The 110,418-nt window shown below is 36.4% G+C and overlaps 6 protein-coding genes and 1 long non-coding RNA gene across 9 annotated transcripts; 4 read left to right on the top strand and 3 right to left on the bottom strand.

The window, feature by feature from the left end:
* Positions 1–2,733: 2,733 nt before the first annotated feature.
* Positions 2,734–22,940, bottom strand: LOC121429496 (cilia- and flagella-associated protein 300-like). Its single transcript, XM_041626545.1, has 7 exons — positions 22,725–22,940; positions 19,898–19,979; positions 19,002–19,074; positions 17,305–17,471; positions 7,386–7,558; positions 6,417–6,483; positions 2,734–3,730 (listed from the first exon to the last, which is right to left on the bottom strand). The coding sequence occupies exons 1-7, from the start codon at positions 22,835–22,837 to the stop codon at positions 3,599–3,601; spliced, it is 807 nt and encodes a 268-aa protein (XP_041482479.1). The 5' UTR covers positions 22,838–22,940; the 3' UTR covers positions 2,734–3,598.
* Positions 22,941–22,985: 45 nt separating this feature from the next.
* Positions 22,986–30,803, top strand: LOC121429497 (transmembrane protein 256 homolog). The gene is made up of 4 exons (XM_041626546.1): positions 22,986–23,119; positions 27,253–27,284; positions 28,988–29,068; positions 29,731–30,803. The coding sequence occupies exons 1-4, from the start codon at positions 23,026–23,028 to the stop codon at positions 29,875–29,877; spliced, it is 354 nt and encodes a 117-aa protein (XP_041482480.1). The 5' UTR covers positions 22,986–23,025; the 3' UTR covers positions 29,878–30,803.
* On the top strand, positions 23,119–26,714 carry LOC121429498. The gene is made up of 2 exons (XR_005971942.1): positions 23,119–23,200; positions 26,596–26,714. It is a non-coding gene; the product is annotated as an uncharacterized LOC121429498 (long non-coding RNA).
* Positions 30,804–34,331: 3,528 nt separating the features above from the next.
* Positions 34,332–40,404, bottom strand: LOC121429751 (transmembrane protein 254-like). Its single transcript, XM_041626955.1, has 4 exons — positions 40,241–40,404; positions 37,313–37,416; positions 36,105–36,164; positions 34,332–35,042 (listed from the first exon to the last, which is right to left on the bottom strand). Exons 1-4 carry the CDS (start codon positions 40,331–40,333, stop codon positions 34,922–34,924), a joined length of 378 nt encoding a protein of 125 aa, XP_041482889.1. The 5' UTR covers positions 40,334–40,404; the 3' UTR covers positions 34,332–34,921.
* Positions 40,405–45,544: 5,140 nt separating this feature from the next.
* On the top strand, positions 45,545–84,346 carry LOC121429606 (E3 ubiquitin-protein ligase RNF13-like). Of its 3 annotated transcripts, none has more exons than XM_041626723.1 (10): positions 45,545–45,641; positions 53,246–53,594; positions 57,157–57,231; positions 58,458–58,586; positions 60,537–60,624; positions 62,468–62,549; positions 74,260–74,365; positions 80,256–80,349; positions 83,371–83,451; positions 83,757–84,346. In XM_041626723.1, the coding sequence occupies exons 2-10, from the start codon at positions 53,484–53,486 to the stop codon at positions 84,182–84,184; spliced, it is 1,194 nt and encodes a 397-aa protein (XP_041482657.1). In that variant the 5' UTR covers positions 45,545–45,641; positions 53,246–53,483; the 3' UTR covers positions 84,185–84,346. The 3 variants fall into 3 exon arrangements, with proteins under 3 accessions (XP_041482657.1, XP_041482658.1, XP_041482656.1); XM_041626724.1 differs by lacking the exon at positions 74,260–74,365 and adding an exon at positions 73,603–73,708; XM_041626722.1 differs by lacking the exon at positions 74,260–74,365 and adding an exon at positions 70,292–70,397.
* An 11,372-nt stretch (positions 84,347–95,718) lies between these two features.
* Positions 95,719–99,482, bottom strand: LOC121430140 (profilin-2-like). The gene is made up of 3 exons (XM_041627419.1): positions 99,140–99,482; positions 97,708–97,879; positions 95,719–97,011 (listed from the first exon to the last, which is right to left on the bottom strand). The coding sequence occupies exons 1-3, from the start codon at positions 99,257–99,259 to the stop codon at positions 96,914–96,916; spliced, it is 390 nt and encodes a 129-aa protein (XP_041483353.1). The 5' UTR covers positions 99,260–99,482; the 3' UTR covers positions 95,719–96,913.
* A 4,225-nt stretch (positions 99,483–103,707) lies between these two features.
* Positions 103,708–107,746, top strand: LOC121429873 (UDP-D-xylose:L-fucose alpha-1,3-D-xylosyltransferase MGP4-like). The gene is made up of 2 exons (XM_041627127.1): positions 103,708–104,496; positions 106,299–107,746. The coding sequence occupies exons 1-2, from the start codon at positions 104,376–104,378 to the stop codon at positions 107,255–107,257; spliced, it is 1,080 nt and encodes a 359-aa protein (XP_041483061.1). The 5' UTR covers positions 103,708–104,375; the 3' UTR covers positions 107,258–107,746.
* Positions 107,747–110,418: the final 2,672 nt, after the last annotated feature.

Here is a 110,418-nt window from a genome sequence, read left to right as displayed (position 1 = left end):
CTTTTCTCAATTGAAGGTCTTTTTTGGGGGGGAGGGCAATTGCCTCTTAGCTCTTTGCATGCCATTTCAAATCAGAGAGGACAACATTTTTCTTTCAATATTTTATTTGAATCCTGCTTTTCTAATTCATGTATCATAATGATTTGGTGATTGTCTAATACAAACTTGAAGGGAAAAGACTATCGAACCTTTTTTTTATTCAATTGTAAAAATATGTAAAATTGCAAGACTTGTATGCATAAGGTAGATGCACTGCGCACTGGGCCATGAACCCCTGTGCTGAAATATTTTCAGGGAGGGGAAACCATGCATTGTTTGAGCGTAAAATGTGAAGTTCGCGAGGCACCGAGTGTGCATTTGTGCAAAGTATGCGTAGAAAGGGTTAAAAGGGATCACGGTTTTTAACTCTCCTCCACTTCCCATCTCTCTCATTCCATCACTCTAAAAATGTCCCATCACACCCATTCTGATTTTTATGCCATAGTCAACACTAGCTGTGAAACCAACTCCAAACTGACCAATGGTATTATGTCATTGGAAATAATGTGATAGATTTGGTCGGTCTGGGGTCGGTTTCACAGATGTGACTGTGCCGTCATGAGCTTGCTCTCTGGATTCCTGAGTGTCTGTCTACCTGAGGGAACTCTGCCCTTTTTCATAAAGCTTTGCTATAATAACAAATCCACAATTTCTTTAACAAACCTACTACACAAATCCACAATTTCTTTAACAAACCTACTATCAGCCAATCATATTGAATGATTTCAGTAGCTTTGAACTGTTACTGCCAAATTGTTATTCTATTTTAAGTTTTATGACACAGGCCCCTGTAATTGTTATTGACTCTTTGATTTGCATTATTCCAGTAAATAGTTCTAGGCATGCCTTATGAATATTTAACAGGTGGGCTGATGATGTCATATCCCCACTTGTTCTTTTGTATTTTATTATATATAATTAAGTTTATTCAAATTTTTCCACCAAGATTTAAGTAAAAACAATTGGATTGACAACTGATTAAGTGCATTAGTTATTCATTGCCGCAACTTATGTCATCATAATGGAGATACATCATTGACACACGTATGAAAAATTGAAATATATATGATTTCATGTAATAACATAAGAAAAATTAAAGAGGGGATGTGACATCATCAGCCCAGTTTAATGAATATTCATGATGATGTGCATATAACTGTTTTCACAAAATATTGATAAACTTGAAAATTAAATAACTTCGTTATTTGTCATCTGATTTTGATGAAATTTTCAGCATTTTGCTAAGTGAATTTTACTCTATTTATATATAATTATTCTAAGCTCCCTTTAAAGCCAAGCAAACACATAAGGTATACTGTAGATACAATGAAAGCACAAATTTAATTGAACATGGAAAGTCATGTATACACTATTTACATAGATATTCAGTTCACACACACACACACACCAATAACATTTCAATAATAATTACATTTTACAAAATGCATGTAAGAAAAGAAGTGAACATAACTTCCTTTCTACAATATTTGGAAGGAATATCCAATTATGCATGATCAAGGTGTGAAATTCAAGGACGGTTCAAGATTATAATAAAATGCAACTTATTAAATGCAGGGGAACATGCACTATTTAGAAACTAGTTACCAAACACAGTCCCAATTCTCAAAAGAAGTATTGCCCCACTATGATCCAATTATATACATGTGATAGTGGTCTGTGCGCACAATTAATAGTGCACCTAAAAATACAAGAAAGTGGATTACGCACACCTTGTGAATATTGGCTGGTTTGAGTCTGTTTCCTTGTGTCCTGGTGTAACTAAAATAAGTTTCTGTTTTCAAATCAATAGTTGAGTACACTCTCATTGAGAGGAAATGAACCAGTTGAAGTAACTGATAATATGCAGCACTTGTGAATTGCTCTTTCTTACAAAAGATAATATTTCCCAAATAATTGGTAAAATTTAGAAGATGCAAATACCAAAGCCGAAAATGTAATCTTATCTTCTGTGAGATTTATCACCCAAGAGAGTGCACCCATGTCGAAAATTGGATTTTCCCGCAATATTTTTCTGCTCATGACAATGTTTATTTGCTTTGAGAATGCACATTTCAGAATCTAGACTGCATTGAAGATAAACATAACATCACTGATGGTAGAGACAGACTGCAACATATGTATGCATGTATTGGTATCCTATTAAATCAACTGTACACAACAACAGATCAGGTTTAGATCAATTCTAGATATGGAATTGCAATTATTTTTGCGATGGTCTATCTAAGCCTTTCAATTTTGTTGATTACATATGAAGGGATACAAAGAATGTTACATGATTTACCAAGAGGCCGTTCTCATTACGCTTTCTAAAACTAGTTTACTGGAAACCGATTCAGGAAACCACTTTGGAAGATCGCTTTGCTAGCGTTCCCACTTGATCACACGAAAGTGGTTTTCAAAATCACTTCACATAAAGCGCTCTTGTTGCTATGGAAACGCTCTCAGTGGGGTGACACGTTTCGTGCGAAATTCGAAACTGCAGCATAGGCATTCTACACCTGTCGTGTGGAGTAGCGCGCTTAAATGTGCGAAGATCGCTTCCGGAAAAACGGTTGTGTCCTCACTTATGCTAAAACCAGTTTAACGAGGCAAAGCGATCTTGAAAACTACATCGCGAGGTGGTTTTCCAAACTGGTTTGGAAGATCGCTTCCAAGACCGCTTTGACCGTTCTCACTACGCGTTAAACTAGTTTCCACTAAACTAGTTTCCAGTAAACTAGTTTTAGGAACGTAGTGAGAACAGCCTCCAAGTTTCATATCAGATCGCGAAGCCTGGCCTACCCTTTTTGATTCATTCTCGGATGCATCTAATTTGTTGTGTAGTAGGCCTACTATCTAATGTCTTTTCCATCCAATTTCGGGTGATAAGACGCCACTCTTCAACCAATGATGGATTATCCATACAGGTAATAATAATAATTTATATTGTTTGAAATAGAAATCAGAAATAGAAATCTTAAAAAATTAATTTTGCCCAATTGATCGTGAACCCAGCAGTCGCTGAGCATTGCCAGATCAAATTTTATCTATCCCTTGAATCATTACACCAGACAGGGAGGTAGCAACTCTCATCTTTTAACATCTTCTGGTCTGACTCGGCAGGGGCTAGAACTTCCAAACTTCCCTTTGTGAGGTGGACGCTCTGTTAACTAAGATGGTTGATGCACGTCAGCATCTGCTAAAAGGGAATGAGCCACGATACCATACAGGCAATCATATGCAGGGTGTTATGTAAAGACACCGCTCCCAAAGAGATGGTGGAGAACACTGACTTGTCTTCTCAAAGTATGTAAAGGTCTGCCAATGGTCTTTTCCAACCAAATTGCGTGTAATAAGACACCACTCCCCCACCAATGATGGACAATGTGTACATCTATGTAAGCAACTCTATATAGGAAATAATAATAACAGACAGTTCTTGTATGCCCATAACACATTATGAATAACCTCTCTATGCGCTTCCAAATGGACGACGAATCTGCAAAAACTGTTCACACTTTCATAAAGTTCAATGCTGGAGAACATATGCTGGCTGGGGTTATGTGAAGACACCACTCCCAAAGCGATGGTAGAGAACACCGACATGTCTTTTCAGGGGATCTACGATGAAGTATGCAAAGGTCTGCCGATGATCTTGGTCACAAGGGTAAAACTGGTAATTGTCTTTATCCTACGAAAAAATACAAATAAAATGGAAACCAAAGAAAAAAACAATTGAAGGATTAAGAACCTTTTCTCATGAAGCATGAGTGCGACCCATTCATTACAAAAATTATTACCTGTTCGATAATAGGCTAAGGTCACAAACCCGAAAATTAGTCTGCTCGGTGACCAAGCGGCAAGTTTATAATCATTTTCGCCCAGGTACCAAACGGCGGCTCTTTAACCCTGTTTAACCCAAACCCTAGGCCGGGCTTTTTTGGCTGTTCTGTGGCCGGGGGGGGGGGGGGGGGGGTGATCTCGGCTGCCGATCACTCGAGCGCCGCAAAAATTTGCATGCTGGTAGTGTGCAATGTACATGAAATCTATAAGGCTGTATGGTAAAATCTCGGCCGCCAATCACTCGAGCACCGCAAAAATTTGCATGCTGGTTGTGTGCAATGTAATCTATAAGGCTGTATAGTAAAATTTTCCAAAATAATGAGATTTTATTTTATATGACTTAATTATGCTAATAAAGCTCCTAGAATGCTAATTTTTTGTAAAAATATTCTTTGTAGCATTCTTAACAATCACAATTGAAAAAAACTTCGATTTGGAAAACAATTTCATATTGTTTTATGAATTTCTTATGTATTTTTTGGCTTTTTCAACCTTTTGTTTTTCTGTTTTTTTTCACAATATTTATTGCACAACCTTTTTGAAGCATAATTATGGTAAAATCAAAGAAGATGAGAAAACTCAATTTGCATTGACTTCGTACACAAAATCACGTTTTGGAAGAATTTTTTGTCTGACATGCACTTACGAAATATTGCGTAATTTTTAAACTGCGTACCTGGGCGTGGTAAGTTTGGTCTCAAAAGATGCACGAGACTCAAAAGTATAAACGCTGCGAGTGGCGTGGTCCCCCCCAGCCTGTTTAGGGTTAATACAGTGTCGATCTTTTATTATCTTGAAAAAATATCACATTTTCTATAACGTTAGAAATGCTTTGCTTTGCAGCCTTACATGTATACCAAGTAAAGTCAAATCTGCTTTAGCTACCACCTGCATAGAAGGTCTCCTGCCCTTGAACCATTGGATTAAAGCTTTCTATAAAGATTACAGACTAATTTGATTGTCTCACTTGTACAGTATGGTCTTTATGGACAAATTTCACTGTTCTACAATGATAGCAGTTAATCACAAGATAGGACCTTAACCCATGCTTTCACCTTGGATACAGGAGATATGACTAGGCCTGGGACGAATACCCTGTTTGCTGTTTGATTGTTCACCAGGGTTATAACAATCGAATAGCTAGAACAATCAAGATTTATCAGACATTTTTAAGAAGTTGACCTAATGCATACACTACCAGTAATCACACATAGGGCGATCTGGCTTGGTCGAATGTCCCATTACAGTGCTTGTGACATGCACATCAACGCAGGCGAATGATGTAGTCACCGGCATAGACATCATTGTCATGTCATGAAAGATTTATGTTTGGGATACATTAAGTTTAGCATAAATTTCATTTGTTATCTGGTTGTCAACTATCAAAGATTATAGCTTCCGTGGATTGCGCGATCACAACGAAACTTTGCATGATGGTAGAGAATGACGTAATCTACACAGTTGCATTGGTAAATTTCACTGAATTCCTATACTTTTATTTCATATGAATTAATTATGCTAATTTATTCATGGAATGCTATTACTTGTGAAAATATTCTTTACAGCATTCCTAACTATTGTGAATGAAAAAAATTCTGGTACCAAGACCGATTTCTTCTGTATTTTATTTTTTTTTTTATTCATTATGTATTTCTATTTTTTACTTTTTGTTTTTTTTCTATGGAAATCGTTCCAGACTTAATTCTGATCATAAACAAAGCAAAATTAATTAAGTTTAATTAGTAAAAGTAGAAATAATGATACATTTATGAATTTTGGCTAAATACACAATTTGCATTGGATTTGTATATGAAATCACGTTTATGAGCAATTTTGGGTCTGACATGCACTTACATGATGTTGCGTAATGGCGTAACCGCGTACCCGGGCATCACATACATGTATATGGTCTAAAAATTTGCGCGAGACTTGAAAGTAAAAAGTCAGTGAGCGGCGAGGTCAAAAAATTTTGTGCAGCAGATATATCGCAAAAATTGTTGAGGGGGGGCCGGGGGGGGGGGGGGGGCCATTATGCCTCCCCCGGAGAATTAGGGTTAAACAATCTTTGTGCTATCATGACGAATTTGATATCAAACAAATGAGTAAGTCATGCCTCTTCATCACAGTGCTTTTTTACCAGGAGCTGAAAAATATTGAAGTGCCATTTTTTCCCCAATTTTTTTTAGACAAATCAAAAATAATAGCTTAACAAAAACATTTCATGTTTGTGCTAGTTACTTCTCAACACAAGCATTTCAGATTAAAATTTTTTGTTCAGTGGTGACATATCATGATAGGAAATGTAATATAAATCATTTGAAAAAAAATAATAAAAGAATACATTTGGCACAAATATTACTGTTTTCTTCAAAGAAAATTCCCCCTGAAATATATATTAATCCCAGTGGTATCCCAATCATGTGAAAGATACGCTCTCTCATTTGATACCAAACTTGTCATGGTAGTATTTACATTAATGTACACAGCCATGCAGTTAATCACAAGATTTAATTCAAAGTTGAAGCAGATCTTACCCATGCTTTCACCTTGAATACATGGGATATGACCCTCAGTTCTTTGGTGGATGAATCCTTCTGGACACTATTGAAGAAAGGGAAAAAATAATGAAAATAAAACAATGGAATACTGACCATAAGCTATAAATGTTGGACACGGTAATGAAAAATAAACTATAGTATGATAAGATCAAGTCTTGGGCACTCCAGCAGAACATAAAGCAAAAGCAGATTAATACACATCAGTAAGAAATATCTCATGCAAGATACCATTGCATCTAATTTTCCATGTATGAAAACAATTCTCTCTGTACATTCCATCATCTTTGAATGAAATGATGAAGACGATAACAAAAATAATCATTAAAATCAATAATAACAATAATAATAATAATAATAATCCGCTTTTATATAGCGCTTAATCCATCGGAACGACGTTTCTAAGCGCTTTACAGATATATTATTACCCCGGTCATCGGATTCAATCAGTCATTCCCGCACACAATGTGTGCACATCCTCCACTCCCTGGGGAGTATTCCAGTCAGTCGCCTGTGAGGCGCACACAATACTGGACAAGCTACAATGACTTTCACATCCTACCGGGTACCCATTTAGCACCTGGGTCGAGAGTGGCAAAGTGTGGATTAACGCCTTGCCAAAGGACGCCAGACCGCGGTGGGATTCGAACACACGACCCTCTGTTTACAAGGCGAGAGTCAGAACCACTACACCACAGCTCCTGAATAATAATGGCAATAACAATAATGAAGAGAATGATGATGCGGATGAGGATAATGATAATAATTAATAATGATAAATAATCGTTATACTAAAGCAAAATACAAAATGAAACAGGAAGTTTAATATGAATATTAATACAATATTTACAAAAAAGATATACAAACATGTATTATATTCTGCCTGAGAAAATGTGATCCATACATGATTTGAAAGCAATCAAAGAATTAAAATTTCAAGGACTTTACCTGACAAGATCTTTGTAGAGTAGTTTAGTGGTATCCAGGTAGGGTGTGATGCTATCCTCATACTGGCACAGAGATCCACCAAGACATAGATGCTCAAAGAGGCGGAAGAGAAACTGCTCCCTCTCCAGCTCAGAGTAGACCTCGTAATTATCAGAATCTTCAAGGAGAATCATCTGAAATATTTGTTGAAATTTTTTTTTTTTATTTGATGTTCACTTTTGGTTAAAAAGTTACAGTACATGTACCTTCATTTCAAATGAATTTGCATGTATGTAAATCTGCCCATCAACCCTCAATCTCTAAAGTCCTAGTCCATGAACTTGTTCTACTTTCCTCCACTTGGAAGTCAATGTTAATAATAATAAAGCCAGTAAACACAGAATATTCACCCAGGGCAGCCACTTTTCAGTTATAAAAACTGTTCACCTACTGGGCCCTGCTATTTTTACCCTGGTTTCAGCTCAGCAACCTACAGGTAAGCGCTCAAGCATTCAAGGAATTTCCTCCTACCGGGAATCCATTCGCCTCACCTGGGTTGGATGCAGAACAATGTGGGTAAATTTCTTGCTCAAGAAAAACACGTCATGGATAGGAATCGAACCTTAACTCGCAGATTGAAAGACGAGCCCTAACCACTAAACCACAACACCCCCAGAGTTAAGTAACATATTTCTTTCAATTTGTTAATTTCACTCACAGGCCAGACAGTGCTATTTTATACTGTATGTCTTCGGAAAAGTGGTAGACACACAAGCCTCTCATATGGTAATGAATGTTGGTGGCAAAAGTACAAAATCCACACACCCTGTGTACTATGAATGAGTATAAAAATTCAATCTGAATTCATGTATGCTTGATTGGTGAAAATGGGTCTTCACTACAAAGCAGAAGTTGTGTTCATTGAAGGAAAAAGGGACATTTTGAGATCAGGTTGCACTTTCATGTATGAATATTAACAGCCAGACTGTAGGAGCAAAGTTACATGTACTTGAGTTTTGCTTTAAAAAAATGTCTAGAAATAAATACTGGTAGACATGTATGTACATGTAGGAGGAAGAGAAGGGGGAGAGGGAGAGAGGGGTCGGCAGAGACAGATTAAGGCAGTCATATGCAGAGAAACATACAGAGACAGATAAAACTCTACCCTCTATATTTAATGGGAACTGAGATCCTCGTTTCAGAATGCCGAGATACATTTAAATTAAAAACTGGGATCACTAAAATATAAAAGGAGGAAATTGAGCCACTGCACTGCCACTACATAAAGTAAAAAGATATAAATAATTCTTTGAGATACACACACATCGATTCTACAAAATATGCCATTTGCAGTACCTTGTACTGTGTACAGACCTGTTTGTATTCTTGCCATTTATGTAGTTGGAATGCTCGTTCTCCTAGTAGTAAAGTGATTCTTTTACCCATTCATAAAAGAAAAATGAATATTCTATTGGAAACAAGTCGACCGTAGCTTGCAAACAAACTGGTAGTGGCACAAAAGGATTCAAACAGACTTTGAACACCATACGACAATCGTATTGTAGTATCCCATATCTCATCAATGGCTGCATATCGGTACACGTAACGCGCGCTGCATCAGAGGTCAAATGTCATCATGCATGCACGAACGGAACTTCCGAACTACACGTACATGTAGCAGGCCTTCTCTTTTTTTTACAGCCGGTATCATGTACCGGTACATGTATCTCAATTTTTTTTCTATAGATGATATCTGTACCGCTAAAGCACACATGGTTATCGAGAGCCACCAGTTTTGCTACGCACCTCCTGGATGTACAGCAGCTTTTCTCTCTGGTCCTTTCCATCACGGGATAAACTGCCATTGCCAGTTTTGAAATACATATATATAATCTAGAGGCCAAGCATTTCTTTTGGACAACCTGGATTGTGATAGGCTGAATGCCTGCAGCCCCCTTAAAGTCTCTCTACAAGGAAAACAGTGCCATTTTGATAATGAAGATCATTCTTTGCCTTGCACTGCTCTCCATGCATGCACTAGAGGGATTCTGTATGCAGCGGGTAGAGCTTTCATCAAACTGCGATGGGGTGGATGATTGCGAGTGTGTGGACAACAATGAAACAAATTTTGAAATCCAAGGAGGAAGTATCTCTGCCCATGAATTCCAGAGTATGAGGTTACCTCTGACTGATCTGATAAAGGTCATAAATAATAAAACAAAACTTTTCATCGTCAATTATGACATAACAATAGCCAAAGGTCAACACCTGATAGTCAAACCAGGTGGACTATACCAAGGTCGTCTGGACATTGATTGGGGGTATCACCTAATGAACATAAAATGCGGGCTCCTAACACTTGATCTTGCACTGCAGGATCTTGAATACGGCGACCATCGCATACTCCACTTGGAAGCAAGAGTAGATGACACACTGTACGTGTCACCACAGAGATTATGGTTCCCTGATCTCAAGAAGATAGAAGAGAACTTTTCTTCCTCTACAACGACAACCGAACCCAATATAACTGTTCCTGAGCCAACAATTGTCAATAACACCATTCCTGAAAAGGACGCAAATGACACCTCATGCAAATGTAGAGCAGAGGAAAACATACAAACAATCACTTCTCTTACAGAAGTCATAATCCAGAAAATCAAGAAAAACACGTTTCTGGTCTTTTGTGTCAGTTTTCTAGCTTTTTGTGTGGTATGGATCATCATCACCGTGTACAGTTACATGTACAAGTACACACACAAGAACAATTCTCAATATGTAAGTAGGCCTACATGTAAAAGGAAATATTTTTCTCTGGTCAATAAAACAGGAAGCCATCTTCATGCATATATACATCATGAACAATTTACCCATTGTAATGCAATAATGCAACAGCGATGAAATTCATCAAAAATGACTAGTAACAAAATATAAAAACTGCATGCAATCTGTCAACTTTCTGGGCTCATGCCTTTCTCTGTCCTTGATCATCTCACATGGATTCTACACTTATATCTTGTATTAATGAATGAAGGACAGTCTGAACATTGTTTTCCAATCTCTCTATGACCTACACAGGACACAAGATGGGACAGTGGCAACTTGAATGTGTACATAAAACCACAGGTGTTCCAAGGAGCAGATACTCTACAGGATCAAGAGATGCTCTTAAGAAGCAACAGGGTACAGGATGTGTACATACCTCCTGGATACACACTGGAAGCATTTTCTGGAAAGCAAGGTGACTTGCTATATAACATGAAGCCAAATCTTTAATAAGTTTTTTTAATAAGTAATACATGTACATGTAAACATAGCCATATATACCAATTTTATTTTTGTATATTTGTAAGTGAGGAGAGTTCCCAGTAAAAGCACATCCTAGTCAATATGCAAATGAGGGGACTGATGACGTCACTCACTATTTTGTATTTTATAATATGAAACATTCTTATTTTTTTCCTCATTGGAAGATGAAAAGGTTTTCCTCCTCCACAAACAAAAATTGAAATAGTATTTTCAAGGAATAAAAAAAAGAAATAGTAAGTGAGGGACATCATCAACTCTCATATTTGTATGTTGCTGAGTTGTGCAGATCATAGTTAGGTGAAAAATTAGTGAAACTTAAAAATGTTATAATTTTCCTATTTTACATCCGATTTGGATGACAATTCAGTGATCATGTTTGATTTTGCTCTATTGATTCAAATCTACATTTTCATTGGGAATTGACCATTAAATCTATTAAGAAATGTGCATATATCTTTAATCCAAATGGTTCACTGTAAACCCAGGAAAAATTTATTCATGTTCACTGGTTTAGTCATAATGAACTAGTGAACATAACGTCAGACTCACATGGTGTCTTCCATGAAAACTAACAAAGCACTCTACATGCTCAAGGGTTCCTTTCCATACATGAACATGTATGTGCTTGTTTCTCTCTCTCCCAGTCTCTCTTTTTTTTCTTTCTCTCATTCTCACTACATGTCGCTGTGGTCTTCCCAAACACATCTACATGTATGTCCAAAGTGAGTCTTATTCTTAGAACATTGAAAAATTGTGATTTACATATCAAGTCCAGTGTAATGGCACTTAAAAAGATTTTTCACTATTGCTCCACCGTCAATGTGTACTCCTGGCCTATCATATTTTTTGACATGTTTTATGACATATTATTATATACATGTACTTAATTTCAAAAAGGATATGTTAGTTCTTCTGCTCTGATAAAAAAAAATTAAATTCTTAATAATTTTTTACAACACCATTCATATGATAACAAAATACTATGTTCATTGATCCTGAAAGGCCTAAATGACATTTGACCTTGATCGTGTGAGCTGAAACTCGCATGGGATGCTGAGTGATACTTATTACTCTTCTTATGTCCAAGTTTCATGAACTACATCCATAAACTATGGGTGCATCATGGTCAAGTGGTTCTGACGACTCTCGCCTTTCAAACAGAGGGTCGTGGGTTCAAATCCTAGCCATGGTGTGTTTTCCTTCAGCAAGAAATTTATCCGTACTCTGCTGCACTCAACCAAGGTGAGGTAAATGGGTACCGACAGGAAGTAATTCCTCAAAAAGCTGTGTTCACCAGAATCAGTAGACTAGCTTAGTTGGGGTAATATAGGAGCGCCTTGAGCACCTAGCGAGGTGGATATGTGCGCTATAAAAATCCTATATTATTATTAAACTTTCAAATTTACTATGGCATTTCATCAAATATGTGTAGCTCCAACATGGCCTAAATGACCTTGAACTTGAACTAGGTCCATATACTTTATGGCATTTCAAAAAGTTAACCTTACATGTAGGTTAAGTTTTCAATGTTGAGGACGCTGTTGCCTAAAATAGTCTTGCTCTGCTATGCAGGGGAGACGATAACAAAGAAGTTTGCAGGCTAGCTGTCAGAGTGTCTCAACACTCTATTCTTTTTATTATCAGCCATGTATTTTGTGAAGTACTAGCTCCATTAAAAAGAATTTGCGAAAATGCATTTGTTTTTCATCCAAATGTGCTTATTTTGTATGTACAAACTATTTATGGTATTTGTAAAAATGAAAAAAAGTGTGATAATACATAAATTTGCTAGACATGTATTTACTGTTTTCACATAGTCAAATCTACGCATGTATGAACTTCTTTATTTTCCGACATTTTGTTTTTCATTGTTTTTTTATGAAATTTGTCATTGACACTAAATGTAATTAATAAAACAGTATAAAACCAAGTAATTTCAAATAGTAAAATGAAATACATGTATGTTAGATTTATGAATTTTGGCTCCATACAGATTTCGCATTGGATTCATACTGTTTTTGAGTAATTTTGTTGTCTGACATGCAATGTCGTGTAACTTTTGAACCGTAATCCCAGGCACTGCGACTTTTAAAGTTGCGTGAGACTCGGAGGAAAATATTCACAAAGCATCATAACATGAGCTTTTAACATGCAAACATGGTGTGCGATTGATGTAAATTGAGAGCTTTCCACCTACCACCTACAGGTAGTGAGGGTTAGTTTAATATAGGGGAAAAGTTTTGATATTATAACTGTCCTACATGTACATCATCATGAACATTATTGTGCCGAATACCCTGATAACCAACAAAATAGTAATCTAATTTATAATATAGCTATGTCATCCTGTGCATGCCAATAGATAGATATAATTTTAGGCTAAAACAAACATTATGGTTTCCTTTTGAATAAGAAATATGCAGATATGTGTATGTATTGGTAACTACCAGAATACATGTGCAATTATTATTACATTTTGAGCTGTCTCTTTTACTGGCAAAATCATGTGTATGAAAATGGGCTCATAGTTAGGTATGAAGTTAACTTTGTCTGTGTAATACATGAGTGCCATATGCGTATGTTATGGCCCAAATTCACAAAGGTGGTTTGAATCTGTAGTTTCCAACCATGATTTATGCAAATTTAATCTTCAATAATGCAGAATTCAGCACAGATACTGAGAAAGCCTCCTTGAATGCATGCTTTTTTCCACTGGGAGCTATGACACTTTTCCATAAGGTTTAATGGATGTGAATTTTAGAAAGTTGACTCATACAGTGCGGGTGAATATTTTATTTCAATGTAAGTTGATTATCGCCAGCAAAATATTACAGATACAGGTATGTCGTTGAGTCTCAAAATCATGAAGACAGTTCAAGGGAGAAATGGGGGGAATGAAAGTAAGGCCTTCTTCGGAGCTTGTCAAAAAAAGTGGGGTTTAGCATACCAACTTTATACGAGTTCTGAGTAGGTTTATTAAATTGATACAAAAATAGTAATTTTGATCAATATAATAGTTATTAACTTTTCATAATTGACAATAATTTGGTCATATCATGTTAACGATACTAATAAAACCATTTATATCGAATGTTTGATATTTTTTCAATATTGTATAATTTTGATAACATTGGAATACTTCCCAGCACTACTCATTAATGCTGTAATCTAGGTAATAATCATTCATTTAGCTCTGACACCACAACATGTACATGTACATGTAGACCAGGGCCCCTGTCACAAGTGGATCTTCAAAATTAACATTTTCTGATTTATATTCCTAATTTAGTTTAAGGAGCTAGAATAATTTTCAAGGATTTGATTAATCTAGTAGATTTGATTAATTTAGTAAAGCTGTGAAAGCGAGTACTTTGCAGCGAGCGATTTGTTGTAATAGGTGATCACTGTTGTAGAACTCTATTCTTTATGACCGCTTGCCCGTGGTAACATAAATTACGCAAATGAGTTTGGGGTAAAGGTCACGAGCCACACCGTCGCGTTAGATCGGGCAAGGCTACGTGCGTTGGTTAGGAACCCGTCATTACGTTTCTTGTGTTTATTCAAACATGTTCTGTTTCAGTTCTTGCCAGCAAGCTTAAGGAAAGCTAAGATGGTTTATGTTTTCTTGTTTGAAGCCAGTGTTTGCTAATTTCTGTTGTCGAAGATGACACAACTAAACCTACACTTCAGTTCCAATACATTTCTTTTGCTTGGAAAACTCACGTGCGGTGGTAAGCGTTCATTAAAATCTTTATTTATTGCTTATCAGAAGATAATGTGTATTTAGAGGTTCTGAATCATTCATCTATTAATACTTATTATACAAGCATGATAGAAAGTCTCGCTTATGGTTAAATAGCTTTTTTGGAAATGTAATAGTGTGAAAAATGATCTATTATGACCAAAGGAATAATTGAATTTTATTGCATTCCTGTTATCAACATTTTCCTTTTTTCTAATCAGAGATAGGATTGGTGTGTTTGTGTATGAATGCGAGTGGATGTGCTCAGAGGGCATTCGTTAAATCAAAGCGGATTTCAAATGAGATTTCTAGATGAAAATTTGAATTATTCTTTCAAACAGAGTTTTACTTGTGGTTTAAAACTGCTGATAGTATGACGTCAGGACAGTCGAAGCATTCCCCGATACACGCAACGTAGACGTCAGAGGGCGCTGTCTCCAGTGGGACGCTACGGAGTCGTCGAGGAGTCGTCGCGTCGGTGGATCAGGACATTGCACATGCGTGGCAACGATATCGTTGGACTTTTGTGTTTTGGCATGCCACATGGACATCGGGCCCATCCTTGAACTTTTTCAGGTTTTCCCCTTGTATGAATGTGCTTGATTGAGTGAGTGTTTGGGTGATTTATTTAGATTTCATTTCAGATCAATTTTGCCAAAAAGAAATTCATTGTTTAATTTGATATAGTTAATTTATTGATAATGGAATTTCACTGAGTATGTGACATCAAAGAACTGGTTTGTAATTGAATTAAATGTACTTAAAATAAATTCAAAGTCTTAAAAGTCTATTATTTGATCTCTTGTCCTAAGATCTCCTTCTCTTATTTACTGGTTCCTTAGCAGGGCCGTGACAGCACCATTGCATAAAAGCTACTATATAGTAACTTTGCCATCCAGTGGTAATTACAATGGTAACGATGCTCAACGGACAATCATAATCAAGGATTTCAGATGGCAAAGTTACTACCTTTTATGCAATGGACCCTGGGGCCTACGTGCAGATGCCACCATCAGTCTGGGTTCTTTGGTGTTTCACACAACACCAGAGGAAAGCAATGTGGAGGTTAATACACAAAACTGTGTGTAAAATTCTTGATGAGTCTTGATTAATATAATAAAGATATATACATAAACAAAACTAGATACTTTTTTGGTCGGGAATATGACCTTGCATTTTGTGTGATTACCTTTTTTTTTTGTTGTTTGCTTGTCAAATTTTCCAGCCCCTGGTCCCCCCACCTTTGGGGAGAGATTTGTGCGGGTAATTGAACCTTTCCCCTGGAGTCAGCGAAAAATACTTTGCAGGATATAAATTGAGGGAGGGCTTAATTACGTCCAAGTACCACTGTCAGGACGTCTGGAAAGACCAGATTTCGCTCATCCGACAACTGCACACCGTGCTGTTTACAAGCTTCATGCTTTCCTCATGATTCAGAATTGGCATTCTCTTATCAGGAAGGCCAGCATGAAATTTTGAACATGTTCAAAAATTCACGCCGCTCTCGGCAATCTGAATAAAAGCCCGCCGCTCTTACCTCATTCTCACAATGCTGTTGCTACACTGCTTCTGATTTCAACCGTGATCCTTTCCAGCCCCCCACCAATCTACTTATCGGGATGGATCGAAAAAAAATTCAGATTGGTGCATTAATGAAACTGCCATTTTGGGCCCTGATAGCTCTGGGTTTCTAAATGTACATGTAGATGCTTTTTGGTGAAATTCAAGCAAATATGGTACAATTTACCATACAGCCTTGTAGATTCCATCGCACACTACCAGCGTGCAAATTTTGCGGCGATCAGCGGCCGAGATCTCGGGGGGGGAGGGGTGTCACAGAACAGCCAAAAAAATACATTAAACAGTCCCCAGTACGTTTTTACAGAGATAGTAAAGTTGGAAGTTGGGGATAACTTTTAGAAGCCTACTTATGGAATCAGGAGTGTTCACAGTTGGTATCTCATCCTGATCAAATAAAAAAATTCCCTGCATAAAGCATGTTAAAGGGATGGTCCGGGCTAAAATTATTCATATCTAAATAAATAAAGTAAAATTCACAGAGCAAAATGCTGAAAATTTCATGGAAATTGGATAACAAATAACGAAGTTATTTAATTTTTAAGATTTGCATTATTCCAGTGAAACAGTTCTGGGCATGTCTTCATGAATATTCATTAGGTGGGCTGATGATGTCATATCCCCACTTTTTCTTTCATGTTTATTAGATATTTATTGACACAACTTATTTCATCTTAATGGAGGCACATCATTTAAACATATATGAAAAAATGAAACAATTATAATTTCATGTAATAGCATTAGAAAAAGGGAAAGTGGGGATATGACATCATCAGCCCACCTAATGAATATTGATGATGTGCATATAACTATTTTCACAAAATATGGTCATACTTCTAATGTCAATAACTTTGTTATTTGTTATCCGATTTCCATGAAATATTCACCATTTTGCTCTGTGAATTTTACTTTATTTATTTAGACATGAATAATTTTAGCCCGGACCATCCCTTTAACATGCTTTATGTAGAGAATTTTTTTATTTGATCAGTATGAGATACCAACTGTGAACACTCCTGATTCCATATGTAGGCTTCTAAAAGTTATCCCAAACTTCCAACTTTACTATCTCTATAAAAACTTACTGGGGATGGTTTAATGTATTTTTTTTGGCTGTTCTGTGACCCCCCCTCTGAGATCTCGGCTGCCGATCGCCACAAAATTGTACCATTTAGATTGATATTGATGAATATGAACTCCTAGCAATTTCGATATTCAAGCTTTTTTATTTTTGCACTTTTGAATCGATTGGGAGCCAAACTACATGTATCTGACCCTCTTTTAGAATCATCCCCAAACCCAACACCCACACACCTTTCTGACTTCATCCGATATCGTGAAATCCTCGTAAAACTCATCAAAGCACTTGACGATGCGGCCACCTTCTCTCACAAGCTCCTCCCCCTCTAGACGATCAAAGAAGGTCATCGAGGTCACAGAACAAGGAACTTGCACAACCTCCACCTTCTCTGCTGCGAATCCTGCAGTATGTTAACAAAGCATGAAGACCAGTGAAAAACAAGCAGGGACTTCAGGCAATTATCCTGCAATACTAATTAAATAGACACCATTAATGAAAAAAAAATCCACCCTCAGATTATTTCTATGTCTATCGTTCATAATATGTTTAATTTTTAATTGGACTTCAAGCAGCCCCTACAAAAAAATAAAAACATTCAATTTTAAAGGAGAATGAAACCATTGGAACAAGATAACTCGTGTGAAAACAGAAAAATCAAAGAAACAGATCAACGAAAGTTTGAGAAAAATCGGACAAATAATGAGAAAGTTATGAGCATTTGAATATTGCGGTCACTAATGCTATGGAGATAGCAAATTGGCAATGCGACAAAGATGTGTGATGTCACTTGTGAACAACTCTCCCCATTACTTAAGTATATATTTCACTAGAATTGCCTCTTTTATCACATCTATCCATAAATCATGTGTTCTGTCTACATGATGAGGGCATGTAATACATATTTTTTAAGAATACATCATGGATAAAGAGTTTGTTTCATCATAAGAAAAAGCAAAAAGAGAAATTTTGAGGGTATTTTACAGTCCACCAAAGGGAAAGTTGTTCATCAGTGACATCACACATCCTTGTCGCATTGCCAATGTGAGGATCTCCATAGCATTAGTGATTGCAATATTCAAATGCTCATAACTTTCTCACTATTTGTCCGATTTTTCTCAAACTTTCTTTATTCTTATTCTTTGATTTTTCTGTTTCTACACAAGCCTATTTGTTCCAAAGGTTTCATTGCCCTTTAACACTGATAATGACAATTCAAAATGAAAAATGAGAAAAAAAACTAACATTCATGAACATACACACAGGGGGAAGGGGGTGTAAAGCAGTGTAAGGCAGTTGCCCCCCCCCCCCCTAAAAAATGGTTTCAATATACAAAAGCGCTCGGCCACTTCTCTCCCTTGTTTTTTGCTTTTAAAAAAATTATAAGTGTCTTGCCCCCCCCCCCGCAAAAATTTCATTGTACGGCCATGCTACCATTCAATAGGGTGTACATGTAATATGCGTATGAAAATTACCAGTTCATAGTCAATGGAAACACTATTTGGTACCCAAACTATTTGCCTCAACTGAACTGCACACAGAATGTGATCCCTCCCTTGCCAAGGTACGGTTGCTACGATATCACAATGTAGTGATCAACTGCAAAACTTCCATTAGCCAAGTACGGTTTCTGTTTCATGTCAATTCGGTTCAATAGACTGACCATCAATCCTAACTGTATCAAAATTCAAATTTACAAAATATAGATCATAACAAATAATGAAATATGGCCTAGACCTGAAATCAAACTCATATCATAAGATAAGGCCACCATGGGATCACTTGCACAAAAACATTTGCACCAAAATACCTGAATTTTCTTTGGTGAAAAGTAACAGTGACCACGTTGGTTGATCATGCTTCTTTCTTAAAAAATAAACTTTTGACATTCAAAACAGTGTCGAGAATATGAAATTAAAAAATGAATACTCACCAGGAGGACCCCAAGATCCACTGTCTGATAGTGTACCTAGGGTTGCCATGACAATGGGGTCTTTGAAGAAATCCTAGTGTAAATGAATGATATTAAAAACAAAACCAACTTTATATGCTACTTTGCTTTTAATGTTTGTACATGTAATATGATATATTAAAATTCTATGTAAAAACAGTCTTAGCCTATCTTTTTAGCAAATCAGTTACAGGAATATTGACTATAACGGAGCACGAGCATAGCTTGTTTTCCTTGGAAACTGTCCATGAAGACTATCCGCTCATAAAGATCACTTTTTTACTCCTTCGCTGGTCGTAATACCATAGTCTGTACCTCAACAAAAATATCTAAATACAATAATGGCCCATTATAAATATTTCAGGAATTCTCCATGACTTATGAATGAAAAATGAAATTAAAAAATGAAAAGAAACTGAAATTAATAAATGTAAAAAAAAAAATTGAACATCTAAATACAAAATGACTAGTGGGTCTATGAGTAGAAATAAACATGTATTAACATAGAGCAAAAGATCTAGACCATAATCACATCTCTATTTGTAAATTTGTATTCTACTGGGTATTTTTGTGTGTGGACAATTGTTTTCTTGTCATTTTCGGGAGGAAGAGATTGGTAGATGGGAGGGAGGGCTATGAAATTATTGTACAGGAAAATGCTCTCCATGAGTAGTAAAAACTTTATGTCGACTCTTATCCTATTTTACTTTTTTGAAGAAGTAGGCCCCTCTGGTAAATCTTGGATCTTCATCTAGATAGGGGGATGATGTTTTTTATCTATTTTATTTTCTTTTTTACTTCTACACTTTTAAGAAAAAAGTGACTTAGAGATGCTAATTTAGTTTAGAGAGTTAAGAGTTAGAGTAGTCTGTACTTACCAAAATAAAGTCATCCTTCTGATAAGCTTGAAATAATTGGTCATAGCTGAAATACTGCACAAACATCCGACCCTTCATTCCCCTGAAAATTACAAAGAAATCTTTGTGACTAAACAATTTCATCCCTATTGAAACTATGGCTAAACACACAGAATCTGTTGGGCACTCGCACCCCCCCCCCCTGACAATTATTGGAATAACAAAAATGAAATAAATATCAAATTAATAAATAAGTAAATAATATGAAAATTTGTGGCAAACAGAAATAATTTTATTATTCCAGATTTTAGTAAAAACACAGGGGAATGGCAATCTCAACACACATCCACAAATAAAAATTTGAAATCTGTCTCTTAAAACTTTTTATTTTTTTTAATATAAACTTGTTTACTGTCAAAAAAAATCTGTCCATACATCCCATACATTAGTTAAAAACCAATTGAAATATTTTATCAAGTTATTTCTCATAATACGATACTTGTATTGTTACATCTCTGGGAAGTTCTAATTTAGTAAGTATGAAAATGTTATATCACGAAAAGTCTCAAAAATTTAGTTTACTTTTTAGTAAAAAGTCAGTTAAATAAAAAAAAATATTACGTATGGTATGTACCACTAACGGATCCAGGGGGGCATGGCCGGCCTGTGCCCCCCCCTTCAGAAGCAAAATTGAAATTTGTAATGTAAAAATGGCGTTGAAACAGAAGTGTGCCCCCCCCCCCCCTTTTTTGCTTGTTGAATTTTTGGAGGGACAAAATCTCCTTAATTTTGGGTTAAAAACTTTTTTGGTTGTTAAATTTTTCCATGTAAAAATGTGCCCCTCCCCCTTTCTGGAAAATCCTGGATAAGCACAATGTCAATGGGGAGATTTGTTGAATGGAGAAAAACAAATTTTAAGAGTGCTCTAAAAAGTGATAATACTTCATTACCTTTTCTTTAGTTTTTAAAGACTGATTTGTTATAAATACTGATTAATGAAAACATTCAAAGCGAAGAAAATAATGTGAAAATTGAAAAATATGAAGAAAAAAAATTGAAACAATAGAAATGCATGAAAACATGAAAAACAAGAAAACAAAATTGTTGAAATGGCTATTTTTCTTTTCATTCATATTAAATATGTCTCAATAGAACATTTTAAAAGAAAAAAAAAACTTTTGTTATTTCCATAGACCTATATTGAATTATTTTAATTTTTGAAATTATGGGGAAGAGTGCACTTGTGTGCGTTCTCTATGAATGAGGACAAAATGTAAAGCAAAATGACCCATACGTGACATGCTATTAATTTGTTTAATTAGAGGGGTTTGGCTTATGACATGAAACTTGCCTTAGAGTTAGAGCCTTGTGACTTCTGTCACACTAAGTAAGTTACAAGTTGTCAAATGAAATACTTCCAGAGCAGAGAATTCTAAACTTGAAAAAATGTTTTGAAAATTGTCTTTTTTATGTGTGTCCCATAGCCATAGGTACGACTAACAGCACATCTTTTCTCTCTAAAACTGAGGTCAAGACAAGGTCATATGTCACCATTTTTTGTATGATTATTCTTCTCCCAGACTGAGTCTACTTTGCATCATGAGGGTCATAGTCATTCAACAGTCACTGTTTTTAAGGGTCATTAAAGCCTCTGAAATGTCCCATACATAACAGTAACACGTGTGAATTCTTGGACAGAAAATCATTTTATTTTTAAAGATTTACTTTAATGTAACGTCGTTAGGTATATCAATCGATATCAATTGTCCAAAATTACCATGGCCTTGGACCATGATAATGCCTATTTTTTCTGAAAATTTTAAAACACTCTTTAAAGTCAAGGGGTGGTATTCTGAGGTCATTTTATCTTTGAAATATTTCATTTTATCTCTTAAAATGAAATTGGTATTCTGAGATGACTTTTTATCTCTCAGATAAAATTTACAATTTTATCTTGCGTATACATTTTAACTTGCGTATGTATAGATAATACGCAACAGAACAGTGCCTGCATAGACATACTCATCGCGTATCTGGGTATTGCAACGCGGATGTGCTTGTTACCAAGTTACTTTGAAGAAAAAAATGACATAAAATTAAAAGAGGGTAGGGATTTTATCTCCGCGACGTTGATTTCACCAATATTTCTAGGTGAATTAACCCCAAATGTTTACATGAAAATGAAGAAAAATTATATATTTATTGAGAATAACACCTTAATGTTATTCCTGTACAATCAGAAAGTATTTCATAAGACATGTAAGACTTGTCTAGTTGTCTTGACTAATAATATTGTCTTTGAAATGATGCTTGAAAAGATGCGATATAGACTTCGAAAAAAGATGAGAGTATTGTCCTTTTTGTTAAAAAGAAATCTCTGTAAAGACACGCAAGCGTATAGTGCAAGCGTATTTGAAGTCAATAAATTGACGCAATATCACCCCTTTGCCACACCTCCTGGCAGAATGGATTTCAATTGGTAGAGTGACACGACACACGAGAGAGAAGCGCGTTTCTAATTGGATATTGATTAAAAAGTACGTGTGTCTTACAGAGATAAAATGACAATGAATGAAGATAAAATTGTTCTCAGAATACCAATTCAGAGAGATTCAGAATACCACCCAAGACTATTTGGGGAGGCGGGGCGGCTAGCTAGGACAGGAGCAGGAGCCTCCTGGCAAGTAGTAACCCAGGGAGCTCCCTGGCCTGGGTTACCTGCCTGGCTAGGTGCTGCCCGGCAGGAGGCTAGGCTCGGGGGAGTGCGGGCTGTGCGGCGCAGGCCGGCTCGCTGTAGTGCTAGCACTAGCAGTTTATATTCGCCCGAGAAAGACGAGGATATCCTTACCATTTCATCAGCAAATCTTGCACCTCACTGTTCTTTAAAGACGCACATATCCTATCCAGCTCCCTAAACTGAAACTTATTGTCCTTCTGTGCACCTCCGGAACTTGTAGCCATACTTAGTTAGACGAGAAATCGAATGAATTCGAACTTGAACTTCGAGTTGAAGTTTGAACTTCGTACCAATTATGCAGCTATTGCGCCACCTACTGTTCGGTTTATGGACTTCTGCTACAACTTCAACTCAGCTGGTAGACCGCTTCAAGTCAACACAGTGTCAACGAGAACAAAAAAAATACTTTAAAATGCCTGTCATCGCTCAGTCCAGTGAACTCTTTGTGAGAATTGCTGGGATTTCCGGCGCTCTAGCTGTTGCTCTCGGGGCATATGGAGCTCATGGTATGTGCCTCCTTCCATTTACTTTTCTGTTGTGCTGCGTTCACTCATGAGATGAGATCAGTCCCACGTACCTTAATTTTTGTTAGTTGTTTTCTTCTTGTTCATTAGTGCTTGCTTGTAATTTGTAATAATAATAGACCACTCTAATCAAGACAAGGACTCATACATGCCGCCACGCACAGAAAAATCAAGCCATATAAGCCGTGTGTTGTGGATGCCAAAAGTGGCTTCGCAGCACGTCACGTGTCGTGGTGACGTGAGGCCCATTACTGTTTACATTACTTAGTTAGAAATCCACTGCCAAACGTGGTTCCTTGACCTTCACTTGAGTCTTGACCTTGTTTTTTTGTGCAACTGCGAGGTTGTATTCTTTTAGTTTATTACTAACCTCTCACTCACACGCATCGCAAGGTTTATGTATACTAGCTATGTGCGAATACGGGGCATCGCGAGCGCTGGTTTTGGTGGCACGGTTTTCGCGCGGGTTTTGCTGCGAGTGGCATCGCCTCTGTCTGGGAGGCTCATTGAAAATGGGGTTTAAAGCGCATGCGCACATAGTAGGTGCAATCTCGTGCCTTTTAACAGACAGCTGAAGATGTGCTCTTTCTGTACATATAAGTTTCAATGTGGAAACTCGCCTGTTAAGTGTGGATATCGGAGCTTGAAAGTTCATCAAATTTTTGGACGCGTAAATGTTCGAAATTTTTTTATGGTAAGTAAAACAAGAATCCGATTAGGTATACAATTTGACTGGAAATATATTTGAATTATCAAAAAATCCAAACTTACGTGATTCTGACGTTGCGCAGTCCAGATATAAGAGATGCCAGCTACCCTTGTCACAGCCGGTCTCTCGGCAGTCGAGCTGCCCGATGCGCCTGCGGTTGGCAGGGTGATGCTACCCTTGTCACAGCCGGTCTCGGCAGTCGAGCTGCCCGATGCGCCTGCGGTTGGCAGGGTGATGGGAGCGGTCGATAGTGAGTCGTTCATGCTGGATTGAACTAGATCGTCAATTGCTTACTTGATGATTATGTTGTGCCTTTTTTGGGAAATCTCTGTCATTATACCGTAGATAATTATTCTGATATTGATTTTAATACATACATTTGTCACAGAAAGATTTTATCATCCCAAGGTTATGTGACTCAAGTCAAAGAGTCTAGGTGGTTGATTATCGTTTCATTTGGAAACTGGATTTGCTTTTGACAGTGGAATATCAATGTTGACTTTTCTAAAATTAAATTCATGGGTGGAAATCCCAGGGGGACACGTCCCCCTACCCAAAATAATAGGGGGACATGTAACAATAATACATTTTTTTTTCTTTCTTTTTTTTCTTTTTTGGTCAAACTTTTTTGGGTTAAAATGAACAGTTTGGGGATAAACTTTTTTTTTTAAACTTGTCAGAGTTGCCAGCATCCATAGGCGGCGAAAGCTGGGGGAAGTGTACCCCCCCTTAATTTGAGGTGGGGGACGATCCCCCCCACCTCAATTTTTTTTTTATAACCTTTTTTTTTTCTTTTTTTTTTGCTTGTCAAATTTAGTTTTCTGCGTCCCCCTATAATTTTTGGTTGATAACCTTTGGTGTATTTTTTTGATTATCAAAATAATTTGGTGGTCCCCCCTAAAATTGTTGGCTTTCGCCGCCGATGCCAGCGCCCCCCTACCTTTGGGGCCAATTTCCGCCCATGATTAATATGCAAAAAAATTGTTTAATTTTTCACTCTCAGAGGAAATATTTCACTTCCACATGGCTCTATTTTTTTTCTATGTTATTCATTTTTTTTTCTATTTTATTATAATTATTATTTTTTTTCAAGAAGGGTGCAGGAGGGGGGGGGGGGGTTGTGTTCATAAGTTGAAATGGGGATGGGATTTGTATAAGTTTTTGTGTCACTTTTGTTCTCTTGTTTTGAGTGTTGGAGCTTTGATGCCTGTTTTTGTTGCTGTTCAGAGCTTTATTTATGTGCAGTGATTTCATGCTAGAATATGAACTTATTTTTCATTAAAAAAGGAGTGCTCGAACATGGCCTTTGTTGTAATCATACATATCTAAGAAATGCATATATTAAAGCTTAATTTTTATGTTTCCTTCTTGATACTTGAATTACATGCAATGCTACATCTTTACACCCTCAGACTCTGCTGCTCATCCTTCCTAAAAAAAAATGGAATCGAATGCCCACGGTCTCCAAAATGAAAGCTACATAATCCATCTATAAACAAATTGTTGAAACAATAAAATACATAAAGAATTGGTGAAACAATCAAATACATCAGAAAAGCACACTTGTATTTTTATACCATACAAAGTACATGTACAAAAGGAATGATATTTTTCATTTGTAAAAAAAAAGACCCCATACATACATGTACACAATACTAAAGTTGAAAAAGAGCTAATTGTAATTTATATCAGAAAAACAAAGAAATACATTAGAAATTACAAAAACAATACTTTAAACAAATTCATTTAGGAAATTATCTACATGATGCTGTGTTGATGCCAACTAAATTATATACAAATTATCTCTCATTATCACCTTCATTTGGCAAAAAAAGAGGCGAGTAATTGTAATTTGCATAATTAATTAGAATTAATTAAAAGAAATTATTTTAAACATAATAAGAAGAAAAATTACCAAGTGAAATGATTACACATCAATTGAGTTTTCTTTCACCTTTCCATTGATACCTAAATCACTTCAAAGGGCTCAAAAACAAAGAAGTTAGAGCCCGTTGAAGACTTGGGTTCAAAATGGTCACAAAATGGTCACAAAAATCGGTTATGCACTCCATTGACTTTACATTAAGACAATGACCACAAATTTGGATAAATATGCGCGACTTAAACTGGAATAACTTTATAATTTCTTGATGAAAATTTGAGTTCTTTGTATCATTTGAAAGGTCTTTTTAAGGGCTTTCAAATGATACCAAATTCATTGAGATTTGAGGACTTTCATTTTTTTTGTCACATACCTAATGTATACTAAAAACATCGCACCATGAACCCTGTTGGCAGTGGATTTCTAACTAGTGAGTAGTGGGTCGTGCGTGCTGCGAGTTAGCTGCGACCCCACTTCTGTTCTGGTGTCCAGAGTTCAGATGCTGATTGGTGATTTCATAGAAACCATAAATTATGTCAGCAAAATGTTTAGGCAAGACTTCTATATGTCCCCTCTACTAAATTGGGAAAAAATATGGAGAACTTAGGTTTATCAAAAATTATCTAACAGTAACAGAGATTTAAGAAGGAATATTTGGATATATACATACCAAAAAACTTTATTCCGTCAAAATCTAGAGTGTAATATGTGTGATTTTCTTCCCCTGGTGGCATTGGCTATGGAATCAGTTTATTCAGTCAGGAAAATAAATATTCAATACTCTTGCCTTGGGTAGCAGACGATTCGTAATATCGGTTGATAACCGTTATGAAACCCATGGCTTTCAACAATTCCTGCTACTTGTAGCTCAGTGAGTAAGGCGACACTCTGGAGATGCCTCGTTCTGCAGCGAGAGGTTCGAATCCAAGTTCCAACCGGAAGTAAGAAGAAAAAGAGGACAAAAGAAGGGAGTTTTAGAGAGGTATTTTTTTTAATTAGTGGAGGGGGCTAAGGAAGTCTTTCCCATCATTAAATTCAGTAATTATTTGTGTATGGTGAAAGTTTGATGAAATATGAGAATATTGTGTTTGACTTTGATATGATTGAATTCATGAAAAGTGTTTGGTAATAAAATCCACCACATATTCGTCCAATATCAGCTTTATCAATCTATATGCGCAGGGGTTGTCTTTTTTATCAGGTTTCCTTATTTCATTCAGAAGATTTTGAGTTTGGTACTAGATATACAGGCATTTGGAAATTATATTTGGGACCACAAGAGCAGGGAGGCTAATTTGCCTTTTTTATTTTGAGGAAGTGAGGCAAAGAAGCATGCCTTTGAAATGGATGGGTTGGGTTGGTAAATGTTATTACACCAAGAGAGTCCTGAGTTTGGAGCCCTGTCTTCATTTATGCCAGTATTATTCTTCTCAGAAGACTTCTGGAAATAGTACAGGCCACCATCTGGTGTATTGTATTATTTGCCCTTAGAAGTTTCTCTTGTTTGTTATTCTTCCAACCTAGGTATGAAAAATCAACCCCCTGATGTCAAGCATGTAAGTCAATCTCAAAAATCATATAGACTTGAAAGTTGCATAGTCCTACCACTTGTCACTGTCAGATATGAATTTTTTTTTAATCGACTTCTAAAGTTTGTTGGACATTTCAGAGGCTGTAATGACTTGAGAAATAGTGTTTAAGGGACTTTGATTATATTGATTACCCTTATGGTAGATATCTAGGAGAATAATAATCTTGCAAAAAATGGTGACATATGACCTTGACCTTTTAGAGAGGAAAGATATGCCATTACGTATGGGACGCAGAAAAAAGAACAAATTCTTAAACATTTTTTCAAGTTGAGAATTTCATTTGACAATTTATAAAGTGATAAAAGTCACAACACTCAAGTATAGATCAAAGGCAAGTTTCTTTCATAAAGCATGAACCCTCTAATTAAAGGGATGGTCCGGGCTGAAAGAGTGTATAGCTTAATAAAAAGAGTAGAATTCACAGAGCAAAATGCTGAAAATTTCATCAAAATCAGATGAAAAATAAAGTTATTGAATTTTGAAGTTTAGCAATATTTTGTGAAAATTGTTGATGATGTCACATCTCCACTTGTTCTTTTGTATTTTATTATATGAAATTAGGTTTATTCAAATTTTTTCCTCCAAGAACTAGAAAAATTGGATTGACAACTGATTTAGTGCATTAGATAGTTATTGCTGCAACTTATTTCATTATAAGGGCGACATATTATTCACACAAGTATGAAATAGTAATATTTTATGTAATAACATAAGAAAATGGAAAGTGGAGATGTGACATCATCAGCCCACCTAATGAATATTCATGTCAATTTTTTTCACAAAATATTGCTAAATTTAAGCTTCAATAATTTTATTATTTATTATCTGACTTTGATGAAATTTTCAGCATTTTGCTTTGTGAATTCTACTCTATGTATTAAGATATAAGTATTTTCAGCCCGGACCATCCCCTTTAACAAATCAAGAGAGTATGGGGCATTTTGTCCCCATAGAGAATGTACACAATTTTTCTCCCGATTTTAACATTTGAATAATTTCAAATATGGAAATGAAATTTTTCTTTCTTTTTTTATATTCTATCGAGATTTATTTGATATGACTGAAAAGGAAATTGGCCATTTCAACATTTTTTTCATGGTTTCATGAATTTCTTATGTATTTCTATTGTTTGTAATTTCTTAGTATTTTACCATTTCCACCATTTTTGCATCAAGCATTTATAACAAATCAGACTTAAGAAAGTAAAGAAAAGGTAAAGAAATTACTTTTTGGAGTATTCTCTTGACATTGTTTTTCTCCATTCACTTTGTACACAAATTGCCCCATTATTTGTGTACAAATGTTGCAAACCATGTTGTCTCATATGCAGCAGTTTTTAATGAACTTTTAATTAAAAAGTAAAATACAAATTTTGAAACTTTTATTGGAATAACATTTTCATACATTAGAACTTCCTAGAGATGGAAAAAAACAAGTATTGTTTTCTGAGAAAAAAATGTTCCTCAAAATGTTACTTATTTGCAATTAATAGCTGACACCACATTTTTTTCTCCCAAAAGAAATAAGAAGTGGGAGGGTCCATGTCCTACCTAAATCTACTTTAGGTAATACAGATTATTTTGTGAGGCCCAGTGAATCAATATTTTCCTTATAATGCGTTACCTTGTGTTGACACCATATTTGTTTATCTCCTTGTATATTTTCAGACATTTGAGACTGGAAACAGATACCATTTTTTGCACACCTTAGCTCTCTTGGGAGTTCAGTTTACCAATCACCCCAGTCTGGTAAGAGATTGAACTTATCATATCAAAGCCTTCATGATTAGGCCTATTTAATTTCAAGGCTTTAATTCATTATCGCATAAAATCACTTCCGAAATGCTCAAAATAGCTTTGGAAGAATAAGTAAAGAGCCCTGAAAAATCCACATTTCCTTATCCCATTTTTCAAATTTCAGCAGTAGATTTAAATACAGTTGGGAACCTAACTTTTTTTTCCTTTTCAATTCTTTATTTTGGTATGATACAAAGTTCATTTTAAAAAATGATGCTATTGACATGGGCTTTGCAGCAACAATAATCCTAAGATAGAAATATCCATCAAAACACTTTAGTCTATTGCCATTTACTTGACACTATGAGTGGAGCCTGCAAGAATAGCAAATCTAACCTCACCAACAGAGAAGATAATAGTCTTCATATTGCGATTGTCTGAATAATGAAAATCTAATAGCAGAACAATGAGAATTGAGAGTAGCAGGAGGGTAGATGTCTTTGGGAATATAATAAAAAGTCTTCTTGATAAAACATTTCTTGAAATGAATCTTGTTTTCCTAAAATTATGAATGGTTGTGTAATTACACTTCCTCTACTCATAGTACTGTTATAATGTTCCTCCGATTTACAATTTTTAATTTAGAATTTCTCATTTATAATCTCTATCTATAGTCTGGCAGCCTCCTGACACTTGGAATGGTGTTGTTCTCCGGGACTTGCTACTTTTCTGCCCTGACCGGATCCACTGCTCTCAACAGACTAGCTCCTATTGGTGGCTTGACCCTCATCGCAGGATGGGCATCCATGGCTCTCAGATAAAACTAGAACAAAATCATTCAGTTCCAAGCTCTTGGGCCCATATTCTGAAGTCAGGTTTAACTTAGACCACAGTCTAACTCTGTGCTAAAGTTATGGGAGCCAAAATTTCTAAAATTCTGTTAATATTGCATATTTCTTATGTTTACTTTTTTGTTTCCTTTTGCTTTCATAATGAAGAAAAATACTTCAGTTATCATTCCCAGAAAACTATGAACAATTTGGGTGTCGTATGAGTTAATAAATTGAATGTGTTAGGGATTTGTGCTTCAATTGGCTCTCCATAGTTAAAGAACAACTTTAAACCAGGGTTTAATTCAAACCCGAGTTCAGAATATGGGCCTTGGTGTCTTGCACTCATTTCTCAAAGCCAACATGAATTATGGGAAGTCACTTAATTACAGCTCACCATTAGTAGATATGAATAAATTTGATCCAATGTTTGCTTTTTACTAATCCAGTCTGGCTAACCCCCAATTAGTCCATGTATTACAGAAGGTCATTTACAGTTCACCATCGGGAGATATACTCATGTCTTATTTCACTAACTGCCATTTAGTCCATACTTGTTAGCACATTACACTGGGTCAGATGCATAAAAAGTAGCAACTACTTTTGCTAGGCTTTTGCTTGATTCCGTATGCATAAAAATGAGAAATTGCTTTTGTTAGTAAGCTCAAGCATTCGCAAATTACCTGGTAGCATTTACTTGACCATTGCTAAAATGCTTATGCATAAACAAACATTTAGCTTGTGCTTTGCTGTTTAAGCAGCTTGAGCGTTTGCTTGATCAGGGCGATCACATTTTATAATCATGTTTATGCACCTGAGAGAGAACTCCAAGGTGTACAGTAGTCTACATTAAAATGTATTCTTCCTAGTAAGTACAAACTGGATGCAAACTATATAAATTTATTCATTAGAAACGAGTCGAAGGAAAATTTTGGCACCACGTCTAAGCTTGAAGTCATTATTCAAACCGCCAGCAGTTGCTTTCTGAAGGCAAGAAAAGGGATTTAGCACAAGGGTTATGCATACAAAATAAAGCAATTGCAAAGGCGTGCATGATCTTTTGCTTGGCTAGTAATTGCTTGTGTTTGAAGCAATTGCTTTCCAGCATTTGCTTCTTTTATGCATCTGACCCTATGTAGTGTAAGACAATATGGTAATTCATTACCATTAGTCCAGTAAACATTAGACTTCTCAAATAGACCCAAGTGCAATTTAGACAAAATTTTAAAATGGAACTTATAAGAAAATGTTGAAGCCTGAATTTCCATCTAAAATGTTGACCAATTAATGTACAAATTAGAACTTCACTTTTATACATTTTGGTTACATTTCATGAAGACTATTGACATTTTATTTATGACAAATTTCTGTTTTCTAACATTTGAGCTAATGTTGCTTTGAAAGCTTTCGATGTTACGGAAGCTTTAAAGTGCTTACAACTTTTCAGGAGACGACATCCATCTTGCCATGTTGACATACACCTTTTTATAAGTTGACGTGGTGGAATAACGTTATCTCGCCATGTTGACAAAACAACATTCTAGTTCTTGGAAGATAAAGTATCTCGACTAGTTGATGGCAGCTTAAAACTTCCGTATGATGTTCACCAAAGATTGATTGAAATTTTCAGTGAATGATATTGCAATAGTTAATGAGGACTTTATCAAAGTAACTTTTCTGGATAGTGGCAAGTTTATTCAAAATCATACACTTTTTTTATTTTTCTACTAGTCGCCCTACATTTTATTAACTACGTACTTACAATGTAATTTTATTACTACAATTTTATTATGTCTTGTATTTAAAAAAATTTCAATGTTATTTGTTTTATTACATTTTGTAATGTTATGTCGATATATACATGTATTGTTATTAGTCATTAAATTTATTACAATTAAACAGATTAAAAAAACACTGATTATGATTTCATGTCTCTTCACACTTATTGCTATTTCTGTTTCATCTTAATTATAAAAAATACTAACAAAAATAGGTTAGCAATCAGGGAGGGGCATGCCCTCTTAGAAGTTTTCATTGTACCCTGCAGGAGTCTTCTCCCAATTCCCCCTCCCCTGCTATCTTGGGGGCGTCGTGGTTTAGTGGTTACGAGTCTAGTCATTCAATGAGAGGGACATGGGTTCAAATCCTAGCCACAGCGTGTATTTTTCCTTCAGCAAGTAATTTATCCACATTGTGCTGCACTCAACCCAGGTGAGGTGAATGGGTACCCGGCAGGATTAATTCCTTGAATGCACCAGCTGGAGCTACAGCCGGGGTAATATATAGTGTGCCATAGGTAAATCGGCGCCTGATAAAGCAACACAAGAAATTTTTTTGTCACCAGTCGTGCAAAACTTACAAAAAGCTTCATGAACCAGGTCCCAGATTGTGTTTAGTGTTGTTTATTAGTATCACGTAATTAGTAACCATCTGGAATAAAATTATTGGAAATTTTTTTTTTTGTCTGATTTGAGTAGGTATGGGTGTCAACATATACCAAAAAAAAAAGTTCGGAGGAATACGGGTTGGAGAAAGTGTTTTTTTCGAGGTCAAATGTCAATGACCTTTTCATATATACTGCATAATGGTATCTCAGTTGAAAAACCATTTCCAATCATTTTATTCCAGATTGGCTATTTTGGGGTCTAATTTAGGGATACTATATGAATATGTTGATGAAACCTCTGGGCCCTGTCTTACAAAAGTTGATGAAATTTTCAGCGTTATGCTAGTTTGATTTTTCTCTCTTTATTCAAATCAACATTTTTCTGGGGTGCATTTGACTTTTAAGCACACAAGAACTGGGTCCCATTTCATAAATCTTGTTGTGATGACAAATTTGCAATAACGGTTAAAAGCTACCGAAATTATTCAATTTGATTGGCTGATCAAGCTTGTCACAGAAAATGTGCACTTGTTATTATATGAAGTATTCATGAAACGGCCCCAGGTCATCTGTCCTGTGCAAAGTTGTGTCTAATGAACGATTTATTTCCAATTCGTCTAATGCTAATTCGTCCAATTGCCAACTCGTCTACTATTATTTGGTCTACCGTCAGTTCGTCCACTCACCACATGGTCTACTTTCATTTAGTCTAATGCCATTCCATCTAATAACCAGTTGGTCCAATAGCCATTTAGTCAATTTACCATTTGGTCTAATTGGCCTAAGTGTTAAATTGTGCCAAATAAATGAAAAGGAAATGGGTATTAGACCAACTGGTTATAGATGAAATGGTCATAGACGAACTGGTGATTAGACGAAGTGATAATTTGTCCAAATGGTTGTTAGACGAAATGTAGATAGACGGAATGGCATTAGACTAAATGAAGATAGACCATGTGGTAAGTGGACGAGATGGCAGTAGACTAATTGGCAATTTACCTCATGAACAGCTTTATGGAACACCAAAATATACATCTCCTCTTTGAAAAGGAAAGCCAGGTAAAAAGAATGTATGATTTATATATACATTACAAATGACTAAGTAAATATTACAAACGTGAAGCCTGAAATCATTGCAAGATTCATAGAAGTGAGATAAATCTTTTAAAGGAATGAAAAAGGAAGACTTAAAAAGTTAAAATCTAATTTAATTCAAATTCATTATTCATACAAGATTGCACTCACATTCTACAATTTACCTTGAAATATGATAAAAAGTAGGAATGAAAAATGGAAAACATCTGTCTGACTCAAAAAGGAGGTTATAAAGCTCATCGATTCAACCCATGGTTTTTGCAGACTTCCTTTCTAAATTACGCCTGATTTACCATGTAGAGTATAAAAAAATATCAATGCTGAAGTGATGAGCGTTTTTGTCACATTGCACTAAATTGATGCTTGTTGCCATAGTAAAGCACACAAAATTATTAATGAGTCTACATGTTCTGTTATGAACAGTTGATTCATTCATTAGAAACAGTGGACTCGTGAAACAAGGACACCCTGATCTCCAACATTTAGGAATATTAGGATAATCCTGAATAAACTTTGAAAACTGGACTAAACCTAGCAAGGCAAGCATGTCATTTAAGTAGGCTCAAAATCCATTGTAGTTCTGAATTCTAATAGAATATATCTGAAAGATATCTTGACATGCCTCATTTCCTCTGTTCAGAGTAATTAGGAAGATAATGATTGGCCTACAAAACTAAATTTTCAAATTTTCCTCATCTTCCAAATTGCATCTTGCCTCCTTCTGAGCACAACATATGTCATGGGAAAATATAATTCACACCACATATGTCAAGGTCGAGAGGAGATAATGTGAAATATGTAAAATAAAGGGGAAATCTGAAAATTTTTGTACAAAACAAATGGAGAGTAGTCCACAAAATCAGCCATTTTGAAGCATGTTTACCAATTTGAGGATCCCCATAGAAAGTACAAGACTTTTTAAACGTCCATAACTTGCCTATTTCATAACCGATTTTGATGAAACTTTTTTTAAATTGTTCCTCTCATTTTATTCTTTCCAAAAAGATTGCTTTACTTCTTAAAGTTTGGTTTCCTTCAGATACTACTGAACTCATTCATTCTGTTGTTTAAGTTCTGAAATAAAAAACACCTTTATTTGCCATGGTTCAGAGTTTATAGGAAGATCACGTTTGACCTTCATTTTAAATATACACTTTTTGAAACTTAAATAATATATTCTAAATTGGGAACAGCCTGGCATCTCAGTGAAGAAAGTTCATAGGCTACTAGCTCACATAATATTCAGTTAATTTCCTTTAATGCAGTTCTGACAACAAAAATCTTTATTTGCCCAAGTTCAAAGTTTATTGGCCTACAATTTCACTAAACGGACACTTCAAAACTTGAATACGGTTTGAAATTTTGAAAAAGCTGGCATCCAACTAAAGAGAGTCCATGCAGCTCACTCCAGCCTCCCCTGAAGTTCTGGCAAAGGCACCTTACTCATTGTCAATGCTTATATGCTAACCCTGTAGAAGACTTGAAAAATTGGTCACACAACCTGGCATGTCATTGAAGTAGGTTCACATTATTTCTGTAGCTTGCACACTTTAATCATTCATTCTTCTGCTGCTTAGTTGGGTCATACTTCAGCAACTCGTACATGCAGAAGATGCCAAAACACAGAGTACCAATGCCCCACTTGAGTCTTGCCGAACTTGACAACTCTTTCGTCCTGGCAACAGAATTGGAAATGGAAATAAAAACAAAAAAGGGAATAGTTAATTTTGCATACATGTAAATTATATCATACATGCTTGATCCATTTTTTTTTTTTTTGTTTTTTTTTTTTGGGGGGGGGGCATTTCAACGGTTTATTTTCAATTGGTCGAATGTCAATTCGTCCAATCACCAACTCGTCTACTATCATTGGTCTACCATCTTCCACTATCCATAGTGACTTGCGATTTCGTCCACTCACCATTTCATCTAATAACCAGTTGGTCCAATAGCCATTTAGTCCATATACCATTTGGTCTAATTAATTGTGCAAAATGAATGAAAAGCATATGGGTATTAGACCAACTGGTTTTGAGACGAAATGGTCATAGACTAACTGGTGATAAGACAAAGTGATTATTGGACCAAATGGTTGTTAGACAAATGTTGGATGGAATGGCATTGGACTGAATGAAGGTTGACCATGAGATGAGTGGACCATTGGCAATTATTGCCAACTCGTACACTCATTTTCATGGTCGACCTTCATTTAGTCCAACCAGGCAGTTTACCCTTATTTGCCACCTACTGCTTAAATCTGCAACATTGGATAAGCTTTAACACTGCAGTGAATGTGTATTCTCCTTTGGGCATTTCTGAGGTGTCCTACACATCAGGAGCCCGTTGCAGAAAGAGTTGCAATCGATCGCAACTGTAAAAATCATGCGCAACTTGATTGCGGGACTTGCGATTGATTTTTTGACGTGCATTTAAACGCAACTCTTTCTGGAAAATGAGAAACCTGTACACTACATAGTTTCTCAAAAAATACACACTTTTGAAAAGGCTGTCAACTAAAGATCACTATGGAGGGAAGAAGCGAATATAGAAATCAAAGACTCCTCAATAATTATTGGCACTCAGAATTTATATTATTTGAGGAGTTGGTTAAAAATGGGATATCTTTTCCCAAAGATTTTCCAAAGTCACCCCAGTTATCAGTACTTGTAGGCCGACCTTGTTCATTATCAGTATTATATTCAATTAAATTTTTGTTTGTCAATGAAGCATCTCTTACCCTGCTAGGTAATAAGCATAGAATGCCTCAACAACGTGTATGAAGATTGCTGTATAACATCTGGAAACAGAACAAAGAAATTAAATTAAAATTCAATTCATTCCCTGTATTAATTCTACTTCAATTATTATCATCATATATTACAATTATCATATCACATTTATTTGTACTATTTCTTTCCCATCAAGTTGAAATATAACATGTTCAAAAACAAAAAATATTTAATCAAGAAAACATGTTTAACAAGTCATAGAAAAAAGGATAGAGGGGATCAAAATAATGCACAGAATGTTATACTAGTAATTGATAATTAATAAACAGTGATATATTAATTTCTTCTATAGTGCTGCGTATACTGTGAACCATTCAACATCTCTCCTGCTACCAAAGGAACTTCCAACATACATGTATTATCAAATAGATTGTCTATGCAGTTAAACAACTTTGAATTATCAGAAAAAGGAAGTGCATGAGTGGAGGGATGTAAAGATCCACTTCCAGCTGTACAGGAAAAGGGCAATTTTTGTACCCTCCCCCCCCCCCCTCCATTCCCTACTCCTGCTGGATCCAGGGTGACCAGGGGGGTGTTTCACAAAGATTTAAGTATGACTTAGAGTCGCACTTAAATACCGAGTTGCATATGGTATGAAAGGCTTGACCGCATTGGTCAGATCGTGTCATGAGGACGCGCACTAATGCGTATCTATCAATAAGATCGCGCGTTGCATATCATGTACGCGTCGGCATTTAAGTGAGACTTAAGTCATGCTTAAATCTTTGTGAAACACCCCCCTGATTTGGACCAGATTTGGACAGTCCAAAAACAGGACACTTCGGGTTAGATCAATGGTGTACTGAATCAAACAATTTCAGAGGGGCTAAAAATGGTATATGGGGCAAAATTTCTAAAAAGATGCAAGCGAGCAAAATCTTTTACCTCTTTTCTACAAAAATAAAATTGTCATCGATTGTGACATGATCAGGATAGGCCTACAATTTTTCATATTTCACCCTTTTTCTGTTTTTCTCACATGTATACATGTGTTGAAAGCTGTGAAATACAGGACAAAATGGCTTCCTGGGAAGGGTCATACGGGACTTTGAAAAATTACTGAAATGCTGAACTGTCCCTTGAAAACCGGGACATCTGGTCACCCTAGCTGGTTCTGAACCTCGGCCACTTCCTGGGCAAACAATAATATACTTACATTGTCTGCATAACTAGGGTTTGTTTGTAGGCAAGGTAGTGAGCTAAATCACCAACTGGTCCCATGTAGGCATACGGAACAACGTCAGGTTTGAAGGTGCACAACTAGAAGAAACAAATTTGTTTTTTTTTTTAATACATTTCAATCAGAAATATCTCCATTGAATATCAAGTTCACCCAACAAGTTTATTTGAATAAAATTTTTAAAAAATATTAAATAAGCATGGCATCAAAACTTTATCAAAGTTGAGTTTGAATTAGAATGGAAAACAGGGTTTCAAAACAAAGTTTCACCTATAATAGATGTTAATAAAACATCTATCCTGGGTGCAATGCAAAATAATGACAGAACTAAATTTTAGTATACAATTCAAAATATATTATTGAAATAAGACCAGAATAAAAAAAATATTTTTTAAGAATCCTTATATCAATAAACTATGATAAATGATAACTTGATAAAAAAATATGTCAAATCATGTCAAAATGGAAAAGATATGAGAGCTATATCTGATAAATAGTGTCGTGTGACATATCAGCTCCCTATCTAATCTGTTATTGAAATTGAACATTGCCGATTAACGATCATATATTGGATAATTAGAACAATTATCAAATTAAAAAAAGCATCTACTAGCAGACTAGCACATTCAAGTTTTTCTTGGGCTTAGCCCTAATCCCCTAGGCTAGGCCTTAATTAGCATTATTAATACCTGAATTTGCTGAATGGTGCAATTTAGAAACAACATATAAATACTGGCATTATCGTGATATTGGGAACCACCATTCACTTCACACAGCAGCGCTTTATTCAGTCACACGTACGGTTCCCTATTTCCATCTCCATTCACTTTGTACACAAGTGTGCAAATACGAATCGACGAGTGGTTCCCAAACCCACGATTTGGCCTAAATACCCGGTATTCCATTTGACTTGATTGAAAACAAGTCAATAAATCTGTTGCTGATACTAGATCGAGCCCCACTCATTCTATGAACAAGGTTATGACATAACCTTGTTCTCTGTTCGTCCTCCCTGTGTGGTAAAAAAGGTTGGCATTGTTTGGCTTATTTTCTCTTTTTCTTTGGGACAAATGCTTGATTTTTGTTTACATTGTCAGGTTCCATTACAGCTATTCATCATATAACTTTGCTCTTGAGTAAATTTGATTCTTTGAATTATTTTTTCTTAATTAAGAATAGAGATTGAAAATCTACAATTATCTTGCCATATTACTTTCCACCAATTGAGGGAGTACAAAAAAATACGCCCCAAATTCAAGTTTTCGAGTGCTCTGGTGAATACAATAAATACCCCCTAGTTAATGATGAAAAAATAATTGCCAATGTACGTCACAAAAGTGAAATTTTAATGATTTTTTAAATTGTGTGCTGTGTACAGCATTGGCATACCATAGTCCTACCCAGAGATTTAATTCCCCACAGGCAGGATGGTAATGAACCCTTGGATCGAGCCCTTGGATGAACCATCCTGGATGGAGCCCCAGGCCCAGGCCAGTTAAACTTTACCTAGTATAAAGTATGTTAGTACGTAAAGTATAAAGTATGTGGATCGTATTACCGAACAGTTTTCATGAATTCAATCATATCAAAAACATTATTCTCATAAAATTTACCAAACATTCACCACAAATACACAATTAGGCCTACCTACAATATATGTAAAACTTTTGCAGAAATCGTGTTTCCTTTTGACGATACTAGCTTCCAATCGGACCCTTCTTCGCATGTGAAATATTTTGGTCACTTGAAAAAGGTATTGTGTTAACGAATGTGTGCTATCTATACAGTAAGGGAGAAGTTATTTTTAGAATATAAAACTTTGAAAATGTGTTGACCATTTTCATCATCTTTCTATTCAAGTTCCCTTTGGAAGAATGTTGCAAAGTATTTTGCGTATGAAATTATTTTCTGACACGTACGATACGCACGTTCGGTACCGTATTAATACAAGGCCGGTCGGTAATTACATTCACCCACTATATATAAAAAAATAAGATTCTAGTATAGTAAGCTGCTGTTAGAGACCATCTAGACAGGAATAACCGTCGTTTCTGGGGATATAAATTTCTGTCTTTTTCTGACATATGAGCCAACGCAGTTCTTCAGCGGAACAACAGAGACTGAAGCTTTTGGTCTAGAGACCATCATCATCAGTAGAGGCGCACGGCCAATATGGGAGACTCTCTCCAATAGGGGAGACAATCTCCCACATTGGAGACTTGCTTTGCAAAAGGACAAAAGAAACAACACCAACAAAAGCATGATTTTTTTACACCTAAAAAGTAAAATTTTGATTCACTGAGGTCAGAAGCCCATTTTTTTGTGTGTGATTGACAACAAAAATCCTTATCAAAACAAAAGTAGACGGTGAATTTTTAAAGTAGACGGTGAAAAGGGGTAATTTTTCATGAGGAATCTGCTTATCACATTTTTATTTGCCGCCAAGGTAATCCTTTTGCAGCAAATGTAAACAAAGGAAATTGGACTCCAAAACTGGAGACTGTCTCTGAAATTAGATACCCAAATTCTTTACAAAACTAAACTGTCTCTGATACTGATAGTGATATTGGAGATAATCTCCCGCATTGGAGACAGTCTCCAATATTGGCCGTGCGCCTCTACTGATCATCATGACCAACAATTTTTCATACCCCCTCATCTGCAAAATTTGTCCTTTTCCCAGCAATTGTGCAACTGGACTAATTTTCAGCAGGCGCGAAAGCAAGCCAAAGACAGTGCACCGCCCCTAAGCTGAGACGCTTGCTAGCCTCGGCCACCCCTAGCCGCGGCGGCGCGGCCTGGATGTGCCGCTCGGGCCTCGGCTCCAGCTCCAGTCATGCCAGTAGCCTACTGAATCCAGGTCATATAGACGGCCAGAAAAAGTAGATAAATTGTTTTACATACCACCGTTAAAAGTAGGCCCACTGTGACTAGAGCCATTAAGATGATATTAGGAAGCACAAAATGATCAACATTCTTTGATAAAGGCATTTTCATTCAAATTACTTCTTGTTTTCGAAGAAACAATACAGCAGCAGACTGCAGAATGATGACGTCAGAACAGTGATACGGTATCGACAATGTATCAAATACTTGTATGTTTCTTCAAAACGGTTTTATGCACTATCAGCAAAATACAAGAACAATGAACAAGTATTATTTATTTTCATCAAGGAGCTTCCAAGAGCAGGCCAGGGACGGTGATGCTGCGACAGGGGCATGTGACCCCCCCCCACACACACACACACGCACACTTTTTATCTTTACCGAATTTCCCACCGGACGTTCGGTGCTCCTTGAACGGGAAGTTCACCCTAAGAAATATTAATTGGTTGTACAAAATAGCAGACTCTTAATAATAAACAATGAGGGAGTTCAACAAAAAAAACCCTCAAAGATCAAGAAAGTTAGTAGAATTTTTAATCTTTGATTGATCAGCTGCCCCATATGTCGAATGATGATTTTTAAAAAAGAAGGATTCTTTCGGAGCAAATGTGAAATTAATGAAAGTTTTTTTTTTAACTTGAGTCTTAATTCCTCTCACCTTATTTTATTCACTTGTCTTCTACCGCTGCCCGGCTCCTTTCCCTAAGTCCACATACAGGGGGAGGGGCGGCTGCTTCTCCCCTGATGCATCAACCCCCCCCCCCCATTTACCTTGAGATCTCTCGGCCGCCGACCGCCGCATGATCGCGCCGAAAATTGGCACGCAGGTTCTTCTGGGACATTTATCACTTAAATTTTGAAGATTATAATCTACAAAATTTACGAGATTATGCTAATAATGCGAAAGCAAATACTTATTCATCTATAACTCTCTTAAAGCTCCAAATGTTTTGGTATAGAAACTCTTTTGGTGTTCTAAGCAAGTGAGTAGGAAATATTGCGATATCAGATCGATTTCTTATTCATTATTGTTTTTATTTTATTTCTTTGTTGTTTTACATTTATTTTTTTATTGTCTTTTCAATGAAATCGGGACTCTCTTGAGATCATAATTGCATGCAGAAAATAAATACATTTAAATCGCCACCCCCCCCCCAAAAAAAAAAATAATAATAAAAATAATACATTGATGATTTTTGGTTGAAACCATGGGCGGAAACCCAGGGGGACAGGGGGACGTGCCCCCCCCTATTCAAAATAGTAGGGGGCACGATGTCAAATGTCCCCCTTTACTCTATTTGTGGTTTTTTATGATGGTAAAAAATACATCCTTCAAAATCGAAATAAAAACATGTATTTTAGGGCAAGATGACCATACTTTGGGTGATCAACCTTTTTTTTTTCTTGTCAAATGTTCTTGCCCCTTGTCTCCCTATAACCTTTTAGGTGAGATTTCCGCCCCTGGAAACGCAATTTGCATATGACCTTATACATGCATATGATCACTTTTTGAGCAATTTTGGGTCAGACATGACTACATCTTAAGAAAAACGGCCTCGGGCTTGAATTTTATATATTCTGTCCACAGAAGGTGCTTGTCTTTTTTCAGATGGGAATATATTTGGCTCGCGCTCCGGATCGCGCTTATATTAAGTTAGGGAGCCTATTCCCATCCGTGTGTGCCCAGTTTAATCTAAATCTATCCTGTTCATGATAACAAAAAAATTGCTTAGAATGTCCACTTTGGCAGGTCGGAATATAAAAAACAGCTTGCGTTTCGCACGTCCATTATATCGTCTTCATGAGTGCCGTACTGCAAACCATGGATGTTAGATCACGGGGTATGGGGGGATATATATCCCCCTCCCAATATTTCAAGTGGGGGGATGGCCTGTCTTATCATCCCCCAATAATTTAGGGTAGAAAATTATAATAATGACGATGAAAAAATGAAAAGTTTGATCATGATGATTATAGTGATGATTATAGTATGCCATTAATCAGTTTGTTTCCCTCGCAATTTGTGTATATTGTTAAAAATATTCTTTTCCATGAATTTTTAAAAAGATGGGTGGAGGTTCAAGATGAAAAATAATGGTGAATGTTTATGAATATATTATTATAATTTTAACACATGACATAAAAGGACCCCGACGAAAAACAACTTTTTTGATAGGGTGTTGAATCCGGTGTTCCATCCCACCAGCGGTGAATAAATTAATTTAGATAAATCAAGTAATTCAAAAGGGTGGAAAAATAAACCGGAGTAAAATTAAGGGTGGCAATATAAACGGGGAAAACCCCATGGACGTAAATCCCAGAGGGGTAGATCTTGAAAAAGTACAAGTAACTTTTTTTCAGATTTACCCCTCCCCACATCCAAGTGCATGATGTTTGTCCCATTTAATCTACAACCCTTTTGAATATCACTTCATTTTTGTTATGTAAAATAATATAGAGTATAGGCTAATTACTTCACTTTATTTGCCTGGTTATACACACATTACCGATGTATGGTATTATTGTTATATATGAAGTTCGACATTCAGTAAACCTTTGAACAAGAAAATAACAAAAGTCACCCCTACTTTTGTATATCCAAATACCTTGACTTGAACGATAAGTGATAAGTTTTGGTCAATAATATTTTGCAGGAGAGCATTGATGTCCTCATTACCTATCTATGTGAAAATGAGGTGCATATAGTCATGAACGCGTCCCAAAAAAATGTCCCTCTGACATGCGGCTTAATAACTTCCAAAAATAAAAATTATTCTCAATGAAATGTATAGATATAGGAAGCCCATCTCATGTGCTAACTTCTATAAAAATTTCATTGGTCTTGCTTCAGTGGTTTTGAATACACAGCCTATTATGTAACAGTGGTGCTTTTCAACCCATTCCAAGTTTATATGCATGCAACACTGCTTTGTGTTCTGCACTTTCATATCAACCACCTTTGACCATTCTGACCAAGGAGATTTCACCTCTATCTCCTTGTTCTGACCAAGGAATTCCCTGATCTGACCAGGGAAATCTCCATGATCTAACCAGGCTCATCAAATCACAACCTTGAGCATGTTCAGAAGGGCAAAAACAGTATTGACAGTTCATTTCATGTTTGATAAACGGGAGATGCACAATGATTGAGACAACGGGTCATGTCTGTTTCATGCATAATTCCAACAATACTGCATTTTTGTTTTCATTACTTTTTTTAGTTAATTAGCTACTGAGGTCAAGTTCAATAATGCAGTGTAACTTTTTAAAAGAAAAAAGTCAAAATTTTCTTTGGTATAGTTCCTTTTTGCAAAGGGTGATTAACTTGTTGATTCCCCCTTTTTCAGCTTATTGTACTCATCCATCATTCACATTTTCTTTCAAGTTGGTGCACTGATTCCCCTTATCAATCATCAAACAAACTTAATTTTTTATGTTTCTTGTCCTTCTGAACATGCTCAAGTTTATGATTTGATGAGCCTAGATATGATTAGGGAATTATCCCTGCTCAGATCCTGGATGTAAGAATGGGGGTTAACATGCCATAGACAATGAAGAAATGCATCAATGCTGCAAACTTGGAATGAGCTAAAATGCACCACTGTTACGTAACAGAGTGTGTATTCAAAACCGCTGAAGCGTGACCAATGAAATTTTCATAAAAGTTAGAACATGAAATGAGCTTTCTACTCATGAACATTTATTTGAGAATCCTACCACATTTTAGAATTAATTCAGTCCTATGTCAGAGGGACATTTTTTTGGGACGCGCTGTATAGTCATGAAAGAGTGAGCCCATATAAAATGCAAATAAAAATCACTCAGTTTAAAAAGTCATAATGGTCGTTTGGTGATCATTAGCTCATAATTATATATGGTGCTTTTGTATGCGGTTGGATGTAATTAATATTAAACATTAATTTTTATCATGTGACCCCATCAGATACCTCTCATGAAAATATTGAGGTTCAGTGAGCTCAATAATAATATGATCATATTTTTACAATTTTTAAATAAGTGAAATCAATTAATGGTTTCTCTCTAAAGCGTATCTTCGGATATGAACATCGGATGTTTTTTTCCATGTTATTCTTGTTATTGTTATGGACTTGCATAACTAAACTTGATTGATTTTTTCTTGTTTTGGCAAAAAAAATCTCTGGTTTGGAAAGGGATAACAGTTTTGCATTCTATAAGAGCACACCCATGCGGTCAGTAAATTTCATTATATATTAGCTGATATTACACACTGATGGTTCAAGAATATGTTGGAGAAATATCATAACATGACAGTTGAGTTTTGATTGTTTTTATGTTTGTTTTTGTTTCATGCACTTATAAATTAAAATCCAGGGTTAAAATCGTCTAAGGAATGACGGTAAGCCTTATGGCGCACAAGAAGCCACACAGTTTGTAATTTGTGCTATAGTCTTAATTTGTCCGAATCTGCATTTTATCATCATGCATTAAGAAGAAAAAAAATATTGCCAGTCGGGTTAGATTTAAGAGAGAAGTTGAATACATCATGCTAAAACTTTGTACAGACAATATTTATTTGGTAATTTTTCTTTCGAGTTTATAATAGGCTTACTTGTAACACAAACTGAATTTAAAAAATATATATAAGTACAGTAGACTGCAACAATGAAGGAACTTCCAAGAACACCATGCATATCAACCACTCCCAAATGTCCTAACTTGTGATTTTAGTGGGGGTAGATCCCCATCCACAAGAACATTTGTGTCAATGGCCAACCAAGAATACCGATCGACACCCATGTACGTTGCAAACCATGATTCTCAACGAAGCTTTTTTTCGCGGGCCAGTATTATTGAATATTATTTTCATCTCAACAAAGCACGCATGATTTGATTAGGGTTAATGAGAAGTAAATGAGATACGATTTCCCCTAAAGGAACGTCAACAACAAAGAAAAAAAAGCGGGCGATCTGGGAAAAATGGGGATTTTTCCGGCTCCCCTGTTTGTGAAATCTGGATCTGCCCCTGCATATCGATTGTTATGTCTGGAAACTTTGCAAATAAAACCAACTGATCAAATGAATGAATGAATGAACCAATGAATGAATGAATGAATGAACGAATGAATGAATCAATCAACCAACCAACCAACCAACCAACCAACCAACCAACCAACCAACAAACCAACCAACCAATCCAACCAATCCAATCAATCCAACCAATCAATCAATCAATCAATCAAAATCTCTTATTATAGTGATCGCGAACAAACTCAACTTAATCAGGTCTAGCGCCATCATTAGATGAAATCTTTGTAATGTTATTTCATTATGAAATTGGTGCGGGGGACTCTGTGACATGTTTACGAATTCTCATCATTTTCATCAATTAAACAAATGAAAGACTTCTGGGTTTGTTGTTGGAGGATTGATACTTATTGTAAGTTTTAATTTCTGTCATTTATTTGAAAAGAGAACAATGTTTCGCGTTGTTCAGCAACGCTTTAAGCCTTTCTTTATTGACCCACTCACTGCATTGGTGATTGGTTTCGTTTTCTCTAATGTAGATGTAGGCCTACACCCACTCACACATTGTACGAGGTTATGGTAGTGGATCGTATTACCGAACACTTTTCATGAATTCAATCATTTCAAAAATATTATTCTCATAAAATTCACCAAACTTTCACCATAAATACACAATTACCTACAAAATATAAATATGTAAAAAATTGGCCGAAATCGTTTTTTCTTTTGATGATATTAGCTTGCAATCGGACCCCTCTTCGGATGTGAAATATTTTGGTCACCTGAAAAAGGTGTCGTATTACCGAACGTGTGTTTTCAATGGGAAAAGTTGAGAAATCAACAAAATCACTGATGAGCTATTTTGACCATATTTTATTATTTTTAGAATATTAAGACTTTGAAAATGTGTTTTGACCATTTTTCATCATCTTTCTATTCAAGTTCTCTTTGGAAGGATGTTGCAAAGAATTGAGCGTATGAAATTATTTTCTGACGCGTACGATGCGCACGTTCGGTAATACAAGGCCGGTCGGTAATACAACCACTCACTATACTAACCTCGTACAATAGACCGTGTTTGACCCTGGATTTCAAAGTAGTCGGCAAACATCGCTTCATTGCTGAAGTAATATTTGCCGAAACTCCTTCTCGCTACGCACCGGGGCTCTTGCCGGTAAGTAGCAATAGATTAAAGAAATATGAAAATAATAATAAAATAATAATCATTAAAAAAAAACAAATTTCGCTTACCTCGGCCTCGAAAGTGACTTCGCTTGTCTCTTCCACGGAAATACAAGGAAGCCCGTTGGTGGCGCTAATAATTTCACAAACTTGATTCAGCTCCTCGGTAATTTTATAACTGTATCTAAATTCTTTGAATGCGCAATCCTTATGATTAATTTACTAATTATGGGCACCAATGAATGAAATACCTTCAAAAACATAATTAAAGATTATTATTGGTGATGATAACACTTATTTGCAATGAATTTAAAAAGATGACTAATAAAAAAAAATGAAAATAATATACATGCCTGGAAAGAAACCAGCATTAACGAACGTCAGTAATACGTATACGGTATCCCAAAGTCTATACAATGAAAAGATTGGACACTTCACGGACTTCGCGTAATGCCTTGCGTCGATTTGCGTGTAGAAGTAGTGTAGGTGCCTAGTCTTTCCCTTGTCGTGTCTTTGATATGAATATATATCGTGCGCCCTCTTTAGGCGAAAATTGATATCCGCGCTGAGCAGTTTTCATCTCCGTAAAATCTTCACTAAAGATCAAGAAAATATACATGTTTTTTAAAAGAAACTTCAAGGAGAAGTCACGGAAGGATCTAAATGATTCGGTATTGTCATAGCAGAATGTGATATATAAAATTTTAAGTAATATTTTATGTGGGCAAAAGCCCAGGAAAGTTTAACTGTGTCGTGTGTGTCGCGTTGCATTCGACTGATATTCCTTCGCACGCGAGATGCTTTGAACCCATGGGTGGCCTACACCGTCCGTTCACTTGACATAGGCCTAATAATTATTACGGTATGTCAAGTGAACGGTGTAGGCCTACAGACTAAAGTCTCAAAGAGGAAAGGAAACGAAACTATGCATGCAGCTGCAGAGTGCGAAGCAGTGCATCCACTCTTCAATTCAAGACTCAAGACAGTTCAAATGAACGTGCGTCTGTGTGCTTTGCACTCTGCAGCTGCATGCATGGTGTGCGTGAAAGTGAAACTTTGAGTTTTGTCAGACGTGTATGTACTATCAATCAGAAATTATTATTTACGTCTGGGACCGACCTTTAACGTCACCATCCGAAAGACGTGATCAGGGCTCGAACCTCTATCAATTTGTAACTTCCCCACAGCTTGGAGTTGGATTTTACAGGCGCACGCCACACCGCCCAGTTTTGTTTCCTCTTTGACTTAAGTTAACTTAAGTCTTTACACCGTTCACTTGACATACCGTAATAATATTATGTCAAGTGAACGGTGTAAAGACTAAAGAGAAAACGTCTTTCGGATGGTGACGTTAAAGGTCGGTCCCAGACGTAAATAATCATATCTGATTGATACACGTCTGACAAAACTCAAACACACACACACACACACACCAATATGAAGTGAGTGCTAGTGCCAGTGTGGATCGAATTACAATCATTATTTACATGTAGTTAATATTGTCCGAATTCTTTGTTGCTAATGGCAGTTTTGCACTGGTACTACATGTAGATTTCGAGTTTGACTTACTGGTACTAGGCCTACTACTTCAAGCAAATTTTTGTTTTGGTTGCTAAGTCAAGTTCAGAACTCAATTCAGTCCATATCAAAATTATATTACGGCGAAGCCCTGCGATCTAGCGAAGCGATGTCGGAAGTCGGAGAATAACGTGAACATTGGAGCCGAAATACAGCCGTTCCCGATCACGGTATTTTGGAAAGCGATGGGCATATATCTAGACCTAATGTTTTGACCTCGAAATGTGACGGAGAGACTTGACATGAGTCACAACATTCAGATATTCAGATATTCAAAATTTATTGTCATGCTCAAAATAAAAATTACATTGGCACAAAAATCATATTCCGGCTGTTGGTATTCAAAGAACAATATATAACATATAATAAATAATTACAAAAATAATGGCATTAAATAATATACACAAAGACCTAATACTAACCCAGAACAAAAATGATACGCTGCAAGGGCAGCTGCGCTGAAAACTTTACCTGGTGCCGAGGGGGAAACGCCTCAAGCACGGTGCCAGCCCAACACATCCATGGGCCCCGTTTCGACATTGAAAATAATCACAACACATCACACTACAAAAACACAAATAACCCATCCACACCACACCAATAAACATACCCCCAAAACTCCACACCTCACACCACAACACAAACCACAAACACACATACCAACCCACACTACACACCACTACAAGTCATCGATAACAATGTCGAAACGGCACCCATCCAGTGCTGGAAACCACCACCACGCCTGGCGGTCCCCCCTCAGGACCAAGCAGCATTGCCTCAGCACAGCCGCCCCCGCAACGTATAAAAGTAATATGGCATGACAATGAAGTACAATACAAGAAATCAATTGGATTAAAATACATGTTGGAGTAAGTACTTGGAGGTATGTCGGTTTCAGTTTGAAGGGTATTGCCCACTAACAAAACAATATAGCACATGATATAAATGAAAGGGGGTCATCGTTTAAACTCTGCATTGTACAGAACCATTGCATTTGTAAGGAAAGAACATCTAAACCTGCTAGTCCTTATTCTTGGTAACCGGATCCGTCCAGACCTATTAGAAACTACAAAGCCATGGAGGGGATGGGTATCGTCTCTGATGATACTATGTAGCTTATCCAAGACTGCTTTGTAACTATGTCTTCCAACTGGGTTATTGGCAAACCTATCACTTTACTGGCATTTTTTATTGCCTTACTCAGCCTATCTGGGAAGTTAGACCAAAAAACCAGATAGCACAGGAAAAAGAAATGATAGGTTTGATCAGACTTTCAATACAGAACAGAAGATCTACTACAAAATATGTAAAAAATTTTGCTGAAATAGTTTTTTTTTACGACATCAGCTTCCAATCAGACCCCTCTTTGCTTGTGAAATACATGTACATGTCTACAGGTCTACACATATTTTGGTCACTTGAAAAAAAAGATGCATGTTGAGAAAACAATAAAATCAATGATGAGCTATTTTTATTATTTTGAGAATATAAAGACTTTGAAAATGTGTTTAAAACATTTTCATCATCTTTCTATTCAAGTTCCCTTGGCTTCGGGAGGATGTTGCAAAGCTTTGAGCATATGAAATTATTTTCTGATGCGTATGATGTGCACGTTCAGTAATACCTGTCGGTAATTCAATCACTCACTGTTATAGGCTGCTACATGTACGCCTAGACATGTAAGCCTCTTGATATCACTCAAGGGTTCATTACCTGCCGCCGCGCACAGAAAAATCAAGCCATAGATGTTGTGTGTTGTGGACACCAGAAGTGGGATCGCAGCACGCGCGACCCACTAGTTAGAAATCCACTGACAAACGCGGTTCATGATGCGAGGTTAGTATCACTATAAACCTCGCATTACGTGTGAGTGCCTGGATGTCAGCTTTTTATCGTACCACTCTTTTCATGTAAAATGTTTTGGTCATTTATGATGTTACATGTAGGAACTATCACATACTCTAGATCTGTTTTAGACAAGTCTTTTGTAAATTAGCAGAATATGTGTTTACAGTGAAAAGTGGGAGAATTAACAGAACCACTGCACTGATCATTTATTTTAAATACTTACATTTTGTTGTTATTTTGAGGAAATAAAAACTTTTGACATTGACAGAGAATGTGTTTTTAGCCAGGCTTTTCTTTGCATCTTTCTATTCCAAGTCTTAGCTTTGGAACTGCTGCAAAGTTCTAATCTACATGTACACCATGTACTGTATATGTATTTAGGGCAAGGCAATTAATTTAAGCATTTGAAATTAATTTCTGATCTTGGGTATGTCTATGAGTATGACTGTGTGTTGGTGTTTTAGATCATTAAAGGTCAAGTCCACCTCAGAAAAATGTTGATTTGAATCAATATGTGTAGAGAAAAATCAGACAAGCACAGTGCTGAAAAATTCATCGAAATCGGATGTAAAATAAGAAAGTTATGACTTTTTAAAGTTTCCCTTTAATATTTTTAACAAAATAGTTATATTAACGAGCCAGTTACATCCAAATGAGAGAGTCGATGATGTCACTCACTATTTCTTTTGTTTTTTATTGTTTGAATTAAGTACAATATTTCAATTTTTACGACGATCAGGACCTCCTTGCCTGAAGCACAGAATTTTTAAATAATGGAATTCCACGTGTTCAGGGAGGAATGAAACTTCATTTCACATGACAATGACGAGAAAATCAAAATATTTCATATAATAAAATACAAAAGAAATACATGTAGTGAGTGATGTCATCAGTTCCCTCATTTGCATACCGACTGAGATGTGCATATAACTGTTTTGTGAAATGAAGCGAAACTTTAAAATGTCATAACTTTCTTATTTTACATCCGATTTTGATAAATTATCAGTGTTATGCTTGTTGAATTATTCTCTTTTATTCAAATCAAGTTTTTGTTGGGGTGGACTTGTCCTCTATTAAAGTGAAACTTGTGTGGGATGATTATCACAAATGAATATGCATAAAGGTTACATGTATTAAAGGTTCAGTCTTGGACGCAGGATCTTCTGTTCCTCTCTATCCAGCTTCTGAATCTTACATACAGTGGGGTCTGAAAAATGTTTCCAAGCCAAGGTCAATGTTATTTGAGGTCAATGAACTTTGAGTTTATTATCAAAGGGAATTTATAATCTGTCTAATTTGGAAAAATTATTAATCTAAGTTTTTTCAATTTCAATCTTTCTAATTTCAAACCTAATTATTTAAAACACTTGAAATATGAAACTTTAAATTTCATGTATTAGCTTTTAGTGGGTTAGAAAGTAAAGTACAAAAGTCTACTGTACATATTAGTAATTTGATCAACTTTAATAGTCATCTGGTCATTTCAGGCCAAAAACTAAATTGCAATAAGGAAAATTGATATTTTGTATACATTGTACATGTTTCAATGGAAGTGGTTAATAAATCAATAATATAAACTAAAAAAATCATAGTAAAAGTCCTTTTCAGGACTTCACTCACTTTTAAGAAAAGAATTTAACTTCTAATTTCCTCTTTTCATCCTTGTCTTTCCATTTCAATCTTTCTGCCTGTATTTCCTTTCCCTTCTTCATATTACACATGGTGAACCGTAAACCTCCATATTATATACACTGTACATGTAATTATATCTTGTCTACTATCATTTGGTCTACCATCATTTTGTCCAAAATTCGTCCACTCACCATTTTGTCTAATAAAACCAGTTTTTGCCATAGCGATTTACATGTAGTGTCATTTCATCTAATTAGATTACGTGTATAAAGTGTTAATTGGAGAAATTAATGGAAATACATGTAGAATGGATAATAGACCCACTGGTTGTGAGACGAAATAGCCATAAAGTGAACTGGTGATAAAGACAAAGTGATGATTGGACTGAGTACACTACAGTAATGGTTATTGGCTCAAATGGTTATTAGACGAAATGTACACTGTAAATAAAGTAGACCTTGTGGTGAATGGATGAGTTGGCAGTAGACAAATGTAATTTACCATCTACACCCAGCCCCCACCCCCCCAAAAAAAAAATAATATTCATGAAAAAAACACTTTCAGTCCTTTAAGAACCTAATTTTGTTGTGGATTAACATTTTTTTTTTTCAATAAGGAAATAATTATAGGAAATTAAATGCTCCATACAGTACATACATGTATCACTCCTATTCATATAAACTACATGTACATGTACCACCAGTACAAGTATCTACAATGTATATTGTACATTGTACCCACATGTGCATGGAGTCTGAATTACTCAATTTCATTTGTAACCTGATGGAGTTGATTTCTTATTAATTGGGTGTTGTCTTTTAGTTTTGGGAATGTAGGTAAACAGCCTAAATTACAGGATTCCTGATCGTCAAACTAAGTTATCAAGTAAAAAGTGGGGGAGATTAGTCAGTTTCTAATTGCCCCCTTCCTGAATGCTTGCTCAAATAAATGCCATATAGTATATCTCCATGTTGTGGGATTAAAGAGGGTTACAAAAATAGATTTTGTAAGGTGAGTATGAACACCGTAGATCAGTCTCATTTCAAGATCTTATTATGCTGCATTGCATTGCATTGCCTTTTGAGGGATTATTTTTGTGCAGTATGTATGTGTGTTTCTCTTTAAATGATTATAAATTGAAAAATATAGGTTTTTATTCCAAGTATTGAAGTAGTTTAATAAAAATTTATTTGGGCAAACACATAAATGATAAAATATGGAATATTAAAGACATGCAATACATACATGTTTGCTGTAATTTGTTCCTGAATCTTGAATGAAACACATTTTCTTGTCAGAAAGTCGTATGTACATGTACTACTACACATAGCTCCATGTAGCACAATAATCAAACTTAGAGGCCGTTCTCATTATACTTTCTAAAACTAGTTTACTGGAAACCGATTCAGGAAACCACTTTGGAAGATCGCTTTGCTAGTGTTCCCACTTGAGCACATGAAAGTGGTTTTCAAAATCACTTCACGTAAAGCGCTCTTGTTGCTATGGAAACGCTCTCAGTGGGGTGACAAGTTTCACGCGAAATTCTAAAACCGCAGCGCGCTCAAAATGTGCGAAGATCGCACATTTTAGTTTCCACTAAACAACATGCAGTAAACTAGTTTTAGGAACGTAGTGAGAACAGCCTCTTTATTGCTGTGAACTTCCTGTACATGTACATTGTACATACAAGTACAGTGAAAGGAAAGCACCTGTTGATGATGAAGTGTTAAGAAAATCCTGAAATAATCCATGAAACAATTTCTTGATCCATTCCAGCTCTGAGGCATTTCAAGTGCAGGTCAGATTACCACCCACTGTAACAGTACCAAGGGGGCTGGGTATAACAGAAGCAGTGACGTCATCCCATCTGCCCATTGAGTAATTGTGAAGCAGAACTTCACCTTTGCCAGTGAATCAAGACAGACAGACAGACGAGTTTACCTATTGGAGTGTCTCCGAGCATGTGAGGCGGATCAAGAGCGTTGAGCCGATAGCAGACAGAACTCGTTATAGGATGAAGATGTTGTATCACCGATATCTGATGAAGATGGAACTCGGGCAGGTTGCTGTCACCCTGCTCGTCTTGTGTGCAGAGATCATAAATACTTCCGCTGATGTTATTGCTGTAAGTGCAATTTGCCTTTTATGTATTTGATATATTACAGTATGTTGTTTGTTAAAAAAAGTTTGAACTTGTGAGCTCCGGTACATGTATGAACGACACCAAGTTCATGATTGGTCATTTCAAGTAAGTCAAGAAAAATGTTAAGTTTTTTGTGCACACACTTCATATGGTTGATGAGGATTTTGGTCAGCTTTTCATTTATTTTGGGTGCCCAGGAAATTCCAGGATATGAGTTTACACACAACCTGGGCTTGTCTAAATTACAGTACAAAAGCAACAATATTGCACATTCTACGTTACCTCAATTTTGCCAAGAGATAGACTTCTTCGTTCTTATTAGATGAGGGGATGGTACCAGAGGAATAGACTTGGAGTGAACATGTTTTTTGAAAACATTTTACGTATAACATTTTCCATTTTTTTAATTACTTTGAACCAGTATTGAAATAATCATACAGATATATGACTTGCCTGATTACAAAAGATACAGGTATACCAGTTTTTAAAAAAGGCATGCAAGTTCATGTTTGATAAGAGTCTAAACTGGTTCATGAAACATATATAAAAGTAGGGAAAATAACATGAAGATAAAAACATGGAATAGTGGCAAAATATTTAGTTTATTGTGAACACCAAGTGTATGCTCGTACTGTGGATTTTTACAGCTTACACTGTACAAGGAAACATTTTAGCATTACATTATTTTCAGTGAGCTTCATTGCAAACTGAAAGAGCCCTCGTCCGTCATCATCATCATCCTCTATTCCTGCCTTTGTACTTGGTCTCTCTGGATACAGTTGCTATTGGCAACAAGTTATCATGAGACAATTACAAAGGGAAGTTAGATTGGAGAGGGAAGATATACATGTAGCCCTGAAAGAAAGGACTGCAATCAAGCAATTTGTATCATGTGGAAAGATCGCTTCCCTGTGGCATGCTAAACATGATGGTGAAATGATAATTTTTGCTGGTACATATTATGTACAGTGGCATGTACATGTACATGTAGTACCATGCTAGTATTGCACACATTTGCCCAAAATGTTGGCCTACATATATATCGTAGCAAGAAGCTTTCTAGATTTCAATAGAGAACTCCACATATCGCTATTACATGTAAAAAGCAATTTAAAATGACCTTTGGTTTTAAACTGAAGGATATATTGTTCTGAAACTGAAGAAGTGTACATACATGTAGTACAAATTGTATTGTACAAAAATCTTGTGCACACTTGCACATACATGTACAATGTTCCTTTGAATTGCACACCCTCCCCAATTCTTTAAAAGTTTTATTTCTTTTGGAAACAGTGCTAGCTTGTTTACAAAAGCAACAGCTTAATCTAAAAGGGCATACATGTAATGTAGCTTCTCTCTAGGAATGCTAAAAATTAAATAATTGTTTGGTTAATAAAGACATCTAATATTATAAAATTCATAATTGTTTTATAATCTGGTTATAAAGTAAAAAAGAATGGAGTATACTTGTATGCATATACATGTAATAACAATCATGAGGTTTCTGTTCACAGTCATTCAAAATTGGTCATTAAAAGACTACATTGTACATGTATTTGTACGTTTGATATTTTCTTTCAAAAAATGTTGGTGTACATTTCTGCCCTTTTGTTTTATGATTGTAAGTCCTATTAAGAAACATGTACATGTATCTCATACCCCTTTCATAAACCCAATTATGCGGCTAATAGCAGCATAATTTGGTCGTAAAATCAGAGGAGGACCAGAGTTATCCGCATTGTTTTGATGCTGCAATTATCCGCATAATAGCAGCATCGGGACCAGATTTTGACTTTATGAACGCATTTTGAAAGTAATGCGGATAATTGCCATGGAGCGGTCACAAGGTCACCCTTTCCAACGTACTGCATCGGAGGGGGTGTGTGTGGTTGCCATGACGATTATCCTCCTTTTTCAGGACGGGTGCTCGTAAAAATAATGAAGATTATTTTTGGAGTTTATGAACGCAATTTTTATTGAATTATCCGCATTACTCTTAGGCGGCTAATTGGAGGATAAGTTTATGAAAGGGGTAAAAGTCTGTTACATTTGTGGGTTTACAAAAGTAGATTTACAGCACATTTTGAGTTTTTGAGTGCATACATGTACATGTACATTTCTCCATATTGTCCCCTCCCCCCCCCCCCCCCCCCGATACACTTCCAGCATAAAGTGTGCAGGAATGATGGATGATTTATATTAGCTTTGCCTTTTATAATCCAGGCTTCTCATTACTAAAACCTTATGGCTCTAATACTGTCTGCGGGGTTTGGAAAGGATTTATTTTTCGATTGATAATCAGTCATGTATTTATTCGTCTAGCTCTTGAGTCCCTACTTCCTGCAGAATGAAAACACAAACATATGTACAACTGTACAATGTAGGCCTGCTTGTTCATGTACATATGCTATGATTTATACATTTCTAATTAAAACAAAACATTACACAAAATACTGCCATCTCACAATAACACTGAACATTGTTTTTTTTTTAATTTTCGCTTGTTATCCAAAGTGTGAAAATACCCCCCCCCCAATAAAAAAAAGAAAAGGAAAAGGGATCTTGACATACTGTAGACATACATGTATCTCAAGTAGCCCTTTCTCAATCTAATTTGTACTTTATTGAACTGGTTAACCTAAAACCATTTTTTTAAATCCATATTTTATTGTTCAAAATAGATACATGTACTCCAAAAATTTGTTTTGCCCAATTGATCGTGGGCCTGGCAGCCGCTGTGCAGCGCCAGATTGACGAGGCTCTATTCCTTTAATCATTGAACGCCAAACAGGGTAGCAGCAATTCCCACCTAATGTCTTTTGGTATGACGTGGCCGGGGTTTGAACTCGCGAGCTACCGGCTGTGAGACGGACGCTCTATCAACTGAGCCGGTCATGGAAACCAGTTTTAAGATTGCTTCATTAATAGTGTTCTCATCACCCTCTCCTGAACTGGTTTCCAATACCACTTTCCGAAAAGTGGTCTTGTGGCTATTTGAACGCTCAGTGGGATCACATACAATGTACAACATGTGTTGCACAAAATTTTAAACCTCACCATGATCGGCATTCTACACAAAGTAGCACACCCATCATGCACGCACTCGTGTACTTTCCATGCAAAGATTGCTTCTTGAAAAACTGTTGTGTCAGGACTATTAAAGACCTATGACTAAACCGGTTTTATAACGAGGCTTCCCTGAGAATGGTTGTGTCCGATCTACCCTTTAAACCAGTATCAACAAGGCAAATCGGTCTTGGAAACCACATTAGGGGTTGTTTTCAAACTGGTTTGGAAGACAGGATTGCCTCCAAGACTGCTTCAACCATTATTACTGGTTTCCACGGAACTGGTTCCACGAAACTGGTTTAAGAGAGTAGATGAGAACGGGGTCAAATGCACTGTAGGCCTACATGTTTTGAATTTAAACCAGGATCCTGCTCTGGAGAGTAGTGTGCCAAACTTCATGAAATTGTAATACACTCTGTTCTAGAGTGTCTTTAGACAAGATTAATCACGTCATTTTTTTTGTTTTTGTGTTCAGACTTCTCCACATAATGATACTCAACGTTTTCAGTCAGTCACAGCAGCATTCGGATCCAACCCAGATGGCCGAATGGTACGTTTTATTTTTCACTTCATGAAATATTTCTTTTTTTAATGGTATGTGTTTTCCCTTTTTAATGATTGATCTTAAAGTTGAATTCCCTTTTCATTCCTACTTGAATGTGCTATCCATGTACGTGTATATGTACATCGTCATTGTTGCTATCATCAATCTGATAATTTTCATTAGTCTTGAAAATAAAATGTTGGTTTTTCTTCTCCATTAGGCCTACCCGGTAGTTAGTCTGGGCTCATACATGTACATGTACATCTTACATGTAATCTCAATCTTACTGATGGTGAAATTTGATTTCCATTCCCTTTTGAAACATTAAAACCACATTCAACGCCCCCACATAATAATAATGTTATTGTGCAGCCCATCTGTACAACAGAACTACATGTATTATGATTTAAAGAATCAGGAAGATGACAGAATAATGTAAAACAGAGTGGGGAAAGGGCATTTATCCATGCAGGGCCCTCACTGTGGAATTCCCTCCCACGAGAGATATTTGATAGCAAGAGTGTCAAAAAATTAAAGATTAAGCTAAAAACTTTTTAATACCTCTTTTTTTATCAATGATTTTCTGTTACTTGTAATTTTGTTTGCACCACCCCCCCTTTGCTTCTGTGCCTTTAGCATCTCTTACGAGATGGATATTTGTCTATCAAACAAATTGCATGTCCTCATTCATCGGGATAGTGAAGTGAAGCAGAGGAAATTGCATGAATGTTTCATTGTTAGAAGGGTGTGCAACATGTACTTGCTTCTTGATCACCCAAAAAAGAAAGATGAGCTGTATTATCATAAGTTCAAATTATTGATTCATAATTTTTCAGTATTCCTCCTCTTTTTTTTGTGTATGTATATTACAGTCTCTAAGCGTATGAAATATACTACATCCCAAGTTACCCTTAAATTTTTCCAAATGGTATTTTTGGCAACTACATGTATTTTTCTATGGCAGAGTTTTATTGCATTTATTTGCCTCATGTAATTGGTCATTGCAGAAAAAAATCATCCCTTGAAATATAGAATGTTACCTCCACCCCCCATACATGTACATGTAGCTTTTGCCCCATTGTGAAAGAAAAAAACAACATAATTTATACCTTCCTGCATTCTCAACTGAACTGTAATGTCACTCATACATTCCAACAATGGTTAAATTTTCATATTTCCTAGTTTATCTCTTTTGCCTTCCTTTAATTTTTTTTTCTGAATTTCTTATGCAGGGTTGGTTGGTGGTAGCCAATCCCAGCGAAGCGTGTCAGTCGATAGACAATCCTCCCGTTCATCTACGAAACACTTCAGAGATGTACTTTGCTCTCATCAAGAGAGGCAAATGTGACTTTGATAAAAAGGTGTGTATTTTCTTGGAAGAACCATATTTATTTATTTTGAAATATTCAATTTATTTTTGGATGTTTATTTATTGTTTGCTTATCAATGAATTAATTTTATTGTTCAGTTATTTTTTTTATTATTCATTATTACCTATGCGAAGTGTTTCTCTGTGGCAATCATCCATATTTTGCGTTCTCTGATTTCGCAGCGGTCAATATCGTGCTGTATTTTCTCTCTTCCGGGTTTTCCCATTGACTTTGTGTGAAAATGTAACAGCAGGCAATATTCGCGAAATCCGGTTGGAACCAGTTTGTGAAGAGACTGCAGAAGCGCAGCTCATAGTGCGATGCATGCCATGCACATGCTCATAGACAAATAACTACATGTATGTGTATGCGCAGTGTTGACCGGTATGTGACATGAGAAAATGGCTACGCCTAAGAGATTCGCTAGTTATGGTGCTGACGAATATGAAAATATAGTGACAAAGATGCTGAAAATACCAAAAAGTCTGCGAAACAGGCCGTTGCTGTGTTCCATGAGTATCTGCTTCAAAAATCTCTTCTGGGCGATTTCGAGACCCTTGGAAAGATTTTGGGGAATTTTATGTGTCAGATTATGGGGAAATTTATCAACACAGATTTTGGAGATATAGGCAATAATAATAATATTAACTGGCATAGAATGAGATACAAACCTATATTTCCCTCTCTGAATCCAATATTGCCATAGCCTTTGGCTTGGGCTAAATTGGATTGACATCGGGCATTATAGGTTTGTATCTCATTCTATGCCAGTCAATTTATTCATTTATTTATTAACCAGGGTGCTACATAACTTTTAAAAAGCACTTCCCCAGTCGGGCAAGTAAAATTTTTGAATAGTTCAAATATACTTGCCCCAAAATCTATTTCACTTGCCCGAAAAAATCATCGAAAAAAAGTTATACCTCTTCAAAAGAAAGTATTGCGGTTTTATAAACCATTGACCTTTTCTCTCTTTTGACATGAACTGATCTACCTTGTTATTGCCATGACCAAAATCAAGGCTCAATATCACATCATATCGACCCTAATTTTGGGCATTTCACTGTGAGAATTTTGCTTGCCCAATTCGGGCAAGTAGTTATGGTCTTTGCTTCAAAACACTTGCCCAACTAACTTTTACTTGCCCCAGGCAAACGGACACGTGCTTAGGTAGCATCCTGTTTATTTATTCATTCATTCATTTATTTGTTTATTTTATTAATATTTTCAATCATATTTTGATGTTTTTACTGTTTTATATATTAGTTTATTTGTATTCAAATCATTCTATTTTTTTATTTGGGTGGTGTGATTTGTGATTTAATAAAAATATGAGATATTGAATCATTAAGTGAGATTGACAAGACTCATGAAATATTATTGGTATGCAATTTCTTGAAATTGATTCATGGGTTTTCATTGAATCATCTGCCGACTAGTACTGAATTGGTTATTTGCTAACTTTACTCAGGGTTCTATTAGAACCAGGGCTTAGTATCGTGAATGTAAAGCAAAAAATCAAAATTATGATGAGTTTGTTGCTGATGAAATATAGGAATTTATTAGCTGAGTTAGCATTTAAAAACGATTTAGGTTTTTGTAATGAGCAGTTTAAAGAAAACCCATATGCATTGATGAAATTTATGAAACATTTTCTGCTTTTGTTTTTGAAATAGGTATTTTTTTTCTTTTGCATAGTTATGAATGTTGACATCTATTCTAACTTACAGATATATATCACATGCACTGAGTATATGACCTGATTGTGAGTATATGACCTGATTGTGATGTAATAAAAAGAGAATGTGCTGGAGTTTCAAGCTTTGTTGATATCCTCCAATGGTTTTTCTCTTAGTCTTTACGTCAAGTGTATTATTCCATGTACCGATCCAACATGTTAGAATAGTCATGTTTAAAATGCTTTATCCAATGTGCATGCAGGTTTTTCATGCCCAGCAGGCAGGGTACGTCGGGGCTATTGTGTACAACGATGAAGGAAATATTCTCACCACAATGAGTGGTAGTGTCTGTAAGTAATTTTACAAAATAAGCAACTATTTAATCAGTGAAATTGAAATCAATACCTGCTTGTCATGTTCTTGGAAATAACTTTATAATGTTCATTTTGCATGGTAGAATCAGACCATCACCTAATCAAATCTATTGTTAAATATCCCGATGGTTTATGGTGAAAATTAGAATATCTCATATTTCATGGAATAGAATACAAAAGAAATAGTGAGTGGATGACGTCATCAGTCTCCTCATTTGCATTGCATACCGACCAGGATGTGCATATAACTGTTAAATTAAGTAAAACTTTAAAATGTCACAACTTCCTTATTTTACATCCGATTTTGATAAAGTTTCAATGTTTTGCTCGTTGTATTTTTCTCTTTTTATTCAAATCAACTTTTGGTTGGGGTGAACTTGTCCTTTAAAGCTTCCCTTCAGCGCTAGGTGGGTCTTTCATTAACACTGTTTGTAAGTTACAAGAGACTTTGCAAACAACTGGTGATCATTTCTTGAGGGAATTTGTCGGACCGAATTTTCATTGATGTGGATTTACATGCATCTCCTAAGAAAAGATCACCTGTCGTGCGTACAGTTAATCGTAAGTTGTAACTTTTGAACAGCTTTATGAACCACCCACCAGGGGCCCGTTGCAGAAAGAGTTGCAATCAATCGCAACTCTAAAAAATCATGCGCAACTTGATTTTCAGCCAATCAACAGCGCGCATTTGGGACTTGCGATTGATTTTTTGACTTGCGTTTAAACGCAACTCTTTCTGCAACGGGCCCCAGAGCTCTTGTATTGCTTGAGGAGATGGTGCTTGAGCCCCTTTTCATAAATCGTAACAATTTATCATTTTTTAGGCTGATTTTCAGATTGAATCCATTTTTTATCACATGCAGGTAAAGTCAAACCTAAAAATTGATTCCATTGAATATCATGTGCAGTGTACAGTATGATCAGTTCCGTGATCAAATGCCAAGCTTTGGTCTTGGAGTGGGGGAGGGGGGGCACGAGGTCACAAAATCTGTACTATGTAATTCTTTCTATTCTTTATTGTGTAAATCCTGGTATTCAAACAAACAATAGAATAATGGGAAAAGAATACATGTACAACTGTAGGAAGAAGACAAATGAGATAGGAACAGATCAAAGTCTGTCAAACAAATCAAAGGTTATTTGGATGTCGTCCAGCACCCTTTCTTATCTTTACAATGTAGATGTTTTTAGGGCTCCTGTTGAACTTGTTTATTATAAACTGTTGACTCAAAAGTTATGATGACAAACATGCTGATAGGTGGTGCTTCTTCTGCGTGAGGTTATTCAATCTCAAGGTTTACGTTGGTCCTTTATAAAAAAAGCAAACACCCATAAATTTGTTCATAAATACATGTAGTTCCACTAATGATAAAGACTGTTAGTCAAATCAGGTACAAAATTGATATAGATTAAAGATTCATAACTATTGAAGGGAAAGTCTGCCCAACAAACCTATTTTAGAAATCATAGAATGAAATAGAATGAAAATAGTGGATGGCATCATCGACTATCCCGTTTGCATACATGTATCACTGTGTTGTAGAGATAACTGTTGTATGTGAAAAATGAGGGAAATTTTCATATGTCTTGTTTTACATCCCTTTTCGGTCCAATTTTCAGTTTCAAATTTCAAAAGTCTTATTTGATTTTTCTCTTTTTATTCAAATACAGTGTACATATGAACATTTTGTTGGATTGGACTTCCCCTAGCTCTAACAATTTCATTGCATTATGTGCACATGGAAAATTCTAACCTTTACACCAATATGATTTTGATGGATATGTTATTTTTTTATTTGTTTTCTTGCCACTACCATAGTTGCGAAGAGTGTGTACATACCTTCAGTATTTGTTGGCCTAGATGCTGGAACGATATTGAAAGGGATGAACTACACCACTGGGTATGTATTAAAAAAAAGAGATATATCTATACCTATCAGTTAGTCCTATGGGCCTTAATATGAGGCTGATACCTAGGTCACATATTTGCTCTACGATGGTCGTATGTAGAGTCGAAAACAGTTGTTTTATTCATTTTTTATTAAAACCACCTATAGCTATGTAGCTGGTACAAAAAATGTGAAAATGGCTGTTTTGGACTTGCTGAACGGCCGCCGTAGAGCAAATGTGACCAAGGTATGAATATCCATATCTATTGGTTTACAAGACCAATAGTCCAAAAAGACCAACAGTGCATGAAACTGAAAGTTCTTAGGACTGGCAGTTCACGAGACTGACTGTCCATGAAGTTCATGGGACTTGCAGGTCATGAGACCGGTGGCTGGCTAGGATGCCAAGACCATCAACCTTATAGACTAACAAGCTACCGTGATAACAAAGTTTATAATTTGCTATGTTTTCTGACACTTCATACATGTACGAAGAGATGCTGAAAGGGTCAGTGAAGTAGACGAAGTATTAACAAATACAAGCCTGTATTCCGAAGTCGGGCTTAATTTTAATTCTGGTATCAAGTTGTGGTTTGAATATGGATACTGGGTAACCAATTGTAACACCAGTCTCTTCCAGTTAAACTGGGCCCCGTCATACAAAGAGTTACGATTTATCCGATCAATCGTATCTCTATGGAAATTCATCAGTGTTATAATTTTTTGTCCAGGTTTTTGTAGAATGTCCTTTGAGAAGCACAATGAATTTAAAAAAAAACAATGAATGTCTGAAATATGCATCATAGTTATAAAATATTTTGAACAAACATGCATAATAGATGTTGACGTTGCTGGCAGTCCATAGTTGTGATTAATCTAATCAATTGCAACTATGGAAAGCCACCAAATCAACATAATAAAATGCATGTTTGTTTTTAAAAAGTTCTAGATATGAATGTTTATCCGTAAATTTATTGATTTCTTGACAATTTGGTGTGTTCTCCTCCTTCATTTACAAAGGGCATTTTGCAAATTTCCTGTAGAAAAAATTAAGACACTATGGATTTCCATAGAGTTCAGATTGACTGGATCAGTTGTAACTCTTTGTAAGACGGGACCCAGGACTCAGAATACAGCCCATTGAGTACTGTCATACAGCACATCCAGGGATCTGTAGAGATAAAAAGTATAAAACCTGCAATTCAAATTGAACCGGTTCTAGCATGCATGTTTTGCTCAAAAGACTGACCAATTTACCGATCAAAATTCATGCTTCAAAATTGCAAGTGATTGCAAGATTTTGTGAAACAAGGTTCTGTAATCTGCCACTTTTTATGCCAAATGTTGTCAAAGAACAATTTCATCATGGCCCTGCAAAACACCAATCATTTGCATGCATTGCTTCTTTTGTTAAAGGGGAATCCAGCCTTGGCCACAAAATGTAGTGTATGGAAGGAGAAAAATAAATTAAACAGAATGGTGAAAGTTTGAAAGAAATCGGACAAGCAATAAGAAAGTTATAGCTTCTTTAAAATTGAGATCACTAATACTATGTAGATTTCAAATTGGCAACTGGGTAAGTAAATTATGACAAGGGGCAAGGACAACTTTCCCATAGGCCATGTACTTTATTATCAGGGATTTGTGGTTTTCTCTTTAATAAGTACTCATTCCCCTGGGGCAGTAATCTAAATATAACCCAGGTAGTATATTGTTTTATGTCCTCATGAAAGAAAAATATAATTTGAAATAGAACTTTGGGGAAAAATGACATTTTAGCCATAATATGTATTGGAGTACATGGAAGAGTAGTCCTTGCCTTTATACATCACTATGACATCCCATATGCGGCCAATTTGAAGTCTCCATGGGTATAGTGATTACCAATATTTACAACTTTTAAAAATTCATAACTTTCTTGTTGTTTGTCCAATATTGTTCAAACTTTCACCTATCAAGTTGTCTGATTTTTCCTTCCTTATAAAAGCAACTTTTTATTTGGGTTGGATTCCCCTTTAAGAGTACTAAGCTCCAGTGGCAAGCAGTTACTTTGCCCTTTGACTCACGTTGCCTATTGGTACATGTAAGGTTCTGATCTTGTGATCCTAATTAGCAACACTGGTCTTGTGAACTTCCTGCCTACCAATGTTTCTGTAAATTACAATTTTGAAAGGAGAAATCAATAATACATTTTGAAAGATAAAGAAAAACAATTAGCATGCCAAGCAAAGATAGAATATAGAGAGAGGTTTAGAGGTTGTTTATAAAAGTACTGTACCATTGATTCATTCCAATTACACGTACACGTATGTCTACCTTACTCTTAAATCCTCTTAAAACTCTTTAAGTCTAAAGAGGATTGCGGTTTAAAAGGATTAATCTACATGTACATGTACATAAAATTGTATGTACATGTAAGTGAGAAGTTCTAGCTTCAAAATTGAAGTTGTGCATCATCTTTATATGGACTCAATTTTCCACCCCTTTAATGCTTTCTATGTTCACAGGCCTATGAAAGCAAGCGTCTGCCTGTTTTCAAATAAAAAGAAGGGAAGAAGAAGAAAATAAGATGAAAAAAAACCCAAATTGACAAAGGTACTCTACTGAAGGGATGAAATAAAATGCAAAATGTAATTCTGTACATTTATACACTGTTTTTATTGTTGTCATTTGTTATATGGTTTGTGTTGATTTTTTTTATTTTTGTAAATCAGAAACTTGTATAGGACAAAGTCCATTCATGTATGTATAGAAAAAACGGGAAGGACTTTATGCAGGCGAACTGAACTTTACAAGGTTTAATAATAGCCCCCCCCCCCGGTAAAAGGGCTACATGTATGAGTGAGATTTCAGAGATCACTTTACATGTATTTTGCTGAGATTTGTCCTGTGCACAACTGTAGTACATGTAATAAGTCAGGAAACCAGTTGTGCTCTTTACATGTATTTTCTGTTCGAGTATTATTTGTTACATTCTAATTTTGTTGAATAGTTTTGATTCGTAAAAAAAGGAAATTAAAACAGGAAAGAGAGACAAAAAGTGATTAACAATGGAACAAAATACAAATTACTGCACAATCACATCATGTGTAAAGTTTACAACCTTTGTACTATCATGAAGAGAATCACTATATGACCCGTATTCTGAACTCGAGTTTATTATGTATTTATTCTTCTACATAATGATGAATTTTGACGCAAAATTTTGCCATGATGCGTCCAGTATTAAAAACCTGCACACACAACTCGTAATTTCCATAATAATTCTGATGATTACAAACTTGTTTGGTTTGACCATATGAGGATGAAGATAAGTTAACCTTGTTGACAGGGCACATCCTTTAAAATTCCCATGTATTTACATAGAGCTGTATACGAGTCCACCCTCTCCAAATCATGTTTTTGGGGGTTTAAATTCCTATCCCAGTTTTACAATGCATCATAACATGTACATGGATGTACATGTAGACACAACATGGACAAGTTTATTCAACCCAGTGAGAATGCCTTTAAGGCATCATGATACGTAATTGAGACTCAAACTCATTGATGATTTCCTGCTGTCATGTGACCCAGTCACCTGATTATGATGTCATGAATCCCGCAATGGAATGAAAGCCAATCCATGTGGTGTTTGGAATTTTTGGAATCATGCGTGAAATTCAGTCTCAACATTATCCTAATCAGAATATAATGTACATGTACACAGTAATTGATACCATTCCTTTCCCTCTTTCTGTCTTTGCTTGGCATGAAATGCAATATTTTATTAAATGTTGTTCCCTCAACTTCCCTGTGACTTAGATATCTTTAATGTTAATTCTTTTTGTGGAGATGGGTATTTATTTCAGTCTGAGCAATGAGTGCAATAATGCACATACTGCATCAGAAACGTAATCATACGTGCACTTTGTATTGCTTGTTTATTAAAAAAGTTCGAAAAAGTATTCATTTAATAATGTTGTTCCTTGTAATTTTGATGTCATTCATGTTAATTCTTTTTGTGGAGATGGGTATTTATTTCAGTCTGAGCAATGAGTGCAACAATGCACATACTGCATCAGAAACGTACTCATACGTGCACTTTGTATTGCTTGTTTATTAAAAAAGTTCGAAAAGTATTCATGTAATAATGTTGTTCCTTGTAATTTTGATGTCATTCATGTTAATTCTTTTTGTGGAGATGGGTATTTATTTCAGTCTGAGCAATGAGTGCAACAATGCACATACTGCATCAGAAACTTACGTGCACTATGTATTGCTTGTTTATTAAAAGAAATTTGAAAAAGTATTCATTTAGTATTTTTGTGATTAAATACTGGAATAGATACATGTACATGTAAAAAAAGGCATATATATCTCGGTACATAAAAAAATATTTAGAAAAATCAAATAGCTAAGAGAGAAAATTAGAGAGCACATACATGTTATGACTTGGTCTTCCTATTTCAACAATTTTGCAAATGCCATCAATCATTATATATTTTTTTATTTTTTATTTTTTTTACAAAGCCCCAAGATATATCAATACATGTGCATTTGAACAGGTATCTATTCAAAATGTATTTGTTCTGAAACTAATTGATGTGGAAACTATCCTTTCTACACACTACTACCATAACAGGGCCTTGTTCGTTTGTGTTCCTTTAACAAGCCATGTACTACATGTATACTGTACAATCATACCCCCTCTCCCCCCCCCCCCCCCACCTTCCCCCACCCTCTACACATTCCATGTTGCATCCAGTATACTGAGCAAATGTCCCATCCCACCTTCTGTTGAAACCTTGTTTAATATTGAATTAATACATTTTTGTATAAAACACGCTTAGTCCCGCACAATATCATTATGTATTGCCGACCATATAAATGACTTCTTTTTCCAATTTGTAATGAAAGGGGGCAACTGCACTCAACAACAATTCATCCCTTGACACTGAAATTTCAAATTGACATTGTAGCTGTCAGAATTAAAATTAAAGTCTGCTCTTAAGTTTTGGTTTTAATATACAGATATGTACATGTACATTGTACACCTGTAGAGTGCCAATTGTGACAAAAATGTCAATTTGTCTGGTAATGAATTTGAGACACTGGGACCATTCATCGCTGTCTGGGAATGATAAAGATGGTTGTCTTTACCATTGAAGAATTATGAAGAGCACAGGACCGCATAAGAAACATACAATATAAACAGAATTTTGTCATTTTTGGCTTGCCTTCCCATAATTTCAGCACAGACCTCGGTCTACATAAATTGGATTGCAGACGATAGGCATTCATGTATAAATTTACAAGAGCTCTGCATTATTTTATAGGGGATAGTTTTTGAAAGCCAGGCAGAGGATTATGTGCTATTGTAATATTCAACAAATACATGTATGTGTAGGCCTACAGACATTTCTGAGATAGGGCTCTGCTTTCAACTTTACCATTTGCTTTATGTCAGGGAATTTGGATAGTGACTTTATCATGAGGCATACATGTACAACAGTTGCATTTCATCTATTGGTTAGAATTCATGAATTACATTTAGGGTGATTACAGTGTACATGTAATTAAGACCAATTGGTGATGAGTGACGAATTCATCCCCATCTCATGTACATGTACATGTAGGTGTCAAATTTCCCATGAAAACATAGTATGCCATGAACAGCCTTATCAAACTAAATCTTAACACTCTTCAAAATATTGTATACAAGCAACCACTAAAATCCCATGCACATTTTAATCTCATTGCATTAACTGTCACATCTTTGTCAAATACACAGTGTGTCACTGTCGTTCCAAACTTACATGTACTGTATACTGTATGTTTCCCTCACAGCTGCACTTTATGTACATGTACTGCATTTTACTTATTAACACCGACTCATTTGCAAAGTGCCATCTTTTGAGATTGGAATGAGAGTGCATACATGTACGACCCATAAAATAAATAGATTTTTGCGGTTTGTATGTTGAATATTTTTTTGCTTGGTCGCTTCTCTCGCTCAGTTATAAATTTTGATCATCTTTCGGCACAGAGTTGACTGTCCTGGAAAAAAAAATGGGAATTGCACGATCAGAGTAGGATTTCCAATTTCTGAAATTAATGTTGACAGTCAATTTATATATGCATAATGCGAATAGATTTTCTTTGCTGTTAAAGTATACTATAATGCACATTTTCCCCAGTACAGGCTCTTCACTACATGTGTATAGGTGCATTTGATTTTATTGTAAATGGGAGAATGATGCATTATGGGGCAGTATGTAAGCACTCTCTTTCCTCAATATTGTATCAAAAATTGTGTCTCTGTAGACAAATGTCACTTTATTTTATATTTTATGCCACCAACACTTAACCTGCAATTTGTATTGCAAGACAAGGATTTTGGCCACCCCCCTCCCCCCCCCCAAAGAAAACTAATAGTAAGATAAAATAAATCTTACATTTTCATCAATGTACAGTTTGGAAATTGAATTGTGGAATAGTGTTTGTCTTCATTATTGATTTGCAATGGCAGCATTATGCAGTGTAATCATGCAGTATGGAATCATGTGTGTTTTTTGTGTGTAAGATTCATGTTATGTCTTTTTATGTGCACTTTCACTGTTTTATTGTTGCACAAAGCAGCACTTGAAAACAAAATGTCCTTGATTGATTCAGAAAGCTCATGGAATACATGCAATGTGTATGTATATTGTTTTTTTTAATTTCTAATTGATCAGCGCTGTCAATAATACGAGTATCCCAATTACCAAAGTATCCAAGGTCAGGACAGCAGCCAATCCCAATCAAGGGTTCTACCATGTTCATTGATATAATGGTAACCTTTGCCCCTCTTTAGGCCTGAAAATAAATCTTCATACATGTACATGTAATATAATACATATATTTTGCAAGAGCAATTTTAAAACTAGGCATAGAAAGAAATGTTGAATAATTCCTAACCAGTATCATGAGCGGTCTAATACAATCAGAATTTTGTAAATCTTTACATGGATCTGTGTGTGTGTGAAGTGAATTTTCTGATTTGTTTAACCTTTTTTTATGCTTGTATATCTGTCATAACATTTGCCTACTATTTATACATGTACATGTACTAAGCAAATTTCAATCATTTGTAAAATACTGTACATGTACGTATTTATAATGTGAAGTGTCCCCTTAATGCTTTTTCTTTTCTTTTCTCTGTCTCTTTCCATCTTTCATTCTCACTCACTCTTGCTTTACATGTACTTTCTCAACTTTTTAAAGCAATTTATTTTGTCAGTTTACTTTGCGAGTTCAAAGAATAACGCTTCAAATTTGTTTTTTTCGTAAAAATAATGTCTATCTTCCTGTATAAACTTTATACACTGGATATTCCACCTCTCTTTTACTGCCATTCCACCTCTCTTTCTGTCTTTCTGTCTGTCTGTCTGTACACATCTCTCTTGTTCTGATTTTATTCTCCTTCCTCCCCCGTTCTCTTCCTATTTATATGTCACCATCTCTTTCTGTCTGCAATAAAAAAATTATTATAATCTTAATTTCTTCCAGTAGATTTATCTCTTCTCCCTTCTCAATTGCATGATAATGCTCCCATTTTTAGTACCATACAGATGCCTCACTATTTTGCTCAGGACTACCTTTTCTAATTTTCAGACATTTGCCCCCCATTTCTTTTTTGAAAGACCTAGCTCCAATAATGATATCTTACTTTGGGGGTAATTTTTTGTTCATTTCAATTTTTGTTTTTGTCTCCACATTCTGTCCCCACTCAGGTATACCATAGAGCTAACACCCGGCTTCGTCTTTCCCTTTCATTTATACCTCATCCCATTTGCAAGCATAGTAGGAATATGTTTCGTCGTAATGTTATGCTTCATGGTAAGTCTTGCGGAAGAGAAGTCCTCAGCTCGGCGGCCGTTATCGTGGCACAACGAGTATCGCACATGGTTGGTGCCTTTGAACCCTTGCAGCAGATATTGCATGTGTTTTGGTTAGGTTGCATCACAACAGGAGGCGCGATCTGATAGCTCAGTTGGTAGAGCGAGTTTTTCAGATTCCGGTGACCCGGGTTCGATTCCCACTTGGTGCGCTAGTGCCCTTTGGTAAGGCATTAATCCTCACTACCAGGTCCCTTGGAGAGGACCTTAAGATGTCAGTCCTCTGGTTGCTAGACTACAAGCATGAATTCATGCTTTCTTTAGCAACTGGGTAACAAAATCACCACCATCACCATCAAACAATAAGCCAGTTCGTAGTTCCTTTCTGCGCATGATTAAAAGATTCTACGCATGATCAGAGGAAGGTCATTTGTACTTAAGTGACATGGTGGTTTAAAATCTAATGAGATAAGCACCAACTTTGATGTCTTGATTATATTCTTTTGAATTGTGGTTTTCATTTACATCCACAAAAAACAACAATGCGTACAAACAACTGGTATTTCACAGTTTGCCAAGTACATTGTGCAACATGCTATGATATGCATTCAGAGTAGAAATGCAACAAATACCTTCATTAAGTGTTCATTGGTGTTCTATTCTAGTCACCTGGTCTATTCAATTTCTTCATCCTGCTATGTAAGGCAAGCTTACGTAATATCTTGCTTTGAAATCTGCCTATCATAATGAAAGAAATGAAAGGTCATTTGACCAAAAATGTCCATGAAGTAACTACGAACTGGTCTATTGGTGGCAACAGATCCCTGATCTCTGGGGAGCATTTCATGAAGCAAATGGTTAGTGATTGTCACTGACAGTTTTCTCTGAGCCAATCGGATGCAAGTCTTTGCAGTAGCTTATAACAATGATCAGTCAATATGTACGATTGTTTGTGTCATGAACTGCTCCCTAGATCTCACGTGAACTCTACAAAACATAAGAGCAACTCGAATCCGTTCATTGCACTATGAAGGTGTAGCATCTTGAAGCATGCAAAAGTAAAATTTCATCCCAATATTATTTTAGAATTTTATTAAGAATTTTTTTTGCATTCAAAACGTTCACATTTGGACCACGAAAACGTTCCCGTAGCCTGATCAAGGTGGGATGACTCCAAAGAGTCCATGATTTAATCAGAGGTTTGACTATGTCCCCTCATTAGAATTAGACACTCATACTAGCATTAGAGGGAATGAGTCAAGAGAGTTTAAACTACATGTACCTCATGCATATATATTTGTTTTTCCCAATCTGTTTCCAGAGGAAGTTGTGTCATTCACCTTCGAGGGTGAATGTCTGTGATTCTTAAAGGCAAAGTTTACCCAGACAAAAAGTTTATTGTAAAAATGTCTGAAAAAATAATGAGAAAAATTTGTAAACTTCTTATGAAAATCCATTTGAAGATAAAAAAGTTATTAGGATTTTCTTTTTTTTGTGATGTCTTATGTGACCAGCTTCCCCATGTTATTGTGTACTAAATATGAATTAATGAAATGTTAGTTTCTCAAAAATATGACAATCATGGTTTTTCTTGTACCTTTCACACCACTCCTGATAGAAAAAAAAGTAATCATGAACCATTAAAAAATTGAAATTTATAAAGTTATATATAACATACGAGGCAGCTGCTTGTATATGACGATAATCTTGAGATTCAAGAAACCCCGTGTCCACCAGTGCAAGAAAAGCAATTCATGCTCAAGCGAAGCATCGATGCGTTATGGCGTGACGCCGTGAATGAATAATCCCAAGTGCATCTGCACCTACGAATTAGCAGGATAATTAGTAAATAGCGCGCTATTTTACAAATGAGATTAATCCAGCGAACTATCCCGATGATTGCGTCTTCATTACAAATAATGTCGAGATTGTTCAGATCGGGATAATTTGCCGGATCAAAAATAGCTTGCTAATTTGAAAACTCGGGCTGGTGCAGACAGCCCTATTGATTAAACCAATAGTGTTGTTGCCAGGGTTCAAGGTGGGGCAACCAGCTGCAATACTCAGATTTTTTAGGAGGACAAGAGGTCCACGTTCAGGTCCAGATCCTTTGTCTGCTCCATTGATAATCTCCAGGATTTGGCTCCAGAATCCAGCTTCCAGGGTCAGCTCCAGTCTCCATGTCTCCTCAAGTTTCTTTCTATAGAAACCCTTTCACTAGACACACCCCTTTATTAAACTTGCCCCACCCCCCTTTGTAACTTACCACAACCCTTTCTGCCTCAATTCGCTGACTGCTCTTTTCTTGAGGTCAGTTGGTTTTTGGATCTTCTGAAATACAATTTTGTTTTCTTAAGTTTTAGTTTTCTTCATTTTTGTCTGTTACCAGTCATGTGTCAAGTTGATTTGTTTTGCATGCATAAGCAACTGAGCACGTGCTTGTCAGTAAAATTGAAAACAGGGTAGAGGTTTATTATGCTTCTGCTATTGCAGAATTGTACGACTGATAGGTAAACATAAAAATGATCTTTCTGAAGTGAAGGAGAAAGAAGTCCCCCTTACTATTTTTTTTCTTTCAAATTTTATAATTTAGGATATCAAATTTTCTCACTTCTGTCATTCTTTTCTCTCTACATAACTTTTATAATCTTTGCTTGAGCACCGTATGTGTTTGACGTTTTGCACTGAATTTGCAGTAATGTTCATTCTAGTATGTGATAATTCATGAATTCATATTTTACATAAAAAACATGATAGCACGATGACATTTTCTTATGTTTTGTTATGGTTTCAGCATGGGTATGCATTGTTTCATGACTAAATCATTGTTATTCATGTCTTGTAATTCTTTTGTTGCAAGTGTCAAATCAGATGCATGTTTATCACCAAGCCAACCATATTGCCATCATTCTGATATCGCCCTTTCATTCTAACATGCACAAAGAAAAGTTGTCTTTCATAAGGTGTATTATTTGGGATGCATGTAATGTGAATAATCCCTTTTTTTGGTTGTGTACTTCTCCCAATGTTATCTGATCCCTTTTACACTCACATTTAGCTTCACAATAGCATCGTTACCATGCCAGAGAGGCACAATATGAATGTTCTCGTTCCCATGCTATGCATTCCCTGTGGTAGCATGGAACCCCTTTCACACTAGCCGTTTCTTTTAGCCTTGCATTTTAACTGTACTATTGTCTAAACAGGTGGCTGATGTCGCTCTACCCTTTTTCATATTATCCCTGGAGTTATTATATGCTTCCTTTCCTTTGCATGAGCACTTCTTGCACTGTTTTCCTCTTCCTTTATGCGGTGAGTATGAATCAATTCCTACCTCGGCCCTCTGCTTCGCTGCTCTCCTTTCAGCTATACCACATCCCTTGCCCACCCCTCTACTCCAATCCCCATCAACGTCATGTCCCACCGTACTTTCCTGTGCCTTGCGATATTTGATTGTTTTGAACCCTTTGTGATGTGTTCACACTGATATTTTACCAGGGAATGAATCTAAACATTTAAACCTGGAAACGACACAAACAACATCTTTTTGAATGTTGACAATCACCATTTGACGTATATGATCCAATTGAGATGGCCAATTCATTCTTCAGCACGCATCGTTCAATACTTTTCATGTCATATTGCACGAATCTCAACTCACTCTGTATAAATCCCATGAGAGAAACCTGATAATAGCACCATATTAAGGTCATATCAGCAACGTATGAACACATCTCCAAAGGGTTCAGAACTTGTTGATAGGCCACCCCAAGACAAGGCCCTGCAGGCAGCATGGATTTTGTCATGTTCTTTTTACGTTTTTCCCCCTGTTTGGTTATTTCTGTATCATGTTATGTTTTCAGGTACCATGTGATCCTATTGCCCACTGTAAATCCGTCCTTGGGATATTACTTCTTACCTTTCATTAGCGTCACATCCACTTGTCTCCTCTTCTTCGCCCTGTATGCGGTAAGTAGGGGTATCCAGTGCCCCCCCTCCCTCCTCGGACCTACCAGTGCTCCTCTATTGCCCCCTCTCCCTTCAGACCTACCCCAGTACTTCTCTTTTGACCCCTTCCATCCTTTCCGACCTGTCAGTTCACCAACAACTCAGAAGTGGGAGCCAGAATGTCTTCTGGGGTTAATCATCATTTGAAGATGTATTGAGGTTGCAGTTTAGAAATATTTCATCTTCAAATTCTGTCATTCCTGCATTTAAAGGTAAGTCTTGAGGGTTGCCCAGTGCTTGAGGATTGCTTTGGAAGTTAAGAAACATTTGGTCTTCCCTGTATTTAAAAGGTAAGTCTGAGGAAAGCCTAGTGCTCAAGGATTGCTTTGAAAATTTAGAAACATCCCATCTTCCCTGTACTTAAGGTAAGTCAGGCCATTGCCCTTTGTTCCAGAAGGATTGGTCCCTTGTCTCACTCCAAGAGAAGTGTGATTTGGGAGCTAGGGACTGTTTCCTTAAGCTTTTCTTCAAGTTACGAATGACCTCATGCACGACCGGTGACCCTTTCTTATGCTACATGATAATCCCTATGTTGCTGACTTGGTACTGTACCTAAAAAATGTTCCAGTTGTACTACGTTAAGCTTTATGAAACCCCCCCCCCCAAGCGGGTGTTATTCGTAAATTACACTTAGTTTTATTCCTGACTGGAATATGTTCTGCGGTGCTAAGTGACGTACAGAGGGATACGTCATTTAGCACAAGAAAGGATCACCAGTCATGTGTAAAGTCATTTGTAATTTATGAACAGCTTTGTGAAGCACCCAGCAAATTACTTGTAGCTCTATTGCATTTTGAGAGTATCACCCTTGCCCATTCAATAGTAGGAGAACTTGCAAAGTATTTGCTAGAGGATCACTATTTGGAATCTTTCCATTTCAAATTGTAGGTCCTTCCTGTACTGTGGTAATAATGGTAGTGGTGGTAATTTGCCTAATTTCCCTCTACATGTACATCTGATGAAAGAAATGCAAACCAGCTGCTAATTGAATAGCCTTTAATTGGTCATCTTTGGTATTCCTCTTTTATTTCAATGGGAAGCATTTTATGAGGAGATGAGAAGTAGTATGACTGTTGGCTCTATATTAATGAAATACTGAAATACAGTATTTAAAGGGATCGAATACGGGATAGACATACAAATATATTACGTTCTAAAGGGATAGTACATTTCTAGGGCAGGCAGAAATTATTAGCCCTTTCATGGCTCTTTCATCTAATTTATTCACTTTTCTTTTCTAGAATGCATTCTTAAGAAAATAGGGCTAGGTCAGTGGCCTCGGTATTCTCGTCATGGGGGTATTTCTGGAAGGAATGAGTTTAAAACAAGAAATTGTTAGTCTATCTTCCCAAACATTTAACAAGATCCTTGCTGAAATCAAACATTTCAATGAAGTTTCAAATTTTCAAAAAGTTTCAAAAAGTTGGATCCTTTGATTTAATTTTAATTTGTGTAGAGCTAGTCATGTCCAGTAAGTTTTTGTGGCACTTTTCATTCAATACAAACTATGACACTGGTTTAAACACAGAGCAATGAAATAATTTGGATTTACATGTAGAAGCATTTGCTAATATAGGAGTTGTACAAATTTGGCTGATTAAGAAAAAATCACTATTAAAGCTTTCGCTTTACTTTTATAGGACTTACTAAAGTTGCAGCATGGAACTTGCAATTCAAGTTTAAATATGCTATCAATAACATGCCCATCAGATGACATGCATCATTCATTGAAAAGGAAATTATGTAAGCCTGATCAAGCCAACGCAAATTGCTTTTCATGCAAACCTGCCATACCATGTATCATGTCAAAAAAAGCCAGATTTAGATTGGACTATAATGCATTGAAAACATAACCTTCTTTTCTGCTTTATTCATCTTCCATTAGATGTGTGTACAGTAATTCCTTGTAAATAAACTGCAAGGTAGCCGTTCATGTTATGCCATAGAATTAATTGCACCCTGGTTCTCTCCTCTTTTATAGCAACCAATTTTATAGAAATTTATAGTATAATTTTACCCAAAAAAAATTAATTGTGCATATATTTTCTTTTCCAAAAAGTGCAGAAATTTCAGTTCTGGATTTCAGGTTTTATTTGAAAGAGGTATTCAGACAAATCCACTCTTCAATTTTGATGTATAGGCAGTTGCGTCAATGAAAAAATATTCATTTTTTATTTAATTTATTAATTAATTTTTTTATTTATTTATTCATTTATTTATTTATTTATTCATTCATGCATGTATTGATTCATGCATTCAGTAATAACAGTGTTTATCAGAACTTGAATTTTGATACTGACAGTCTGAACCTTTGAAAAAAAAAATAGTTTCACGGGGCATGCATGTCTCCCTTTGACAGGTATAGGATCACAGTATATCCCTATTATTACCCCTGGGTCTATTACTTCTCATCTTTCATTGTCCTCTTTGCTATCGGAGCTGCCTTCTGCTTACTGTATCTGGTGAGTTCATCTGGGCCCCGTCTTACAAAGAGTTACGATTGAGCCGATTGAGCCGATCAACCGCAACAATATGGAAATCCGTCGATGTCTTAAATTTTTGTACAGGAAATTTGCACATTGTCTTTGTGCACAAAGAGAAAAACACTGAATTTACGAGAAAGCGATAGATGTATTCATACATCATATCTAGATAATACTTTAAACAAACATGTGTTTTAGATGTTGACATGGCTGGCTTTCCGTAGTTGTGGTTGATTGGATCAATCGCAACTCTTTTTGTAAGATAGGGCCCAGGTTTATACTTGATCAAGTCTTTTGTAAGTATGATTGTATGGGTCCTGCAGCATAAAGCTTTGTGATCGATTGTGGGTCTGAATTTTGCTGTTGATCGTATGTGATAGTCAATGCAATCGGTTGCAGAAATCAGCCTTGTTATCAATGGCTAAGCTTTATGTTACAGGGACCAGGTGGGTGTTTCATAAAGCTGTTCGTAAGATATGAATTACTTTACGCACGACCGGTGATCCTTTCTTATGCTATGTGATATCCCTATGTAATTGAGTTATGGCCTAAGAACATGTTTCAGTTGTGCGTAAAGTCGTTCGTAACTTTACGAACAGCTTTATGAATCACCCACCAGGCACATTGTAGATATGTATTACTCTCGGCCCTGTCACACACTGCCATCTAACAATTGCCATATGGTATTGGATTAATGGCCACTTGGTCTATGCACTTTGGCTTCTACTTTCATCCCATATGGTCTGATCCTAGTGCTTCAACAACCAGTTTATTGACAGTTTGACTTATTGATGTTTTGTCAGGACAGTGTAGTAGTGTTATGGTACACTATGTATTCTTTCCTGGGCATGTCTTGGTCCTGAATGGACCAGAGTGGCGTACCTAGGATTTTCCACAGGGGGGGGGGGCAAAACTGTCCGCCCAAAAATTTGACAAGCAAAAAAACTAAAAAGGTCTTCAATCACAAATTAAGGATTTCGTACCAGATAAAATTTGACAAGCAAAAAAAAAGCGTCGAGGGGGGGGGGCAGGGATACATCCTTTGCATGGGTTCTGGCTCATCAGGGGGAGGTTCGTTATTCCGAAGGTTCGATAATCCGAAAACGAAATAAGGTTCGATGTTCCGAAGGTTCGTTAATCCGAAATTGAAATAAGGTTCGTTAGTCCGAAAATGAAATAAGGTTAGTTAATCATTTAGTTTTCGGACTAACGAACCTTTGGAATTACGGACCTCATTTCTTTTTCGGATTAACGAACCTTTGGAATTACGAACCTCATTTCTTTTTCAGACTAACGAACCTTCGGAATTACGAACCTTCGGAATAACCGAACCTTCGGAATAACGAAGCTTCGGAATTATGAATGTATGCGGTGGTTACCAATGGATGGCAAAGTTACCATGATATTAACTTTCGTGCAACTGGCCCCAGATGTATTATTGTCCAAACAGCAATTAAGACAAAATTGCATGTAGAATCTAGACAAAATGGGTTTAGCCTGTGTTGTATTAGCCTTTCGGACAAACAGACCATGGAGCTAACAGAGACCAACTGCTTGAAAATAAGTGAATATGATAAACCTTGACAATATATACATGTACATGTATCATCAGGCAGTGCTAGGGAGTGCAAATTCAATTTGAACTTTTTCAGAGTGAAAAACCGCTATCACAGTCTGACTGTCTAGTTATATTTATTAACCAGCTGAATAATTAATGAATATGGAAAGTCAAACAAACATACACACTGGTTTCTCAGAAAGGATTGTTTGAAGGCAGTGTGTGACAGAGGCTTTTATTCTGGTACGTGCTAGTCTTATGATGTTGAAAGTGGTTCTACTTTGTCAGGGGGATCAGGCAGTGTGTGACAGAAGCTTTTATTCTGGTACATGCTGCATGTAGTTTGATAATGTTGAAAGTCATTCTACTTTGTCAGCGGATCAGGTATTCAAATTCTGTTCTCGGTGAGTTCATTTTTACTCTAGGCTGTTTGCTGGATTATGTTAGTATGTAATGAGTGTATGTATAAAAGATGAAGATAATAATAATGGTTATCATGACAACTGTTATTATTATGATGATTATGATAATGGTAATATAAATGAGAATTACTTACGGACCCAGGGGGCACAGCCAGCCCATGCCCCCCTTTTTGAGATGCCCAATTAAAATTTGTATTGTAAAAATGCTGTTAAAACAGAAATGTGCCCCCTTCCTTTTGAAAGTGAGGACCCTTTTTTTTTCAATTCGCAAAAATCCTGGATCTGCCCCTGATGAGGTTACCAGAGCTGCCAAGTAGTACAGATTTTCAGTATTTAGTACTGAAAAAATAAGAAGAATACTGATGGTTTCATGCAAAATACTGATTTCTAAAGTTTCTGTTTTATGTGTTGTCTTCTCCTAATTTCATTGAAAATACTGATGTCATCATGAAAATACTGATTTTCAGCTTTAAAAATACTGAAATGTTGTTTTTCAGGTTGGCAGCTCTGGGTTACGTCGTTTTTGCCTGCAGTTACTTTTCTCTTTGAGTTCACGTTGATGATGAATGAAAATGAATACTTAAATTAATTGACAGTAGCAATTCTATTATTTCCTGCATGTGCATTTTACATGGCTTTGTCAATGCCCGTTTATCTTTTCCCTACTTTACTATTCGTTTGCACTCCCCTCACCACTTTCCCAACCCTTAATGCATACTAGGAAAGTTACCCCAAAATCTTCTTCCTTTTACCCCAAAATCTCCTTCCTTCTACCCCAAATCCCCTTCCGTTTACCCCCTGGAATGGAAACAATGGAGAAATGGAAGACATTGTCCAAGGATCTGGACCTGAATTTGATTCAAATTATTCTGCAGATGTGATGTTTTATTCAATATAAAGATATTGTAAAATATTATATAATCATTGCTTGCTTTCTTTAAGAATGTTAGTAAAGTATATTGAAGTTTATAGTAAATACCACATTTTTTTTCTTCAATCAGATTTCAAAGTTGATAGTGATTGGACTAGATGCATTGTTAATTTGTTGAAATTATGTTGCCATCTATTAATCTTAGTTTCCTAATAAAGTATACTTCTCCAAAAATTAATAAAATCTAAAGCAGACATTGTAGCTAATCAAAAGCAAAATTATTTGAATTGTTTCTTTCATATGAATTTTGATTAATTATACATTATTATATTATTGTATTATAATATAATGTCTACTGGATTAGATAAATTTTTTAAGGAATATTTAAAGATTAAATTCATAGTAAAGTATTAGTGTCGCTATAAGTGCATGGATATTTCAAAATTATAAAAATCAATATATCCAGTAGGTAAAGAAATATGAATTTGAGAATATCAAATTTTATTAAACTCCACAGATTGCAAAATATGTGAGAGATCAGAGGAGACGAAGAAAAGCCAGACTATCCCGGGACCATCTTAAGAAGCTGCCCATCAAGAAATTCAAGAAAGGTATATTCTTTTTTGTTTTGAAATACAGTGGGGGGGGGGGGGTATATTGGATTGCTCCGAATGGGAGACCAGAAATATTCCTGAGTTCGGGTATCACATTTAACATTGGCACAAGCCAAAATTGTCCCTGACAAGTGGAATATTTTCAAAATTCTGTTAATTGTATATAAATCTTTAATCGGTCAAGCCCCACATTACATTACAGAATTACTCAAACTTAGAACCCAATCACACAGTCGAAGCCTGCAAAGTTCCACAGATAAATTATTGTTTCAGATCCCATTTCACAAAACAAAAGTCACACTTGGTGATTGTGCATTTGCAGTTGCTGCCCCCAAACTATGGAATAACCTGCCAATTGATATAAGAAACTCTCCAACCTTGACCCTCTTCAAATTAAAATTAAAATCATAGCTCTTTAGTTAAAAAAATATGCTGCGTAGGCTTAAGTAAAAGAGTTCTGAACAAGTGCAGCTGAATATATCCATATACATGTAAAAGCTGCTCTATACAAATTAAGGTTTATTATTAATATTTCTGGTTCTGAGACCCCATAAAGAAAAACCATCTAATATAATTATTAGTGATCATCATTCACTAGTATACAGATAATTAATGTTTATGAGGGCAATGGACAGAATACTTCATGAGGGGAAAGATGAAATGATCCATTCAACGAGGCGTGGTCCAGTTGAATGTATCATTTATTTCATCTTTCACCGAGTGAAGTATTCCGGCTATTACACAAATGAAAAGAAAATTCATTATTTGATATGACAACTGAAATAAATTTTTGAAATCTTGTCATTTTACCTTCATGAATTTGGATGCAAATTGCATGCAGTTTAAGCACAGTCTGTTGATTGTTGCATATGACAACATGCGCGCTGCAAACACAAGTGCTGGTGGTCTTGGCAAGCATGCAATGGACAAAATCATATGAATTCAAAATTGCATGATGAATGGATCTGAAATTGCACGGAGGACGTCATTGTGAAATGGGGTGAATGAACAATATCAAATAACCAATAAAATGACCAGGATTTGATAGCTAAACTGCAATACGTCCTAGTCTTATGAATATTGATACAGAAAGATTCAGTACACAAGCCAACGAGGAGTTCTTAAGATTTTGGTGCATCTTTCAATGCACTATTTACTTGGGCAAATCATGCAGACCGCACAATGCACATTTTAATGCAAATCTAAGATGCCCTTTATAAAATGATGAAAAAGCATACTGCTTTTTGTCCATGTAAATCTTTGACCCATAACCTAGATTCCTACTTGTTTACCAAAGAGATGTATATTACAATCCAATCAGAATTTCCTTTTGTTGTAAGTATCATCATACCTTGGAGTAAATTTCACCATCTGGATGACAGGTGGAATGTAAAGCGGGTATTGTTTTGTAGATATCCAGTTGATTTCAGATATCTAGAATTCATTAGTTGTAGATTGCAGGATGTCCATGCCCTTGAAGATGGCTTATGTAGATTTCAGGGGTCATGGTGATTGATGTTGCAAATCTTGTTTTATCCTGGGCAAGGTGATCTTGTCCTTTTTCTTGGTTGGGTGGCATAATCTTGTATTTAATTCCTAGCACGCTGAATTAATTTTGGGGGAAATTAGAATGAGGGTTGTTTTTATAATTTTTATGAATCTACATTTCCATATTAGCTTCTTGGGTATAAAATTCAAGTAAAAAAAAATCATTAATCTGATTGTTGAATTTAATTGTAAAAATATGCAAAATTGCAATATTAACATGGCAAGGTTTAAAAAGAAAAATGTGAATGTCTTGTCACACAGGTTTCCGATTATCATGCAATTGGATGGCCAATCACGATATTGCATGCATGTGCATAATGTTTAGCATTTCTGGCTTTCAACAAATCAAAACTGTTTGAAATTTTCAATTGATCACAAATCTTTTGGTTCAAGGACCAACGAGAGTGCGAGACATATTTTGTGCGTTTGTGTGTGTCAGAAATCCTGTTTCCATGGTAACACCATTATTATAAGGCCAAAATTAGGTAAAAAATGTGCGGTTTGAATTACTTTATCAATTTTCAACCGATTCTCATGAAATTTGGCTCAGACATTGGTTTAAAGGTAAAAATATTCGAGACGCATATTTTGTGTGTGTCAGATATCGTGTTGCCATGGTAACAACATCATATGCCCCAAATTAGGAAAAAATCTTTTGGTCCAAGCTTCTTGATCAGTTTTCAACCAATTCTCATGAAATTTGTCTCACACATTGGTCTTGAGGTAAAGATGTGCAGTACATGTGTTTGCATGTGTTCGAAGTCCTTTTGCCATGGTAACAATATATCATATGTCAAAAATTAGGCAGAAATCGTGCGGTTGTAACTACATGTATTTCATCAATTTTTAACCATTTCTCATATTTTACTCACACATACATACATGTAGGAATTGGGAAAAAAGATGGGCAAGACGTTAGGGCGTAGGGCGGGGTATTGATTCCCTTCAATGATAGTTCTAGTTTTTATTACATCGTTCATGACTCTTGAGTTTGGATAGGCTAGCCCTGTGTCACTCAAACTACTAGTAGTAGTAACAGTAGTAGTGAATGTGGGTTTCATTTAGGAAGTCTGCAGGCACAGACCCTGATTGATACCATCCATCACATAAATCGAGCATTCTTAGACATACATGTATGGAAATGACTAGGATTTAGGCAAAAATCTTATAAATTGGCATTTGTAAATATTGTCTTACAAAATATAATTCATCCTCATTCCAAATAAGGGGGGGGGGTGTGGTTGTACGTTTTCAAACTTTTTTTTTACATTTATGTCTCATATTGTAATGTCTCATATTTTGTAATGGTTTTCTTTTCAACCAAGCTACCACGTCTCCCTCCTTGTGATCGCTGTTTAGAAAGCAGTCAGAATGCTTTATGATATTTCAGTTTATCATGAGCGTAACCTGTTGGTGACATCATCAATAATGCATTTCTCAAGTTACTTTATCATTCTCTTATTTCTACAGGTGATGAATATGATATCTGTGCCATCTGCATTGATGACTATGAAGAAGGCCAAAAGCTACGCATCCTGCCTTGCAACCATGGTAAGGAAATAATGATTGCATATTGTTTATCGCAAGGGGGCTAGAGCTCATTATGAAAAACAAATGTAATTTGTTTTTCAGAAGTAGAGTAGGTTTAAATTTTTTTGGACATTTAAACCCAGTTTTGTTTTTGGACTAATTTCTCAGAAATGAACCCTTTTTTTACATTCAATCAAAACAACTTTTTTTTTCAAAATCGGTTATATCAGGGTGGACTTCTGTGTTAAAAAAAGACTAGTGATTGATGAAGCAGTATTAGACCAAAAAGAATTATTCTGATTAATTATCTTCTGTTCTTTTACCAGCATTCCACTGTAAATGCATCGATCCATGGCTTACAAATAACCGTCGCACCTGCCCCATCTGCAAGCGCAAGGTCATCCCTCCTGGCATGGTCGACTCTGATGAGGAATCCGACTCCGATGTCTCCCCAAACGAGAATACCCCCCTCCTCTCTGGTGGCACGCAGTCGGGTAACCTGATGGAGCGTGGTGCGGTTGGTGGGGTGGCCGAGACGGCGACACCGCCCCCGTCCCCGATGACATCCACAGAAGGCGATGACTACCCGCCCATCGAAACCCTGATCAAGGTGGACTCTGATTCCGAGTCATCGGGAAGCTTCCCCTTGGAGGAAGCCAGAGGAAACATCCAGGACCCTTCGAATGTCCTCAGCGTAACTGTGCACTCGGAGAATGAGATAGACCCCAGCACGAGCAGTGCTCCCAAAGTCTGAAAATCCTTAAATCGAGCAGTGCTATAAAGTCTGAAATCCTCAAACGTGGGATGCTGTTATTAATCAAAGGAATGAACTACTTGAAGCATCACTATCTTGAAATTGAAAGAGAACCTTGATGAGTGAGGACAACAGACTGATTAGTAACTTAATTAATTGAATGTACAACATGTACAAAGGTGGATCTATAGAGAACTTATTATATACAATTTTCATTTTACATCGTCAACATCACAGAAAGTTGTGACTTATGCCAGTTTATTGTTTATCACCTTATCTTCACCCTCCTCCCATTCTAGACAACCAGCGGGCCGTTTCATAAAGCTGTTTGTATAAAGTCAAAGGTAAATGCTAGTTTTTGTAACGGTATCAAAATGAGTTCGTACAGAATCCAATGAAATGACCACCAAAGTGTCTGTTTGTATAAATGAAACGCATGTGCCAAAGGGTTCTGGAAGAAATTGTGTAATTGCTGAGAAATCGGCAAATAAGCACAGAATTTTGGTAGAGTGTCGGACCCGACGCTCTAAGCAATAATTATACATTGTCCCACATGCGCTTATCTGTGTTGGGGATCTTCGGTGTGAAAATTTTTCAGCGTAGATTTCGAGATTTCACAACGTTCAGTTAATGTAACTGTACCAGATCTAGATCCTCGATGATATACTGACAATTAAGCCTTGTTTTACAGACTTTCTCATGAAATCAGTGTTTACTGCAAATACTGGAATTTCTCTTTAAGAGCGACTTTATCGCCAATGAGAATTTTGGTGTATACAATTTACCACAAGAAAGGATCACAATTCGTTCTTAAAATTACTCTTAACTTACGAACAGCTTTATGAAACACCCACCGGATGGTGACAAAACATGCATTGCATCATTTCAGCACTAGAGGAAATACTTGTCAAAGAAATCATGAAGATGCAATGTGTACCTTGCATCCTTGATGACAATAGCATCTTCAGGACCTTGCAGCATATACAATCGATTATTCAATTGATTGCAGCTGTAAGTCTGTGGCGAACCATGTACAAACAGTTGAAGTCAGTTGTGAATTTGTTATTTGTCTATCTGTGTCACATGACCCAGCTGTCACAGTCCTCGTTGATTGATTCTTCAGTGCACTTGTCATTGAAGTAGTGAACTATAAAAGAGCATTTAATTGTATTTGAATATGTGTGATTCCAATCAAATTTTCGGTCTAGTTATTGACTTTTTGGGAGTTCCATGAACCATTTTGCTACTCAAACTGTCATTAATTATTATATTCGTCAATAATCTGAACAGGTGATCGGTCCAAACTTCGTCATGTGTCGAGATAATTCCTAACAACGTAACAAAATTGGGTAGATATGCCATGAATTCAGACATCTGATGTCACCAGCCCAGAATAGTGCCCGAACCGTAAAACATCATAAATTATTTACTAATAAATTATTAATGAATTCTCTCTCAATTCCTTACTGTTCTTCATAGTAAATTTCCTATCTGTTGCATTTTTTGATACCGATGACGTATATAAACCAAATATGTACGTGTACAGCCTTTGTACAGAGATTTGGTAAAACTATGGTCCCCTCAGTGGCACGAATGCAACTGTTTGCTTCAGAGCTGCGCCCCTCAGGAAAATAGTTCACGTTCTGGTGTCACTTCAGGCATCACTTAGTGAACCATAGTTCCAAACACCTCCTCTGGCGGTCGTAGACACTTGTTCAATAACCCTGACATCCTTGGCTAATCACAAATCAGTCTATTTTATGGAATGATGATTATAATGATATTAATAATTGAAAAAAAGATGATGTGGATTGTTCTAATGATCCTGATCATAATAGAAATAGAAGGGACTTGTTTTGCATTTTTGTCTGCATGAGTAGGCTTGTTTTAAGCTCCATTAATCACCAACCATTTAATTTCATTGCTAATCTGGCTCCGTTCCATAGTACAGCATTTCAAGAAATCACGTATGAGCTTTAACGCTCATATTTTCGACAAAAAGGGAATATGAAGCCACAATTCTTATTGGCTACTGCTCAGTGTTTTCAACAATGTGTGCATGCAATGATGATACTGATTGGTCGTTGCAAGTTTTGTGATTGATTGGTACTTTCATTTAGCATCTTAGCACACATGCACCACGTGCATCCAATGTATGTCCTCTGTTTTTACGGTGAGAGCAGGTGTATTGGAATATGTGAACTAATGCATTGCCAAAGGACAGGATGCTATAGCAGAAGAGTGATTCATCATCAGCTAAAATCAATTTCTAAGAATCAATTGTATGAAATTTCATTGGTCTACAGGTCCTTGAAATTGACTTTAGTGATTACTGAATCCCCACCCTCAGGACACTTAAAAAAAAAAATTGAGCCGTAAAATCAACAGTCCAGGGGCTGGTATCACAGAGCCAAACAATTGATGATAGGAGTGGGTATTTTCATTGGTTACTGCAATGATAGTTAATTAATCTCTAAATATTGTGTAAATGGGTCACTAGACCTCCGCACCCAACGTCATCAACAAGAAGACTATTGAAATTACATGTGTGTTGATATATTTTTTGTAAAGCATTTTTGATTGTGTGATATGTGTTTTCTCCAATATTACTACACCGTTGGAGGAAATTATCAGTACGACCCTTCAAATACCATTGATTTATTTAAATTGCGGTAAAACCAAATAAACCAATCCCTGATGGTCCCAATTCACAAAGGTTGTTTTGAATCTGTGATCTGAAACCAGGTTTTATGTAGATTTCATGCTTTTAATTACGCCTTAATTAGTGATACTTTATTCCAATGATGCTTGTAGGACTAGGCCTGTTTTAATAATAATAATATAGGATATTTATATTGCGCACATATCCACCTTGTTAGGTGCTCAAGGCACTCCTATATTACCCGGCTAAGCTAGGCGTTCATAGCGCACACAGCTTTTTAAGGAATTACTTCCTACCGGTACCCATTTACCTCACCTGGGTTGAGTGCAGCACATTGTGAATCAGTTTCTTGGTGAAGGAAATTACGCCATGGCTGGGATTCGAACCCATGACCCTCTGTTTCAAAGTCCGAAGACTAATCCACTGGGCCACAACGCTCCACAATATTGATCAATGGAAATATACCGCATGCTCCACATTATCAGCTTCAAGTAGTTGCAAGTGGCAATACAGAGAATTTGTTACTGATACCTGACGTTGTACACGAACACAGCATCATCAAGCCAGTTCTTTAAAAAAATTATCAAAGGTGCTGAGACCACATTTTCTGATAGACTGTTCCAAAAACTTGTTGCCTAATTTTAAGAAAGAGAACAGTAATTGGTGAATGCTTCTTTATTCACACAGCATTAAATTTTCATATGTTACTATGAATTCAGCAGTAATGAGCCTACGGTTATGAATTGATGAGCTTACTGTTTATGCAATTTTTTTCCAAATTTACATAAACAATTGGATCGTTCTGCTGAAACCATACTAACAAGCATGAATGCACAGCCCTGTGACAGAAGTGTGCCTTCATTGTTAACTCTCTCATATGCACTCTAAATTTAAGCAAAATTAATGCAGTAATTACCTTAGATATGGCTTCAGACCACAGATACAAAACTGCCTTTGTGACTTCAAGGCTTTCAGCCAACCTTTATCCATTAAATAAGGAGTATAGTACTAAGTGCCTAGTTGTGTATACCGATTGTACACTAGCGATTACTTTTGTTTTTTTCTTTTGCTTATTATATTTACTTGCTTATATTAACAATGTTTATATGACCATATATTTGATATGAATTTGAAGAATGTGCTTGTAACCATCCGCCTGAAATTTCAAAGAGCACATCAGTGACGTGGAGAAAAATGTATGTGTGACTTTACAAACCACTGGAATGTGAAATGGCAACAAGTGAGTGCAGAATCTTCGCCTACAGTGACTAGTCTGCTGTGCAAACCTCTTGCTCGGGAAAGGAAACAGCAAGTTTTGAATATGCTATTTTGGGTGAAGACCCACAAGTTTGTTAATCAGTTTCAATCAGGGTCTGTGCCTGCAGACTGTACAGTGAGTAGTCTGATGTGCAGACCTCTTGCTAGGGAATGGAAATGGCAAGTTTTAAGTATACTATATTGGATGGAGACCCACTTGTTAATCAGTTTCCATCAGGGTCTGTGCCCGCAGACTATACAGTGAGTAGTCTGCTGTGCAAACCTCTTGCTCGGGAATGAAAACAACAAGATTTAAATCTGCTATTTTAGGTGAAGACCCACTTGTCGATCAAATTTTCAATCAGGGTCTGTGCCTGCAGACTATGCAGTGAGTGTAAGGAATTATAAGCATACATGTGCTTTCATACAAGTAATTTCATCCTTACATGTATTGTGGCAAATATTATACATTGCACTATACTTATTTGTAAGCAGTGACAAATGCTAAATCTCAATTGCTCTCAACTCTCAAATCAAATCTCAACTCAACTCTCAACTCAAATCAAATCTCAACTCAAATCTCAACTCGATGTATCACTGAGAACCCTGTTAGCTTGTCATACTCCAGTGAGTTGTTTATAATGTCTTTGTGAAAAAGGCTCTGGATCATCCATGCTCATGTGAAATATAGGTCCAGGTGGATGGTTTCTCTAAATTTGCCGCATACATGTACAACGGTTCCATGACATTGGCTCCTGCGGCAATTGCTCCGATGGAAAATCTACACGTTAAACATGAAATCTACATGTAACCTCCAAAACTAAATGAACCCTAATCCTAATCTTTACATTATTCACATGCATGACATGTATCATATGAAATATTTATGATTTCATGTAATAACATATGTAACTTCTGAAGGTTCGTATGGCGGCAAAGAACATAGTGGGTTTCGAGATACACCATTTATTTTTCGTGGGCAAGTAATGATCCTTAAAAGGACCACCAAAAATAACATAAGAAAAAAAGAAGTTGGGACATGACATCATCAGCCCATTATTCATGACGACGTGCATAAATATACTGTTTTTGTTTTCACAAAATATAGGTGTATTTTGAAATTCAAAAAAAAAAAAAAATCTTGACATCATTCTGAACCAAACACTTCATTACAATCCTAGCTCTAACCCTATGCCCTCTGAAAAAGTCCGGAGTAAATGTCGCAGGAGCAAATGATGTGCCGTTTGTACAGTATGTCTAAAGTGAAAAAAAACGAGTTTATTTTTATGTATTTGTATATTATGGATTGGAACTGTGTGTAATATTTAAAAAAGATATTTTTTAATTGGATTTAATTGAGTTGCGCTTGTCACCTATATCGACCCAAGATGACTTTATTTCCCTGGCTGTAAACAGAGGTGATGTGTGTTTTCTAAAGGTTTTCATGTTGGAGAATGAATCAGTTACAGTGTATAGGTCTCTGGACATGTGCAGTTAGTTACATTGATGTCAGGGTCCTGTTGTACAAAGAGTGACGATTGATCCGATCAATCGTAACTCTATGGAAATCCATCAATTTTTCTACGAAAAATTTGCATAATGTCCTTTTTATGCAAAGAGAAGCACAGTGAATTTTCAAGAAAACAATGAATGCATGAATATACATCACAGCTAGAAAATATTTTGAGCAAACATGCGTAATAGATTTTTACGTTGCTGGCCGTCCATAGTTGCGATTGATCGGATCAATCTGACTTTTTGTACAACAGGGCCCAGGGGTTCGTCTAACAAAGAAATACGATCGATCCGATTAACCTCTACTGTGAAAAGCCAGCAATACCAACATCTAAAATGCATATTAGTTTAAAATGTTTTTCGAGATATGGTGTATATGTTGTTGTCTGGACAACTCAGTATGATCTTCCTTGATTTCAATGACACATTTTGCAATTTCCTGTAGGAAAAATTATGACATTCATGACTTCCATAGAGTTGAAGTTGATGAGATTAATCACAACTTTTTGTTAGACGGGGCCCTGGAATTGTCTGGTACCTTTTAATTTAGCAATTGTACACAGTCACAGAGAAATACATATACACACTTATGTGCAATTGGTACACAGAGGGAAAGTTATTAGTGATATGGATCTTGTGAATCACGTTATAAATGTACAGCTAGGTATGATGATTTTGCCTTGAGATGGACTAGCTAAAATTTTATTTCAAAAATATATATATTTGATTACAGCAAATGAGTAATATTGAGTTCATGTACCTTGTTATTAAAATGAATATGTGCTTGTATTGATAATCGACATATTGATATTGAGAACAGTTGAAAGGCTCCTGTTTTGGGGAAGATGAGCACAATTATTGTGAGCTGTCAATTTCTTTTCATACCTTTTAGGGGGAATATAAGAAGAATATTGTTGACAGCAGACAAGTGTGTATTGGATGCCCTAGCATCGATGATATGTCAAAAAGCAGCTGAAATGTTTTAGCAGATGGTTTTGTTTGTAGTACATGTAACTCAAAGCAATAGCATTGTTTTTTCTGTCATTTTAAGTGATTGAAATAATACCGCTCACTTTGACACACTTTCTTGAGGCCACCGCACACCTGACGACCCAACTACAACTGGTCTGCGACTGAGTGAGGGGAGATGAATCGCAAGGAAGTCATAAGCCTCGACGCCGCACACCTTACGATCCAACTACCCTGCTGTCTGCAACTCACGCATGTGATTTTTCATGTTTGCTATAGCAACTGAGAAAATGGCGCTTACTACTGTGTATGTGCGTTGTATATTATATACGCGTCATATAACTCTGCTGTCTGATTGGCTGGAAGTTGGATTGAGCTCGCAATCCAGTCATAATGATTTGACATGTCAAATCCTCAAGATTTTCCTTGCGACTTGTCTCTGACCGGTCTTCGGCTCTCAAGCTGACAAGTGCTGTGATGTCGCATTTCCCTTCACTCAGTCGCATACCATTCGTAGTCCAGTCAGGTCGTAAGGTGTGATGTGGCCTTTACTTGATACAATCGTATTACTGGAACTTATCTGGATTGCTATAGGAGAAACTGTTTGAATGTGAACAATACTTCAAAATGAACAAGAAACAAAGTTTCATTTGATTGCCAGATGCTAATTAAGGGCAATAGTTATATGAAGTGAAATGTTGCCCATGTAGAAAGAAAGAGAAAATGTTTTTTCAACTCCTTCACAAGGAGTCATATTTATGATGTCTGATCAATGTATTTCATTTTAAGAGAGCATATATGTTTATGTAAGTTACATGTAACACTCACTGAATCTGTCATGTATAAATCACCTTATGATAAGAAATGCGAATTTTGTCTAGATGAGAATTTGAATTAATTTGGCAAAGCATAAAGATTTGATTGATCAGAGTATAATTTCCTCTTTGAAAATATATTCATATAAAAGCCAAATCAATAAACAAAACAAAAGTTGGCAAGCTATTAAATTAATCAGCATTTTGTACAGGTATGGTTTTATATATTTTTTTTTCATTTACCCAAATAAATGGAGAAAAATAAATCATAATTTGCATAATGGATGAGTTTTAAATGTCAGATTATGGCACATTTTTTGTCTTTCTTTTTTTCCATCCTATTTTAAAGACAGTCTACACACCAGACCGATTGAACCATTTTCAAAAGAGTTGCAGGATTGCACTGCCGTTTATGAAATTTGCATTATTTGTTTTATAAGTTAGTATTGATGAACAACATTACTCTTGTTTTCTACATTATATGCAATGGTATTATGTACTCTTGTGGTAAGTCCACTTCTAACTGTATCAAGGAATGTAATCCTATCATTTCACAAGATGTACAAATAAAGAAAAACATTTTAAAAAGTATTGACATTTTAAATTGTATTTGTATAGGTTTTACTTTATCCATTCATCTATTTGTTTCTCTATTTTTTTTTACCATACTTGGCTCTAAACTGAAGCCAAAAGGTTTTTTTTAAGCGCTAATAGAGTTTTCATAATACTATTTTGGAGGTATATTAGCAATCTATTAAATTGGGGACTTATGAAGAAAGAAATGAGAATTTTCAGAACCCCTAGTTGAGACCAGGGGCCTGTCTTACAAAGAGTTGTGATTGATCTGATCAATCGCAACTATGGAAAGCCAGATACGTCAACATATAAAATGCATGTTTGTTCCAAAAAATGTTTAGATATGATGTATATTCATATATTTATCAATTCCTTGACAATTTGGTGTGTTCTCCTTTGTTTTCAAAGGACAATTTGCAAATTTCCTTTTGAAAAACTTATGACACTGATGGATTTCCATAGAGATACGATTGATTGGATCAATCTTAAAGGGGAATCCAACCCAAATAAAAACTTGTTTTTATAAGAAAAAGAAAAATCAGACAAGTTGATAGGTGAAAGTTTGAACAATATTGGACAAACAACAAGAAAATTATGAATTTTAAAAGTTATAAATATTGGTAATCACTATATTCATGGAGACTTCAAATTGGCCGCGTATGGGATGTAATTGCGATGTAAGGCAAGGACTACTCTTTCATGTACTCCACTACATATTATGGCTAAAATGTCATTTTTCCAAAAAGTTTTATTTCAAATTATATTTTTCTTTCATGAGGACATTAAACAATATTCTACCTGGGTTATAATTTATTTAGATTACTGCCCCAGGGAAGTTGGTACTAAGGAGAAAACCACAAATCCCTGATAATAAAATACATGGCCTATGGGAAAGTTGTCCTTGCCCCTTGTCATAATTTACTTACCCAGTTGCCAATTTGGAATCTACATACTATTAGTGATCCCAATTTTTAAGCAGCTATAATTTTCTTATTGCTTGTCCGATTTCTTTCAAATTTTCACCATTATGTTTCATTTATTTTTCTCCTTCCCCACACAACATTTTATGGCCAAGGCTGGATTCCCCTTTAACTCTTTGTAAGACAGGCCCTTGGGCTCCGTAACACAAAGATTTGCGATGAATTGCAAAATATGAAAGAACCACTCTGATTGGTCCCTGGTCAGTATTTTTTTACCAAATGCGCATGTATCATTAATATTGATTGGTCAGTTCATTTAGCGATTGATCGATATTCTTTGTGTTACGTAGCCCTGGGGAGCGTTTCATCAACATTTTGTCCTCTTTACAAGTTGTCAGATCTGGTAACTTTCCTTTATTCTGATTGGCTGAGAAGCACTTTTACTATGGTAACTGTCTGATATAAAAAACAGAACTTGTCAGATAAAGCGTCCAACAAGTCCGTGCATGAAACGCTCCCCGGCTCACATATCCCTTTAACAAACATTGCAGAGAAGTACATGATGTATAGCTGTCATTAATAACTCATACTGTAACTATCGCTCACCATTCGAGCCGGAGTGATCCTGAAATATACTCCGCCCCATTCAATATTCCTTTAATGAGCCCGATCATTGTAAACAGATAACCCTTCATTCTTACACCCACGAGAGGTCGATAGACCCCCTGCATCCAGCCGTGGCGCTCCTTCGGCGGACACCCTTTTACGGCGAACAAGTCCGTCGCGCGTTTTTAGACGACAGTGCCACGCCCCCATATCGGGTTAGGAAAGATGAGACTACCACGCTGGAGTAGTGCGGTAATGGTGTTGCAACGCAAGGCATGCGAGGGATCTCCTACCGTACGTGCCTCCGGAACGAGCAGGTGTATGTGATAGAGAATGTTCATGTATGTGCAGTTCGCCGGGGAGCCAAGCATGACCCCCCCCCCCCCCCCCTCCAGAGCTCCACCACAAACAATGTTAAATAATTATATTAAAAAAATATAGAGAGAGCTTTAGAGTAGCTCTTCTTCCACTTCTTCCCTTTTCTCCCCCCCCCTTCTCCCCATCTTCTTTTTTCACTACTTGAAAAATAACGAGGGGTTGTCTCGTGCCCCCCCCCTCCCACTACGCAAGAATTGATTGCATATTGTAAAGAAGATTCGTCCTATAGAAATACATATTGCAATGTTCATAGATATATATTTATTCTTGTTTGTAAATCATTAACTGGTGACATGTAATATCAATAATAGACGTACAAACAAAATTTCATCTAAAACGAAACGAGTTACAAAGATAATTTACACTTGTAACATTTAATTCCCAAGCTTACTGTCACGTGTCAACAGTCATTTAATCGTTATAAAATGATAAAAGAAAAGTATAAAAAGAAACGATAAGATATTTGTGTTTAACGGGATTGCTCTTTTCTCCACATACTCTTCATTTTCGTAATCAAAGCACACAAATATTTGGGGAAATTTTTACGATATCGTTTAATCACATTGCAGGATAATACAATTCAAATTGCAATATAGAATATGTACTTTTCTAAACCGTGGACTAGTCATGCAGGTACATAAAAATACGATTGATTTTGAATTTTGTAAAAAAAAAATAGGCATAGTCCTTTAAGTGACATAAATTCCATTTTTTTAACTCACTGTTGTAAACAAGATATCATGATACATATAAACATTCTGTACAAAATATTGACTATTTTATTCCAAAGTAAAATATAAAAAAGTTATCTTTATCATATGAGCATTTTTCGTGGGGAAAATGGTGGAACGGTAGGGAAATAAGAATAAGGATTTACAATATTTCTCTGAAGATTTTCTGAAAAGAATTTGTTTTCTATATCATGAATACACCCTATATAGTAAACCCTATCATTATGTATTCAATATAATATGATTACGACTACTTGTACAACACATTGGCGTAATGAGAAAAAAAAATTAGGGGCCAAAATTTATAAAAAGCTGCGAAAGAGAGAAGCATGCGAGGAAAAATTTTGTGATAGAATTTTACATGATATTTAGAAATAATATATTTCACCCTTTTTTAGGGGGGGGGTGGTACCCCCAAGTGCACCAAGCTGTTGCTGCTGCTGCTGCTACTACTACTACTACTACTACTATACTACTACTGCTACTACTACTACTACTACTACTACTTCTACTTCTAATACTATACTACTACTACAACTTCTACTAATACTACTACTACTACTACAACTACTACTACTACTACTAGTACTACTTATACTTCTACGACTCATCCTGCTGCTGCTACTATACTACTATTATTACTATGGTCAGTTCCCCCATGTCTGCGCGGTGTCCCAAGTCTGTGCACCCGCGTATATCGATTCTAGTAAAAGAAGATACGGAACGAGCATGAATTTTACACATGCAATACATAGACAGGTATTCATAAAAAAATCCGACTCAAAATGGTGGAAAAATAATGAATCAGGGTATTCCATGTGACGGCCCCAAAATGCAGCCATTGTCACCAAAATACCCAAATCGTGTGCAAAGTGAATGAGTGCGCAGACATGGGGTACCATTTTTTTTTTAATCTGAAAATGACTGCCCGATGTTTTTCAAGAAAATCCTATATTTTCTTTCATTACACTTACTCTGAATAATATAAGGAACACTATTAACCAAAATATTTTGTGAAATAAGAAGAAATTCATGTTAAATCTTAACTCAGATTGTTAGGTGCGCCGACTTGGGGCCCACCATCATACTACTACTACTACTACTACTACTACTACTACTACTACTACTACTACTACTACTACTACTACTACTACTACTACTACCACCACTACTACAACTTAATATTACTTTTCCTCCCCTACTAATACCGGGACTAATACTACACCTATACTACTGCCGATGCTGCTGCTACTATACTACTACTGTTCTGTTGATGCAGCTAAGGTTGTTATTTATTTCATTTAGTATGTTATGGGTATTGAAGATTGATTGCAAATTCCTTGATATTACGCAATAATTGGAGAATGAATGCTACTTTGTTGTTTAAAGACAGCTTTTAGCAGCTTATTGTTGTATTTTAGAAGCATTCAAGAATGGAGTCACAACGAGCGAGTATCATAATGAGCCAACATTTTGAGGGGGCAGAATGGCATATGGGGCAAAAAAAATTCTACAAAGTTGAGAGCATACGAAGAGAGCCAGCCCAATCTGTACGCCAGTCCGATGAAAAACAGATTAATTTATGCACATCCCCCTTTCCAAAGAATTACGTGCATGTGTTGTGTAGCCATTGATAGTGATGTGCGATGCCGCCAGTTTCAGTATACACCGAAAATGATTGAAGTTGAAAGGATAATCAAATTTTTTTATCAGAGAATGAAATCTAGATAACGTGTGCATGACGAATTATTTATCAAAGCAATATTGTGTCCTGATATTTGGCCAGATATTGCAGGAAAACAGTTTCGATTTTTAAGAACTTTACAATCTGGCAATCGTTAAACAACGTTTTGCCCCAAAAAATGAAGATGAGATTGGGATTATAGAGTGCAAAGAGATGGATATAATAAGCTTATTTAATCCACCTCTATAAATGGTCGAGTAACATCACGACTGTTCCGATACCGGAGGTTTTTATACAACATACGCCGCTGACACGCCTCCGAAGCTTGTTCTGCATCCCTCCAAGCAATAGTGGAGCAGTCTTGAAAAACTTTCAACCAATCAACGAAGCTAATATGGATCATTCCACTTTAATGCATCACCCCCTCGCCATTTCCGTTCTTCGCGATACGGTGTTTTCGGGAGAATAAACTTTCATTCATCGGTGTTATATGGATTATATGATTCATAGTTCCCATATAGATACAAAATAATAGATATGAATGGTAAATTAGGCATTATTGCCAACAAAATATGATAATAAGTCCTTGTGTTGCTTCAGAAAAAATGGGCAAATCCTAGATGCCCTGACCAACTAAATACTGCGCCAGGTCCTGTACGGTTGTATTGGCTTTTCCGGGTACATGATCCTTTCCATATACTCCAATGACGAGGGCTGTAGAAAGAAAATAATGTTTACAGGGGCGAAGGGGGTGGGAGAGATGGGGGCGAAAGGGGGGGGGGGGTGTAATGATGAATACCGAGTATGAGTACATTGCTAAAAACATGAACATTAATAAGGGGTGGAATGTTACCACTGTTAAAATTACAGAACCCAAATTATGAAGAAAAAAAATCACATTATTATATGAAAGAAATTTTTATGAGTTGTCCTTTTAGCTTCAATCCCAATGAATTTCATATCTTTCATGTTTTTTCCTTCATTTTTAAAAAAGTTTCCCCGATTAAGTTTATGAGAAGTTACTAAATCGCTAGATTTCATTTTCTCGCCTTCCCTGTGGATCGACTTTCATCTGTTCAAATAAAAAACATAACATTTTCATTCCCTGATTCGAGAGAGGACGGGAGATTCAAAAAATGTTCCAGGGGAGGACTGGTGGAGGCATTTAAGCTCTGGACACTCTATTCGCGTTCCGAACCTCCCCGTAAAAAAACACTTTTCCCGCTATTTATTTTCTCGCGGATGCTACCCATCATCTAGTTGCTGTGACCCACCCCCCCCCAAAAAAAAAAAACGGGTTGAAGTAGGGTAGGGGATTAGGGCTAGATCCCCTTTCCAACTTCAACTCAGCCCCCCCCCCACCCTCAGCCCCCATGGCGCCCTTATCAGATCCTTAAAATTCCAGCATACCTGTGCTGCTCTTGCCAACGCATACCCCTGTTCCCTCTTTCCGCGCCAAGACACAGCTGTCCTCTGCCCGGAGAAGCACGTACTTCACACCGCCAATGAGAACACCGTTTTCTCGCAGGGACTCGGCGGTGGACAACCCTCGAATAAGGAATCCAGCTTCACCGCTGCTAATCTGCGTAGGGGCGGGGGGGGGGGGTAGGAGGGGGCGATCGATGGAATGTCGAGAGAGATAGCATGCGAGAGCCAATGACAGGTGTGAGGGGAGTCGGGAAGGAAATGAGAAGAAAGGGACATTTTTAAAAAAAGAAGAGAAAAGAAGAATAAGAGGAAAAAGAAGAAGAAGAGAAGAAGAAATAATAACAATAAATAGGGCCTAAAAGCCCTAAGGGGATGTCACCTTTTATTTCATTTTCATAATGTCCAGTAATATTATTACAACAAAGATTTTACTCAATACATGTTAAAAAACAATCTCAGGGGGAACTATCTCTGGGGTATTTCAGGGATCATAACCATTCAATCCTGAATGTTCCCTTTTTTTCATTTTGCTTTGTTTTGTATTTTATTTCATTTTGTATATAATATGTATAATGCTTATGTTTGTTATATGTATATGAAGTTATGAAAATAAAAAATCATTGAAAGGAAAAAAGGGGGAACTAAATTTGTGTATAAAAGAATCAATGTGTGTTAAAATCTGAGGGTTTTAATGAAATAAAAACACGACCCCCCCAAAAAAAAAAACACGTAGCCTTAAAAATCAAGTGGGTGGGGGACAAGCAAACGAATTGGGCAATTTAGTATTGAAAGCCTTAATTTTGGCAACGTTTCACTTCTTTGGCAAATCAAAAGAGCGAAGCGAGAGAGTAAAACATATATAAATATGGATGAAGAATATTAAGACCTATATTCAATTACTATTTTGCATGCATGTGTATAAAGTTCCGGCCAAGTGTCAAAAAAAAAATTTTTGAAGAAAATTATTATCATTGCAGAATAAACCACTTTTTATCAATCAAAAATATAATACGATTGCTTTAAAAAAGGGAAATACCAGTGCTCCATTGAAACATGTAGGAGACCAACTTCTTTTCTATTTTATATTAATTGCTTTGTATATGCATGCCTCGTGGAAAGTATAGAATAAATATTGGATTATATAGTCTTAACGAAAGTTCAATATCTTTTGCCTTTGTTTGAGTTATTTTCGGCTTAACCATGGACATGATGGATCAACATGTAATGTATGCCATTTCTATCATGAACATTAATAACATTTGGAATTAAACTAACTGTGCAATCATATCTTTGGATTTATGAAACAAACACATAACTGTACAATAAATGGGGAAAAAATGGTTCACAATAATTTAACGACGATAATTATTACTCTGTGAATGTGACGTACGTTGATAAAACTCGACAAACCTACCTTAAAGTCATCCGAGGCTGCCCAAATTGCGCCATCTAATCCGACTAAAGCCGCGTGTGTTAAATTTCCGGACGCCATAAGGATTTTATCGACGTAATTCGTTTTCCAATCGTTTGCCATGGTAACTAGAGATACAGCTTTATCCCAAGAAGTATATAAAAATCAAGTATTGAGGGATAAGGGTGATTCCAAATATTACACCACTAGAATACAGCTAGGAGTTATTAAAATGATAATGCCAAGTAACAGATCCGGCTACGGACGATTAAGATGCCTAGGTGAGAAGGTGTTTGTATCCGGAAAGACAGGAGGATTGATAACAAGTGGAGCTAAGGAGATGGAGTTGTATACGGGGCGGGTGTTTTAAAAAGCTATTCGTAAGTTATGGATTACTTTATGAACGACTGGTGACAAGTGGCGTACCTAGGATTTTTCACAGGGGGCAGGGTGGGGCAAATTCGTACGCCCAAAAATTTGACAAGCAAAAAAAAATTAAAAAAGGTCTTCAACCACAAATATAGTATTTCGTTACAGAAAAAAATGACAAGCAAAAAAAAGGTCTTTAAGCTCGTCAGGGGGAGGGATGCGTCTCCTGCATGGGTTGTGACTAGTCAGGGGCAGACTACCCCCTGCCCCCCCCCCCCGTAGGTACGCTAGTGCTGATGACCCTTTCTTGTGCTACCTGATATATCCACGTGTACTTGACTTTCTACCTAAGAACATGATCCAATCGTACGTAAATTCATGAGTAACGTTCCGAACAGTTTTATGAAACATCCAAATGCTTCTTCAGGTTAGATTGCGTGTAAAAGATGCGGAAAATATTTTGAGTATGCCACTGTATCTGATCAGAGAAAATATGAAGAAGATAGTAAGATGGTGCTGTATTTTGAAAGTCCATTCAAGGAAAGCTCATTGATGCCACCGAAAGGCCGGGGATAGTGAATGATGCAGGTCACTGATGGCGGCAGAGACAGGGGATGGGGTAGCTAAGGGGGGGGGGTGTGAATTACTGCTCGTATAATTTTAACAACCCATGAGGAAGGAAAATTTAAAAAGAAAAATCGCATGGGGGAGAGAGAGGACAGAAGAGTATCATAATGGTGTCTTGGTTGACGCAACTGCCTGTATGATAATACCACGATTTTAAATATTTCTTTAATAAAAATGATCACCTTTATAGGTTCCCCTGCCCCCTCCGTCGGAATACCGTGTCATCCCCGCCCCCCCCCCCTTCGATCGTGCCGATGCTGATGCTATCCCTGGTTTATTATACTATTCAGGGTGGGGTGGGCGTCTTCTGAAGAATGACCCATATAATGTTCCTTGTAGTTGTCTGATGACGAGCAAGGCGGATGAAGATAAGCGGTTGGATGCACGGATAAATACTACATAAAGTGCACTGCAAAAACACCGGTGTTAATAAACACCAGTCTGGTATCTATATCAGTCCACACCAGAGAGGTGTTAAAACAACACCAGTTAAGAATTAAACCGTTATTGGTATAACACTAATTGGTGTTGATTAAATGCCAAAGTGTAGTTAGGCTAACGCCAAACCGGTGTTGTTTCAATACCTCTCTGCTGGTATGTGTGGAACGATATAGATTCTAGGCTGGTGTTGAATTAACACCGGCGTTTTTGCAGTGTGGTCTTATTTAAAAATTTCAGCCTAGAATTAGTCATGCGAAAGAATATTTTGATTATTAAACAAATTACACGGGGTTAAAATGCATCTGGTGTCATGTGCGTTGTTTGCTCAACATTACTGACATTTCATATTAATTTTCATCATCACATATAATGTTCACGACTCTCATGAGTTTTCACCCCTTTTTTTAAGAACTACAAAATTAATGAATATGAAATTTGTAATTTTCCATTCCGTTGTGAATTAAATGTATAAACAACACATTGTAGAGCGATTAATAATTGCATGCACGCAACATGAAAGGGGAGGGAATGGATGTCATGGTAAATTTCATTATATGATACATGCCCTATCATTGACGGTGGATATAAAGTAATATCTAATGAATGAAGATGGACAGAAACAGAAGATTACACCGGGGTGCCGGTCCCCGTTCACATAAGTTATATTTCCAATTTAGTGATCACTAGAGGGGGGGGGGCACAGCCAGCTCGTGCACCTCCTCCCCCCCTTCTGAGAGGCATAATTGAATTATGTAATGTAAAAATGCCGTTAAAACACAAGTGTGCCTACCCCCTTTAAAAGTGAAGAACTTTTTTTTTGGCTTTTCCAAATGTGCCCCCTCTTTTGGAAAATCTTGGACCCGTCCCTGGTTTTGATGCTACTCCAAACATAAAAAAAAACAAATTTGTTGTATTTTATTATTTTGGATGTGGATTGAGCCCCGTGTAGAACGAAATGCTTGAATGGAATTAGTTGTGTGCGACCAGTTTTACAAACATACCGGTCCCTTACATACAGAACGAGGACGGTAATTATTATGACGTAACATGCAAGTGGCGCAATGAGCCAAACATTTTGACACCGGTCAACATGGCGTATGAGGAAAAATTCTAAAATAAGTCGCAAAAGAGCTAAGATTTTGACTTTCAGCAGTGAATATCAAATTTTGCGATAGATTTTACATAATACTAGGTAAATAATATAATATCTCACAATTTCTCTTTCCTTTTCTTTTCTCCTTTATTTTTATTGCCGAAGGATTTTTTTTTTTTTTTTGGGGGGGGGGGCTGGAGTTAAATGCCTCCTTCCAGTTCGCCGCGGCCTTCCGCCAGTGATGGCAATATTTTGCCATTAAAAACCTTTCACTCAAAATGATCGCTCTCTGTGATTACTTAAATTCGCTTTGAATCTGCTGTGAGTTTCATATCCGAATGTCGAGGTTTCTCGCAATGATGGCCACAGAGCATGGAGAATGTTGTTTCAGTGTCACCGGTATATTCGGTGTGAATATAGCTCATGTATATGCTGACCCAGATAATAAAGGGAAGGGCTATTTCCAAGATGACACCGATGATGCCAGTTTTGTCACGTGACACCAGTCTGCATTCCATTGTCTGATTGATGATCCCAGGTTGTGAAATAGATAGCTATATCACGCAGTCACATGGTGTACAAAGTGGGGCTTGGGCCATGGACTCCCCCCCCCCCAAAAAAAGGGGAGGGTTGAGAAAGTAAAGGAAAATAAAAATGGGTGAAAACGATATCATTTTTGGATGAAAAATATGATGTAAAAGTTCTTCTAAAAATCAGAGTTTATTTGTATTAAAAGGTCAAGATGTTAGTTTGTTCGTTTGTTTCACTCGCTCGCAGCTTTTTATAAATTTTGCGTCATACGCTATATTTGGTCCCCTCAAAATTTTTGGTTCAATATACTATACTGCAAGTCACATGGTGTTGTGATTGGATGGGGTGGTTAAGATGGCAGGGGTGGTGGCGCCGTGGGTATAACATAAACGGGTCGGTTTAAAATGACATAGGCGAGTTCTCTTTACTTTTACGTCAGATTTGAAGAAAGAGAGAGAAAAAAATGATGTTTGAAAAAAAAAACGATTTGAATTGAATTGATTTTGTTAACAAATCCTAGTGCTATCAAATACATTTGCATGAAACGTTACATTAAACAAAAAGCATTTGGTTAGTAGAGCTAACAAATAGAAACATGCTATGAGCGTTCTTTTTACTCTCAGACAGAATATTTCTTTTTAGTTCATATACCCACACTCTGCTTCCCTTTGGTTAAATGTTATTGTTTAGCTTGTAAGTAATTATTTTATCTATTTTCTTTTTAGTTCCTCTTATGAATTTAAATTTATTGTATGGTATTGATATGAATGTATTTATTGTATGTTATTCACTAGTCCTCTGTAATCTGGAGTTCAATACCAGCCACGCCCCTTTGTGAGAACAGACTTTGTTAAGAGGCCTGGTATAGGACTATCCTTATATATCTATATGTTTACAGAATTTTATGCAAATTAGACCAAACAAAAAGGTTGGAAGTTTATCAACCACTTAAATACAAGTGAAAAGGGGCTTTGCATTCTTTATGAGAAAGGGAAAAAAAGTTTGCTCAAAAGGTTTTGACAAAAAACACATTTAATTGTTTTAACCATTGAGAACCATTGGTTCTTTTTGAGTGTTTGAACTGCACTGTGTGGATCTATGCGCGTCGTTTGGAAAACGAGTATTATGTAATCGGTGCGAGTCTTGAGCAAAGAAACGAAGGCTCGTCTGTCCATGAATGAAAGTTGACTCTGAGGCGGAAAAGTAAACATTAGTTTCCAACCAAACTGCTATCTTTCATTAATTTTTTTTTGCTTCCAATGAAAGTATGATACACAATTGTCAAAAATATTTTAAGAGTTTGAATCTATGGTAGCTGAATGAAATAAAATTCATGTTTTAAATCCGTTGAATTATGATAATTCGATCGCAGGAAAATATTTTCTATCTTTGGAAACTTGGAAAAGATTGCAAGATGCGCCTTACATAAGGCTATAGTAAGAGATTTCATCAGGGCAGAAGGAAGTTTTATGAAGCAAAAATACTAATTGAGTTCATTCACTTACATCACATGTGTGTGGTTGATATAAGGTAGTGCTTTTATCACGTTGTTTCTGGAGTTATAAGGAATTATTGGTAAAATATGGGAAGCAGAAAATACGAAATGTGTTCAGAAAGCCATTAGGCCTACCTATCAAATATAATATCTTAAATTTATAAGAAAGGAAAATGGTCAACGGAGCTGTCCTGTGTATAGCTTTTTGCCGAATCTCGCCAGATGCAAGGCTGTCTGCTCCACGGACTACAAATGGTTACTAACAATGTTATCACTGGTCAAGATTTATTACCTTCATTTCTAATTCCATCTTGTCCCAGAATGTATATACAATAATTTTATTGGATCTTGATGGCAATGATTCATTGACTGCAACTTATCTGTATCATCACTCCACTCTCGAATGGTCAGCATCACCGACACATCGTCGTCGCAATCATCATTCGGCACCGCCTTTGCCGCCGTAGCAGTTATGTCGTACTGTCGTCATCATCATCCTCATCGTCAACACCGTCAAATTTCGAAATACGAATGAGTGAGCCCCTCTACAGCCAGAAAACTGATAACACCACGATCAATCGTATGTGCATTTGATTTGTTTGCCTGCCTGTGTAAGCATAAGAAACAGCATCTCTTTAAAAAAATTGGATTCTGCCTCCACTTCGACAACGACAACGAGTACGATGCCGAAGGTTGAATTATCAGTTTCTTCTCAGTTCTGCATCCTGCTGATCGTCCAGGTCCTCGTCTCGGTGGTCATCATCGGGACGATAACATACATGAGTCAATCAAGAATAACTCCAGGTAATGTCAGGTTCGATTTATATTGGGGGAAAACGAGGTGTTTGTGCTAAAGTTATTTGGTCTTAACTTATGCATTATTTCAGTGAAAAAGTTATGACATCACAATGAATGTGTAAAAAAAAATGGTGATGTAACATCATACCCCAAATATTTTATTATTCCATTAAATATTTTTTTTATACAAAAAGGGGCAGAATCGGGATATCTCAAGTGGTGAGGGGCAACGTCGGGAAAAAAATTAACTGGAATAGGTCGAAGAAAATTGCTTTTTCAAAATCTTTCTTTTTTCTCCACATCCTTTTTACCTTTTCATTTTTGAAAAAGCAAAAGGTGGTGTTCGGTAGTAAAAGGGGGTGTTCGGTAGCCCCTCCTCGCATATACTGCTTTCAATGCTTGTAATAAGACAATCGAAATAAATGAAGCTCATTAATTTTTGAAAAGGAAAAGTTAAAATGATCAATATTGTTAGAATGTTGATGAATGTCCGTCAATTCCCCCAAAATCATGATAATGCTCAGTTCACAAAATTATTGGTTAGAATCATCAAAATTTTTGACAATTATGTTTGATCGAACACAATCATATATACCAACAGATAAGTAATTTGACAATTATAAAGCCTATTTCATCATCCAGGGGTTGGAAATTGCAATTCAACTAAAAAGATAATGAAAGAGGAAATCATCAGATCGCCGATTCATATTCATAACAATGATTCAAATGTTTCACCTTAAAAGTATAAGACGAAACCCCTCCGCTCATTTTTTTTAATGAAAAATAATTTCGATAATATGCCATATTGCTGTTTAATTCAGCTTCGCCATTGAATTGATCATTACCAGTAATAAAGTGGAACAGTCTGATAATTTACAATACCGCTGAAAAAATGAACTTTTAGTAAATCTTAATCATTGTAGTATTTCCTTTGCGATATTTATATCATGTATCTTAATTTCCTTTTCCAATCCTTTGGCGTAATGACATGTAATATTGTTCCCGCCATTGTAATGATTACCTATATTTCTTTATCCGCAGTTTCTAATGATTTCAACAGGCTTATGTAAGAATGTGAGTAAATGCAATAAAACATTGCAAAAGAAAATATGAGAAATGTAAAAAGGTATTGACAATTTTTGATATTGTATTACTCGATAAAGTTTTCTTCGAAATGTGCGTACTTATGATGTGAAAGAGCCCTCAACTTGACTCAATAACTCACTCTTCGGTTGGTCCATAACTTTCAGTAAAAATAAAAAAAATCGAATCTTTTATCACTTTCCACAGTACTAGAAGAAAATGAATCTGAGAAAAGAATGAAGACTCCTCCTTTCTCAAACAGAATGCAAATGCTATGTCAACTCTATCAACAATCACTTGGGAAAACAAGAAAGGAAGCTTAGGCTTTTGTTGTAAGAGGTACAGCAAATATGGGATTGTCGATTCGGAATATACAGAGGGCGCAAACACATAAGAAGGATCATTCCCATTCAACCGTCTTTAGAGTTGATAATATTTTTTTTCCTTGCTAGATTTTCGAGGAAAGAATGTCGACCCATTCCAATGCCATCATATCTATTGTCGACCGTGTTATATTTCCTCCTGGAGAACCCATTTTTTTTTTTGCCCGGGTCTTCAAAATGAAGTAAAAGTCGTATGCTTAATGCATGGACTTAGTTGTATAGGCCCTTCAACATTTTAGTCTTAGGGATCGTTGGTCCTTTGAACAGGTTTCTCTCTCTCCCCCTCCCTTTCTCTCTCTTTCTTACACTCACACTCTCTAACTTTGTCTTCTTTACTGGCAGGTCCATTCCAGTCAGACGATGGGAAAAATAGCCCGCCCTCTATAGGCAATTACCAACTTCTCATTCAAAACGCAGCTGGCCATGGTCGTAGCCAGCGCGTTCAAGATGGAAATGGCAATGCGTTGGCTGGTCATAATCTTCAGAAGTTCAAGGACATCGTCGATTCTCAGATACAAAAACGACCAACACTAGATAAGGCCGATTCAACGATGAAAGTTGATACATCGCCTGTACACAACAAGTTTGTGATACTTACATCAGTGAATGCAGAGTTTGTTGACATCGCTGAGAACTGGCTGGAGAGTCTCCGACGTCTGGGAATCCGCTACAACGTTACTGTGGTGGCAGAAGACAAGGACACCTACAAGTATTTCAGTATCAGAGCCAACAGGGAATTCCGGGTGCTTTATCAGAAGCAGTATGCCTTCAACTTCACCCGGCGGTACGGTCCTGTCATGATGTACCAGGAACTGATTCGTCGCAGGACCGTGTATATCAGGACCTTGCTAGAGCAAGGTCATGACGTGTTGCTGGTGGATGTTGACACGGTCTGGATCAAGAACCCGCTCGATCTGATCCTTGGGGAGTACGCCCTCTACGACATGTGGCTTGCGCAAGGTTACGAAAACCACATACCATGTCCCTGTTTCATGTACATGAAGTCAAACTCTGATGTTATTGTCATGGTTAAGGAATGGGTCAAGCGATTGGAAAATCAACGGGGAAGGACATTGGAGTCGGATCAGGTTGCTTTGACGAAAGTTCTGCCCCTCTTTCCGGATATTCCGATCAAAAGGATGAGCTTTGAAAAATTCCCGACTGGCAAGCACTACTTTGATAGGGCATGGCTCGCGCTTCATAAAAATGAGGTTTATGTTGCTCACGGGAACCATCTTGGGCGTCATGATGGAAAGAAAAAGAAGCTGAAAGAGTTTGGCCTTTGGTTACTCAATTCTTAACCAACAACTATGATATTCATTTTGAGATATTAAGTTTGTAAACATTAGCGGTGCTACGGGGGGGGGGGGGGGGGCAGGCAGCGATCGCCCTATAAAATCTTGAGTAGTGAAAAGGAAATGAAAATGTAAATTAACAAAGGAGGGCCTAGAGAAGACAGAAGAGAGTAACAAAGAGAGGTTTAGATCGTTACGTCGTGATACTCTCTATACCCCTGGAATTAAATTTAAAAAAAAAGCTAAATAGATAGTTATTCACTCCCATAAAAATACACAGCCTGGCGCCATCTCTGGATTTAAATTATTGGTTCTTTTGAAAAAAAAGTAATTCTATCATTGAAAATGAATGTATATGAATATATGTTTTTCCCATTTCTTTCTTTTCATCATTATGTATTGGTCAACATTGTGTTTCTGAATCTCGATTCATTTTTATAATGAAAGAGTACGTAAGCGATGACGTCACAAAAAGGGTTTAAGCATTTCAGCATTTTTGATAGCATATTTTGGTAGAGCATGATGAAAATATCCCCACTATAATTTAGTGGGAATCGGTCCATGGGGACCCCATGAAAACATAATTAGCCTCATTGGCCCGTATTCTGAAGTCAGGTTTAACTTAGACCATGGTCTAACTCTGTGCTAAAATTATGGGAAGCCAAAAGTGACAAAATTTTTATTAAGTTGTATGTTTCTAATTTTTCACTGTGCTCTTTCCTGATTCATCGATGGTGAAGACAATCATCTATTTATACTTCCTAGACAATTATAAATGATTTGAGAGCCGAATGAGCTGATTATGATATCTTTACTATTAGTGATTTATGTAGCAATTGGCTTTCCATACTTAAACCACAACTTTAAACCTGAGTTTGAGTTAAACCCGACTTCAGAATACGGGCCATTGAAGTCAGTGTATTGTTGGCATGGCTCTAAATGTTCAGGAACCAGGCCAATAATACATTGACTTTAATGGGGCTAATTATGTATTCATGACGTCATATCTCAGGCCCCCATTGGACCGATTTTCACCAAATTTGGGTTGTGGGGGCTTTTCATCGTGCTCTACTAAAATATGGTATAAAAACCGCTGATATGCAAAAAGTGGAGATTGTTGACGTCACACATCGGTACTCTGTTGTTTCTGGCATCTTATTGGTAACTTTTGGAAACAAATTGCTTCCCGTTATCATGGTTATTTTGAAGTAAAAATGGATGTATGACACTGTTACCTGATTATATCAATGTCAATGTATACGAATGATTTTTGTTTTGTTTTGAAGAATGCTTTTAATTATGTTTCATATGGCCTACCTGTATTGTACTCAGTTTGAGGTAAAAAATATATGATTTTTGTAAGAATATTAAAGATTAGTTGAATACACTGTTAATTGTATCTAATCAACACGAATCATGATCTTCAGTATTGCGAGAGATAATGGTGGATGAATAATAAAAAACTCTACACCGAGCATAATTTTACTCAATATTGGGTAGAAAGAAAAACATGCATGTTTGCAGGGTATTTTTTTTGTTTAACCCATGATTTATTGGGCTATTTCCAACGAACATGCATGTTCTCATTTTACCCAGTGTTGGGTAAACTATTTTGAGAGTGTAGAGAAGCACATCACTAGACCCGAAACCAGGGCCCCTTTTTACAAACAGTTGAGTCGGAAATGAGGATTCCCGGGCACCATCGGGATATATTTTTTTAACCAACTTTTTTTTGGGGCATTGCCTGAAGTGTCTAGTTAATGAATCTTGATGATCCTTTTGCCAAACCGTGTCCCATGCATAGAGTCCCATGTGTTTCAAAATTGGCAATTTTGGCGGCTATCTTGGATTTGTCATAAAAATCAGTCATTTTCATATTTTTGGGGCACAGACAATCGAAAAATCTAATACGCTTTTCTCCATATAATTTAGAGTTAGTAGAAATTGATTGCTATCGTTTTCTGGACAGTCCGGTGAATATTTTCTGAAAAAAAAAGGGAATTTATGCCCAAATATCCGTGTTTTTGGTCAAAAAGTTGCATGCGCATTGAGTGTTTTACGTGTATCATAAACTTCAGCAACTAAAGCAAAATATCAGCTTTCGTAATGAATTAACAAAAAAAGTAGACCATTTTTCTCACAAAAATCTCAAAATGATTCCACTCTTAGTTTTTGTTCCGTAAGTGATCACATTGTCCACGTCGTGATCTAGGACATGCGAATGAAAGGAGGTCTAATGAAAAACAGAGGGGGGGGGGGGCAACACTCTTGATAGGTTTTAATCAGGACTTTAAAAGGCCAAGTCCACCCAAGTAAAAAGTTAATTGGAATGGATAAAGTAGAATCAAACAAAATATCATGCTGACAATTTCACAGAAGTCAGATATAAAAAAGTTATGATATTCTCAATTTTCACTAATTTTGCAAAATAAAACGCATATCTACAGTAATGTGCAAATGAAGGAGTTGGTGATTTTACCATTTATTTGGAATTTCATTATAAGAAGTGTAAATTATTTCAAGTTTTGCAGATTTGACAGTCAAGAAGCATCTCCATCATTAACAATAGGTTGAACTAATCGTAATCTTGCATATTCAAGGAGGAATATCACCCTGTTTCACATTATGAGGAAAAACTAAGATATTTCATTAAATGAAACACAAAATGAATACAGTTAGTGGGTGGTGTCAGTCCCTGGTCTCATTTGCATACAGACCGGGATGTGCACATAATTGTTTTGTGATGAAATTAAGATAAATTAGAAAACGTCATTATTATCTTAACATCCTACATGTATTTCGATGAGATCTTCTGTTATGCTTGTTTGATTGTCCTCTCTTTATTAAAACAAAACTATAGCTGAAAGTGGACTAGAGCACTATAGGAGAGCTTAACGGGAAGTTATCCATTCGTTGTAAACATTGCCATGCACAAAAATGTTTGCGGGGGGGGGGGGGTGCAATTTTTTAAAAAGAAACTCGAAAGCGGTGGAGAGATGCGACTTAGTTTGTCATTAGGGTGTTTTCGCATTATACAAAGAGAATCTGAAATATTTCGTGAATACTTTTGGTGAATTTTGTGAAAACGTTCAGCAAAAGTATGTAAGTTTTCACGATGTCTGGGGGGGGGGGGCTGCCCCTGCCCCCTCCCGCAGCGTGCAGACACG

This window comes from Lytechinus variegatus, chromosome 16 (assembly GCF_018143015.1).
Source record: "Lytechinus variegatus isolate NC3 chromosome 16, Lvar_3.0, whole genome shotgun sequence".
In the NCBI taxonomy this organism is placed as follows: Eukaryota; Metazoa; Echinodermata; class Echinoidea; order Temnopleuroida; family Toxopneustidae; genus Lytechinus; species Lytechinus variegatus.
This window is presented reverse-complemented; position numbering and strand designations above follow the sequence as displayed.

Bases quoted from the DNA above. Each gene is read 5' to 3' on its own strand.
- LOC121429496 (XM_041626545.1), bottom strand. From the start codon at position 22,837: ATGGCTACAAGTTCCGGAGGTGCACAGAAGGACAATAAGTTTCAGTTT. The intron at 7,559-17,304 runs GTGTGTGGGTGT...CAAATATTTCAG, and splicing joins TATCGGATGAAGTCAGAAAG to ATGATTCTCCTTGAAGATTC. The intron at 3,731-6,416 runs GTAAGATCTGCT...ATTTTTTCGTAG, and splicing joins TATTCAAGGTGAAAGCATGG to GATAAAGACAATTACCAGTT.
- LOC121429606 (XM_041626723.1), top strand. From the start codon at position 53,484: ATGAAGATGTTGTATCACCGATATCTGATGAAGATGGAACTCGGGCAG. The intron at 53,595-57,156 runs GTAAGTGCAATT...TTTTGTGTTCAG, and splicing joins CTTCCGCTGATGTTATTGCT to ACTTCTCCACATAATGATAC. The intron at 57,232-58,457 runs GTACGTTTTATT...TTTCTTATGCAG, and splicing joins CCAACCCAGATGGCCGAATG to GGTTGGTTGGTGGTAGCCAA.
- LOC121430140 (XM_041627419.1), bottom strand. From the start codon at position 99,259: ATGGCAAACGATTGGAAAACGAATTACGTCGATAAAATCCTTATGGCG. The intron at 97,880-99,139 runs GTAGGTTTGTCG...GCCCCTACGCAG, and splicing joins CAGCCTCGGATGACTTTAAG to ATTAGCAGCGGTGAAGCTGG. The intron at 97,012-97,707 runs GTATGCTGGAAT...TTCTTTCTACAG, and splicing joins CGTTGGCAAGAGCAGCACAG to CCCTCGTCATTGGAGTATAT.
- LOC121429751 (XM_041626955.1), bottom strand. From the start codon at position 40,333: ATGAAAATGCCTTTATCAAAGAATGTTGATCATTTTGTGCTTCCTAAT. The intron at 37,417-40,240 runs GTATGTAAAACA...TGTTTCTTCTAG, and splicing joins TGGGCCTACTTTTAACGGTG to TTGTGCACCTTCAAACCTGA. The intron at 35,043-36,104 runs GTAAGAGATGCT...TTCTGTTGCCAG, and splicing joins TATGCTTATTACCTAGCAGG to GACGAAAGAGTTGTCAAGTT.
- LOC121429497 (XM_041626546.1), top strand. From the start codon at position 23,026: ATGCCTGTCATCGCTCAGTCCAGTGAACTCTTTGTGAGAATTGCTGGG. The intron at 23,120-27,252 runs GTATGTGCCTCC...CTTCCAACCTAG, and splicing joins CGGGGCATATGGAGCTCATG to GTATGAAAAATCAACCCCCT. The intron at 29,069-29,730 runs GTAAGAGATTGA...CTCTATCTATAG, and splicing joins TTACCAATCACCCCAGTCTG to TCTGGCAGCCTCCTGACACT.
- LOC121429873 (XM_041627127.1), top strand. From the start codon at position 104,376: ATGCCGAAGGTTGAATTATCAGTTTCTTCTCAGTTCTGCATCCTGCTG. The intron at 104,497-106,298 runs GTAATGTCAGGT...CTTTACTGGCAG, and splicing joins TCAATCAAGAATAACTCCAG to GTCCATTCCAGTCAGACGAT.